Source organism: Sinohyriopsis cumingii, chromosome 12 (assembly GCF_028554795.1).
Source record: "Sinohyriopsis cumingii isolate HCF-2022 chromosome 12, ASM2855479v2, whole genome shotgun sequence".
In the NCBI taxonomy this organism is placed as follows: Eukaryota; Metazoa; Mollusca; class Bivalvia; order Unionida; family Unionidae; genus Sinohyriopsis; species Sinohyriopsis cumingii.
The window spans coordinates 53,657,450-53,801,628 of record NC_142972.1 but is presented as its reverse complement, the minus strand read 5'-3'; the positions used below and the strand labels follow the sequence as shown (position 1 = coordinate 53,801,628).

Genomic DNA, 144,179 nt, shown 5'->3' with positions numbered 1-144,179 from the left:
ACCCAGAATGCATACATGCCAACCCTGGAGAGGTATACTCATAATTATTGCTTCTCTAAGTGGTAAAAAGCATAATTTGTGCTTAAAAAGTGTAAACTAAATATTACATGCCAGAATTACATCATGTATGAAAAGATACATCTTTACTACTAACCTCATTCTGATGCTGGTCACAATTTTTTTCACAAGGGCAAAATCCATATGGATTAGAACCAGAATACAAACACAAAATATACTGAAAAATTATTTGTCACAAGGACAAAATCCATATGGCTTAGAACCAGAATACAAACACAAAATATACTGAAAAATTATATGTCACAAGGGCAAAATCCATAGGGATTAGAACCAGAATACAAATACAAAATATACTGAAAAATTATTTGTCACAAGGACAAAAACCATATGGATTAGAACCCGAATACAAACACAAAATACATCACTCCCTCGATAACACGTGCCCTGATAACTCGCAAACCTGCTTATAACGCTGGGTCAGGCATGGATCTCATTTTTTAAACCAGAAACTACCCCAAAAATTGATCCCTATTTGCTGAACTAGAAGAAACATGCGATCAAAACTGGTGCCGGAAACTTTGACATATCACTCGTTTTATCATCAAAAATGGTAGATAGGATCTGGAAATTTTAATCAATACTATGAAATATCAAATTTAAAAATAGGTCATACAATTTTTTTACATTTTCTTTCCAAACACCATGTCTAGTGATGTCAATCTAGGAGGCATCATGTCGCCAACATGGAGCACCATGTCCCACCCAGTCACATTATCCTGACACCAGGCCTATCAGTCCCAACACTTATCTCTTAATGTTGAGCACCAAGCTAGTCAGCTGCCAGTACCACTTTTAAAAGTCTCTGGTGAATTGGTTGGGGTTCAAACCCATGATATCCTGCATCAGAAGCAGATACTCTAACCACTTACGCCACCAGAACAGTCTGTGTATTAATGTCCTCCCGTATCTCAATATAAGCACCTTAGCACATCACTGGTAAACATCTGCCATTTGTATGGTCAATCCAAAGTGCCACCTGAAGGGAATATCCCATCAAGTAAAACAGGCTTTCTGGAAGAGGCTATGACACCATAATATGTGCTAGTGTGTCAAATGCCTATTAAAAATAAACAGCCAATTAGGGATAAGAGGACATCAGAAATTCCTTACAAAAATCAAATGGCTGTTGCATTCTTTGCAGATAGATGCATGGCATCCAAACCGTAATGACAGGTTTATTTTCATTAGTACCAACTGGACATCAAAAAAAGCCTTCTGGTGAAAACCCAATGGTGATATGACTTCCCATCTAGGAGGTGTAGCTGTAAGATTTTAAAGACGTCCACTGTGGTGGCCATATTGGATATCAGACTGGCACAACTGTTATTTAAGAGAATCTGTACATCGTAAGAACTCTCCGATGAAAACCCTATGCTGATATGATCTTCCATTCAGAAAGAAACAAAATTTTCAAGCTGGTTGCTGTGGTAGCCATATTCGATGCCAGATCAGCATGTTCTTCATTTAGGATCTAGAAGTCTTTTAGTGAAGACCCCATGTTGATAAGATGAACCATTCAGGAGTAACAAGATTTCCAAGTGGCCACTCTAGTAACCATTCAGGAGTAACAAGATTTCCAAGTGGCCACTCTAGTAACCATTCAGGAGTAACAAGATTTCCAAGTGGCCACTCTAGTAACCATACAGGAGTAACAAGATTTCCAAGTGGCCACTCTAGTAACCATTCAGGAGTAACAAGATTTCCAAGTGGCCACTCTAGTAACCATTCAGGAGTAACAAGATTTCCAAGTGGCCACTCTAGTAACCATTCAGGAGTAACAAGATTTCCAAGTGGCCACTCTAGTAACCATACAGGAGTAACAAGATTTCCAAGTGGCCACTCTAGTAACCATACAGGAGTAACAAGATTTCCAAGTGGTCACTCTAGTAACCATACAGGAGTAACAAGATTTCCAAGTGGCCACTCTAGTAACCATACAGGAGTAACAAGATTTCCAAGTGGTCACTCTAGTAACCATACAGGAGTAACAAGATTTCCAAGTGGCCACTCTAGTAACCATACAGGAGTAACAAGATTTCCAAGTGGCCACTCTAGTAACCATTCAGGAGTAACAAGATTTCCAAGTGGCCACTCTAGTAACCATACAGGAGTAACAAGATTTCCAAGTGGCCACTCTAGTAACCATTCAGGAGTAACAAGATTTCCAAGTGGCCACTCTAGTAACCATACAGGAGTAACAAGATTTCCAAGTGGCCACTCTAGTAACCATACAGGAGTAACAAGATTTCCAAGTGGCCACTCTAGTAACCATACAGGAGTAACAAGATTTCCAAGTGGCCACTCTAGTAACCATACAGAATCTTCAGGTAGCACCATTTTCATATACGACCAGCTAGACCATATCCTGAAAGCGTGTATAAACTTTCATGGCAATCCTATAAGTAGTTTATGAGGAATAATGACAACAATCTTGCACTAAAACCCATATAATGGATCACTGATAAGAGGCCATCCCATAAGCTGTTGTGATCTATAACCAGTTGAGCTAAACTGTTTCATAAACAAAAAAGAAACAAAACTTTTCTGAAACACCAAACAGAAATGACAGTGATCAAATTTTTTAAGTCCAACATGGAGTGGAATAGTGTTAACTGTTTATGATGTACAAGTAGTTAAAATTATTGGTGTCTGATAACATTATACAATACAACAAAAAAAAAATCAACGACATAAAAAATTAAATTTGACAGCTTATAATATGCATACATCAATGTGCGGCTTTCCCCAAAAGCAACAGTGGGATACTCTCACTACTACAATACACAGCATGTCATGCTTAAAAAATGAATTTTTACTCCCAAACCCCTTGACATGGTCAAGTTTTATAAAATATGATTTTCAACAATCTTTGGTTCAATAAACAACATCACTTCATCATATGCTGATAACATGTAGCATGTATAAATGGTAAACAGTTAAAATTGGCGTTGATGTAAACCTATCTTGGCACAGTTAAAATAGTGGCAGTTTAAAGCAAAGAAGTCAGGAATATACAACCAACATTTCATATACTACTTAACTGGCTAAAAATAGCTAGTGTAATGTTTTAAATAATTTGAATATTGATGTGAGCGAACCAACTGTGCTAATTTGCATCAGTAAAGTTCATGAAGTGGAACAACTCAATCCATATTAAGTTATAGCTAAATCAAAGAGATGAGATGCTAGATGTATGCTGAAGATCAAAAGTCATTACATATCACTGCCTTGAATTAGAATGTTTAAGCCATCTGTATTAATGATCATTGGCATGTTTGTGAACAGCAGCAATGCTTTGTTTAAGTTGGATTTTACTATACAGAAAATGCAAAACATGATTATTTCAGTTGTTGGAATAGTGTTTAAGTGTGATTAATTTTTGAAGGCAATTCAGGAAGCATAAAGCTTTCAACAAATCAAGCAGAGCCCAGCAAAAATAAATTTCAAAACTCCTGGTTGGCGGAGTTTTACTTACAAAACACAGCAGCATGGGGGAACAATTAATTCTTAGCACATACTGCAAACAACATATTGACACAAGTTACTCTGGAGTGTACAACGTCCACAGAAATAGGAGCACCACCCGTATAAAACATATCTGACATGTCTGACACAGTTCTCTTTATTATTATCCAATATCTTAATCTTGTTAAAATACTAACTATTAATTGACCCATGCTTTTCCACATGATTTTAGCCATGAAATATACTGATTGAAAGACAATAATAATTATACACACATGCTTGCACAGTTGTGTTTATAAAGTGTTAACACCCGTACTGGACTGAGGCATTTATTACTGCGATATTACCAGTAAAGCCCCCATTAAACTTGAAAATATTATGTGACCTCCACCTCCCCTCCATCCAGTGAAATGGTCAATCCCAAAATGTGATGTACATTGATTCTTCTGTAATTGAAAGACAAGGATATCTAATGATCAGACTGCATTGGACACAGTTTTGACAATGCTAACATTATGGTTCTCAAGAAAACTCGATTCTGACCAGGATTGACTCAGAGAATCCAGCAGAAGTTTCAACACCAGTACCATCCAGTTTCAGTGAGTGCAGTGATGAACACTAATGACACTTGCATTACCTTCAAACCCCCTATGGAACTACTGAAAGCAGCTAAGTCTGCATATAATTAAGTCATATTTTGCCATCCAATGGATTTGAAGGACAGAAACTTGGTGTATGTTTTTATTTAATGTAAGTGTGATTGTGATTATGTGAGTGTATGTGTATGACGATGATATTTGACAATACAGTACTATGTCTATATCTACCGACTACTTAAGTGTATTAAATCCTTTTGAACATGGCGGACAAGTTATTTTTCTTTATTCAGATTTGAATTACCAATTATCTTCTTTTGGCCTATAAGAAAAGTTGGCTTATTCTCAATTTGACAACATGACTTGTTGGGGGGGGGGGGGTTCATGTGCACTGACACCCCCCTCAAAACTACCTTTTGAGTCTCAAAAACCCTCCAATACTGTCTGTGGCAGGTATGGATATTCTCTGCTGATATGCTGTTGTAATGGTATTAATTGAACACTGTACAATATAGCAGCATACATTTACACTGAGTTTAGTTATGTGGTAAGCGCTATATGGGAAGTGTTTAAGCCATTTAAGGTATTATCGGTATAAAGTTGCAAGCAAAATCTGGTAAAAATCAAACAATTTGTTCCTGAAACCAAAGTTTGTGAGACTACGCAATTTGGGACAGAAGTCCTCTAATTGATGGCACAGAATGCTGAAAATTGATTTTGTCCAATGTCTCACCACTACAATGTACAATGCAACACACCATATTTGGCTAAGATCCAATTCTTCCCATGAAAGTTATCTTATGGCAAGACATTTATTGATGGATGAATGGGATCACTAAAGGACCCAGGGGATTCTGTATTGTAGGATCACAGCAATATGTGTATCTGTTAGAAATTGGATTGCTTAACAGTCAAGAAGACTGACTCTTCAGAGTTTTGCTCTCAGAATAACTTCATTAGTATGATCAAGGGCTGTCTACACCTTTTATCAAATTATACCGCCAAGGCATACCATTACCCTTTACAAATTATAATGGCTAGGGTGAGCCTATGAACTTCACCAATAAAGAAGCTCATTTGCAGAAACCTGATAAATGTCACAGGAAGTTGTTGCAAGCTTATCTATCTGTCATCTTGAAGTCTTTACGTCTTTAAATATTTATGCCCCAAAACTGCTACGTGAACTTATATTTCAAAGGCTTAACAGTTAACTAAATTACTGAATTAAGAATTCTCCCAGGAGGACAACAAAGAAGCAAAAAGCTTCAGCAGCCACCAAATGAATTTCTGACACACAACAGACCAAGAGTTGGAGTAAATGCCTTAGTGCAACCAAGTTGTCATTGCAACCACAGCTATGTAATCATCTTGATAATACGAAAAGGAATCATGGAATCTCAGATGGTTAAGCATCATAATCCATGAGTTGCAGGTCAGTACCAATCAAAGTCAGCCCAGGCTGGCTTGAAAGACACTTACCCCCATACCAGGTTGGCTTGAAAGACACTTACCCCTATTTCCTTCACATGATCTAGCCAATAAAAAAAGCCACAAAAGCAAACAACAAACCTAAAAACACTAAGCAAACTGAGACAGTGTCCATTACATTGTATCAAGTACTCCTGTGAATTCTCAAAAGATAAACGGCCACAATCTAGAAAAGCAATTCAAAAAAGACCCTTATAGTTTTTGAAGGTGTAAGTTCTAAGTGACCAACAAGTTTCATGAACAGTATGAAAAATCCTACTTCACAAGACGTTCATGTTGCAGAATCTAATTAAACTATCAATGTAAGCTGCAACATGACACAGTTACCTAATCCTTATCAAACTGACACAGGCACCCACTCCTAATCAAACATGACATGTGTACCTACTTCTTATCAAATATGAGACAGGCACCTACTCCTTATCAAATACAACACAGGTAACCACTCCTTATCAAACATGATACAGGCATCCACTCCTTAGCATTAATGACATGGGCACCTACTCATTATCACACATGACACTGCCACCCACTCCTTATCAAACATGACACAGGCACCCACTCCTTATCAAACATGACACAGGCATCCACTCCTTATCAAACATGACATAGGCATCCACTCCTTATCAAACATGGCAAGGGTACCTACACCTTATCAAACATGACATAGGCACCCACTCCTTATCAAACATGACAAGGGTACCTACACCTTATCAAATATGACACAGGTACCCACTCCTTATCAAACATAACACGGGCACATACTCCTTATCAGACATGACAAGGGTACTTACACCTTATCAAACATGACATAGGCACCCACTCCTTATCAAACATGACAAGGGTACCTACACCTTATCAAATATGATACAGGCACCCACTCCTTATTAAACATGACACAGGCACCCACTCCTTATCAAACATGACAATGGTACCTACACCTTATCAAACATGACATAAGCACCCACTCCTTATCAAACATGACACAGGCACCCACACTCCTTATCAAACATGACACAAGCATCCACTCCTTATCAAACATGACAAGGGTACCTACACCTTATCAAACATGACATAGGCACCCACTCCTTATCAAACATGACAAGGGTACCTACACCTAATCAAATATGACACAGGTACCCACTCCTTATCAAACATAACATGGGCACATACTCCTTATCAGACATGACAAGGGTACTTACACCTTATCAAACATGACATAGGCACCCACTCCTTATCAAACATGACAAGGGTACCTACACCTTATCAAACATGATACAGGTACATACTCCTTATTAAACATGACAAGGGTACCTAAACCTTATCAAACATGACACAGGCACCCACTCCTTATCAAACATGATGCAGGCACATACTCCTTATCAAACATGACAAGGATACCTACACCTTATCATACATGACACAGGCATATACTCCTTATCAAACATGACACAGGCACCCACTCCTTATCAAACATGACATGGGTACCTACACCTTATCAAACATGACATAGACACCTACTCCTTATGAAATACCATGGTACACAGGATGATTTGCTCTTAGCGCAGAAGACCACCATATAATGTCCCCATGTCCACATTCGAGTGATGACATACTGTTTAGCAACATACCTATCATGCTACTGGAGGTGTTTTGAAACCTAGAATCTTGTATGCACCATGATTCAAATCTAGGACCGCTGAAACCTGAGACCAGTCTGCTAACCACTAGATGTTCTTGCGAGTATCTTTCTTCTTTTGTAATAAGAGCATCAGACACACACAGTTTGTTACAAATGTATGCACTGAAAGACTGTCAGTTAAATATCACACAATATGGGGTACTGGTATAATTTGTATAAGTACATTAGCCAAAGGACAGTCATTCAATTCCTGGGGAATCATGCTAAAACATGCTGCATTACAATATGTATTTAGATATAACAGTCACATCATGGCTCATGATTTCATGGTATAACAGGATTCAGATATAATACAGTCACATCATGACTCATGATTTCATGTTATAATATGAATTCAAATATAACAATGTCAGATCATGGCTCATGATTTCATGTTTTAACATGAGTTCAGATATAACACAATCACATCATGGGTCAACATTTCAATGTTATGATATGAATTCAGATATAATAGATTATGGCTCATGATTTCATGCTATAACATGAATTGATATATAACAGTCACATCATGTCTAATTATTTCAAATTGTTCCAATTCCATCACTACTCTAAACATCTGCAATACCAACAAACAGTAAACTACTTTTCAATGAAGAGAGAAGCATAACATTCAACAAATAAATAATATTCTTTGCTACCATTATTTTCACTGCAATGAAGTTATTTTGATTCAGGATTGGACTATAATAAAAACCAATTTTATACTGAGGCAGGCAGTAACATAATATCAGTGGATTTCAACAAGCCATGGCTCAGTTCCAGTGTATAAAATGTATACCAAGCATCATAAGCAATGCTAAATAGTCTTTATCTGCATTAAAAGAGTAATTAAAGAGTTTTTGGAACAATTCCTTCAACGCAGCAATAGACACAATTATTCATTAAAAAAAACTTATTCTTCATTCAAGCTATACAGTTCCAGTCAAGTGTTAGGTTGAATATACTCCACAAAATTACTTCTCTAATCAGTTCATTATAGTTATCCTAATTAAGAGATATGAAAGTCTTAAAGTCAATGAAAAACACCTTTAGTCGAAATGTAACCTATGCATTCATCTCCTGAAAAACATATGTAGACTGTTAGATCTTGTTCAGCAGAAAACACAATATGAAATTGATAGTATCATGACATAGACTCATTTTCATCCAGTGTAGAATAAATGATATTCCCTAGTTTCTTGAAAGCATGTTTAGCTTTAATTTAACAACAAAACAAGATGTATATTCAGTTATTTAGAGTATTTTAATACCTATACAGGTCACTTAATTAGTTTTTTCATAATAATCTGATTCTCACATGCCAAGATCTACTTCAAATTTCATCTGATTGGGTTTATTGATATTTGACAATGTGGCTTTCTTTAAATCAACTGATATCTGCAGAGCTCGGATTTGTTCCTAAAAAGAGACATTTTATGATGTGAAACATGCTTAAATGCAGTACAATTATTCTTAAGGTCGATATCAATGCCTTAGTCACACACCCAATCATGACTTCATTTAGGACGATGATGCTATAGAATGAATCCCACGTACATCACGTTGTCATTTCACTGACCCCATCCTAATCCAGCATACATCATGTTGTCATTTTATTGACCCCAGTCATAATGAGATTTACAAGCACACATGGTTTTGATATGACCATGCTCTACTGTCTTGTGTTAATAAAAACATACTGACCAAATAATTGCATGTGATAATTATGGGCAGCTTATGACCACTGTCAAACATACCACATTAGCAAGATTTGTCTGGGAGCTCATTTGTCATTTCTGGCAAATACTACTCTTTCCATCCTGAAATCTCCAACAGGTCTAATGTTATTAAGTAGAATGGAAAGTACAGGGATAAACTTGATATACTGAGCAGTGACCCTAAAAACAGGGCCCCCGATGTGATTTTATTCATCATTGATAGCAAGTCTATGTCCATATCTTGAATGGCTTGAAAGTTTGAGCAGAAAGAAAAGTGTGACAGAAAATTTAATATATTTTACCTTGACCTTGACCTTTTTAGATAGTTGCTTCCAATGTGGTTCTTCTAATGATGATGCATAATATAGAAGTTTCAACACTTAATTTCAGAGAGTGAAAAGAAAAGTGATAGCAAATGTAAACTACTAAAGACATGACCTTGACCTTGAAGACAGGTTTCCCCAAGTGCAGGCAAAACACCTTGTAATGAAAACGTACTGGTACATGAAGTTTCATTCTTTATCAAACACTTTCTAATAATGCTGTATAAATACACGAAGTTTCATCATCTAATTGTTGTTGTTGTTGTTATTGTAGGGTTTAACGCCATTTTTCAGCATATGATAGGCTATACATGGCGGCCAGTATTAATGGTGGAGGAAGAACCCTGGAAAACCCCGGAAAGAACCACCGACCCACGAGAAGCTACTGGCAAGCTATCTCATATACCCACACTGGCTGAATCCGAGACTCGAACCCACGCAGACAGAGGTGAGATGGCAGTGATCCGTAACGGAGAGTGCGTTAGACCACTCGGCCACTCGGGGCCCCTTCATCATCTAATCACAAACTGGTATTGAAAGTTACTGAGTGGAGAGGAATGTGCGTGGCAAAAATAAAAAACACCAAGCCATGGCCCAGACATTAAATGTGGTAAACAAGACACATCCTAATGATGATATATATGTATACAGAGTTTCATAACTGAATCCAAATGGATTCAGAGTTTTAGAACAGAAATGAAAGTGGAAACAGAAAACATAAAATAATAATGAGCTGTGACCTTGAACTTTAACACATGACCCCACTGAGATATGGAACACATCTTCTGAATATAATGTACAAGTATACACAGTCTCATTCCTTAAACTCAAACATCTTCAATTTTATGAGTGAAAATAAAAGTGTTAAGGAAAGACAAATCAATTGATGAAAATGCAGGTAGCATGTTCCCAACTTTTGACGAAAAGGTCATTACCATAAAAACTTCAATATGTTGGGGGATGATCAAATAAATCATACACTCATTCCATTCTTAGTCAATGTCACTTATCTTCTATGATGTGGCAACACTGTTACTGCCATGTTTCAGAAGCAATTCTTGCCATACTTCTATATCACTAGTAACTTTTTTCTTTGCAAGACAAAACCGTAAGTTGCAAATAACTTCTATCAACAAGGTCAAAAATCAACAGCCTTGATAAAGAAAAGGCAGATTTTATTAGTTTTAATTTGTCCATGACAGATGGTAGCAGCATTAAGGCTGACAATGGGGCATCAGAATGTGCAAGATTCATGTACAAGTTGACTCTGGGGAGAAAAACTTATCCAGTAACTTCATTATTGAGATTTGTGGTTGTCTTAATGATCTATCAAATTATCCTGAGAAAATGTATTATCAAAGACAAATTGCACTGATAGCAACTGAGACACTCACTTTCTGAACCAGAAGTTCAGTTCAAAAATCCTCTTTAATTTGCCTTAATCAGCTAAAAGGACAACAAAACCTGCCTGAACAAACACCTTCAAATAATGGGTACTTGCCCTTAGTGGATAACAATCATGATCCATTTTTTTTTATGTCTCTCCATAATGAGCTTCTACAAAGAGGACACCTGTCCATAAAGGAAAACAAATGTTGTCCCTTATGAAAAGTTTTACTGTATTTTCTGTAAGGCCTAAATTAATGTACAAAATCTGACCAAGAGCTTATGGAATCCACACACACCCTCTCCCCACCTCCATTCTAAAAGCAATGTCATCATTAATGCCATTTTTCAGCATACAGAAGGCTTTTGAAAAAGTTCTGCAGCAGTAAAATCTCAAAGGAGGTATGTTTCTCTCTATCCCACCTGTGTCAAAAAACTTTGTTAAAAAATGTCTCAGTGAACTTGATACCAAGAAAGCTACAGGACTTGATCAGATTGGTCCATGACTCATTAAATCTTCTGCCTTTGCTATTGTAGATAGCAAAACATTCATAATTAATTTAAGTATTGCAACCTCATCTGTCCCCAAAATATGGAAAACTGCAAAAGTAACTCCTATTCACAAATCTGGTTCTAAGGATGATGCTGATAACTACCGACCAATTTCAATACTACCAAACTTGTCAAAATTGATTGAAAAACATGTCCATGACTCATTCATGTCATATTTAACCAAACACTTGCTGTTACACCCTAATCAATCAGGCTTTAGACAGAACCATTCCTGTGAGACTGCCTTGATCTCCCTAACTGATAAATGGCTTCAAGCACTTGACCAAGGTAGAATAATAGGAACTGTATTTGTAGATTTCAGGAAAGCTTTTGACATGGTGGATCATGAAATCCTTTTGAAGAAACTGAAAATCTACCAGTGTGATGAAAGAACAATTAGATGGTTTACTTCATACTTAAATGAGAGAACACAACATGTTTACATAAATAATGTTCTGTCTGAACCTGAAACAATTAGATATGGAGTACCACAAGGCTCAATTCTAGGTCCACTACTATTCATTTTATTTATTAATGACCTACCACTTTTACTAAGAGACTCAATATCATCTACAGATCTCTATGCAGATGACACAACATTGTCAGACATCCAAAACACAAAGCATGAGCTCGAAATTTCTTTACAGAATGCACTAAACAAACTGGAAAACTGGTGCACATGTAATGGCATGGTGGTAAATACTGGTAAAACTAAAATATTACTCATCTCAACACGGCAAAGAAGGACAAATCTTGATAGTGATGAACTATGTCTGACATGGAAGGATACAAATCTGCAAATAGTCTGTCATGATAGGCTACTTGGTGTTCTGGTAGATAATAACCTATCATGGACTGAACATATCAAACATACCAGTAAAAAAGTCAATTCAAGTTTATGGCTTCTCAGTAGGATAAGACATTTTCTCCCTGAAAGGCACAGGAAACTATTTTATAACAGTTACATACAACCCTATTTGGACTACTGTAGTACAGTATGGGGTAATTCAAATGATAAAAACATAGCAAAGCTGGCACATCTTCAAAAAAGAGCATTTGGGCTAATATCAATCCAGAAAGAAAGCAAGGAAAGTTTAGCTGGTAGGTTAAAAATATTACCTATTAAAGACCGAATCTGTTTGAGAAAAGCCAAATTAATGTACAGGATATCTCAGAATAGTGCTCCTGAATATTTACAATCACTATTCCAGTATAGGCTACCTGGTAATACTCCCCACCTGCGATCCATGTCTACCAAACAGTATAAAATTCCCAAACCAAATAAGGAGTTATTTAAAAAAAGTTTCCAATACTCTGGAACTCTGCTCTGGAATAGTATTCCAGCTGAGATTAGAAATGCCCACTCTATTTCCTTCTTCCAAACCCAATATATCCAGTGGCTTCAGAGATGCAGCTTAAATAAATAAATTCCTTTGTATGAGGGCCTCAAGGTAGATTAGTTTTTAGCTAATTGTGTTACCCTCTTTAAATAAGGTCATTATTATTATTTATTATTATTATTATGCATATTTGTTAGTCACTGTCAAAATGTTTCAATTTTCATATCACAGCTCATCTAGTAAACATGTACAGGTATCTCTCAAAACTGTTAAACATAATCTTTGACATCACAAAACTCTGCACAAATTTAAACCTTCATAAGTTTATACATTTAGGACCCTAATCCAGGAAATTTTAAAAAAATTTAAAATAACTCACCTTGTGGTATTACATGCAGAATGGTTATTCTAATACACTGTGCAAAGCGAATTTAAGTTATCATTTTCCAAGTCATCAATCAAAGATGTGCTTGAAGTGACATTTATGGAGTTTTATCTCTGAGAAGTAGATATTTTTATGATACTACCATACTCACTATCCTTCCAGGCAGTATGGAGAGATTTTTGAGACTTAAATGTTTTCTGGTCCCAAGGCTTTGAAGGGTGGATGCAGGTGAGCCAACTAAGCGGTGTCGTTCAAATGAAATAAGTAGCCATTTAACAAGGTCATCATCAGCAAGGTGCAGAGCCTGCAGTCCACTGGGGAACTTTGTCAGTGGACAGTTGTTCACAATGTGTGACATGGTCTGAAGAGCTCCACAGCAACAGGAAGAGTTAGTGGCCTGGCCACATCGGACAAGGTTGATTGCACAATGACCCTGTCCTGTCCAAAAGCAGTTCAGTGTAGTCCACAGATGACATGGAAGGCTGAAACCAGGCAGGCAGACAGATGGCTCAGCTTCGAGGGAGTCATTTACAACATCTGTTGAAGACCAAGCAACACTCCATGCTGAAATAGCTGCTATATCCTCTGGCAATGAACCTAACCAGATTGGGCATCTCGAAGTCAAGCAGACTGCTGGATGTTAGGCGAAGTCAAGCAGACTGCTGGATGTTAGGCGATGTCCATGCACAGTGGAGGTTTCTCACTGGCATAGACCTTAGCTCCACTTCTGTGGCTGCTTCCTCAGGCGATGCAGATGTTGAGGAGGAATGTTGCTGAGTACATGGTAAAGGAGTAGGATGTAGTGTTCCTGAGATTATGCACATTGTTGAGTTGAGCTGGACATCAATTAACTTAGTCTGGGATGATTGAGCCCAGACAGAAGCATAATACTCAGCTGTCGAATAAAAGAGGGCCAGTGCTGATGTCTTGAGTGTCTGAGCACTAACACCTCAGGTTTAGCCAGCCAGTTTGTAGAGCAGGATGTTGCAAGTGCTAAGTTTTGATGAAGTTTTCTTCAGGTGGTTGTAGAATGTAAGTGATCTGTCCAGAGTCACACCAAGGTACGACTGTGTTGGTAATGTTTTTTTTTCCTTCTGCCCATTGAGGAGGATGTAAAGCTCATGATTCACATTTGCATTATTAAGGTGGAAGATGCTGGAGACTGTCATTGTTGCACTTGGCTGTAGGCGCCATTTCTTTAAGAAGTCCGTCATATCCTCCAGGTCTTTGTTCAGTACCCCTTAAGCTCAGCAAACAAGCAACTTTGGGTCTTGAGAGCAATGTCATCTGCATATATGAACTTGCGCGACTGTGTTACAGATAAGTCATTGATATAGACATTGAATAAACTTCGCAAAAGAACAGACCCTTGTGGGAGTCCATGTCTTACGCCTTCACGGGCTGCACTGCTCTCTCTCTGTGCACTCTGAAGCGCCTGTTGTGAAGGAACAGTTCGATAGTCTCAACTATCCAGCATGGCAATACTCTGGAAATTTTCAACAGCAGCCCTGCATGCCAGACCATGTCATATGCCACTGTTAGATCCAGAAAAACAACTCAGGTTCCTCTTAAAACGGTTTTCAACAAGTCAAGGCAAGGACTTGATCACAAGTGCTCAACAGTTATGACATTCTCCAAGCCAGGACCAATTTTTCGAGAATCTGGCACTCTAGTACCTTCAAACAGACTGAAAGCAAGGAGATCAGCTGATAACTCGCCACATTGTTGGGAATAAGTTATCTAGTCTTACAAGCCTATAGAAAAGTAATGGAAATTCAAATCTCTATACAAAAGATACCTTTTTTCTTTGAAGAATTTAATTCCCAAAAATACAAGATAGCAGATTGCATTTTTATATATCATCATCCTCATCACACACACACACCCACACATACATATATTGTTCCTACTCTATGGTCTTAAACTAAGTAACCAAAAGGAGCAAAATCCTAGAAATTTTGTAAAATTTATCAAGTAATTTATTTTCCGAGAATTGAAAATGAAAGTTAAAAAAAATTATAGTATCCCAGAATGCTTTATTATTGCGGTACTTAATGTTCTTATCAGTACATATAAAAACTGTTTTGCTACTGCTGCTTACTTATAATCTGTAAAATTTCAATGACTTTCCCTCTTTCTTTTCCTATAAAAAAATCTTTATCAATTGAAGCACATAAATGTAAATAAAACAGCAAATGGTGGCTGACCCAGATTAACATACCATAGGGGAACAACTCTACATTATCATGATATTTGCCTAACTTACATACGGTAGCACGGAGGTATTATAAATAACACAAAATACATCTTACCTATGAGAAGATATGTCCACGCTTGTACTGGCATAATATTTCCACGAAAAAGGAAAGGATCCAATGATAAAATCAAGCACACAAATGTAATTCAGGTGTACATCCATGAATAACAATATTACAAATTAAAAGCAATTATTATTTAACTTCATATGAATTTTAAATACAATTTGTGCAAAGAAATGTAAATGAATAACAACTATTATTATCATTATTATTGAAATATTACTGATTTCATCAAAGTTTAACTGTTATTATATTCTTGTTTATGTATCAGAAATATGATCATAAGCAACATTATGTAAATTTTGGTCAATATTGTGTACCATGAATGAATGAAATTGCAGCCTTAACCTTGTAAGGACATGTATGTCACCATCAGTATATGACCTATAATCATCAAAATTCAGACGATGCACTGAATATATTTCATAATCAAAGCCAATGCAGGTATAGCAAGTTTGACTAGAGTTTTTTAATATGATGATCAATGTAATTACATGTACTTTACAAAAAAGTAATGTTCATTCTTTTTCTTTGTAAGCTTATAAAAAATATTGACATTTTAGTGGAAATTGTGCTAAAAGTTCTATCACAAGTCCAAATGTACAAGTTCCAAATGAATTCCAGTAGTGATCGAATTGAATTCCAATTTTTTTATGTGCTGAATTACCAATATCCTCAAATGTGATAATATGACAACAGTCTTGATGTATCACAATGATATAATCCAAAATGTCCTTGAATGAATTCACAATAATGACAAAATAGTGATTTTGTCCAAAACATTAAGGAACACTTTGTAATTCCAAAAAGTAATTTTAATAAAAAAATCCTCTCAAATAAAACTGAACAAAACAATACCACAGATTCAGTTTGGAAGTTAAGATAAGAATGAGCAATTCTGAAGTAAACAACATTAATTTAAAAAGACACAACAACAGAACCAGGATGAGGGTCAACTTCACAATTCATAAATAACTTGCTTCTAGAATATTCTAAGTTGTCAACAAACTGCTCCTGTGGCCTAGTGGTTAGAGCATCTGCCTCGGATGCAGGAGGTCGTGGATTCGATCACCGGCTGAGTCATACCAAAGATTTATAAAAATGGTACTAACAGCTGCCTCGCTTGGCACTCAGCATTAAGAGGTTAGCGTTAGGACTGGTCAGCCTGGTGTCAGGATAATGTGAGTGGGTGGAACATCGTGCTACATGTCTGCGGCATGATGCCACAGTGCTAGACATCACTATAAACTGCCACACTGCAGAAATTGTAGCGATAAATTGTAAAAGCTACATTAAAAATCACACACACAAAGTTGTCAACAAGATCAGGGATTTCCAAGTGCAAACCAATGTCCTAAACTCAGACACAAGTAAACATGTTTATCTCCAGTAAATATCTTAAAACATAACTTACAATGACATAGAAATATTATCCATATAACATGTTTTTTTTTTTAACAAGATAACAAGGTTTTTGTCAAGTAAACCTTAACACATTAACCCCTGGAGCTTTTTGTCATTTTTGCCTGAAAATCGAGCAGGAAACACATTTTGAAAGTTATTTCTGAATAGACTCAAAAACACCAAATCCCCGGTCATCTTTCGCTAACATACTGCCTAGTTGTGTTAGAAATATCGCTTTTCATTGGCTATTTGACTCGCGCATGAGCATAAGGGTAAAAGTTGGATCATTTTTTTTTTTTGCTAAACGGAGCCATTATTTTTGTATGGAGACCACTCTTTATTCCAAATGCCCATCTTATCCTAATTTTTGCAAAGGCTCATCTGTCTGTTTGCAGTTCACACCGGTTTGCCTTAGATCTGAGACCAAAAAGTCTAAAATCCGGACACAATTTGGGTTCCGACCACGGGCGAATTTTGGGTTTAAAAAAGTCGGGTCCAAAAAAATGAGGTTTTTCTATCTGTATTTTGTAGTGCAACTAGATATTCCAGATTATTTTGTATCATTGTAGAGCTACATCTGTCTACTTTTCTATAATACCACCCACTTTATTGTATCATGCTTGATCATGACACCACAGAGCTCGTCAGTAGGCTACTACCTCCTGCCCCGTAATGTCATCGCTAGGGGTTAATGTGTTAAGGTCAATCACACAAAACACATATCAAGTATTATAACATACAATGATGGGGAAAAGCCAATACACAGTACAGATATATATATATATATATATATATATATATATATATATATATATATATATTGCCTCAAATGACCTAAATGCAGAACAGAAAAACGAGGTAGGACAGAAAAATGGATGAATGTATGGAAACACAGACAAGAGTGCCCAACAACTAGCAATTGTGGGCCACCAAAATCCTGTCTTTGCAATCCAATTATTAGCAAGCAAAATCAGAATCCAATTAACATTCATTTTCAATAATTCATTATTTAGTCATGAATATACTCCAAACTCACCATTTGTTGCACAGTGAGGAAGAAATTAAATTCCAGGTACATACTTTGTTGCTTGCAATAGTTCCCTTGAGGATTTGAAAGTGATAGGAGTTTCATTAGTGTAATCTACCGACTCGAGTATGGATGGATGGTAATGCTATTCTAACTTCCTGGAAGACCTTGCTGAATTTTTCATAGCATTTACAATGAGCTTTCTGTATCTGTAATGCTATGAGAGAACGTTAAACATGAAATGGCCACATTAGCACTCATGAAAAATCGTGGCATTTAAAATGATGCATAATTACAATGTTTAAGGGGCCCTGAGTGGCCTAGTGGTCTAAAGCGCTCACCGTAACAGATCACTGCCATCTCACTTCTGTCTGAATGGAATCAAGTTTCAGGCTTGGATATGTGGGTATGTGAGAAAGTTTGGCATTAACTTCTCGTGGGTCAGTGGTTCTTTCCTGGGTTTACTCTGGTTCTTCCTCCGCCATTTATACTGGCCCCCATGTATAGCCTATCTTGTGCTGAAAAATGGCATTAAACCCTATAATAACAACAACAAAAAATTTGCATTTAAAAAGGTATTACATTCAGAATTGCTCCTTACTTTACCATTCTGACTAAAGAAAATAACCCCTCTGTTTTTTCATAAGTACAGAGTATAAATCAAGCTCAAAGAACTCTGTTGCTGATCATGCACAAGCAAATATGATTTCATACGTGTCATACAAGACTATTGTCTTCAAGGGCTTGGGAACTGAAAATCACATTTTTCATGTGACATGCATTAACAGGTCTGTTGTTGTTATAGTGTTTAACGCCATTTTTCAGCAAACGATAGGCTATACATGGCAGCCAGTATTAATGGTGGAGGAAGAACCAAGGAAAACCCCGGATAGAACCACTGACCCACAAGAAACGACTGGCAAGTTTTCTCACCTACCGACATTGGCTGAATCTGAGACTCGAACCCATGCAGGCAGAGGTGAGATGGCAGTGATCTGTAACGGAGAGCACTTTAGACCACTCCGCCACTCAGGGCCCCTCATTAACGGGTCTAATATGTGTCACACATAGAGAGTCATTTCAGTGAACTAGAAACAATTTAAGCTGATTTTATACCAAAGATTGTAGAAGGAAGTGTCCCATAAGAATATGCAACATTCTACCTCCTAATGCAATCTGTATCAGGATAGAAGCTTTTGTATTCCTATCTGTACATTTCCTGAAACATTCTTTATCAGAATACAACAATCTGAACCCCTATTTGTACATCTCCTTGCATAATATGTATTGTGATGCAAACACTGGTACTCCTAACTCTGTATGCGTGTGTGTGTGTGTGATTTGGATTTTTAACGTAGCTTTAAAACGTTTTCAGTCATACTGCTATGATGTCTGCAGTTTGACAGTTAATAGTGATGTCTCACACTGGGGCATCATGCTGCAGGCATGTAGCATCAAGACCCACCCAGTCACATTATCCTGACACCAGGCTGACCAGTCCTAGCACTAACCTCTTAAGTGCTGGTCACCAAGTGAGGCAGCTGTTAGTACAATATTTATAAGTCCTTGGCATGACTCAGCCGGGGTTCAAAAACCCACAACCTCCCACATCTGAGGCAGATGCTCTAACAACTGGTACTCCTATCTATTTGTACATCTCCTGACATAATATGCATTGAGATAAACATTTGTACTACTATTTAATTGTACATCTCAGATATTTATTTCTGAACACCTACTGATACTGCATACATCAGGATACAAACATTTGTATGTATGTTTGTACATCTACATAATGTGCTGGCAGATCTGGTTCTATGCCAATTGTTAGGAGTAATCAATAGAAGAAAAAAACAAAACAGACCTTATCTGCTGGCACTTTATGCAATGGCAAATCAGGATCTGTGTTGTTTTAAGTTGGACTTGACTTATCTGTGATCTACTACACATTAACAGTATCACTTTCTAGTCACAGCTCTAAAAATTACTATCAGAATTACTCTATATTGCTCTCTAATTACATTACTGTAAGAAAGAGGAACAAGAATGGCACAGGAAATAGATCTGGATGACAGCAATGTTTTATTCAAAGCACCAAAGGCCATGCTTGCTCAAATCAAAATAGAAAACTTGTATGCTATGAAAGTAAAGTGTACATTAAATGCTTTAAACATCTGGGTAAAATTATTCAGCATATCTGAGGAGTGTAAAAGATACTTTGGAAATTTATATTTTACTAAAGTACAAAAGTTAAAATGTATTCTACACTTGCTGGCTGAATCAACTAGCATGATGGCTGCCTCGTGTGTGTGTGTGTGTACGTGTGTGTGTGTGTGCGTATGTGCATATGTGTGTGCATGTGTGTGTGTGTGTGTGTGTGTATGCATCCATGTAAGTTGTTCAATAATAACTGGAATATGCCAGGAAGAGTTAAAGCCCTTTGTCACACAAAATACAAGGTATCATAATAATCCACTGACAGTAGATCATACTGATAAATATCACATCCACTGACAATACCCAGTAGATCAAATGTTAAAATATCACATCCACTGACAATACCCAGTAGATCAGATGTTAAAATATCACATCCACTGACAATACCCAGTAGATCAGATGTTAAAATATCACATCCACTGACAATACCCAGTAGATCAGATGTTAAATATTACATCCACTGACAATACCCAGTAGATCATACTGCTAAATATCACATCCACTGACAATACCCAGCAGATCATACTGCTAAATATCACATCCACTGACATTATACCCAGTAGATGTCATGTTAAATATCACATCCACTGACAATACCCAATAGATCAGATGTTAAATATCACATCCACTGACAATACCCAGTAGATCAGATGTTAAATATTACATCCACTGACAATACCCAGTAGATCATACTGCTAAATATCACATCCACTAACAATACCCAGCAGATCATACTGCTAAATATCACATCCACTGACAATACCTAGTAGATGTCATGTTAAATATCACATCCACTGACAATACCCAGTAGATCAGATGTTAAATATCACATCCACTGACAATACCCAGTAGATCAGATGTTAAATATTACATCCACTGACAATACCCAGTAGATCATACTGCTAAATATCACATCCACTAACAATACCCAGCAGATCATACTGCTAAATATCACATCCACTGACAATACCTAGTAGATGTCATGTTAAATATCACATCCACTGACAATACCCAGTAGATCAGATGTTAAATATTACATCCACTGACAATACCCAGTAGATCATACTGCTAAATATCACATCCACTAACAATACCCAGCAGATCATACTGCTAAATATCACATCCACTGACAATACCTAGTAGATGTCATGTTAAATATCACATCCACTGACAATACCCAGTAGATCAGATGTTAAATATCACATCCACTGACAATACCCAGTAGATCAGATGTTAAATATCACATCCACTGACAATACCCAGTAGATCATCCTGCTAAATATGACAATATACAAACTTTACCTAACTGAAATGTTAAATCTGTACCAATAAAATGTAAATGCAATGAAGAAATGGTGTTTCTACTCAGTTTTGGTACAACAGTAATAACAGTCCTGTGAAATCTACATATTTAATGGCACAGATAAAAAAAAAATCATAGTTATGCAAACTGTCTCCACACTTTAGTTAATTAGAAAATGAAGTGCAAAGGGCTACCAGTCAGATATGTTGCACACCTAAAGACTATGTCTTTAAACAGGAAACAGAAAATATGTGTATGCCTAATGCAGTGCTCTTTTGGACTAATACATGTACAAAAAGCTGAAGTGTCTTGTAAACAGATTCAAATCATTTTGAAGATAACAAAGTGTCATGTAACTTAAATAAATCACACATGTTCAAATTTCCAACAAGAGCAACTTGTATAGTCCTCAACTGAAAATACTTGTGCTTTACATATATATGGTTTGTATTTAAAACAGAATATAGAGAGTTCAAACAATTGGAATCAGACACCATAATCTGTTACAAATTTTTCTACAATAACATCATGTATACAGTCTTAAAAATTTATTTCCTTATGACACTAATAAAAACGCTAGTGCATTGACCTTTACACCTTTTTTTGGCGATCCATTAATGAAAGTTCTGTGGGAAATCAGTGGGTAAAGTTCAACATTTGACTCTTCTTCCAAAGCATTAACATACTGTCTGTAAACATAATGAACATTCAGCTAAGGCATAAATACAAGGAAAATTGGTTATGATAATGAATAGGTGTGCGGACACAGGGTGTGACAACATTACCAACACATTTCCCAGGCTTAAAAATATGATTTGCAATGTTTGCGAATTCAGTTAGCTTTTTAAACAAATTCTTACAAATTAGCACAAATCATGCAACTGCAATTAGAATAGACCCTGGTTTTCTTTTCATAAATTATCCACATGTACAATAAAAATTCTGAATATATTCAATACATGCAAGCGTCAAACTTTAATTATTTTGTGAGTCATTACATTTATGATTATTATTTACTTGCACTGATAAATGTCAGCATGCTTCTTCAAAAACAACTCACAAACGGTTTGTTATGGGATTCTCAAAAAAAATATCTTAAAGTTCTCAAAGGGTCTCTTTAAAACTCTGTATGCTAGTCCATGTAATCTTTTGGCTTGACTTTAGCAATGTAAAGTGTTTTTACCCTGTTGGGAGCGGGAAGGGTTGTAACACAACTGAACACATATCATTTTCAAAAGTTCTGCTTAGAAATAACAAATCATAGCCTCCAATATTAAGCTTTCAAGATAAATGAACCAAACATGTCTGATTTTTAGTCTGTATCAGTTATATACAGCAGGATGAGATGGAAGCTTGGATGGTTTTCTTAAATTCTGGAACATTTTTATGTGACAAAACACAAACCTGTAACAGCAAAGACAGATGCTCATTCTTAGACTTGTGACCAGTCCATAACATGATATAGTCAGCCGTTGCTTCACAACCACTTACCTGTAAAACAAAATTGAAAAATAATATTGTATTTGCTTGCCAAAATTATTAGTCAAAAATGTTCCAGCATTAGGAAGATGTCACGTGTACCTGAATAATCCTTCCTACATAATCATAAGAAGTATTAAATCCAGCCGTCCATAATCTTCAAAACTGCTTTTGATGGCATATCTTAGTAGAAGCTGACATCCATGCCCGTCTGAATCCACACTGGGTACCATTAATTGCAGCCATTATGCAAAGAACTTATTCTGACTTGTAAGTTATATATAGACGACTTATGGGGGACCTACACTCACAGGTTACTTATAATATGCATATATGCAATTAAGCAAATGAAATGCTGGTGTATAGACACATACAAGGAGAAAATGTGACTGAAATATCTATGAAATCTCTGTGAAAATTCCAAATTTCAGTGAAATTTTGGTGAGATTTTGCCCTAATTTCTGAAAATATCAGTAAGATTTGGTCACTGAGATTTCAATGGAATTTCATTTAAAAAATATTAATGAGAAACAGTATTTCACTGATATAAAAAACTAACTTTTATTCCAACTGAAAAGGTTGCTTACTTCTCATGGATACTTCATAATTATTAGAATTTTCCCTTATTCAGAACATAAATAGCTCCAACTTAGAGTAAATAAAAATTCAGCAATAACAACCTGCCTTCAGCAACTGCTGTAGATCACGTGACCATAAGTTATTACTGTGGTTATTAAAGTGCTGTATAATTATATCCATCATTTCATTTGAAATGTTGGAGAAAAATTACTGAAATTTCAGTAAAATACTCCATAGTAATTTGGGAACTTCACTATTTCAATCAAATTTCACTTGTAATTCAATAAAATTTCAGTGAAAGTTTTGGTAAAAATTTTCATGAAATCTCACCAAAATTTTAGTGAAATTTTAGTGATCTCACCAAAATTACAGTGAAAGTTTTGGTCAAAATTTTTGTGAAACCTCACTAAAATTTCAGTGGTATTTTCATGAGATCTGATGTAAAATGTCTGGGAAATTTCACTAATATTTTGACCAAAACTTTCAATGAAATTTCAATCACATTTTCACTACAGAAAACAATCATGTAAATATTTATATCCATTTCCATAACCTATGCTATTTTCATCTAATTAGGCACGCCTCAAAGTCAAGGTCAAGAGACCCAACTTCCTTATGGTACAAAACTGCTTACATCATTATTCATTTCTATTTAATCCCTTGCTATTTGCCATGCCATCCAGTCAGCGATACTGATATTTTCCTGATTCTGCAAATTACTACAAGTTTATTCCAATTATTGAACAAAGGGCTACAGATGCCTTTCTATCAGACTGATTACAGATGCTTTTCTATCAGACCGGAACAATAAATTACAAAAATTCTGATTTTCATTCAGCCTCAAAACTTATTTCAGATTCTTGTGTCACCATAAATATACTTAAGTTTTGACCAATCATCCAGTAACTGAGAAATGAAACCAGGAAATATGAAATGGACGTGAAACATACTTGATACTATATCAAAGACATGATGACTATCATTTTTGTGAAACATACTTGATGCTATATCAAAGACATGATGACTATCATTTTTGTGAAACATACTTGATGCTATATCAAAGACATGATGACTATCATTTTCTTTTTGTGTGACCAGTATATAACTAACTTGCAGGTAAACTTAATTAAAAACCATCCAAATATAAGTGTATTAAAACATTAACTTCTAGTAATAATAATAATAATAATAATGAGGACTTTGTATAGTGCCTAATCTTTAGAAGCTCTAAGCGCTTTACAACATTAGACAATACCTGTAAGATAAAAAACATACAGTAATACCTCGTGCATTCGCGTTTCTGGATTAACAAAATTTTCATTGGTAACCTCTACATACATGTTTTCTTTATTTTATTGAATTGTACCTTCGTTATATGACTTCTGTGACATATGAAGTTTACCTAGTTTACCTTCCTGACAATGACAAAGAAAATGTCAGTCATTAAGTTTACAGTCCCATTCGTTACTTGGTTTTACCTTACTGTGAGTGCAAAAGAAAACGGCAGCCAATGAATTAGTATAGGGGTAATATTAGTATACATGTACCGTACTGTAAATGCGCTAGTGTGGCAAATACCCATTAGGCGATACTGTACTCTATTTTTACGTCAACCATTTATTTCCCTTTTTAAGGGTAATGTGTTAAGCTAACTTTTAAATGAAATTAAAGTGCTTTGGGAGCATGATTTGGATCATATTTAGGGTTTAAACCCTAGAAATAAGCATTTATTAGCATTTTTAGTGACTCGTACCAAACATTCGCGATTCCTCCTGATCCGCGACTGGTTCTGGAACCTAACCTCGCAAATGTTCGAGTATTACTGTATAATGATATGATTACAAACACAAACATGATGAAATTAGAAAAACATAGAAAAAACATGCTGAGAATATTTAAGGAAGGAAACATTGTAAGGTCTTTAAGTTTGTTCTTGCAGTCGAAATAAGTGAGTTTTGAGAGCCCTCTTGAATGTGATCACTGTCTTTGTGTCTAAGTTCAGTGGGCAATTCATTCCACGTTGCTGGGCCCTGGTATGCAAAAGAACGCTGTCCATATGACTTTGTTTTCATATTGGAAATAATGAGTATACGATTGTCAGAAGAGGAGCGTAAGTATCTTGCTGGTGTGTACACATGGGTGAGGTCCAATAGGTATGTTGGACTAGAGTCTGTCAGTGAAACATAGCACAGAGAACAAATTTTGTGTTTGATTCTGCATCGAATGGATAGCCAGTGTAGGGTACAGAGCAGCGGGGAGGTGTGCTCTGATCGTGGTACTCTAATTATGATCCGAGCAGCTGTGTTTTGAACTTTTTGAAGTTTTTGGAGTAGATATTGAGATGGACCAGACAGAATTGAGTTACAATAGTCCAGTCTTGAAAGTACTAATGAACACACAAGTGTTTTAGTGGCATCAACTGAAAGATATCTGTGAATGGCACTGATGCGTCTCAGCTCAAGATATGCATCCTTGCATATGTTCATGACATGTTGGTGCAATGTGCGAGTACTGTCCAGAGTAACACCTAGGTTTTGTACTGATTGTGTGAATTTAATGTTGGTGTTGCTGATATTTATTGTTTGAGGTAAAGGATGTGAATGAGAAAGTCTTTGTGTAGTAATCAGAATGGCCTCAGTTTTATCATCATTTATCTGCAGCTTGTTACATGTAATCCATGATTTCACATCAGAAATGCTCCTCTCTACACCTTGGATTGGTAGCATCAACTTCAGTTGGGTGGCTAGATTTGTATATTTGGGTGTCATCAGCATACAACTGGTGAAACACTGGATGATGATCTATGACACTTGAGAGTGACTGAGTGTACATAATGAAAAGAACAGGTCCAACAACACACCCCTGTGGAACACCACAACATAGGACTTGAACCACAGTAAGGCTGTATCATGAATGCCAAATACATGCTGGAGATGGTGAAGTAATATATCATGGTCAATTGTGTCAAATGCTGCAGACAAATCAAGGAGGGTGAGGACTGTAATCTTTCTGCTATCCAAAGCAGACAGAATGTCATTAACTACTTTTAGAAGAGTAGTTTCAGTACCGTGGCAAGGGCAATATGAAGATTGTACATTGCTAAAAAGACTGTTTGAATTAAGATGAGATACAAGTGGGATAGAACAACATTTTCTAAGATTTTTGATATGAATGGGAGATTAGAAACTGGGCGGTAGTTCTTTAAATTGTTATGGTCTAGTGTTGGTTTCTTCAGCAGAGGCTTATGGCAGTTTTGAAAAATGATGGGAATTCCCCTGATGTGAGAGAGGTATTAATAACATCAGTTAGTGAAGGTAATACTGGACTTAAGCACTCAAGCAGCAGTGGTGTTGGAATTGGATCAAGTTCACATGCCTTTGGTGCACTCTTCATCAGGATTGTACGTACGAAATCCATCGAGACAGGTTCAAATACTGCTAATAGTTGCTGCTCAAATTCTGTATCCCAACTGTATGGTGACAACGAGTCAATTGAAATTGTGGTGTCAAGCTTATCTCTAATGATTTGTACTTTGTCATGGAAGATATCTGCAAACATGTCCAGAAGGTCGACTGGAGAGAAGGTAGTTGGAAGTGGTGTAGATTTGTTCCTTGACATTAGCTTGTTAGTAATCTCGACTCGAAGAGCTCTTTGCTGTTGTTGTTGTTGTTGAATGCCATTTTTCAGCACACGATAGGCTATACATGGCAGCCAGTATTAATGGTGGAGGAAGAACCCGGAGAAAAGCCCGGAAACAACCATCGACACAGGAGAAGCTATTGGCAAGCTTTCTCACATACCCACATTGGCTGAATTCGAGACTCGAACCGATGCAGACAGAGGTGAGATGGCAGTGATCCGTAATGGAGAGCGCTTTAGACCACTCGGGGCCCCTGAAGAGCTCCTTGCTAAGAAAAGAATATCTTTATTAGCTCAATTTGTTTAGGAATCATTTAAAATAAAAGATATCGCCAAAAAGGATGGACTTTAAAAAGTGTACTAAAAAATCTGTGCTTGCAGATTTTGTAACAAATTACATATGTTCTCTATGCATTTCCCAGAACCATACTTTCCAGTGTATTTGAAATCCAAATAAATCATAAAATAAAAATAGATCGTTACTAGTTTTGCAATAACTGTTTTAATTATTTTTCTTAACAAAGTTTTCAAAAATACAAATCTTAAACTTGTTTATTAACACATTAACCCCTAGTGATGACTTTACGTGGCAGGAGGTAGTTGCCTACTGACGAGCTCTGAAGTGTCATGGTCATGCATGATACACTAAAGTGGGTGGTATTATAAAAAGGTAGACAGATGTAGCTCTACAATGATACAAAATAATCTGGAATATCTAGTTGCACTACAAAATACAGATAGAAAAACCTCATTTTTTTTGGACCCGACTTTTTTAAACCCAAAATTTTCCCGTGGTCGGAATCCGATTTTGTGTCCGGATTTTAGACTTTTTGGTCTCAGATCTAAGGCAAACCAGTATGAACTGCAAACAGACAGATGAACCTTTGCAAAAATTAGGATAAGATGGGCATTTGGAATAAAGAGTGGTCTTGATACAAAAATAATGGCTCCGTTTAGCAAAACCAAGAAAGAAAAATAAGAACTCCAACTTTTACCCTTTCTGCTCATGCGCAAGTCAAACAGCCAATGAAAAACAATGTTTCTAACACAACTAGTCAGTATGTTATTGAAAGATCACCTTGGATTTGGTGTTTTTGGATCGATTCAGAAATAGCTTTCAAAATGTGTTTCCTGCTCGAATTTCAGGCGAAAACGACAAAAACCTATAAGGCTTAATGTGTTAAACATGAAATGTTTGTGCAGCATTTAGATAAACACAGAGAGAGAGAGAGAGTGAGAAAGAAACAAACTAACAGAGAGAGAGAGAAAGAAAGACACAGACAGACAGATGGACGGATGGACGGACAGACAGACAGATAGATAGATAGAGCAGTAACATTAAGTAACAGGTAGTCTGAATTAAAAAGTTGTTTATTCTTGTCATTTTAATTCTATCAATAAAGTAATTCTATTGAGATATCCACACTCATTATGTCTTTTCATTATACTGTTTTGCAATGTGGACAAAAGAGAAACCAGGATAACATAAACATCATATGTGACAAAATGAATAAAACACCAGATTGAAAGAAATTATCTGTTTTCTCAAGCCCTCTAATTATAGGAGATTAGTGGGTTGTCAGGTATATTCAAAGTCTATTGAGCACATCCAAGAGTGACAAGCCAATATAATTGTCTGAGCTAATGAAAATACTAAAACATTATTAAACAGTAACATCCCTCATTATTGTCACTTTTACTTCCTCTTGTTTATTCTCATTTGTTTGTGCATTCATATATTCTGTAATTCTCCTATAACTCTCTTTCCTTTATATTAGATCCTTAATGGCAATATCCTTAAAATAACTCAGAAAAAATACAACCTTAATACATCGTAAGTGTGGTAACTTTCTCCATAATAAACAATTTTTTCTTCTTTGGTTCAATCATGTCTTATTTGTTAGTGAGAAAAAAATTGCTACAATTGTATGACACCTATGTTATCGTGTAATTCATCAATATATGGTTTTAAACCTAGTGCTTAATACTTTTGGCATGTATATAATAATAATAATAATAATAATAATAATAATAATAATATATATATATATATATATATATATATATATATATATATATATATATATATATATATATATATATATATTGATTTTTAAAAAAAATGTTATTGTTATTATCTATTATTATGCAGATGAAGTAATTTCTTAACTGTCACCATAAGCACATATAACTATTGATCTGATAGGCAGTGACTGTTTTCTTTCTTGCTATCAACCATGATGAATACTCACTACATGGAAACAGCAGACCTATACAAGTTCAAGCAATGTATGGCTTTTCATGCTCAGAACATATATACATGGCTATAAGGAGGAGGGGGAACTTAAGAGTTTTTAAGTTATGACCCTAACTCTATTGTTATTATCTATTATTATGCAGATGAAGTAATTTCTTAACTGTCACCATAAGCACATATAACTATTGATCTGATAGGCAGTGACTGTTTTCTTTCTTGCTATCAACCATGATGAATACTCACTACATGGAAACAGCAGACCTATACAAGTTCAACCAATGTATGGCTTTTCATGCTCAGAACATATATACATGGCTATAAGGAGGAGGGGGAACTTAAGAGTTTTTAAGTTATGACCCTAACTCTAAGTCCATGCAGGTAGATATGGACACCAGGGTCAAAGTCATCTGCAGGTATACATTTGTCTTGTCATGTCCAACAAAAGTACACATGTATATACATGTAATGTAAGTGGGTGGGAATCACAAAAGTTTCTCACCAGGGGGCCAAGTTATTGGGTAGGGAAGAACTCCTGGTGCATAAGTGTGATTATGTTGACAAATCAGTCATTACACATTTATGCTTATTCTCAGAGGTGTGCATAATGCAACTCATGCTTGGAAGTTAAAGGACATTACACTTTACCATATGTATGAATGGACAGACAAATGATTAGGGCATTACACTTGACCATATGTATGAATGGACACTGGTGATTAGGACATGACACTTGACCATATGTACAAATGGACAGAGAGATGATTAGGACATTATACTTGACCATATGTATGAATGGACATGATTATCACAATAAACGTTGGGATAGAACACATCATTTTCTACTGAAATACATGTATATAAATTGTGATTAGACTGCAATTGATAATATTATAACAGAAAGACTACAAGTAACCTCTTTAACTTTCCACTAGAATATATGGTGCTGTTATGAATTTGTTTCCAATTACTAATGGGTGGGACTCGGTTTAAGTATCATAGTAATACAAAATTCATACAGATCTTTAAAAAAAACTGTGAAATGCTTATTACATAAGAATCTAAATGATAAGTACATAGGTAACTTCTAAAAAACGTTACATAGTCTCCAGCATTTATCAAAATATATAAAGTTGTTAATTTTTATGCAATAAATAAATTCAGATTGAAACGATCCTGACCTAAACAAAATTTGACCCCAAAAGGTAACAGGTCATAAAAGACAAAAAGATGTCAACAAAAAAAATTCTAATGCTGTTAGGTTCCATAACAAACTGACAAGAGGCCCAAGTAGTCCCAAGATCACTTACTGGGAGACATTGGCCTAAAAGCAAAATGTATGCGCAGCTGAGCAAGAAATCTTGGTCAGCAGAATGCTTTCTGTTGAAATTTTTTAGTGATGTAGATTGCATATGTAATGGAAAGAACTGTTTCAGGTTTCTTTAGTATTTATCCTTTTATCCATATTTAATGGCACATCTGTATTAGTCCAATGCTGAATGGCATAAATGTCAGGACACTTTGTGTCAAAGTAGATCTGATTCTATTCAGCATTTTGTTAAACACATAAAGCTGTGTTAATGTTTCTACTCTGAGCAACAGTAGTCATATCTGATTGCCAAATGGCACTGTTTCCATAAACTGCCAATCAAACTATGGCACTTTTTGTCAAATTTGGTCAAAGTTAGTTAAGCAGTTACTTGTCAAGTTAAAATGAATTTCTATTTTTTTAGCATATTCTGGCAGACTGGCATCACTGGTACAAGCTTTAAAGTCCTGAATGTTTACGTAAAATCAGGTCAAATTCTTTTCAGTAGTTTTTTTAGAAGACATTTAAATGAATTTCCATTTTAAGTAACCTCAACCAAATTTGATAGCAAAGTCAACATCACCTGTATAAATACGACAGCCCTTAATTAATAAAATCCTGCTGAGCAGATTCTGAGAAGAAGTTGTTTCAAGTTTGTTTCTTATTTTCGTAACAATGACTATATCTGATTACAGATTAACATCATTTGTATAAATTTGAATGGTCTCTATGCCTGGATGCTTTCAATCAGACGTATCTAATTCTGTTCATCATTTTCTTTTTAAAATTATCTGAAACTTTTTATAATTTTAGTAATGCTGACCAAATACGATAGCCTGTAAGCATCACTGTATAAATTTGAAGACTCCAATGCCAGTATGTTCTGTAACATTTGAGATTGAAATTGGCCTGGCAATGTTTAACAAAAGTTTGAAAATAAAAACTGTGAATGGATGACTGACATGACTTTCTATTATTGATATGGCAGTCACGTCTAATGGCATGTCAGCATCATTCGTAAAAACTTAATTGATCTTCATTCCAGGATGCTCCTGCCAAATTTCATCGAGCTGATCTGGAGAAGTGATTTAAAGGTCTTTCTATTTTTAGTAATGGTGGCCATTTTTAATTATGGATCAAATTATTTGCAAAAACTTGAAAGGCCAGTATACACTTTGCCAAACTTATCTGACATTGGTCTGAAACTTGTTTTAAAAATGGTTCAAGATGGGAAACTGTTCAAGGATGCCAAATGGAAACAGGCTAAAGACAATGTACAACTTATGAAGAGTTATAACACAAACTCATCTGGTCTTGTAGCCAGGGGAGCTAAAAATCAGACAGTATTTCTTTTTATTACCACTGTTTAAAAAATCTGCTTCAGAAACTAAAAGACCCTGAAGGACGTAATTTTGTCAAAAATGAAAAAGTAATGAATACAGACAAAATGCAGAATAAGCACAAACAAAATGATGAATGCATCTTTAAAGATAAATTATAAATGATAAATCAAAACAGAATGAAAAGTGAATGCATATTCTAAATGGATTTGAAAATCAATTTATATTTCAAACTGCTGCTAAATTTCACTGCTAATTACCCTTCTGCTTGATAATCCAGGATTAAATTCTTTACAGTGACTGAAAAGCTCTTCACCCCATAAAGACAATGACCTTGCTCTTCTCATGGAAATTATAAACAAGAGTCCTTGAAAGAAATGACACTGTACTGTCCCCCAAAAATTTCCAATAATTCAAGATAAGATCATTTCTTCTTTTAAACAGCTGAGTGTTGAAACACTCTAATATTTTTTTAAAATGTGGCAGTTATACAATTTTCATTTAGGACCTATCTCATAGGAAGTCTTTTGGCAAAACCCCTCAAGTTAATATGCCTTTCCACTCAGGTGTAGTGATGAAAAAATTTTCAAGGTGGCAGCCATACTGGATGTCAGACTAGCACCACCTTCATTCCAACTAGACATCAGAAAAAATCTTTCTATGTCAACACAACCATCTGTATAGAAACAGAAGCAATAACAAGGTCTATAAGCTGTAATGGCCATATTGGAGGTCATATGAGCACTATTTTCATCCAGGGCCAACTAGACATTGTAAGAAAGCTTCAATAGCACTTTTTCTTCAGGAGTGGTCACAAGCAATAATAAAATCTTCAAGATGGCTGGCATGGTGGCCATATTGCATGTCCATTCAACACCATAATTTTTCTTAAGGCCAACTAAGACAATAGAAAATCTTCTGGTGAACACCACATGTCAATATGACTTCCCATTCATGACAAGTAATTACATTTATCTAGATCAGCCATGATGGCTGAGGCCTCACATCAAATGCATTAAGTCCACTCATGTCTAATGATGTCATATTTGATGACATCAATAGCACAGACATGAAAGTTTACACCAGGATATTTTGTGTCAACTTTGGTAAAATTTCACTGATTAGTTTCTAAGACTTTGTTTTAAAGGTTTTTCTTATTTCAGTAGTGGTAGCTGTATTGTATGGATGATCTGCAGCAATTGTGTCAATCCTAAAGTACTTCATGCTAGAATGTTTTCTGTCAAATTTGCTCATATCCTGTTAAGTGCTTTTCAAAAAAGTATTTTAATGGTTTCCCTAGTTTTATTAATAATGTCCATAATTGTTGATCAATGATACTCCGTTTGTAAACATTTAAAGTCCTTAAAACAAGGATGCCTTCTATTAAATTTGGTAAACTTTTGTTGAGAGAATTTTTAAAAGAATCATTAGGTAAATGTTTTTCTAATTTTAGTAACAGCAGCCATATTTGATGGTAGATCAGAATCATCTGTTTAAACCTGAAAGGTCGTGATGCCAGGATGCTTTCTGACAAGTTTGATCAAACTGTTAACAGTAGTTTTCTTTAAAAATAAAATATTTTAAGATTCTTTCAGGGCTTTTTAATTGCAAACTGTATATGAAAGTTGATCAGCATCATTTGAACCAATGTGAACCCCTTTAAGCCTGGATACTTTTCTGTCAAATTTGCTCGGATTCTCTTGAGCGAAAATTTTAGTGAAATCATTTCAAGGATCTTCTATTTATTCTTAATAATGGCAGCCATATCTGACGATGTATTGGCAACATTTATACAAATTTAAAAGCGTTTCATTACAAGATGCTCTCTGCCAAATTGGTCCAGTGAATTCTGATAAGTTCAAAATAGAAACTGTTGACAGATGCACAATCATGGCTGGGTCAAAAGTTCCCCATGCCAAGCAAACAAAATGATATGAACATGTTGACCCGCTGTTAATAATATCTTCCAAGTTTACACCAGCCTTTGTAAAGATGTTGGAGTAGATGAAACCACATAATTTTTTGACTTGTATATAAAATGTGCTTGTACATTACATACATACCAGCTATGTACAGGATGGAAGAAGAGACAAGCCCAGAAATATGTCCCTCCCAAGATCATAATGGTGAAATAATTATTCATATTTTGGGAGCAAATCTATTTGCCTTTAATATGCAAATAATCAGCTTATCAAGAGCTCTGCGTACAAACATGCATACTTAATTTTATTTGTCCATGGAAAATAGTTTCTGCAAAACTGTGTTTCACCAAAAGTCTAAGTACAAGAAGCTTATAAAAGTTAAAGAAAAAGAACAAATTCCTGCAATAGCTGGAATATGTATGAAGCACATGCATAGAATGTCTTCATTAAATTAAAAAATTTCTACACCAATTATTTTTAAGCATTCATACAGTAGAGGAGGACAGATGGATGAACTGAACCTAATGGACCCAATTTAGATGCATGCCCCCTCCCCCACCCCTGATCACAACTTCATGTGGTGTTATTAAAAGCCCCTACAAGATGAAAACTACCTAATAATAAAATTAATTTTAATCAGTTCTAAGATGGAACATGTGAAATGAGTATAATTTTTTTCTTCTTCAAAACGATGCAGCAGTTTGAGGATCAGGTGTGAGTTACATATTTCATTTTCGTGTAAAACTGTCTTAAATGTTTAAAATTTCATCATCATTATCATTATTATTATTATTATTATTATTATTATTATTAGGCCTCAGCAGTGAAGGCTAGTCTAGGTAAATGTAATTACTGGTGCAAGAAATCTGTCATTGTGGCTACTCTGGCTATCACACTCTGTTAGGTTACTCAAAACCTTTGACTCGTACCTCCATATGCAGTAAGATAGCATTCATAAGCAGAACAAACAACCAAGACCATGATCTGCCAGCACATTATGCATTATGTGGCAAAGATCAGTGTCCATGCATGCTGTCTGCAGCTGATCCAAATTTGATTACAAATGAAATCATCGCAGATACAGATTTGAACCTCAGTGATACGTCAATAACACAATAAAGCATAAACTTGTACGTTTTCATTTAAAACACTTTCCAAAAGTCACCATGTAATGAGCCACAAAATAAGATCTAAGCAAACCAAGATTATATCTATTCATATATGTACATAACTGACAACAGATTATAATAATAATATGATCTATGAATTTCAAGTAGCCAGACATGCATTTGTCCTATGACGATTATCAACTAGATACAATTAATATACAACCATATCAAGACTCACGTAGTCATGAAGGCAATGTATTACTCAAGATGAATACAATTTTCATATTCAATACTGCTGTGACAGCTCCCTCCAGTAGACTGCAATGAATCAGGGGAAATATCACTACATGTATTAAGACTTTATGCCAATCCATGTGATAACAGTGTTACATGTAGTCACTGATAACCTGACACACGCAATTAGTACAGGGAACCTTAAAATAAACTATTGTGCTATATTGGGCAGAAGTGATATGTCAATAAAACTCCTCGAATGTCTGAAGTGTTCAACGTAGTTTTCAAAACAGAAAAATAGGAAAATAACCAACCAGCAGCTTTACACTACCAAGAATTGGTTAGTAAAGGACAGGTATCTTTTTTTAATTCCAGGTACTTTGATTTGATCCCTCATTCAGCTGAGACAAAAGGTAAACATTTATTCTTCAAGCAATCATCAAGTTTAGGACCATAGTTTGCAGTACACCTCAAATAAAACACTTCAGTAATGTTGTAAGGGTATCACTGAAGGTCTTTTCCTCCAAAACTTCAACACACTTATAGAGATTAAGTATAGTGACTTAAAAATCTTGGTTTGTAAACTCTGAGTCATTCACTGCATCAAATAAGGCCATCCTTGTATGGAACACAATAAAAAATAGCTTTCATGAAAATCAACCTTGTAAGGTCACTTAAATCCTTGTTGCTGGAAAAGCTGGTGGATTTTTTGTACGTATATTTTAGAAAGAGAGAGACAGAAAATAGCATCTTAATTCAAAACATTTTCATGACACAAGTAATTTCCAAGCAGTCCTTGAAGGCATTAGGGTAAATAAAGGCAAATACAAAGTAAGACATTTAATGTATTGAAAGAAAATGACTTATCTCCACTTGTCAATCATGCTGATCAATTAACCAATCAGCAAGCATAAATTTGACACAAATCCAGGCATTGCTTTCATCGCCATTTTTCTCTGACAAGCTTCTTGTGACAATAATGAATGGATTATGATAAATATTTACAAACTTAGCAATGACTTGATGATTTATCCATCGATAAAGGTGAAAAGAATCCAGTAGGAGTCTTGTAATTCTGACAGTCGATATACCCAGATCGTCTAAATGGAGGAGTTAGATTTATTCCTTTCCCGAAACATAAATAAAATTTTGATGGATACAGATTTTTTTTGTGGTTGCGTGTACGATCAACTGAATATGGAAACAACTGACGGCAATTACAGCATGTTTGTTTGCATAAACGTATGTAGAAAGCCTGTCCCGTCGATGACTTGAAGAAGAAAAAAAGAAAATGAAACTGACACAAATGTATGTGAAAATAAACGTTTCTAGAATATGGGTGGAGAACTCCCTAACTTTTGGGTTTTCATGTATATTATTTTTCTTGTACAGGAAGGACTGAACCCCAGACTATTATTTTTAAGTTTGAAAATTTACATTTTAATGTTTGATAGTCCCAAAAATAATAATGTATTGTCTCGATCTTTCAGACACTTTAGTGACTCTTTACTTTCTCATCTGGCTGAAGGAGGGGTAGGGATACAAAAATGTAATAATAAAGAAATACCAAAACAATGGTTTCAGATAAATATTGTCCAATATACATTTACATTTTTACTTCAAAAGACATCACTGATAAAAATTCCATCTGACGAATACAGTAGAACTTTAAAATTATTATGTACAACAATAATACTTCTAAACAGTAATTACTTACAATTTTGTTATTAATTTATAATTAATTTACTTCCAAGGCAGCATAAACATAAGCCAGATAAAATTAAAAAGGATAAGATTATATACTAAATGCATCAGCATCTTTTGCTGCAAATTTCCGTTTACATGAATACATTCTCGAGCAGCTATGAAACTGATGTTTATTATTTACTAAAATAAAAAACACTTAGATTATTACTATACAAACTTGGACTACGAATACAAATATTGTCTACTGCAGTATAATTTATGCAACTTTGTAATTTTACATTTTGAAGAATAATACAAATCATTTTTAATAAACATATCACTTAAACTGAATCATTTATGTGCCAAATACTGTATGTTTGTCACAGGTTATCAGGTGGTCATGTCACGTGATTTGGTAGGCGGAACAATCTATCATCTCGCTTATGGTCAATTTTCAATGTAAATTGTACAGACGAGTCATCTATTCCATGTACAATGTCAGCCATTCCTGATGCTAGCTTCCAAATCATAGCTGTAGCCCCAAGCTAAGCGTACACGACAGAAACAAGCTATCACTTTAAGGATCTCTAATGAAGAAATAAATGGCAGCAAAAATGTGATGCTGTCTGAAAATTGGAAACGGTGCAGAAATAAGGCAACTTAGGTAGATGAGTTGCTTTGAAAACATTAATTTATCATGTTATGTATATTTAATTTAATTATATCTGATTTAATATATATTTATTTCAATTTAATTGTATGTCAGTTTTTAAAAGCAATTATTTTTCATAACATGATATTGTAATGTAAATTTATTCACTAATGATGAAACTTTTTTAGAAAATAGTTTGATCTTGACTGTTAGTTTATAAACACCAGGTGCTGATCTAAATCCTGACCTTGTTTCAGAATTTGTAGCAACCTTTGTAAACAAGTTCTATTTTATTTTAAAATTATTGGTTGTTTCCATGGTCATCATGGGACCTTGTCTTTAAGATATAAACAGTTTTATTTATTGTTTATTTCTTATAGTGAAAATGATTGGTTTTTCGTCAGGGTCTCACTAGGTAAACGTGAACTGTAACAAGTATTTGCTTCTATAAACTACCAGAAGATGATCACGTGACCCTTGTTTACATTTTAGAAAGCCCATATAACCCATGTTTTGGAGAATTAATCATTAAACTGTTCGTTGTATGTTGTGCTGTTTGGAGTTATTTCACACTGCTTGTTTTGGAGTTATTTCAAATTACTGCGATTCAAAAGGATTAAATCTGTTATTTTTCTGGAAAATATGTGTGCTCATGTAATACTGTGGAACAAGGACAGTTTTTTTTATAAAAATGTATTCAGCTTTCAGAAACCGGAGTGATAATTTTTATTTCTACAAGGATGTGATGTGATGTGATTTGGATTTTTAACGCAGCTTTAACAATTTTCCAGTCATATCGCTACGATGTCTGCAATGTGGCAGTTTATAGTGATGTCTAGCACTGGGGCATCGTGCCGCAGACATGTAGCATGATGTCCCACCCAGTCACATTATCCTGACACCGGGCCAACCAGTCCTAACACTAACCTCTTAATGCTAAGCGCCAAGCGGAGCAGCTGTTAGTACCATTTTTGTAAGTCTTTGGTATGACTTGGCCAGGGATCGAACCCACGACCTCCCGCATCTGAGGCGGACGCTCTAACCACTAGGCCACCAGAGCGGTTTATTTCTACAAGGAACTGTAGACTTCAACACTACACATTGCAGCATACGTCATCGTCTTCAATCTTGGATTCTTTGTCAGGATTCTAAAGTGAAATCAGTAGAACATTTTGTGTGTGTGTGTGTGTGTGATTTGGATTTTTAACATAGCTTTAACAATTTTTTAGTCATATTGCTACGATGTCTGCAGCATGGCAGTTTATAATGATGCCTAGCACTTGGGGCATCATGTCGCAAACATGTAGCATGATGTCCCATCCAGTCACATTATCCTGGCATCATGCTGACCAGTCCTAACACTAACCTCGTAATACTGAGCGCCAAGCAAGGCAGAGAACATTTTGTTATTAGGACTACTAAAATTTTATTCTTGGATAATTCTCGGATTAGTTTTGGATTTGATTCTATAAAACCCTAAGTTCATATTTTTTAATTTTTACAGATCTTGTCCAAGGAAATAAATTATTGTAATTTTTCAAAGCTTGTTGTTTACACACTTTCTTGTGTTACTGTTTATTCGAGCCTAAACAAGTGACATAAGAATCATAATATAAAATTTGTGTATTTGTGAACTGTAAGCTGCTGCACATTCCAGTATAAATCGAGTGCTGAAACAAGACAAAAGCAAACAAAAGAAACAAAAAATAAACAACAAGCATAAATATTAAAAAGTATCACATAAATTTTCAAAGTGTTTCCTCAAAATTTTGAATCCATGTGCATCTTCGGAATGAGTAGTTCTGAACTAAACAATATTTTTTGATATTCTTAAGTGTGAAATATAGAGACTTACTGGCAAAATAATTTTAATATTTATTTCATTCAAATAGTTTCATAATTTAAAAATACATCCTTAGTCTTTCACATATGAAAATATAAGATTTCCCATCATACCATGCAACACTTGATTGTGTGTGCCTGCAAAAGTTGCACCTGCAACAGCAAAACAAGAGTACCTTGTGAGCTACAACAAATAAACGGAAACTGCCTTATATTTCAGACATGAAAATTAATCCTTAATAACGAAATTTACTGTGACAAATTAGGTCATCTAAATTAGGTCAACTAAATTACACCACTTAAGTCACATATACTTATATGATCAGGCTATTAAAGTGAGGTGAATTACATAAAGGGGTGGGGGGGCATGTTTTGCTGAGGAATGGGTTTAGTTTTCTAAAATTCTATTCTAGAGCAAGTTTGATATGTAATAAAAAGAAAACTTTTTTTCCTACATTAGTACCACACATTGAAATATATCCAGTATTAATGCAGGAAAAGAAAAAATATAAAAAATGCTAAGACACAGTAGCAGAAACAATATGAGGGTCGTTTTCCAATCAAATTTGTAAACAACTTGCTTCTAGAACATTTTTAATTTCTCAAAGAAACTAGAACTTGAACTTAACATCTTTAAACAACCTATATATAACTTAAAAACAGGACAATTAAAGATGTGAGTAGTCAGGCAAGCCTTTACCCTCAATTCCTGACTAAGATCAACCACACAGTATAGATAATACCTTATACATACATACATACATACATACATACATACATACATACATACATACACTTTACTGCATCAAATTAAATATGTCTTCTATTCTGGAAATTATTGGCAAGTGTTACTGATGTGTCTTTAATTTGCATCGTTTGTTAGGTAATTTTTTCTTAGTCATTATATGCTGTGGGTTATGTAAAATTCTATCTTGTAGCTAACCTTGTCCAAAACCAGGTTCATTGTCTACTTGCAAGAAGCATTGATTTTTTTCTTTATATCCTGTAAACAACTAATACATAGCTTATATTTCTCTCTTAGTGTAAGTTATTATTAAGATTATTATCTTAGTCTGAGTCAAGGACTTTATGTTTATTACATTCTTTAGTATAATTTTAGTAACAGATCTTCTAATTATAACTTAAATTGTTCCTTTAGCCCTCATTCAAGTCATTCTTTTGTGTCTTAGTTTTTTATATAATACTGTTTACAGAAAAAATTCATTATTCATGCTTTCAGATATACAAAGTACTGTACTCATCTAAAACATTCTTGGACAGAAACATTAACTTGGAGATATAGTGAATTCAAACAAATACTTCTTGGATTATATTAATGTGATTCATAAAAAAATGTTGGCACATCACTACACTTCAGGCTATTAGTACATTAGTAGATGTGAGACTACATGTCACTACAGGCATGCCAACACCTTCAGCATTTGATTTTATTTGAAATACCACTGAAGTTTATTCCGAATTTTATTCATTAGGACTTGTGTTAGAAATTCTAGGAATATCTGGGATTTAATTTTAATTTGCATTACTGTATGTTCTTTTTAAATTTTTCACTTTGTATTTTAAGGGAAATAAATTACAAGGGATTAGAAACCAAGTTATACTATTGATGTATCAAGTAACATGAGGGTTTCAGCACGTGTGAGGGAAAATGTATATTCTTTCAAGGAGTTAAAAATAAACAGCTGTTGGCATATAACATTTTATTTTAAATAGTTTTGAATGAGAGAGGCTGTAGGAACAAAATGATTCTTAATTTAATCTGTATTTTAATAAAATGAACAATTAAAACAAAAATAAATATTTCTTGTATTAAAATATAGTTGTATACAATAACTGGCATTACAAAATCAGGATTAGATGCAGCAACAAATGTGCCTTCTGGAGTATATAATGTTTTGATTTGCCCAGTATTTTAAGTAACTACTTAAATTTATTCAAATCTAATTGTAGCCTCATATAAAAAAATATTAGGGATTTTTGTTCTAAAATTTATATTCTTTTTAAAAAAAAAAACTAATCAGAGCTGTCAGAGTCAAGCGAACTGGACTGTACTATCTTCCCAGCAAAGGCCAACAGTTAAAACAAGGGTCCCTTGAAGGGATTCATGCTCACTGGCTAAAAAGAATTTCTAGGAAATCAAGAAAAGACCAATTCTTCCATTTAACTGCCGATTGTTTAAACCATCTATGATCTCAAGCTAGGACACTTTCTGTCGGTGTTGTTCAAATTCTCCTAAGCAGTTATTTAGAACGAACAACAGAAGTTTTATTTCTTCTATTTTCAGTAATGGCAGTCATATTTTATGGCAGATTTGCACCATTTGTACAAATATAAAATACCCTAATGCCAAAATGCTTTCTGAAAAATTAGGTCCAATTCTGTTCATTGATTTTGGGGAAGAATTCATTTTAAGGATTGTCCAATTTTAGTAAAGATGACTGTAATCACTGGAAAACTGATACCATCTGTATAATTTGAAAACACTTATTACCTGAATTCCTTCCATCTTATTAGTTCACATTCTGCTAAGCAGTTTCTGGGAACAAATTGTTTCAAGTATTTTCTATTTTAATTAATGGTGGCCATATCTGATGGCAGGATGGCGTTCATTCAGGACCAATTAGACATCATTAGAAGTCTGGGTGAAAATTCCACCTCAATCAAGGAGTGGTAATAACAATCAACAGTTTTTTTTAATCTGTGGTAATGGTGGTGATATTTTATGGCTGATCAGCTTCATCTATACAATTCTGAAATCAGGGCTCAGGAGAAGAAAAATATCCCAAGCATTTAATTATCCATGGGAAGAATGAGCTGCAGAGTTAATGATCTAATTATACTCAGCACAATTTACTTCCCCATGACACTGCTTTGATTATGCTTTACTAAAGAACCACAGGTATCTGATGCAACCTTGATACTAAATGAGTAATAGCAATGTAAATACTACGGTCTGATACATGACTCCTTAGATAAACATAACATGAGATAAGGCTCAGTGTCACTTGAGAAACTGCAGTTGCACACAATATTAGCCCTTGATTTCTTAGTTGTATCCATGTTTACAATGAAACCATTCAGTAATCTAGCTTTGATATATAATTATGCAATTACTTTTTACAAGAAAAATGTCATAAACATGCACTTAAAAGAATTCTGACAGTCTCAATTTCCATCTACTTTTGTACTAATAATCCATTTTAGGTCAAGCCTCCATTTTAGAGAGCTAAACACAGCAACCATAGCAAGAAAGACTGCTTATTGGCCAAAAGAACTGAAATAATATTAGGTCATTACTGCAAAAAAAAATCTACCAATCAGTTGTTGTCTCAATATTCTTTGGTTATAAATAGATTGCAATGTATTGTATGCAACTTGGTGAAAATCAGCTGAGACACTAAAATACTTATTTGAAAAGTAAGTTAGCAACAGCCTTCTTCTGAAAAGAAATTATATGCTTAATGAGATTTACTTCTGGCATTTTCCCATTGCCATGGCAATGTATCGATGAAGTTTCAGCCTTGAAAATACTGGCAATGTGGGGCAACTGTAACACTGCCTGACCAAATGAAACTTTTTGATATTCTCTGTCTCTTTAACATGTCTGAGTCATAAATGAGACTTTGTGATAGCTCATTTAAAGGGAAACTTGTTATGTATATTTAATTTGTATTATGTGTTGGCTTTTTTCCATGATTATTGAGTGTAAGGGTTATTCTGAAATCAAGGTATTACACAGCTAATTTTTGTTTATAACTGAAGATGATATTTTAAGATAATTACTTATAGGTAAACATGTTTACTTTGATCTGAATTTAAGACACTGGTTTTCCCCTTGGAAATTCCTGGTCTATCTGATATTTGCCATCTTCTTTGCTAAAATTTTAGTAAAATACCTCAGGCCAAACAAAACATTATGTGTGTTTATGGTTGGCCAACCATCACTATTTTTCACTGCCAGCCCTAGCCCCCTCCCTTTACAAAAAAAATCACATTAAATATATGTTGTTGTTTTTTTAAACGACCTGCCTACCCTAATTTTAAAACCAGTGCCTAACATTGTTTACCAATCAGAATGTTCTAGAAATAAACTTTTGACCCTTACCTTGGTTTTTAAATAATCCATTACCTCATAGCAGAGTTATCCAGTGCAGCGTGCTATAAATAGAAAACCTGTTACCTATTTGACTCCATATGCATAGGCCTGCCTGTTAACTGTTAAGCAATGTTGTGTATGTACATTTAACAGCAATTTTAACCATTTTACATTTTTGGTACACATCTATTATGTGACCAACTGTAGCTGACATTTCTCATACTCAAAATTTACAAGTTTTTTGTCTGCGTCTACATCACCAAGTCATCTGAATTTGATAATTTATAAAACTAATTGCTGCCTACATCAATATCAGAGCCTTTACCTAAGTTATTTAATCTTTAATAGTTGTGATTCTAATCGTGAAAACTTCGTAAGTACTGAATGAAATCCACGACCTCCATTTTGGAGAGTGAAGATTATGACCCAGTTACTTTAAATAGTAGATATCAACCTGAGCATAAACAGTGACCACGTGATCTGACGTAATTGTCATTCGCAGAAATGAATGTAGTATCTAATAGGGGGTTTCCCCAAATGTGGTGCTACAAAAACCGGCTTAAAATGGCTGATGCATAGCTGCCAACCTTCCATGCTCACAATTAGTGAAAATAGGGATAAAAAGTTGTGAATTTGGACATGAAATAGTGAAAAATACCATGACAATAACTCCATCCACTCTGACTGTCAATACTACACTAATCAAGTTTGCAATATAAAACTAAAACACTACATATATGCAAAAATATTTATTTATCAAGACATGATACTGTGGCAGACTTGAACTTCCTCAATTGATTGATCGTAAATTTGTTTTCTAAACAGTTCAGACTTCTTGCCTGCTGGCTGATCTTGGTGACTAAAATTGCTGACAAATTTTCTGCAGCTAAGGAGGCCCTAAAGTCTGTCTTATTTTTCCTCACTAGAGAAAATACTCTTTCACTGTCTCTGTTGCTAGCTGTGAGGAAGGCACAGGAGCTGCAGCACTTTTGGTTCTTCCACAGGAAAATCTGGAAGCGATTTTCAAGTCTGGGAACATTTGTCAGAACAAATGTTTAGCATGGTCTCCAGCTGATAAAGGCAGATTGTGTTTGACAAGAAAACTCACAAATAATGCTTCAGCATTGGTAGCCTGCAGATCTTCCGCTGATGGCTTAAAATATTCCAAAGCTGAAATCTGCGAATTCTTAATTTCCCCCAACTTCTACATGTTTTTGCAACCGATGTGCTTCCTCACATCGTCTCTGCAATGGCACACTGAGTGCAAAAAGCATGATGAATATCAATGTTTAATGGCAGAATGCACTGCCAATTTTTGATATATTCCAAATTAAACTTTTTGAGTAATACATTTCTTTTGTCCTTGCTGGTGAAGACATTTTCAAGATCTTACATCTGAACGGTAACTCAAATCAGTGTTGGTGACACATGCGCGGAGCAAAATTCCGGTTATGCCCCAGTTTCTATCAAAAGCATTTGTATTTTAAAACTACTCTTATACATATAGAGTAAAGTAGGCTAAAATGCTTGCTACCGGGCCAACTGTACTAATCGGCTGTAGATCTACTAATATCGCAACCAGCAGTACCGGACCGTTTCGGCAACTGTGCGATTAACGGGAAATCGGTTATTTTACTAAAGATTTAAAATGATTGAGGATTGGAGAATTCATGAATTTTTGGCTTGCGGCGTGAATCCGTGAATCACTGAAAAAGTTGTGAAAATCACAATAAATTCGTGAGGGTTGGCAGCTATGCTGATGTTTACAGCAGACGTCAAAAGGCGCTTCCATGGAATAGAGGCACCATTGGCATTTCCATGCGAATGGAGTAGAGGCATCCAAAGGCGCTTGCATGAGGAAAAGGGTTAAGGTTGTTTACATCAGAATTATTCATTCCTATCTTAACATCTGTAGTGGAGTCAATCTTTTAGTGTTTCAGTTAATATATATAAGGATTTCTTTATTTAAATTATTCACTGGAATTACATAGTGCTCATTAACATGTTAGGACAAAATCACTGTTTGGAATTATTTTGATTTCATTCCAAGACATTTCGGATTATAAGTGATATGTCAAGAAATTAGCACATCAACACTATTCCAGGTTACTGGTACATCAGCACTTTCTAGATTGGAACACGTTAGGAACACCACTGGAATTTATTTGGAATATTCTACTTTTAGACTTGTGATAGAATTTTCAAGACTATTTGGAATTTATTTAATACTCGAGTTCTTTTTAAATTTTCACTTTATCATTTAGGGAAAAGAAAAGAATTATTTGTTGAAATTTACTAAACTTGTTGGTTTTCACTCTTTTCCGTTACTTAGTTAAAGACCATAAATTCATACTGTAACATTCTTCAAATCAAAACAATGCCTAAATTACCGCAAAACATCACTGAAAATGCAGAATTAATATTAAACCAAGATTAAATGTGAGAAACTGCAGCATTATATGCTCATAATATTTAATGTATTTACACACCATAAACTATCTTGACCTTAAGACCACATAAGCTAAAAACTTGAAACTCCACATTACAGTTGCATTCATTATGATCAACCAACCTTTATATTTCCAAATCCTGAGTGCAAAGTTAGAAATAAATGTTGAAGTACGATGAATCAACAAATAAAAAGTTCAAAAGTTATAAGACAAAATAAAAAAAAACAAATCTAGATATATTATGAGCAAAAACATACCCAATATAAGTACATAGATGATAATATTAATTCAGTCTCATTTCAAATATAAAAGTATGTATTCCATATGGGTTACGAAAGATGGATGTTCAAAAGCTCAATATGGGAATATGGCATGAATATCAAGAATTTATCTTTTCCACTTCGAGCTTTCTAAATCAAATAAGCTGGATTCTAACAACTGAAATATGATTTAACAAGAAGTAATTTCAGCATTATAGGCCATGATAAAAGTAAGAATACAGCGTATTAACAAGATAGCCACGCGGGCTTGATATTGCTCACAAGTGTAACTGACATGTAAGCATGTGATCACAAATTTATAAATGTACTACAGAGTAGAAAGAAAGGTTTTGAGCACCTAGTACTCCATTATCTACTTAATGCTGGTATCACACACTTCACTTGTCTTCCTTTTTAGACCATATGTACTGGTGATTAAAACAGGACAGATTCATTTGGAGGTGGGGGTGGATTTTTAACGTAGTTTTGTCAGTTTTTCAGTCATATCGCTACGATGTCTGCAGTGTGGCTGTTTATAGTTATTATCTAGTACTGAGGCATCATGCTGCAGAGATGTAACATCATGTCCCATCCAATCGCATTATGCTGAAACCAGGCCGACCAGTCTCAACACTAACCACTTAACGACAAGTGAGGCAGCTGTTAGTACCATTTAAGTCTTTGGTATGACTCAGCCAGGATTCGAACCTGCAACCTTCTGCATTCAAGGCGGATGCTCTAACAACTAAGCCACCAGAGTGCTCTATTATTTACTCATTAAATACCCGTAAGCAATGACCGAAATATAACTGTCTGAATAGCTAAAATAGTCTTCAAGTTACTTCCCATTTCCATTGCTTTAAGGGGTCAACTGGCAGTCATTTAAAGGTTTCTCTACATTTAGTAATAGTGACCATATTGAAAGACAGATTACCATCTTTCTTTGTAAAACTTTAAAAGGTCTTGTTGTCAGGATGCTGTCTGACAAATTTGGTCAAATTCTGCTAAGCGGTTTTGAGAAGAATTTGAAAATAGCATTTGTGAATGGATGACAAATAAATTAAAAGAGACCATACATATCCTTATGGCCAGTTTACAAAAATATGGATTTGAGTCTCTGAAATCCAGGGTTTTATCCCTAAATTTAATGTTTATGGAATGCCTTATAAAAAGAGCTGTCTAGACGTCAAATTAATTAAGGCAGATATTTCCTATGATCCATGGGAGGTAATTCAGCCAACCTTCAAAGATGTAAGTTCCAGTGCAGTTTTGGAGTAGCCTCCCATGTCAATTCATGTTGGTCCTGCATCCTTATGATTTATTGCCAAATGTTCTCTTCACTTACTTGTACTAACTAGTCATTAAAAAACTTGCACCATTTTGGCAAATTTAGACAAGAAATTTAATTTATCACAATATTTTTAAAAATTAAGTCTTTGATGGTAATAAATTGGCAATAATTATGAACACAATTTAGAGTCAACTATTCCTGATGCATTGTGTTCCAGAACTGTGCAGATCAAAATAACACCTGGAAGAATCCATCTTCACATAAAAGGAAAAGTAAACCATGTATCATTGGATGGCAAATCTGCGGTGGGATGCATCTCCTTGGCTGGTGCCCCTAACAGTGAGACAAACACTGCCACCCCCTTTCTGACTGCACAACAATTGCAACAATTCTTGAAAAATGTCATCTTTTTATCTTCTTAAGTACTCTGTTATGAGGAGTTATATACACCATATTGTAAACACTATCCTTTATTATCACTAATTCACACCATACCAAAATGAATACTATCCTTTATATCACTAATTAACACCATATCACTGTAAATACTATCCTTTATATCACTAATTAACACCAAATTATTGCAAACACTATCCTTTTTAATCACTAATTAATACCATATCACTGCAAATAATATACCCTGTTATCATTCCCTACACATTTTAGATACTGGTTTCTAGTGGTTTTCTTTTAAGCAGCTGAAAGAAATAAAACTGAAGTTGTTTAGACCTTAGCCATCCAACAGACTACCATAAACTATTTTTTTCTCCATGTGTCTTATTGTCTCTATCAAGGTTGTTTCAACCATCTAAACTTTAAAATTAGTTGGGGAAGGGGCAAAAAGATAAGAAAACAGAAAAGGATAAAACTAATTATTTTATAAAGAGAAGATGAAAAATGGATTGTAAAGGGGAAAGAAAGGCAATATATGAAGAGAAGATAGAAATCTGTATGGTGCTATTGCTGTCTACTTAGAAAAAAATACTGTATTGTTTGTGAATAAGAATTGAGGCATAGGTAAGTACCAGTAAGTTATTTTAAGTGAATTTTGATGTTTCATGTATTTTGTCATAAACATAATGTGCTGTGCAATTCTAAATATAGATATTTTTTGTACCCATGAAAGACTAGGGAAAATGAAAACATCAAGTACTTGTCACAAAAATGTGTTCAACATAAGATGTAACATTATAAGGACAAGGACTGCAATTCTACATTCAAAAAAAGAAAGATTTAAGCAAGAAATGCATTGAAGTGTATTATTTGCATGAAATCATTACAAATTAATGGATGGGAAACTCCGTGAGTCATCTAATGAACAATGGCTCCACATTAGAATGAACAAAACACAGTCCAAGGATATAATTTTCAATAAAGTAGCTTTCATTACAGCAATGTATTGTTTCAATATCCATGCTGTATTGAGCTCAAAATTATAAGTATGTCCCGTTAGGAATTCAAAATAAAAAGGATTGCTACATTTGATGTCAAAATCATAAATATGTCAAATAAGGAATTCATTACAAAAAGGCTTACTGATTGAAGTCCAAAAACATAATTATGTCCGAATTTGGAATTCATAACAGAAACGATTTCTGTTCTCTGAGTCCAAAAGTATATAAGTGCGTCAAAATTAAGGATTCATAATAGAAAGGATTTCTGTTTGGAGCCCAAAATCATGTCACATTACGGATTCATTAAGAGAAACCACAGATGTTTGATGGACAGCTATTCGTAAATGTTATGTCACCATATCTAATTAGTAAAGTGAAGATCTCAAATTAGACACATGAGAAAATCAGACAGAACAAGTTTCCTCTGATCTTCCCCACCATGTTTTAGATATCTGGATAGTAATGTTGTGTTGGGAGGTCATATTCCATATCAAAACCAGGAATTCACTGAAACCATGCATTAGTGGCACTGAGTAGTCATTTTAATCAGGAACTAGTGGCACTGGATAGTCACTCTAATCAGGGACTAGTGGCATTGGATAGTCAATTTAATCAGGGACTAGTGCACTGGACAGTCAATTTAATCGGGGACTAGCAGCACTGGGTAGTCACTTTAATCAGAGACTAGCAGCAATGGGTAGTCACTTTAATCAGGGACTAGTGCACAGGACAGTCAATTTAATCAGGGACTAGCAGCACTGGGTAGTTACTAATCAGGGACTAGCAGCACTGGGTAGTCAATTTAATCAGGGACTAGTGCACTGGGTAGTCAATTTAATCAGGGACTAGCAGCACTGGGTAGTCAATTTAATCAGGGACTAGCAATATTAAGCTACACTGTATCAAACACTATTTGTCTGATGTCATTAAGCAGATAACTTATCTTCACATCCATAATAATTAAAATTTATTTCATCTCTTTGATAAGCAGAAACATAAGCCAGATTTACCAGTGCACTACACTTAATACCATATTTTGCTTTTTCTTAAACTGCATGCTCATATGATCCAAAATCTTGCAACTTAATTTTTCCTGATGTAAAAGAAGAAAGGATCGCATACAAATAAACAATGTAGTGAAAAGGCAGGCTATGATCAAAGAATGATGCTGCCAGATCCGGCAATCAGATAACTAAACAATGCTGCATAGCTGAGCAGAATCTGCTTCTAAATACTGGGTATTTAGCTTATATGTCAGTTTGGTTTAAAATGATTTCTTCATTGTTATTTCTATGAAGTCTACCTTTTTATTTCAGGTAGACGGTTTTATAAAATATCAGTTCTGTACTCCCTGTTTAAAGGAACTACCTATACTGCTATAACAAGGTACTGGAGAATTCCAAGTTTTTGACTGGAAAGTGTGTGTATGTGTGTGTGTGTGTGTGTGTGTGCACGTGCATGCATGTGCATGCATGTGTGTGTGTCTGTGAGAGTGTGTGTGTGTGTGATTTGGATGTTTAACTTAGCTTTAACAATTTTTCAGTCATATTGCAATGATGTCTGCAGTGTAGCAGTTTACAGTGATGTCTACCGCTGTAGCATCATGTCCCACACATTCACATTATCCTCACACCAGACCGACCAGTCCACTAACGTCTTAATGCTGAGTGCCTAGCAAGGCAGCTGTTAGTGCCATTTTTTAAAGTCTTTGGTATGACTTGGCCAGGATTCGAACCAGCAACCTCCCACATCTGAGGTGGTCGCTCTAACCACTAGGCCATAGGAGTGGTCTATAATTTACTCTCAAACACCTGTAAGCAACCACTGTAACATAACTGTCCAAATAGCTAAAATAGGGTGGGAAAGATCCGAAGTAACTCAGGCAAGAAAAATGAAATAATTTTTAATGTTAAAGACATGAGAAAGTCATGTATGAAAACCAGTGTTGACTCCTGGGCTGCCCTACCTCCTGGGGATTAGTCTCCAGTTCCTAACTTAGAAACTCTTTAGTTTAACCCCTACAGCTATTTCATTCATAATACTACATTAGTGTTTCCCTTTACGCAGTTATGCATCAGAGACACACGTTAAAAAATTGATGCACACGTTTTATTACCATGCGTATTTTTGACGCAAAGGATGTACACACTGCTATGTGTTCAATCTCCAATGCAGTGGACGAACGATAGCATTGTGTCCGAGTTCGAGTATAGGCATTGTTATGATGGAGTAGCTTCCCCTAACCTCGCGAGCTCATACCAGTCTGGTTCTAGTGTAGACTTTATTATGATGGATTAGCTTTCCCTAATCTTGCAATTACGTGATTTCCTTCAGGCACAGCATTAAGTGTTTTGGACGCAAAGGAACACTGATACTTTTCTAAGTAGAAAAACACCTCCAGAGGAAATTCACGCATACCAAGAATCATCAGCCAAGAAGGTGAAGGTTGATGAACATATAAAAGTAACTGTGGAGCATAGCTTCAACGATAAATGGAAGAAAGAATTCCCCGGATGGAATACATTTCATCGACTGGAATGACATGCCTGACTTGTGTTCGGGCGAGTGCAAAGACTTCCAAAGTGAAGAATCCTTTTGTGACTGGGTTAAAGAACTATAAAAAATCCACCCTTGTTCGCGATGAAGAATCAGGGGAACATATCGCAAAAGGGCTTATTTTGCAACAACGAAATCTGGATGCTTGCAAAGAAAACTGCAAAGAGCAGGTAGACGCTAGCCTCATGGCGCAGATGAGAACAGCGGTGCATATGTCCCGAGAAAATATTCCAGACTGACAGTTTCCTGATTTAAACGAACTTCAGGTAAAATCCCTCCCTCTCTCTCTCTCTGTCTCTCTCTCTGCTTGCATGTGTCTGTGTATGTGTCTCATGTCTTATTACTTGAGATCGAATTAATTTATAAAGTGAAATGGTCATTGATCAGTCCACTCCAGTTTACTTTTTTTAAAATAGAATTTTCAGTTAAAGAACTATAACACTGAATGAAGGGATTAACATTGATTCTGCAATACTTAGTAAACTCATTACTTAGCAAACTCTTACCAGCTGACTTGTGCTTTGTGACAGGATGAGATGCATGTTTTTATTACTTTTTTTTTTTAGAGGGACAATGGTTGTTGAGCCCTGAAGAATGAGACCCTGACATACAAGAAGCATGGGATTGTGTCTGAGATGCAGGCAGCAGCCTCTTTAGTTTGCAAGGAGAGGGTCCAACAAAGGGTCCATACTTCCCCATACCTGGGCATTCTTCTGGATGAGATTTTGGATATTGCTGTGCAAAAAAAATTGGTTATATTTTGTCGAACTGTTCATGGTGGGAAGGCACACACTGAATATTTAGCTAACGTGAACGTACAAGATGGAAAAGCTGAAACAATCACAAATGTCTTAATGAATGTTCTTCAGGAATACCAGATTGATATTAAGAAGGTGATTGGTTTGGGCACTGATGGGGCAAATGTCATGATAGGTTGAAAATCTGGAGTGTGTGTATGGCTGAAAGAGAAAAATAAAAGAATGGTGAGTGTTTGGTCTAGTGCTCATAGATTAGCCTTGGTTGCATACTGGGCTGCAGCAAGCATAGCATACATGAAAAAGTACCAGTCTGTTTTGGTCACAATCTACAACTTCTTTTCATATTCAGCTTGTAGATATCAGAGGATAAGAGACATGTGCCAGATTATGGGAAAGAAAGCGAAAAGGTTCAAAAAACCTACCCAGGTGAGATGGCTGTCTCACCATGATGCTGTGCAAGCCATTGAGACTGTTGGGGATGCATAGTTCTTGCACTTGAGCAAGAAGCAGCTCAGAATGACTCTGCAAATGCTTCAAAAGCAAAAGGCATCCTAGACGAGGTACATACATACAAGTTTCCAGCATCGACAGTGTTATTGCTTGATGTCCTGCAAGAGGTAACCAGATGCAGCAAAGTATTTCAAATGACATTGATCAGGTAGAACATATGCTTGATGCTACTCTGGAAACACTCAAAGATCATGTCAGCAATGTAGAAGGATACACACCACATGTGACTGAACTAAATAGTCAACTTGACATGTCAGGAAAATACCAAGGTGTACAACCCAAAGAATATCATAAGCATTCTAAAAAGTCTGTCAAAAATCTTGGTAAAGCGTTTGTAGCATGTGTTGAATCAGAGATGAGAAAAAGATTCTCCCCATGTGATATGCAGATTTTGAAAGACCTCTCTACAGTACTCAATCCTAGAAAGTTACCTCAAGGCACTGAAGAAATAAGAACCCATGGTTCTAAGTCCTTGGAGAGGCTCATTGAACAATTTGGAACAGGGGAAAATCCTCTGATTGACCCTGAGGAAACCAAGGAATCTTTCCTTTGCTTCAAACACTACATTTCCAGACATAAAGAGAAGGGGCTGGGTGAAATCAGTGAACTACTTCTTCAAGAAGGAGGGGATATTTTTGCTAACTTTGCTCAGCTTGCTGCTATTAGTCTGGCCATCCTACTTACCTCTGTGCCTTGTGAGAGAGGGTTCTCTGTCCAAAATGCTATACATTCACTCAAAAGAAACAATCTTTCAATGAAGTCTGTTCATGAGAAAATGCTTGTTAGATATGAAGCCAAACGTCCTGACCTTGACAAGCAAGAGTCTGCAAACAACTCATGCATCAAATTTCAAGAAATCTGTTCCAGGAAGAAATAAAACAACGGTGAGAGTGTAAATTTCCTTTCAGATGCATTAAAATGATTGTCTGATTATTGAGCTTGTTTGTTGATTTTTAATTCTAGTTCCAGATAAAGTAAGCATGCAATACACGTTGTCATTTCATATGTTCAGGTAAAAAAAGATTAGGGATGAGATGAAAATTTGTCAGCATATTCTTGACCCCCAAATTTTTCATTTGACCCCCAGTTCTGATAACAGAGGTAGTTTTTTAACCCTTAGTTTTATAGGGATACACTGCTACACATACTCCATTCTTTCCACACTAATTTTATCCATAATTTATATATGAAGAGTGGTAGATATTCTATTTCTGATTTTGTTTTCTTCACCTTAAACTACAGATTAGTCCATCTGATTCATAAAGTCATAATTTTTTGCTAAATTTATATAACTTGTTTTATTCAAAATTATGTATCCTTTATTCCACATTTAATTGCTTAATGTTTCAAATTTTATCTGCATGGGGCAGAACTCTGCATGATTCCAAACTCATGCTTTTAAATAATCAATAGTCTTCCACATAACTTACTTCCCATATCCATTGCTTTAAAGGGGTCAACTGGCAGTAATTTTTTCTATATTTAGTAACAATGACCACATTGAAAGACAGACTGGCATCATTCTTTGTAAAACTTTAAAAGGTCTTGTTGATAGGATATTTTTTACAAATATGATCAATTCTGCTTGAGCAGTTTTGAGAAGAATTTGTAAAACAGCAACTGTGAATGGATGACTAACACAACTGACAAAATACCATTCTATATATCCTTATGGCTAATTTGCATAAAATGGATACGAGTCTCTGAAATCCAGAGTTTGATCCCTAAATTTGATATTTATGGTTTGCATATAAATTATACACACAGCTGTCTAGACACAAGACAGACAAATTATTTAAGGCAGATATTTCCTATGATGCATGGGAGGTAATTCAGTCAGCCTTCAAAGATGTAAGTGCCAGTGCAGTTGTGGAGTAGCCTCCCATGTTAATTCATGTTTGTCCTGCATGCTTATGATATACAATTGTGCCAAATTTTCTCCTCAATTACTTGCACAAACTAGTCATTAAAACAAATGTCCCTTGCAATATTATGGCAAATTTAGACAAGATTATCACAGACTACAATATGTTTTTTAATTAAGTCTTTGAATATTGATGGCATATATTTTGATGGTAATAAATTGGCAAAACTTTTAAACACGATTTACAGTCATTGTGTTTCATATTATATATATCATAAGAAGGCAAAGCTGCAGTGGGAGGCATTCTTTTCCAATGACCTTATAGTGAAGCAATCCATGCCACCCCTTTCTGACAGCATAACAATTGTTGAAAAATGTCATCTTTTGATCTTATGTTCTCTATTATGAGGAGTTATATACACCATATTGTAAACACTGTCCTTTTTAATCACTAATTGATATTACTGTAAATACTATTCTTTCAAAAAGAACTGAGGCATAAGTAGCTACCAGTAACTTATCTTTACTGAATTTTGATGCAACATGTATTTTGTCTAAATATCGGTACTTTTTTGTACCCATAAAAACCTGGGGAAAATGAAAGCATCAAGTACTTGTCACAAAAATGTGTTCAACATAAGATGTAACATTATAAGGACAAGGACTGCAATTCTACATTCAAAAAAAGAAAGATTTAAGCAAGAAATGCATTGAAGTGTATTATTTGTATGAAATCATTACAAATTAATGGATGGGAAACTCTGTGAGTCATCTAATGAACAGTGGCTCCACATCAGAATGAACACTGTCCAAGGATACAATTGTTAATGAAGTTGCTTTCATCACAGCAATACACCTCTCCCTCGATAACTTGCACACAACGGATCCACAAACATAGACTGCATTATAAGTGAGGCACGAGTAACCGAGAAACCTCCAAAAATTGATGAAAAAAACACTCTGACATCGAGAAACCATGGGGTGGGTGGGAAGCAGTGTTAGGGAACTGGGCTGTTTATTTAATGAATCCTCATTTTACAAGCACATCGATAGCAAGTTATAATAACGCGCTTTTTCTAATGAAGTTGTTCGTTATTCTGTTTAAATAAAATTTATTTTCAAACTGTCCAACATATGAAAGATTGTTCCAACTGGTATCAACAATAATTCATTACAGAAAAGCTTGCTGTTTCGAGTCAGAAAATATAATTATGTCAAATCTGAAATTCATAACAAAAAAGATTTCTGTTTTGAGTCCAAAAGTATATGTCAAATTAAGGATTCAAAATAGAAAGAATTTCTGTTCTGAGTCGCAAAGTATGTCACATTAGGAATTCATAATAGAAAAGATTATGTTTTGATGGGCAACTGTTTGTAAATGTTATGCCACCATATCTAATTAGTAAACAGAAGATCTCAAATTAGACACATGAGAAAATCAGACAGAACAAGTTTCCCCTGACACTTCACAACCTGTTTTAGATATCTGGATAGTAATGTTGTGTTGGGAGGTCATATTCCCCATCAAAACCAGGAATTCACTGAAACCATGCATTAGTGGCACTGGTTAGTCACTTTAATCAGGGACTAGCGGCATTAGATAGTCATTTTAATCAGAGACTAGCAGCACTGGGTAGTCACCTTAATCAGGGACTAGTGGCACTGGATAGTCACTTATATCAGGGACTAGTGGCACTAGATAGTCATTTTAATCAGGGACTAGCAGCTAAAGCTGTACCGATGTCAGTATTTGCTGATTATGCCAATACCAATTATAGCCGATTATTAAAACTGCCGATACCGATTATGAGGCCGATTATTTTAAGAAACCGCCTGTTTTACAGGTAGTGAAAGCACTAGCGTTTGATTGACAAGTAAACCATGCCCTATTTTTGTTATAACTAACAATGCCTAAAATGGGTGTGGATTAATGTTAACAGTTCAAATGTAGTCTCAAGCTACCATACATGTGATAACTATTTCCCACATTTTATATCCCACCTTATTTCTTATTGTTAACTCATATATGCAAATAAAACTCTTTACTAAATAACATATTTATTCCAAATTAGTTTTTTGGGGGCACATATGTTCTGTGATATGTTTCTTCATTCCTTCTTTTAATTTAATGATGGTAATCGATGCTTATATATGCGGTACAGTAATTCCAGGTCAAGTTGACACGTGTAAGTTTCATTGGTGGGAATGGAGATCGTAATTTGCTTGTCGAGAAAAAAATCTACAGCATTCAGTGATCATTCCTGTGATTTAGGAAGCAATTCACTAACAAGCAAAGTATGTAAAGCGATGCAAAAATAAATTTCTGGACTCCTGGTTGATGGAGATGTACTTTGTGAAGCTAGCCATAAAATGGGGGGGGGGCATTTAATTTCTGAATGTGTGAAATCGACAGTCGCATTATACATCACTTATCTTACATTGCAAGTAACGACCATAGGGTTCTAGTATTAAAATGTCACTATCTAAATAAAGTTTCTTACAAAACTATTATTTGGAAAATAATATACATAATATAGATTTGCTTAATACCTGATGTTTCTATTAAAAAAGAGAGACTGTAGGAAAGTAGATATTTTACATTTGACATTGCATTTATTTCAGGTGACAACAGTTAGACCTATGCGCTAACGGTGATGCACAATGCAAAGACCATGGAAGTAGAGCAAAACAGTCATGTAATGATTTATGTTGTAATATTATGGCTGTATCGCTTGTTGTCAATAAAGTAATAACTATCTCATCTTTTTCAATTTTCATTGCCTATTACATTAATAGTCTTGAAAAAATATTCACTACTTATTCTGGCAACATTTTTTTGAAAATGGCAAACAAAATATTGAGACTGGTGATTTTTTTTGGCGACAACTTTTTAAAAGCCGGGACCATCCCTGTAATGTTTATGCTGGAAGTTCAACAGCCACACGAGGCCTCATTGGCTGGTTGGATGCTGTGATTGGGATGAGTGCATGCATGGTATTGATCATCTGTGTGCAGACAATCAGCAGTAGTTTACAGCAAGCGTGTTAAAAAGTATTTACTTTTAAGAATATACTGTCTTTCAATTAACCTCCAAATCAAATGTTTATTCCTTAATTTCCACTATTTAATTCTGATTTAAAATTCAAGCCATGTCAAGATGAATGTTATGATTAAATTTTGGAAATTTGTTTACATCGGCACCGACTATTTCTGCCAATACCGATTGTTCTAATAATCGGCCCGATTATGAGTATGGCCAATTAATCGGTACAGCTTTACTAGCAGCACTGGGTAGTTGCCTTAATCAGGGACTATCAACATTTATCAACACTGTATCAATTTCCATCTACCCGAAGTCATTCAGTATAATATAGTCTTCTCATTCGTAACAATAAACTACGTAGTGAAAAGGCAGACTATGATCAAATACTGATGCTGCCAGATCCAGCAATCAGATGACTAAACAATGCTGCATAGCAGAGTAGAATCTGCTTCTAAATACTGGGTATTTAGCTTATATGTCAGTTTGGTTTCAAATGATTTCTTCGTTGTTATTTCTATGAAGTCTTCTCCTTGATTTCAGGGACCGGTACATAGGGTATGATACAATGTCGATTCTGTAGCACCTGTTCCAACGAACTACCCTATACTGCTAAAACATGGTTCTGGCAAATTCCAAGTTTCTGATGGGATACACCCATGAGCACCCACTGAAACATCACTTTCCAAACAGTTAGAGAAGGGTGGGAAAGGTCCGAGGCAACTTAAAAAAAAATCAAAACACAATGGAAAGATCTGAATATATGAGTACTGACCTAATACATGCAGTACTATCTGATATGCAGATATCATACCATGTACTATATTATGTACAATAAATACTGGAATTCTGGCAAATATATTTATCACATAACATGCCCCTGCTCATACTCCTCTTTCCCCTCACCCATTCTCCCACCCTTTGTTATGATACACCCAAGCTATGCTAGTGTTGGTACTGATAATACCTGTAGGAGGTCTGTTTTCTGATGGACAGGTGGCGGAGTCGGTCTGGCAGGTCCACTTCATATTCCTCCCCATCTGACATGCAGATGTTGGAATCTGGGACTCCCAGGGTAGAGGAACCTTCAGCCATTATGTCCCATTTCCTCCACACTCGATCAGAGCATTTTGGTCACTGAAATAAGAAAGACACGTCATTTATCTAAGTTAAACTTTTGACAGCTGGGTCATCACAAAACCAACTACTATGCACATTTGCTGTATTCAACTTTTCCCATTTATTTAATTAAAACATCGGCTAATTATCAATATTTCCTGAATCTATGAATCAGAGTATACAGGGCCCATCTCTTAAGTGTATCAAATATATACAAAGAAGAAGAATTCTAACCTGGACATTGTTTTTTTTTTCTCAAATGAGTTCCTCAATGTTCTCTGAAGCAATTCAACAGTCAAATTTCTGAAAAATCCATCAAATACAAGTAGACAAAAAAAATCCATGTTAGTGAGGAATCATTGGACAGACATGATACACAAACATTGACAGCAAAATATGTGTTGTTCATAGCCTCTTTTATTAAGATACTGCACCCTGTCCTCCCACCATAGCACATTGCCCTCTCTGGGGTATACACAGCCCACCTTGGTTGCCATGCCATCTTAATTCATCAAGGGTTAAATACATAAAAAAATGGTAATAATAGGCAGGTGCATTTTAGGCATCCACGTCGCAGTGACCACCTTTGTTTTCCTCTCTGAGGGCAAAGGGCAAACAGTATCTTAAATGCACCCTAAGTGCATAAAAACACACTCTCATAAAAGGGTATCCTCAGAAGAGATTCACCACAATTAAAGTACTATCAAACCCTGTTCCAGCTAGCCATCTGGGGATGACAAAAGGAAAGAGAAATAGATACAGAAAAGGAACTCTGCTAAAATTTGCCAAGACTACGACATAATCAGATTCTAAAACATGAACCAAAAATGCGTCTCTAACCAGACAATGTGTCTAAAATCTGTGACCTTAGCATTATATCGAGTTTTTAGTACTGCTTACAATTTTTATCATCCTGTTTTCTTTTCAGGTACCAGAGGGACTATTCATGTTTCACTCACAACTAGTATCATAGTCATTATTCATTAACTAACACCATTACAGGCTAATTAAAAAAGAAACCAATACACATTTAAGCAGCCTCCCTGTATGCCTTGCTTAGTCTATAGGGGGGATCAATACAAAAGGTACAAGCTTCCAGACTTATAGGGGTTTGTTACTCACATTCCCCTTTTACAAGTGTGTGTGTGAGTAGGATTTTTGATGGAGCTTTAACAATTTTTCAGTCATATCGCTACAATGTCTCCAGTGTGACAGTTTATAAAGCAATGTCTAGCACTGGGGCATCATGCTGCGGATATGTAGCATGATCCTTGTTTACATGAACCTAAGTGTAGACAATCTAGAGGAAATTGTAAACTGCATGGGACATTTTTAATTGTAAAAACAGGGTTTATTCTCAGTACATATACATGTATATGATTTTGTAATGCTGATTCTTCAGCTTTATTTCATGAACAAAGACATGATGGAGGCAACTCTGTTTTCCTATCCTGTCCTATATGCCAGTAATCAAATCTGCATGGTTTATAAACATCATCTGTCTGAACAAAGCAATGTTATATGTTGTTTCTAAACAGCACTGTGCTCTTTTGGAGCCTAGGAAGGATGCAAATTATTTGGTCGCTATTCTGCTACATTCATCAAGTCATGAAGCTTCACAATACAATTAAACAACTGCACCTGGTCCTAAAACAGTACAGTGTATTTCATACACATGGTCATAAAACAGTACAGTGCATTTGACACACCTGGTCATAAAACAGTACAGTGCATTTCACATGCCTAGTCCTAAAACAGTACAGTGCATTTCATACACATGATCCTAAAACAGTACAGTGCATTTCATACACATGGTCATAAAACAGTACAGTGCATTTCACACACCTGGTCCTAAAACAGTACAGTGTATTTAACACACCTGGTCCTAAAACAGTACAGTGCATTTCATACACATGGTCTTAAAACAGTACAGTGTATTTCACACACCTGGTCCTAAAACAGTACAGTGTATTTAACACACCTAGTCCTAAAACAGTACAGTGTATTTCACATGCCTGGTCCTAAAACAGTACAGTGCAATTTCATACACATGGTCCTAAAACAGTACAGTGCATTTCACACACATGGTCCTAAAACAGTACAGTGCATTTCACACACCTGGTCCTATAACAGTACAGTGCATTTCACACACCTGGTCCTAAAACAGTACAGTGTATTTTAACACACCTGGTCCTAAAACAGTACAGTGCATTTCACACACCTGGTCCTAAAACAGTACAGTGTATTTTAACACACCTGGTCCTAAAACAGTACAGTGTATTTCACACACCTAGTCATAAAACAGTACAGTGTATTTAACACACCTGGTCCTAAAACAGTACAGTGTATTTAACACACCTGGTCCTAAAACAGTACAGTGTATTTAACACACCTGGTCCTACAACAGTATAGTGTATTTCACATGCCTAGACCTAAAACAGTACAGTGCATTTGACACACCTGGTCCTAAAACAGTACAGTGTATTTCACACACCTAGTCCTAAAACAGTACAGTGTATTTGACACACCTGGTCCTAAAACAGTACAGTGTATTTCACACACCTGGTTCTAAAACAGTACAGTGCATTTCACACACCTGGTCCTAAAACAGTACAGTGTATTTAACACACCTAGTCCTAAAACAGTACAGTGTATTTCACATGCCTAGACCTAAAACAGTACAGTGCATTTGACACACCTGGTCATAAAACAGTACAGTGCATTTGACACACCTGGTCCTAAAACAGTAGTGTATTTAACACACCTGGTCCTGAAACAGTACAGTGTATTTCACACACCTGGTCCTAAAACAGTACAGTGTATTTCATGCAACTGGTCCTAAAACAGCACAGTGTATTTCATGCAACTGGTCCTAAAGCAGCACAGTGTATTTCACACAACTGGTCCTAAAACAGTACAGTGTATTTCACACAATGAACCTATAACAGTACAGAGCATTTCACATGAGTTCCTGAAATTACACAATACCATTTTCAAAGCAAACCAGTTTTCATCTTTACTTGATCTGGTCCCAACAAATAGTAGAGTGTCACTTCAAAAATCAAGGAGCAAATTTCTTAAAACCAGTATTGCTATATGTATCTGAAAACTGACAATCATTAGCACTCCTTGTTTTGTTAAACCATGTTTATAGCCCATTTACATCCAATGAATGGATTATCACAGTCTTTGTCCTGCAGGTCTTTCTTGCCTAGATATCCCAATCATATTACACATTCTTCTCTAGATATCCCCATCATATTATGCATTTTTGTCCCAATATCATGATCATATTACACATTCTTGCCCAGATATCCTAACTATATACACATTCTTCCCCAGATATCCCTATCTTATTATGCATTTTTGTCCCAATATCCTGACCATATTACACATATTACACATTCTTGCCCAAATATCTTAACCATATTACACATTCTTGCCCAGATATCCTAACAATATTACACATTCTTGCCCTGATATCCTCATCATATTACACTTTCTTGCCCTGATATCCTCATATTACACTTTCTTGCCCCGATATCCTCATCATATTACACTTTCTTGCCCTGATATCCTCATATTACACTTTCTTGCCCCGATATCCTCATCATATTACACTTTCTTGCCCTGATATCCTCATCATATTACACTTTCTTGCCCTGATATCCTCATATTACACTTTCTTGCCCCGATATCCTCATCATATTACACTTTCTTGCCCTGATATCCTCATATTACACTTTCTTGCCCCAATATCCTCATCATATTACACTTTCTTGCCCTGATATCCTCATCATATTACACTTTCTTGCCCTGATATCCTCATCATATTACACTTTCTTGCCCAGATGTCCGCATCATATCACACTTTCTTGCCCTGATATCCCTAACATATTACACATGTTCACGAGTCAAAAATTCTTTCCAGCAATAAATGACATCTTAGGGACAGTGACAATGTCATGCTAAGAGAAATCAGCAACAGGAAGATATCATCTTAATAAGGCTGAATTTTTTTAATAAATAATAAGCTGCCATTTGGCACTCAGACTATTAAGTACTATACAGTACACGTATGCTATACATAGTCAAATGACATAGATCCTGATCTGCCATAGCATAATGCACCATCAGATCAGGGTCTATTTTGTCTGTTCTACAGATTACAACTAACCAACTGATGACTCATTATGTGATGGCAGATCTGGGTGTGCAGTTTGCAGTTGAACTCTTAAGCAAATATATATGGTATCTTGTATGCAAGGCTAGATTGCATAACAACAAATTTAGAATATTCAAGTACGTCTTAAAAAAATGCTTCTCACTTGTGATCTTACGATTGGAATTCAGTATGACTGATAAATCATTTTTAATTTTTTGTGTGCATAAAACACTTATATTCTGAGTTTTATTTTTTCAGAACACAAAAAGGAAAAATTGCCCACCTGACTGACATATATCCATATACCAGCACAGTTAGCAAAGAAATCTCTGTAAGCAGGATCTTTTTCCTCAAATTTCTCCAATGCTGTTCACTGCATATCTTATGTAAATATAAACTATTGTGGATGGGGTGTAAACTAATTTTAATTATTTAATACTTATCTCCTATTATTGCTACATCTTTTCCTGGAGCTATTCTCAATTCCAAGGGCATTATTCCCTCCTCCTATTAGTGATTGAAGGTTCAGCATGAAAAACAACTTGATTCCAGTCTGATACTTACATGAACTTTCTAATAATCAACATATTGTCCCTCTTTTGTTTGGACTGAGACTGAAGGACATCAGAGTGGGGAGGGGGAAGTGACTTCGGCAATAACAGCAAGTAAATATTTCGTACTTAAAATTTGTTTGCATTATAATAGCAGTTATGTTATAAAATGATGTTGATGCCTTGGTGAATTTGCCAGTCCTGTGGTGGCTGATTGATGTTCTAAGATAAGCCATCAAACTGAATGTACCATTCTTATCAGTAGGGTGCCTACTATTGCAGAATGGAGAATAGTTTGACAACTTGTTGTACTGATATAACTGGGCCCAAAGTATAAACGCTCCCACTCTGGTGTGACAATGACCAAATATAAAATGACGAGAAAGTGAAGGGAGACCACCAGAAGGCAGCTTCCATGACATCATCATCCAGCTGAGAATGATTCAAACAGACCCAATATACAGCAATACCCTGACTTCATGGGTTTGATTTTTATGAAAGAAAGATCTCTCTCAGCAAGAGATTGATAAGCTCTATTAATAGTTTGAACAAACCATCTCAAAATGGTGGCTACCAAAATATCAGATGTACCTTTATGAGTGACAGCACGATGGTTACAACCCTTCCATTTCTGTTTTGATTTTTATAGAAATGAAAAGTTTTAACTAAGAAATGTTTATCTTGATCATCCCCAGCATAGATACGTCTGAGACTGGGGATTTCAAAAGGAACAAAACTACTGAAGGTAATCAATTCTTCAGTAGAAACCAAGGCTGAAAAACATGAAAGACCTGATCAAAGCTATCATAGTTACAAATCGTTTCCATGAACAAAGCAAGAATTTCACTCTTTCTCCTCACCAGAGCTGGTATCTTCCCAATATTAAAGAAGCATTTCCCTTCTCTTCATCCCCAACAGTTATGACAATTTTACTCCAAGACCCATACCTCTTCAGGACCAAGAAACAAATTCAGACAAAACCTTCCCTGTTTACACATGTAGTATACACAGCTAGTGTGATGTGACCCAAGCATCCTTTTTAATGACCACATTTACCCATGCTCAATGCTGAAAGAAAATAAAAATACTAATGGGTAGATTATACTTACCTGAACACCATTACTAATAGGGTGATGAAAAACAAACTGACAGCAGAACGTGCCAAATGGCAACTCAGCTGATAAAAACATTGAGACACATGAGAAATTCGCTTAGTCCAAAGGCAAAATAACTATATTCTGATTGTTGAAATGCTATCAAAGTTATCAGACTGGGATCAAGTTTTATTATTCTAGACCAATAATTACTAATTGGCACAGGGAATTATCTGGGAACTTAAGTGCCAGAAAAAATGATATGGCAATAAAATAATAGCAGAAAATATTTTTACAGATGTTAAAAGAACAGTTTCAAGGTTTCTCAAGTATGTGTATTTTCATCTATATTGATCACTCATCCAAGTATCGTCCATCCAACATCACATCTAGCTATGACAGGATACTTTATTTCCAAAGTTAGTTAAATTTTGTTCAATTGACTATTGCTGTATAGTTGTGTAAAATTGTTTTATTTTTAGTAACAGCAGCCATCTCTGAAGGCAGAATGGCATCACTTGTATAAATCTGAAAGGTTAAATGTTTAAGCTGGCCAATTTCTGTGAACTTTTTGTCAAATTCTGTTAAGAAGTTGTTTTAGATGAAGTTATCAAAGCTTGATCTTTTTTTTTATCAACAGCAGTCACATTTTTGGTTGAAAGGCATTATTTCTAAACAAAATTAAAAGCACTTTGTATCAGAATGCTTTTGGTAAAATATGGCCATGCTGCTGAATGATTTTTGGGAAGTGTTTTAAACATTTTGTCATATAAAACTAAATGTACTTAATACCAAAATGCTGAATATCAAATGTGGTCAAAAACTGCTCAGCAGTTTCTGAAAAGTTGTTTGAATTTTTTTTATGTTCTTCACACTAGTGGTTATATTTGATGGTTGATCTGCATCATTTTAAACTCATGCAAGGTTTATCATTCTTTTTGGAGAGGAATTTGTTTGAAATTTTATTGTTTTTTTTAAACTGTAACAGCACTGGCCATATCTGCTGATTGGAGATCATCATAATTTTCTCATTAATAGAAGGATTTCCATGCTAAAACTTTTCTACTACATTGTTGTAAAATGCTATATGGTTTTAGAGAAGAAGTCGTTTAAAGTTTTTTTCTTCTTTCTAGCTTTTGTTCGGGGCCCCAAGTGGCCGAGTGGTCTAAAGCGCTCTCCGTTACGGATCACTGCCATCTCACCTCTGTCTACGTGGGTTCGAGTCTTGGATTCGACCAATGTGGGTATGTGAGAAAGCTTGCCAGTAGCTTCTCGTGGGTCGGTGGTTCTTCCCGGGTTCTTCCTCCACCATTAATACTGGCCGCTATACATAGCCTATTATGTGCTGAAAAATGGCGTTAAACCCCACACCACCACCAACTAGCTTTTGTTACTACAACCATACAGGAACAGTGGACAGTTCTCAACTGTAAAAACTTAAGGTCCTCATGCCACAATGCCTTCTGTCAAATTTAATCAAAGTCTGTTAAGCAGCAATCTCATATTGTGAAACAGCACTGATGGCAAATGGTAGATGCATATTTTAGTTCCAAATATAACCTTGATGACTTCTGCAATTTGTTTATGCGGCATATTCATGCAATGCAGTTCATACATGTATCAGATATCAGTCTTTACACATTTAGTAGCCAAGCTAAAATATTTGGTTACATACTGTTTAAAATATGACTTGCTTCCATCTATTCTGTATTACCTTTTATTGTATCACTTTCTTGTCGTCAGATGTCGTTCTTACTTTTATCCTTCAATTTTATTGTACACCTTTAAATTCCCAACAGTTCTGTTTTCTGTTTCTCTGAGGTTTCCTCTTTGTTCATACACTACAGTATCCTTATTAAATGCCTTAATTCAGTGCACACAAACAGGGCCGGCGCCAGACTATCTGGCGCCCTAGGCAAGGTTAGATTGTGCCTTCTCCCCACCGGGAAAATATTTTGGTGTTTCGGTCAGACTGAATCTACCCAATTATTTGTCCCTGTATGAAATAAACCAAGATAAAAAACGGCCCTCAATAAAACTGAAATTTATTTATTTATTTTTCAAAACTGTTGTTGATCTGGAGAAATGCGCCCCCTGAAATCAGCGCCCTAGGTGGCTGCTTAGTTTGCCTATATGGTAGCGCCGGCCCTACACACAAAGTGTATTGGCCATCTTTCACTTATACTGGTTTAGCTGTAACCTAATTATACCTCATTTCACAGTGTAACACTCAGGTGTGGCAAGTGACTTTGGGCTTGTTTTCCACTGCAGTGGATTATCACCTACCTTGAGTCCTTATTATATATATATATATATATATATATATATATATATATATATATATATAGAGAGAGAGAGAGAGAGAGAGAGATATATATATAAGATAATCCACCAACTGGCCAGGTAGACCCAAATGTGTATCATGTTCAGCGGAATTAGCACCCGCTAAGTCAAGTACAAGAACTACCCAAAATCACAGCAGTAAATGTCACTGAAACTACACTCTACATCCACTTCGCCAGCACCAAGTCTGGCATGCTCAATCCACTTTGTGTGTACTTTATGTGTACAGGTCATAACTCATATACAATATGTAAATATAATAAACACACAAAGTCCAAATAGATCACCTTGGCCTGGTCTGCATAAAAGTTTCTTTATCAATGATTTAGGTATTTACAAATTTAAATACACTAAGGAAATTTTATTTAAAAAAAAGAGACATTTAGTTATATAAAAGTAGATTATTTTTAATATTCATTATATTTATGACAGGGTATTCACTTCTCAAAAAGTTAGTAATGTGCATTTTATATGGCGGTATAAGTGTTATTTAAACACTGTTTCAATGAATTCGAGTGAACTGGCCATATTGGTAAACACTTTTTCATAATATTAAAGGTAAGTGGCTATATTGCTGCACACTTTTTCTTAATATTCAACTGGTCATTTTGGCAAACACCTTTCATTAAATTCACAGAAGTGGCCATATTATTAAACATTTTTACATTAAATTCAAGGGAACCCACCATGCACATTGCTAAACACTTTCTCATTAAATTCAATGGAACTGGCCATATTGGTAAACACTTTCTCATTAAATTCAATGGAACTGGCCATACTGGTAAACACTTTCTCATTCAATTCAATGGAAGTGCAGATATTAGGAAATACTTTTTCATTAAATTCAATGGAACTGGCTATACTGGTAAACACTTTCTCATATAAATTCAATGGAACTAGCCATACTGGTAAATACTTTCTCATTAAATTCAAGGGAAGTGCAGATACTAGGAAATACTTTTTCATTCAATTCAAGTAAACTCATCATGTTGCTAAACACTTTTTTATAATATTCAAAGAAGATGGCAATATTGCTAAACACTTTTTCATAATATTCAAGGGAACTGGCCATATTGGTAAACACTTTTTATAACATTCAAGGGAACTCGTCATATTGCTAAACACTTTTTTATAATATTCAAAGAAGATGGCAATATTAGTAAACACATTTTCATAATATTCAAGGTAAATGACCATACTGGTAAACACTTTTTCATAATAAGCAAGGGAAATGGCCATATTGGTAAACACATTTTCATAATATTCAAGGGAACTGGCCATATTGGTAAACTCTTTATCACTAAATTTATGGAAACTGACCATATTGCTAATACATTTTTATAATATTCAAGGAACTGGCCATGTGGGTAAACATGTCTTAATTAAATGCAAGGGAACTGGCTATTTTGCTCAACACCTTTCCATAATATTCAAGGGAACTGGTCCTACTAGAACACTTTTTTACACAATTTTTCATAGTATTCATGGGAACTGGCAAGCTTTCTCATGTACCCATGTTGGCCGAGCCTGAGGCTCTAACCCACACAGAGGTGAGATAGCAGTGATCCGGAATGGTGAGTACTTTAGACCACTCAGCCACTCGGGCCACAAAAAGAAACGTAAAGCACTAAATGTGCATAAGAGTCAATCTTGATCATTGCTAGCACAGATATGACTGAGACTGACGATCTCTATGGGGAATGGTGCTACCAACAAGAGCTGGTTACTTTGCTTAAAAAAACACCTGTTTGGCAATGGAACTGATTCATAATTGTTACTGAACCACAGACAGACTGATTCTGTTGATAGCTGATCAAGCTAACTACTTTATCTCGTTGATACTAAGGTGAACAAAAAAAAATGATTTTGAGGGTGGGCTACTTGAATGGAGGACTATCCTACCTCTCCTGGACAGACTGTCCAGCAAAATGTTCTTTGGGCCAGGAGTGTGATGAACTTTAAGGATAATTACACTTACGGTTACCCAGCAAACTAGGTTCCAAATTTCTACACAGAAATTTCATATGCCTGCTTGTTGCATAAGGTACACAACCATCAATGTATCAGAGAAGAACACACAGCAACTTTCCATTTTGCTGATGTACCCTTGTAGGGCTAAGAACATTGCACTCATTCTCCAATTGTTGATGTATATAAATATAAAAAGAAGTGCAAGTCTGACGCCCTTTAGTTACATGGATGTATTTTTAGCCTAAGGTCAAGCAAAACATGCCAAAAGAGACAATGATAATAGAGAGACTATTAATAGTAACATAATAAAAAAGGATAAATGAGTGGAGCTCAATTCAAGGTCATTAAAACTATAAAGGGATTGGTCCTGAACAAACAAAATAGCAAACAGATAGTTCAAGAACCTCTTCCTCGAGTCAAAAGCTCATCATAAGGTATCAATCAAGCAAACATCTGTTCAGTTATTCACTAAACAAAGCAACTGAATGGCTCACACCCAATACCAGCAAGAGACTGAAGACAATACCTACTCAAAATTTGGAATAACAACAATAACAATAAAATGAATGAACAAAAGGATCATCCAAACTCCATGGGAAAGGGTAATGTTCAATGGCACTGCAGAAAACTGTAATAATAAATGCTAATAAACTCGCATGAGAACTAACTTGAATGAATGCATGTGTGATTTACTGAGGGTATAGCTCTATGGAAAAAATTATTACATACTAGATGCGAGTAGAAATAAAAAACAAATCTGCAGAGCACTCAATTACAATGACATGTCCGGTGAAAGAAAAGGTGAAGACTACTGAACTGGGGCCAGTGGTGTACAATTGATATTCACAATTTCAGGAAGTCTCCCTTTGGGAAGATGCATTCTCATCAAATGGACAAGGGTGGTTGCAGTCCCCCAAAGAGCAGACTACATAATAGTAACAGGTAATTAATGATGTTAAACTGCAGACTTTTTCATCTCAGGATGTCAAAAGATAGGATTTGTATCTTCATTCATAAAGGTTCCTAAAATTTGATTTTTGTAGGGTACATTACATGAATGAATTAGAATTTGACCATTGCAGTAGAGAAATAAGTGGTTTACAAACACAAATCTAATTTCTATAAAAGCTTGTAATTTATTGTGAACTATATATGAAATTTTATTTGAGTCCCTCGATTAGACTGATGCTCTACTCTCCAAACAGAATTTCCAGGACTCCTAGATAGACTCTTTCTTCTTCTGCAACAAGATTCTGAATTTCTGCTGTGGTGGACATACTGGATATCAGCTCTGCACCAATTTCGTTTAGGACCAACCAGATATGATTATTAGCCTGTTGAAGGAGTTGTGATGCCAAGATTTTCTGTCATGGCTGTGATATTGGATGTGAGATTGCTACAATTTTCATCAAGAACCAACTAGATAGCATAAAAAGTCATTTGGTGAAGACCCAATGCTGAGATTGCTTTCCATTCAAATGGAACAGAGATAACAAGATTTATATTATATCCACAATGCTGGCCAATATTTAGAATTAACCAGACAACATAAAGTCTTCTGGTGAAATCCACGTCAACATGGTCATTCTTTTACAAGGAAAAGCAATAACAAGATTTTCAATATGGTTGTCAAGATGGTTATATGAATGTCAGATCAGTAACATTTTCATTAGGACCAACCAAACATCATAAGAAGTCTCTGAATGAATATCCTATTCTGATATGACCAATCATTCATGAATAGTGATAACAAGATTCTCAAGACAGTCACTGTGCCAGCCATACTAGATATCTAAGAAGTACCATTTTCATACAGAACCAACTAGACATCACATGTTTAGTGTTTTAAAAACATGCCAACATGACCTGCGATTCAGGAGTAGCAATAACAACACTATCATGCAGGCCATATTGGATGTGCAAGTGTTGAAGCTATATGAAAAAGTTTTAAGGCTATAATTTTTTAAAATCATTTTGCAAGAGATATATGTAAAGAGTTAATAGTAGCCATCAAAGAATGCAACTCAGGGGAGTGACCTTCTGGAGTTTTCATAACCTATTCATCATGTGACATCACAAGATGAATAAAACTACAATTGAATATGATCAACCATACTGTTTAAATCAGTTGTAGTTCCAGAGTGAAGAAAAATGTGTTGAAATTGATTGCAGAAATGATTCCAAGTGTGATTACTGTTTCCAAATTCAGAATTGATTCCAGCATGCGATTACTGATTCTCAATTCAGAAATGATTCCAGCTGTCATTACTGTTTCCGAATTTGGAAATGATTCCAGATGTGATTGTTTCCAAATTGAGAAAATGGAAGCAGCATGTAACATTCACCAGAAAAATCAGACCGTACAAGTATTTTGTGCTATGTAATTAACACCTTGCTCCCCAAGATATAATGAAACATACCTGCTGCAGGCTGAATTTCACTTTATAAAGCAAAATAAAAACTGAATATTTTCTCAAACTTCATTTATGAAATTGCAATGAAAATTAATTATTCAGTTATTATATGCCTTTATGGATTAAGGACTGAAATGAAAATGTTGAAAATGCAAGTCGATGTTTACATGTTTATTTTGTACAAAAGAGCATGTGAAAATATTTTAAACTCTGCAGTTCATAAAGAACAAAATATTTGCAATACATCATGTATTCAACAAAAATCAACCAATGAATAAGATTCCCAAACCTTCCCTAAACGATGTTTTAATGTGTCATTCATTGCCTGGAGAACTCTATGTACTTTAATTATTTGCATATTGCAACAAATACAGTGACATCAACACAACAATGGAAAAAAATATAATTCCTTCTCATCTTTATAAATAATGAAATATGTTTCGGAAATGACATGAAAGGAAAAATGACAAACAATATAGTAAACAACAAGTATAGAATTTGACCTTAACATAACTAATTCCCATTAAAGGAGTTTGGCCCCAAGTTCATTAAACAAAGAAATTGGCCTTCATCTTTATATATCTGAAATACAGAATGCAAATATGTCAACTTTACTCAGCGTGTGAGAGAGAAAGAAGTTAATGGCATGAATATATCATGATGGAGTACTTATGCATGTCTTGGTTCTGGTTACTGAAAATATACAACAAGCATACAAACAACTGATAAGATGAATACTGTATCCTTGACAACAGACGCAGATGTCACGTAACGTATAGTGGTTACCCCCTCAAAGACCCAGGATAGAATTTTAATTTACTGATAGATAAACACATGATATGCACCATGATTTTTTGTTCCTCTGTCTCACTGTCTCTCTCTCTCATAATATAAATGACAAAAGTCAATTAAAAGCAATATCTGATACTAATGGATAGAAATATATCCAATAGGGGAAAGGACTACTTAATTTTATGACTAATAAATGTCAAATATATATTCCATTGTTAGACATTTTTAAAACATGGCAATTTTAGACCAGCATCCCTTTTAAATATTGGCAATAAAATGAAATTGTGTGAATTCACGGAAGTAGAATGAAAACTATAAAAGTCAAGGCTACTTATTAAGCAATGAACTGTGCGAGTACCTAACAGTACATTTCTGGAGTCAAGCTGAGAGTGTACCACCCATAGCAAGTATATTAAATTTTACATTAAGTATTACATCTGCATTATCCATAAACATGTGATACATTTTAAAATGTAACAACAAATATATTTAACTTTAATTTTCAGTTCAAGTTATCTTTAACTGTATAATTAGTACTAAACATAAAATAATATCAACACCTAAATAGATAAAAATGCAAATGTTCTGTTAAAAATACTTTTTTTAAAGCATGATTCAGATTTTATTGTCTTTGCGCTGCATCTCCTGTAAGAACACATTTAAAAAACTGCAAAATTTCAGTCATGAACCAATCCAAAGTTCACTGGTGACATTTCATCCCACGCTTTGTTGTAAATCTGGCTGCACATGATCCTCTGTACCTTCGTTTCCTCAATGTCCTTGATACTCCAACAGTGTTTGTGTGGTGGTGACGCATCTTTACATTTGACCTTTATGCCAAGCTGTCTTCAAATGTGGCCTAACAGGGAATATTTGAAAGGAAATTAGCTGTCACATTTTGTTCATGTATTTATCTTTTATGACTGAGGTGTTGTACCATTTCACATCTTTTCCTGCCATTAACACCAACAAATCTTCAAGAGCAATAGAAACATTGTGTCATCATGATCTGCCTCCTACGCATGCTCATTCTTAATGTGGAAGTTAAATTCTCTTTCTGATTGTACAACATGTAATAGACTGGACATGAAAATTGCTCTTTGTCCATCTGAAAGAAAAACAGTGGCTATCAATTCATAAAGAAATAATCAGTCTGTAGAAGAACTAAATATACTGTTGCTTAGCAACTCTTCCTAGCCATTGAGTTGGATAGTCTTGCCAAATACCATAAATATTATATGCCTCCTCTAAAAAGACACTTTCTGTAATCCAAAATTATAGACTCTGTGTAATTATCCTTTATAGACTCTGTGTAATTATCCTTTATATAAAGGGCACCTATCAGACAGGAACAAATGATACTTCTATTCATTCTCAGTGTATATAAAGGACATTGTATCATACAATGGACTAATAGTTCTGAAATTGAGAAGCTGATTTATGCCCATTCCCATATATGGATTTTGTCGTTTTTTAAAGGCAACTGAATGAATTTATTATAGGTATCTAAATAATACAAAAATCTTGACCTAATGTCAATGGGCATTTACTGAAGAAACCAGTTTGTAATCAATTATTATACACCTTACATCAACGGTGTGTAATCAATGATTACATACCCCACGTCTAAAGTGTGTAATCAATGATTATACACCTCTACAGTGTGTAATCAATGATTATATAACCCACCTCTAAAGTGTGTAATCAATGATTATATAGCCCATCTCTAAAGTGTGTAATCAATGATTATATAACCCACCTCTAACATGTGTAATCAATTATATAGCTCACCTCTAAACTGATTATATAGCCCACCTCTAAAGTGTGTAATATTATACAGCCCACCTCTAAAGTGTGTAATCAATGATTATATTGCCCACCTCTAGTGTGTAATCAATGATTATATAGCCCATCTCTAGTGTGTAATAAATGATTATATAACCCATCTCTATAGTGTGTAATTAATTATACAGCCCACATCTAAAGTGTGTAATCAATTACTATATAGCCCACCTTTACAGTGTGTAATCAATGATTATATAGCCCACCTCTAAACTGTGTAATCAATGATTATATAGCCAACCTCTACATTGTGTAATCCATGATTATATAACCCACCTCTAAAGTGTGTAATCAATGATTATATAGCCCACCTCTAAAGTGTGTAATCAATGATTACATAGCCAACCTCTACACTGTGTAATCCATGATTATATAATCCACCTCTAAAATGTGTAATCAACAATTATACAGCCCACCAATAAGCTGTGTAATCAATGATTATATAGCCAACCTCTTCAGTGTGTGATCCTTTATTATTAAACCCACCTCCACAGTGTACAATCAATGATTACACTGGTCAACAGTGAAATCATTACTGACTTGAAAAGGCCCTAATCTGTAGTATTTTGGTGTGCCGAACACGAATATAACCGTGAAAAATTTGTATTGGCTCTCGTTTTGAAGATATTCATATACCTCATTTTCTATGTTTCACTGTGTAAATTTCTCCAGTAGGACTGCAGCAACATCCGGAATAATGATGTAACATTGCATAATACCATCATGCTCACATCATCCACAGTTGATTGCATCATTTTCTGATGCAATGCAATACTAATGCCATGCGGCTGCTGAAGTAAGTTGACGTCAGCAGTGTACTATACATGTGTAGGCCTATTATACTAATGCCAGGCGGCTGCTGAAGCTGACGTAAGCAGTGTACTATATAAAGCCCAATCAGATAGGTTCAGCATTTAAAATATTTTAGACGTTGTGCGAGACAGTTCAAGCTACTGTTACATAAAACTTATTATTTTATCCATTTACGTACAATAAAGAACAGTAATGCCTCGAAAGTGTGTTAATACCGCGGACAATTTTTGCTATATTTGTGGGGAAGTGACATTTGCCAACCAGAAGAAAAGTATCAATTCTCAAGTGAAGAAGGCATATCATCTTTACTTCGGATGCAAGGTTGGTGACCAAGACAAGCCTTGGGCTCCACATATATGCTGTGCTACATGTACAACACAGCTTTCACAGTGGTTGAATTGCAAAAGGTCATCAATGCCGTTTGCAGTCCCAATGGTGTGGAGAGAGCCAAGCAACCACCTAAATGACTGTTACTTCTGCTTGGTTCCTCCTCTTTCCGGCGGAATAACGAAGCGAAAGAAGTCGAGAATAGTCTACCCAAACATTCCGTCTGCATTGAGACCAGTTCCACATGGTGAGGGACTTCCTATTCCAGAACCTCCAGCAGAATATTCTCTTGATTCATCTGACGAAGACAAAGGTGAGTCGACCTGTTCTTCTCCTGGTCCATCAGCATGCAGTGATCCAGATTTTCACTGTGGTGCATCATCAACCCCACACAGAATAACACAGGAAGAACTAAATGACCTGATTCGTGATTTGGACTTATCAAAGAACAAGGCAGAATTGCTAGGATCAAGACTCCAACAATGGAATCTTCTAGAAGAAGATGTCACAATTACTGCATATCGAAAGCGCCACCAGCAATTGGAGCCTTTCTTCAGAAAGGAAAGTAATCTGATATTCTGTTCCGATATTGAGGGCCTCATGAATGCTTTAAAAATCACTCATGACCCACAAGAATGGAGACTATTTGTGGACTCTTCGAAACTGAGTCTCAAGGTTGTGCTTTTGCACAATGGAAACATTCTTCCATCTATTCCAGTAGCGTATGCTGTCCACATGAAAGAGACATACGATAACTTAAGGCAGCTACTGAATTCCATTGAGTATAACAAGTACAGCTGGCACCTCTGTGGTGATTTGAAGGTAGTTGCCCTTTTAATGGGACTGCAGCAAGGATATACAAAATACATGTGTTTCTTATGCGAGTGGGATAGCCGAGCAAGGGAAATGCACTACATGAGGAAGGAATGGACTCACAGGCAGAATGTAGCCATTGGAGAGAAGAATATCCAACACCCAGCTCTGGTTGAGGCTCAGAAAATCTTGCTACCACCCCTTCACATCAAACTAGGTTTGATGAAGAACTTCGTGAAAGCCATTGACCGGACTTTGCCAGCATTCCGATACCTGCATGAAAAATTCCCTCGACTCAGCGAAGCAAAGATTAAAGAGGGAGTTTTTGTGGGTCCTCAGATTCGAGAGCTTTTCAAAGATGACCGGTTCAACAACTTGCTGGAAGGTGACGCGAAACAAGCATGGAATGCTTTTCGCCTAGTTTCTACAAACTTCCTCGGAAATGTTAGGGCAGAAAACTATAAGGAACTAGTAGAAGACATGTTGATGAAGTATAAGAAACTTGGCTGCAATATGTCTCTAAAGATTCACTTCCTTCATTCCCATTTGGATTTCTTTCCTAGCAACTGTGGTATTGTTAGTGATGAACACGGCGAACGTTTTCATCAAGATATCGCAACAATGGAACAAAGATACCAGGGAAAATGGTCCACTACAATGCTGGCTGACTACTGCTGGACACTCCTCAGAGATGCTCCCGAATATCTGTACAAGAGACAGGCGAAGAAATCTAAGATGTAGTCAATGACTTGATTTTTTATAGGTAGGCTATTACAGTTGACCTTTTACTATTGGAATGCATTTCGTTATGTAAACATTAATTTCTTGCAGATTACAAAAAAACTAGAGCCAATTTTGCAATTTGACTGTCATATTCGTGTTCAGCACATAAAAATTGATAAGAATTGACTAATTTTATTTCAGTAACATGACTTTTGTAAAAATTTGTTGTCCAGTGTTATATTTCCCACATCTAAAGTGTAATCAGTGGTTATATTGCCCACATCTATTGTGTAATCAATGATAATATTGTCCAAATCTACAGATCTTTTAGCATTCTATCATGCAGGAAACAAATTCAGACTGAAGTCACCTAACAACAAAATGTTAACCCATTTTCTGACAGGTTAAATGTCATGTAACATATGATGGTTACCTCCCTTTAAAGACCAAGGAAAAGCAGATTTCTGGCACTTTTTCCCTTGCATTTAAACTTTTAGTCAAGTAAAATTATAACCAGTCTATATTCAAAAATACCATTACATTTTAAAAAGTACCTTAAAGTGACAGGACATACAAAAAACAAAAAAAGAACAGCCCTTTCTCTATAAAAGTTGAGATACTGTAAGAAGTTTATAAAAAGGAGAGATTTTAATTTTTGGTAAAATTAATGTTCTTGAAAGCTGCCACAGAAGCTGCTATTATCCTCCATGCCTTAGAAGTCCTATTTTACTGAATTAAAGTCAGACTTTTTGAAACCTTGGAGTGGCAGCCATTATCAGAATCATAGTTCATTCATCACTAATTACCTTGATTAGCCACTACAACTGAGGACCTGCATTAAAGCCATGCAGTCCACTCATCTTATTCCTGTATTCATTCACATGTACAATACAGTTAACCTCTTGGTGGTAACATACTGCAATATACAATGCATAGTCATTAAATTATAGAAAGTTTACAACTGAGTAAAGATATTCATTTATTCCTACATGTAACTGTGCTGGTCAGAAAAGGGCCCCCTATGTAGGCTAGGATGTAAAAAAACATGGAAGAATCTAAGACCATGAGCTATACACAAATTCTTAACCTGTTTTAGCAAAGCAAGGCGACCCCAAGTGGGCCACCAAGAGCATGTGATAAAGCTTGCCAGTAGCTTCCTTTGAGTCACTGGGTCTTTCCAGGGATTTCCCAGGTTCTTCCTCTATCAGGTATACTGGCTGCCATCTATAGCCTATCATGTGCTGAAAAATGATGTTAAGGCCACAAAAACAACAACAGTAACACACAAACTGTAGGTAAAAGCAACCATATTTGCATTGTCAGACTGTATGGTCAGACCACTGCTATGAGAGACCACCTGAATAGAGAGACCATCAGCTCATACACAGATTTATTGATTATACAGTGACATGACCTGTTATTAACCCCAGAAATCAAGAAAAATAAAAAAAGATTAAGGGATTTTTTCTGCATACTTAGCCTATGCCAGTCAGAAGTGATGGGCACAGCAATTTTTGACAGTATTAACCCCAGAATACATTAAGATTGTGGCACACATTTTGGCAACTCAAAGAAGAAATTTAGTGTCACTTTGCACAGAAATTATTATTACCAGGAACTGCATTGTCCAATTTCACAAAAAAGGTATTACAGATCTTTAAAAGGGTAAATCATAAGAGCACATACCTACAATAACAAAGTTTCTTTATCACCTTCCTCAACACTGGATATTCTAACCACATATTTTATCACATGACTGTGTTATACCATGGTGCAAGTGAAAAGTAAATAAGACGTCACAAAACTTCCAACATCTGACACTTAAAGAGTTTTAAGAATGGCTACTGTGATTCATAACTTTGGTGTTAGTCCTTCTTTGCAACCTCAAGTGTGACAAAATCTCACAGGTGATGACATCTGCAGTTACAGTGAAGTCTGCATTAAAATATATTTCACAGGAGTTCATAACTTTGGTGTGAGTCCTTCTCTACAACCTCAAGTGTGATGAAGTCAGTGTCAATTGTCTCACAAGTGATGACATCTGCAGTTACAGTCAAGTCTGCATTAAAATTTCCTGTGGAGAAAGCTACAAAAAATCCCATCAGCATTTATAGCCATAGGACAAAGATGGAATTTACCCCACAGACATTGTTAGACTTGGTAATGATGAATCCTTTGGTATCTCCCCAAAATGTTGACAGCCATAGTTCAAACATCATTCTTTGACGACTTTCTACCATGAAAACATGTACACAACAAGCTGACACTTAAATGAAATAGCAGTTGGCCTAAAAATCCATATCAGTAGGATGATTTCCATTCAATTTGTTTCAAATGCTGTTCACTGCACATGTTGTCAAAACAACTGTTTCAAAGTTTATCCAGTTTTTATATCTTGATAATTTCATCCATATTCAATGAAAACATAAATTGCCCAATACTGAAATGCCATGATACTTTATGTCAGAGCCTAATATTTTTTAGATCAAGGAGATTTTTATTTTTAACAATTTTTTTTACAACAGCCACAATTTTTAATGGCTGATCTCCATCTTTGTCTATAAATGATCAGTGCAGCTAAACATCACAGTGACATGTCAGTATACACATCTTCAGATGATGGTCGTAATTATTTCCCAAGATACATGGTGATTCACTGAAACATTCTGAGGTAAGCTGCTTTCAGAATACTCTGTCATACTGCACTGAACTGCAAGTCAAAAGGGGCAATAACTCTTGTAAAAATTGTGGAAATAAAGTGATTTGATGCTATGCATATAATCAGGCGATGACCATACACTGAGCAAGTTTTGTGTCAATCTATCAAAAATTGCAGGACTAGTTGTGCAAGATTATCATAGCAGCAAAAGTAACTCAAAGGTACTGATTTCCTAGAACTGGAGAAAACAAATCCAGGAATTCAAGGTAAGACCATTTCTTCCTTTTAACTGTTGATTGTTGAAGCCATCTATGACATTTCTGAGCAATAACAGGATTTTCAAAGAAGACATTATAGTGGCTATACTGGATGAATGATCTGCACCATTTTCATTTATAAGACATCACACATCATTTAAAGTCTTTTAGTTAAAATCCCAATCCAACATAACCATCCATTCAGGTGGAGCTGTGATACAAATATTTTCAAGATCACCATTAAGGCAGCCATATTTGATAAAAGCTTGGCAACATTTGCACTTACAATCAATCAGATATTATAATAAGAACATTGGTGAAAACCTCATGCCAATATCACTATCTTTTCAGCATTAGCAGCAGTAACACGATTTCCATCATGGCCAAAGTGGCAGCCATACTGGATGTCCAAGCTGCATAATTTTCATTCTGGTGCCCTGGGTGACCACGCAGTCTAAAGTACTTGCCTTTATTTGATCACTGCCGTCTATCCCCTGTCCATGTGGGTCTCAGGCTTGGTCTAGAAGGCTATGTGATAAAGCTTACCAGTAGCTTCCTGTGGTTTGGTGGTTTTTACTGGGGTTTAGCTGGAGGGTGTAGGAATAACAAGAATTTCTGACATATTGGAAATCAGACAAGCACCATTTTGGTCCAACTAGACATCATAAAAACTCTTTCACTGAAAACCAATCATTTATTCAGAAGGAGTAGCGATGGGAATATTTTCAATATTGAATGTCTAATCAGCTCTATTATAATTTAGGACCCACTTGCCTCTGCGATGAATGTTTGTGACTTTCATGGCAATCCATTAAGAGGAGTAGCAATAATAAAATTTTGCAAATGGATGGACAGATGATGGACAATGGACAGCGGGCCATACCATAAGCTCTTTGGATCTAGCACCAGTTGAGCTAAATACTGTTGAAGGAAAGTGATTTGCTGAAGTGTGCATCTTTAGGTCATGACCAAAATATTTACCAAGTTCCATGACAATCTATTAAAGCATACATGACTTGACATGTGCGGGACAGAAGGGTGGCTGGAGAGACAGATACCTCAGCCTATAAAGATTGAGGGTGGTGGTATAAAAACCAAATGAAAAATTACCCTTCCTAACCCAATTAATGAATTCAAGTACCAAAACAAATTAAATTTCTTGCAAGGCATTAAATACCTATGAAAATAAATACATGCGAAGTATGTCAATTTTGTGAGTGAAACGTGCTTATGTTACCATTCTTTGTTCATAAACATTTACTTACGGTGTCTAACAAATACTGTTATCCCTTTTAACAAGGAAAAAGTCACTGAAGACATGACAGTTACCTGTAACTGTGTATACATGCAATTCCATTACTGTGTTAAAACTTAAGAACTGTTGTTAAGAATAATTATTTTTAATGGAATAGCTGGTGCATCACAATATCATGTTATCTTATGCTGGTGACACTTTAACTATTGTCTCTTATTTTGGGCTGACATTCAGTTCTAAGTTAATTGGCAAATATATAAATGGGAGTGTAATGAAATGAAGGGCAGACCAATATCAAATCAAGTGGGCTGTATGCCTTACTTAAGAGTTATGAAATTTTGCATTTCTAAAATGACTTCAAACATATTTAACACTTTGTATAGCAGAACTATGGCCAATGGCACAGTCAGGTCTGATACCCCATGGCATGCCATGAAGGTGCAAAAAAACCTGAACCTAGGCAAAAAGAAAATCAAATGATTGGCATGATGACCAATTAGGGATGACAGAAGCTAAATCTTCCAGTGGGAGGGGCTTATCCTTTAGGCATGGAACTGCGTAATTCTTATTCATAAATGCACATAGAAATATCAGTGCGCTGCTAGTGCTCCAAGGGTAAAGATGTGTTATTTGAAGCAAAGTGAAAAGCCTACACTGAACAGGGAATTACAACGAAATTGTGTCTTAAGTGTGTATTATAGGTGCAACTGATGTCGGAATATAAATACTCATGGCATATAAAGAAAGGAGGAAAAAAGGAGAAAACTCCTTATTAACCAGAAATATCCAGTTAAAAGGGCACAAGACAGAAAGAACCTTATTTCAATTTGCACAATTTACAATTGGTGCATAAAATCAGAAAGGAATAGAATCTATAAAATAATAAAATTATGTAAACTCAAGCCTCATGGCAGGTTAAATTATGTTCTGTGTGAGTCATAGTATTACCAACTATAATGAGTACAAAGCAGTAATGAATACTGTAACCCATGTTAGTAAGTTATGCTGACAATCATTCATGTGTAATAATGTATGGACAAAGCTTTAAGAATGGCAAGTACAAATTCAGTTTTGCATAAAATAAATAACAGATACTAGAAATGAGTCAATACAAAATGGATGCCTCTGTAAATTTGTTGCAATTGGGGCGTGTCTAGAATCCATGAAGTGTGAATCCTTCAAATGTTTGTGAATGGAAACCAAATTCTGATCCAAGTTCCAAGTCAAACAGGAGCAATAACTACATTTAGTTCTTTTGGAAAATGGTGAAAATTAACCTTCACCTATAGCTTCTCAATATAGAGACTCTGACAAAGATTTAATATCAATCCTAAAAGACCTTCCAAACACACAAAGCAGAAATGAAGTTGGAAGTAAAACTTTATAGTCAGCAGGGACATAACTCCATTACAATTTGCTGGAAATTCATGACAATCAACTTTGGTTTAGATATTCTCACTGTAAAACCTTATTCCAAAGTTGGTATGAATGCAAACAAAGTTTACTGGATTGAGCCATGTGTTGTGTATATCTATATTTTTTGTCATTTTTGTTCATGACTGTAAATTGTAATGATTATAAGCAAGACATTACACAGCTAAATTTTGTACATGGGCATAGGTTCTATTTTAAGATATTAAGAGTGCCTGTAGATTGCATAGGATCTATAAACATGTTTCTAAAAATAATATCTGTTTACAAGTTTGAAGTTATATCCCATTTGATAGATCAGTTGGGTGGGTTCTTAAAAGAATTAAGTTATTTTCCATTAGATGGGTCAGACAGGTGACTTCTTTTTACACTGCAATGTGGGCAACCCAATATACTTCAATACATATAACAGGAGCATAAAAAAAGGAATCTAACATCTTACCTTGACTCTTCACTCCAACTGCACAAAGACCTTCAGACACGCTTGAAAATTTCGAACAATAAACCCTCGCAGTCATCTTTGACTGATTCAGAGGACAAGGAATTAATGCAGAACAGACAAAATGACGATTATCTTCCTATAATAGTTCAAATACATCAAACCATCTGAAATACACTTCAGTATTTTGTTATTTTTGCAAATTAAATGGTAAAGAAAAACTATTTTCTCAAACGTGACATCCTTTTCACACAGTCAATAATCATAAAGATTTGGTAATATCTTCATTACTTGCAAAGGAAAGGCGGACATAAACTATAAAATTCTATTCTGCTATGTTTGTGAACTAAATAAGGCAAACAGTTAATAAAAGTGCTACATTTTGCTGGTGAATAAAGCAGAATAGAACATGGTGCTAAGCCAAGATGAAGTCTGAAGACATAATGTTTTTGATACAACTGGATCATACATATAACAGGTGATCTGGTCAATGAGTGCTAATGTCCCTTTGTGGTACCAATGAGGATGGATACAAAATGTATCCATTCCAAAAATGCTTTCTGTACCACAAAACTGGTTTTATACCACACACCTTAAACAAATTTAGTGAATGGCTAGTTGCACTTTGGATAAGTAGCCTATGGAAAATTTAGTATTATAAGGTCAAGGTCACTGCCTAAAAGGCTTGAAATGGATTCTGGATAATAACATTTGTTATACATTATGTACTTGGACTTGATTTTTTGAATGGCTTGCATTTGGAGTAAGAAGACTATTTTGGAGTGTAAATGTCAAATGGTCAAGGTCACTGTTACTGTAAACTTTAAATTGTACATTATTTCTGCACAGAACATTAGTTCATAACCAGGTATCTTCACAAAATTCTGCGTATGACTTAAAATTTTGAAAAAGTTAGAAGCCAGTTGATTTTGGGATCAAAAGGTCAAAGTGTGTGCAGGACTTGCATTTTAGATAAGGGATAGACCCACTGATTTTGAAATCAAAAGATCAAAGATAAAATCTTTGTGAATCAAAGAAAAACAGGTTTCACTCAATAACATTTTGTCTTGAGAAACTTCCTTCATGTAACTTTGTGGATGCTGGATGGTATACACTCTGGGTACAAAATCAGAGCTTTCTCCAGCATTCCAAGACAAAGGACCCTAAAATGTCCCCTAGGTTGAGTTTACGAGGGTCTCTGGACTTTCAGGGAGTCCTGTTGGTTATTTGGTTATTTGCTTATTACTTCCTTGTTACATCGTCACCATTATGACCATTTACATGAAACTCCTAAAAATTACTGCAGTAGTTCTCTTTGATACTAAATTATTGTCAATTAGTATTACATATTTAACACAAGAATTTATATTGTACGTATACAGTAGAACTGATAAAGAAGTGCTTACACATACATGTATTGTAGATCTAAATTTCATATTGCTACAGATTTGTTTATGAAGCAAGCTTATGTATTCCATTTTGGTCATTTGGAAGCCAACGTTTTTATTCAGGATAAGAGATGTGTGATTTATCCCCTTTTGTGTACAATTCTTTATGCATGATTGCCCAAACTATCACTTCTGGTACCAAATACTGTGGTAAGTCTCCAGGGGCTGATAAAAAATTGTTATCCACTTGTGCTGGACAAGTAGTTTCAGAGAAGTCACACACACAACCTACTTTTTAGCTTGTCCCTAAATTTCAATCTCTAACCTAGATTCAAGTAAATGTATGCACTTAAATCCACAGAAAGAACAAAAGAAATATCTGAAACATTTACTTTCTTCAAATGGCTTAATTTAACAATTTTCCGTTGTTCAAGTATCTTGTATCTGCTACTATTTATTCTGTACTTACATCAGCAAGAACAGAATGGAATTTACTGGAATTGTGGCTTTCCCTAACATTCCTCTGAAAACTTGATCAATTCACACAACAGTCTCACAACCTGAATTGCAATGACAAATTCAACATCATTCTTCTTATAATGCATGCATCATTTCCATATCAGAAAATGGTTCTCCATCTTGCTGCGTCAGAATGTTATTTAAATATCTGCCCCAGACTCAGTGGCCATGTGACGAGCCTTATATTTTATCTCACTACTTTCATGGAAATGTTCCTTCTCCAAATCTTCCTTTTAACTTTTCCTTTTGAGAATAGCTTAGTAAAAAATTTTATCAACAGAGTAATGATGACTTCACGTGACAAAAACTTTTAAAGTGGTCATAATATAAATTTTGTTGTTTAAAAAGAAACACAGACAGCAACTTGGGTTTAAATGCAATTTTGCATTTGGAAACTGAACCTCTGTATAATCAAATAAAATTTAAAAGAATCATTACTGTCCTTTACTCAGTTCATAAAGAAACCAACACTAATGGCTAGTGTTTTTTGCCAATTTAATTGCATCAACTCAATAGACTGAAATCAAATGGTGATCCACTTTAATTATCTTATGTCACTTGTTTATGCTCAAATAAAAAGGAACACAAGAAAGAGTGAAAAAACAAGCTTTGAAAAATACAATAATTTATTTCCCTGGAAAAATTCTGTAAAAATGGAAAAAATATGAACTTACAGTTTTATAGAATCAAATCCAAAATTAATCCAAAATTAATCCGAGAATAAAATTTTAGGAGTCATAATAACAAAATGTTCTACTGATTTCATGTTCAAATCCCGATGAAGAATCCAAAATGGTAGACGATAGCGTATGCTGAAATCCGTAGTGTTGAAGTCTACAGTTCCTTGTAGAAATAAAGATTATCACTCCGGTTTCTGATAGCTAAATAAATTTTTATAAAAAACTGTCCTTGTTCCGCAATATTACATGAGCACACGTATTTTCCAGAAAAATAATGGAATTAATCCTTCTGAATCCAAGTAATTTGAAATAACTCCAAACCGAGTACATGTAGTTTGAAATAACTCCAAACAGCACAACATACAACAGTTTAACAGCCCAGCTTCTACTGAGATTAATTCTCCAAAACATGGATTATATGGGCTTTCTAAAATGTAAACAAGGGTCACATAATCATCTTCTGGAAGTTTCTAAAGCAAGTACTTGTTACAGATCATGTTTACCCAGTGTGACCCTGACGAAAACCAATCATTTTTACTCTTAGAAATAAAAAAATAAAAAATTGTTAATATCTTAAAGACAAAGTCCCATCATGACCTTGGAAACAACCAATCATTTTAAAATAAAATAGAACTTGTTTACAAAGGTTGCTACAAATTCTGAAACAAGGTCAGGATTTAGATCAAAACCTGGTGTTTATAAACTACCAGTCAAGGTCAAACTATTTTCTAAAAAAAAAAAGTATCATCTCTAGTGAACAAATTTACATTACAATGTCATGAAATGAAATTGTTTTTATAAAACTGACAAACAATTAAAATGAAATAAATATATATTAAATCAGATATAATCAAATCAAATATACTTAACAATTAATCATACAAAATTTGTTTTCTTTGAAGTAATTTTGATTGGCAGATAATTCAGTTACTTATCCCAATATATGGTCAAGCAGTAATAAAATGATGTGGTAGTTCTCATTGACCACTTATGGTAGGTGTGATATAGCACAGGATCTAAATAGATAAACTGTGAGAGATAGATTCAAGCTTCAGAGGTCCCACACAAAAATGAGAGTCCAACATGTTATCAACACTCTCTGTGTGTGTGTGCAAATTTAATACATTTAAGATGATGAAATGGAGTGTCCAAGAAATTCAGATTTGTAAATGCCTTTGTCAACATCATCAACTACTTGAGAATTTAATGATGTAAGCATGTCCACTTTGACATCCTGACCAGTATATATCTTCTTGTCATCCTGCAGATGTGGACATCCATTTTGTCTCTGAAACAACGAACATGGATAAAATGGTATGTCATAAAAACAAATGAATGTGATGATTACCTAAGATGATGTGATTTTAAACAGTTCATATATTCATTTACCTACTACATTAAGAATATCATAAATATATCTAGACCATTCAAATTAAAAATGTGTTCTAAATGAACCTAAGACTTTTGAATTAATAATAATAATAATAATAATAAGAATAATAATAATAAGAAAAATAATAATAACAACAATAATAATAATAATAAATGCAACAAAGACATTATATAGAAAATATTTTCTTTTCCTACATCAATACAATATATAATTCATTGTGTGGTACCAAAAACATGATATTTTTAACAAGTGGCAAAGTCACAAGCTAAAACATATCATTTTTGGTACCTCATGTTGAAATATATCTGGTATTAACATAAAAAAATAAAATTTTCTTGTTGCTATTGACCAGACTTGCTCCAGAATCAAAGTTTATAAGATTAATCTCATTCTTCAGCACAAAACGCTCAAATTCCACACACTATTCACACTGACCTCAGTTTCATAGGCTGATCATATAAATATACATGACTTAAGAACGTGGGTTGACCAAATCTATTGTAGTAAATTACATTTTTGTCATTCTGGTAAGCAATCTGACACTATGTGAAAACAATGCAAGGCTGATTTAGCACTGCATACTGTAGGCTTGTCAAGGGAAATAACTTCAGAGATATGCAACTGGTGTCTGGTCAAATTTCATTATCTAAGATCAATTTCCATGTCTGAAATGAATGGCTGTTTCATTTGTTATCGCTCACAAAGTACTTAGTTCTGTTGCTGCAGGTAATAGGTATCATATATTATGCTGAGAAATCTTATATTTTCATAAGTGAAAATATAAGGTCATATTTTTCACATGAGTGATAATTTTTATTTCTACAAGGAACTGTAGACTTCAACACTACAGATTGCAGCATATGCCATTGTCTTCCATCTTGGATTCTTTGTTGGGATTTGAACAAGAAATCAGTAGAACATTTTATTATTAGGACTACTAAAAATATAGGAATGAAAAACTATGAAAATTATTTTGCCAGTAAGTATCTATATTTCACATTTAAGTAATATAATAAAAAATAAAAAATAAGAAAGACACAATTACACATGCTCAAGTATTAACTAAGATTGCTAGAAAAAAAAAACTTCTTTACCTATAGTCTAATCAGGCAACCAAACTGGTTGATCCAAAGTCATCAAGTGATCTCCATTCATTTCATGGTGATGAGAACTGAAGGGTCCTGGCACTGGAAATCTCAAAAGAATTGCTTTTCCTTGGATTACAGCAAAGACTGCACTTTGCTGAAGTATGTCCATCACTCTGGCTTTACAAAGCCAATCAAGAAATTGTAACATTTTTTTGTCCTATGTTGAATAGACACTGCTTCATTTTCTTTACCACTGGAATCAGTCCTTAACTGCTTTACACCATCAGTGTCATCACTGCACATCTTCCCCATTCCAAATGAACTTAACAGGCTTGCTTGCCACATGGCCATGTTCCTTGTTGATTTGAATATAAATCACATATAAACTATACATCTTACAATCTATCAATTTAATCAAGCCAATATATTTCACTGCACTTCACTGCACCTCTGTGTCTGGTACTGGATAATCAAAAAATTCTTAAACCGAATCAAGGCAGAACTGACAAATTTATATGATCTAGTCTATTCGGATTAAATTCAGAGATGTTTGCAGAAGAGGAACAGACTACTCAGCTGAGTGATTATGCTTGACGACAAACACCAGATAATTAATTGCAGTTAAATAAAGGAGGCTGTAAAAGATATTAAAATCAATTTGTTTGCCTTGCACTCAACTGCCTTAATTGACCTAGTTGTAGCTTTCACTACAAAAGGGATATTTATTCAAAAATTCTTCTAAAAAAAAAAAAAAATGCCTCCATTGGACACACACCCTTTGAAGACTGGGGATCCAAGACTGACAATTGGTGGTCCAAGATACTGGACCCCATGTTACTGAGAGCTCTGTAAGCATTGAAGCAAACCAAACCTTACTAATATAAACTTCCCAAAAGAATAAACACCTGCAACAGATCCCTCAAAGACTTGTACATTTAAATACAAGGTCACAATTTTCATTACATCCAACAACTCACTTCCATAAACATTTGAACAGGAAAGAAATACAGTAAAATCCATCTTGAGAGACCACACCTTCTAAAAAAAGTGATCTCTCAATAACTGGACATTACACTATATAATCAATAAATCAATGCACTGAGAATCCTGTCTCACAAGACAGGTGGTCTCTCATAGCTGTGGTCTTGCAAGACAGGTTTTACTGTACTTACTGGTAATTAGTACAGTTAAAATGCAACTACTATACAATTGTTCACTCCATCTTCATTAGCTATGGTTCCAATACGTCTAAAAATACACCTTGGTGGAATTATCTGATATTTCGGTGCTTTGCACTAGTGACATCTATTGGATCTCATGAGTGACCTCCCTTATTATGCAATGCCAACTAACCAGCACAATAGCATGCATTGTACATCAGTTGAAGATGGTAGATCCAATCAACTTCTGGCTCCCCTTGTCTCTCAGGTACTGTGTCCTTGCAAGGCCAACAAAGTGCCATGTTGTTGGCACTGGCAACAATAAATAGAACAGTGATTTAGATTGGATGCAATGACTGGCACTGCATCTGATGAAATTCACAAACCCAAATTACTTAAATATCAAATAAATCCACCAAGGTGTAGACAGGTTCATATATCCAAACCTTGGTAAGCGAAGATATGTCCCCTGAGCTCAAAAGCAAACTCGTTACAAGACTGAATCAATTAGTCAGTACATTAAAATGTATGTGACTTGAACTGATGATCTCTCCATCAAGTATAGCATATTGGATCTTGGATATTACAGAACTATTAAAATGATATATATACATACCATGATCATGAAATATCCTCCAGATGGCTTTCCAGTCAAATCCTCCTTTGAGTGTTGTATGAATCCAACTTAAAACCCACCAAAAACCTGGCTTGTCTTTCTTGGACAGTTGAATGAAATTTTAAAACAATCTTTGTAAGCTCAGTATTTTTTTAAAAATCACATTAGTACATTTCTCCCTGAGCTGGGAATAAAATTCTGATACAAGTTCCAAGTCAAAAAGGAGGCATAATATTCTTGAATTTTACTGATCTTGTCTCTGGTATATGGATGACCTGCAGATGGTGAAGCTTACATCAAGCACAGGTTATAAAAAACACCTGAAATAAAAACAAGACAAGGTCACTTGCCAATATAGCTATAGACTCCATCTTTAATTATGCTATAGCTAGCTCTCTCACCCTGATCAAGCCATCCTTTAATCACTAATTTCATGAATGGCTTGACAAAATCATTTTGTCTACAAAATACTGTATCACCTGCTTATGCAGACATTAGCTGTTCTGAATGTTTCCTGATAAGTTCCTGATGCACCTATACAGTGTCCCATCAAAATTCGGCTTTAAAACCTAGACATGATTCATACCGAGTTAATGAACTAATCTTCCTGCAAAACTGTCTTCATAAATCTTACAAGACTGAAATACCAAATTGGATACAACAGTACATTGCACAGTCCCAGATCTGCTGTCACATAATGTATTGGCAGCCTGTGCATTTTGTTAAGTGTAACCATCAGAACAAGCAACATAGACCCTGATCTGCCAGCTCATTATGATACCACATATCAGGTTCTATGCTGCTGCACTTGGACCCAATTTATAAGCAAGTATATGTAGTACAAATGATTGAGGCAACTAACATTGTTGCCAAGATTACTGATTCAAGAAATCAAATTATAGAATTTAAAAAGAGCTTGAAAATGAAAATGTTGACCTATACAATAACTTCTGCAACAGTTCTATCAAACTGTATTCTGAAGCTTCCAATGAGGTTTTCAAGTCATTCAATATTCAAAATTGTACAAGCTAAATGACTTTAGACTTCTGTGGTTTTAATGGTACTTGTGCCAAGAAAATGAGAGCTTAGTGTTTTTTCCAATGTCACACATTAAAAGGCAGTCAATCCAGGATGGTCTGGATGTGTACTGAACCTGCAACCTTTTATTTATCACTCCAATGCTGTATCAACTGAGAAGCTAAATAGAAAAGTCCATAGAGAGGGAAATCAAATCCTTAGAACTATAAAAAGCATGATTTGTAATCTTTATGAGTCTTATAAGCATGAACAAGTATTTCTTCACATGCACTGCATTAAAACATTCTTTATGTAAATGTCTTACAAAATACAAATGTAATCAAAGCATTCCAAAAGAAAGATCAGAATGATACATGTCACAAAAGTATCACATGCTTTACTCATAACACTATGTATAATACAAACTTCATAAGTCTTTATTACCTATTACAGGTAGTTATTACCTTTTCCCAATCTAAAGACCTTAGAACAAGCCACAATGCTCTTTGCAGTCTTCTCAACAGTGTCAGAAAATTACACCATCCATTTGTCTTCAGCAGCAAATTCTTTGCACCACTATAGCAATTTTCAATTATGAAACCACCATAATCCATCAACTGATTGGAAATATCCTATCAGTTCATTTCCTTAAGCTCCTCATTTCAATCCAATACAACCATCTTCCTGCCAAATCATGTAGAAAAATAAAATATGTTGGTCATTTGACAAAAAATTTCATTTTTTGCTACAACAAACTACAAACTTCTGGCAATTTCCATATAGTACACTGATCCCTCTCAGTACAGTTTGGTGTTTGATATATTTGAAGATATCGGACACAAAAATCTGCAGCCAACTACTGCAACTCATAGAACCAACATGCAAGCAAATCAAGTAATTCCAACAGGCTGTGGGTAGAACCATGAATTGGTTATCACAATAGAAGCTCAAAAGATGGAGAATCGATTCTGGTCTAAAAACCCAACATCAAAAGTTACTTTTTTGCAGTCCCTCACCTCACCCACAACCGCTCAGAAACATTTCTCAGTCAAAATAAGTTCTAAAAGGATGAAAATAAAGATTTTCTGCCAATTTTATCTTAGATGGATCGATAGCTGGTGAAAAGGGCCAAATGGTACATTTTATATATATGTTATTTACTGGGAGAGGGGATTAAAAATAGAAATTTATGTATAGTGCTATCAATGGGAATCAGTGGCATAATTTTATGTATACACTGTACTTTCTATTTTACATTGTTTCTATGACTTCTTTTTTCCATGTATATAGGATGTAGATTCTGTGTTGCATATTTAGCACTGCCAATATTTCTTATTAAATTTGCCAAACGTATTATAACAATACGGCAATCTTATGTATTCTGATTCCATGACAGGGATTCCACATGTGCATATTTTTTAATACTACATAGCTTAACATTTCCTAATTGCATCTTTCCTACTGCTAAATTTCCTCCTTTTAATTGACGGATTTTATTTGCTAACACAATGTTCAGTGTCACATTAGTAAAATGTTAACATCCTGGAAGTTACAATGTAGCACAATTAAAGTTGGAAGTAAGCAGTCTGCATGATGTTTGGTGCAATAAATTAATGTCCCATTATGACAACAGAGGGCACTGTCACTTTAAACAATGACCTATGGTCTAGCATATAACACAATCTAAACATAGACAACTGATCTACAGATTAAGGATGTAACTGTCTTGTCAGCAAATTAGAATTTAATAAATACCAAGACACAATACATGCTTCATTCTTCTCATAATTCCATTACGGGTGAAAAAACAATACTTAACCTTCACTTTTCCTTAGTAGGTCCAGCACTGCATCTAGGCTTTTTACTCATGTTTTTTTTTTGGGGGGGGTTGTAACATCCAATGTTTTAAACTGCTCAAATAGCAAATTATTTATCAGAGAATTGAAAATAAACAGACTTACATTAAAAGTTTAACAATCACCCTGCCCACTCCCAACCCCAGTAATATAGGCAATTTAACTTTTGGCTCACTTGACCTTTATATTACTATCCTCAAAACCTTTGACCTTCACCCCTAACATTTAATCTTCACAATAGGCCAAACTTTTGCCAAAAACTCTAGCCCACTTAAACCCCCTTAGCATAACTCATGGGTCAGTGGTTGGCAAATTTGTATGAGAAAAACCAAGGTCACTGTCCCCCTTATAGAAAGCTTTACCAACTCCACCAAAATTTATGAAGAAAATTTATTTTTTTTACTAGAGGCTATCTTCCTAATTTCATGCAAGAAATATTTGCCGTAACCCTTCAGTATATAAATCAGAAGACTTAAAGGAATAGAATAATGAGGAAATATTTAATTAGATAGAATGATATCAATACAACAAGCAACTGGTGATGTCTTCAAGAGTTATACAAGTTTCAAAAGGAATCAAGAGTCCCTTGAAAGGACTAATACTCTACTGGGCAAACAGGATTTTCAGGAATTTAAGACAAGATCTTTTCTTTCTTTTTAACTGCAAAGTGTTCAAACCATCTCTCATATTCTTCAGAGATAACAAGATTTTAAATTTACTTCTGTGGTGGACATAAACATTTTTAGAAGCCTACTGGTGATAACCTCATGTTGATATAGCCATCCATTTAGAAAACGTTGGTGTTTTCAATCTGCTTCATTTTCTTGTAGGACCTGCTAGTCACTATAAGAACTCTTCTGATAAAATCCCCATGTCGAATCCCTTTCCACTTAAGAACAGTAGCTATAACAAAATTTTCACTATGGTGGCCATACAGTATTTGGGCATCAGTAGAGCACCAAATTAATCTAGTGCCAACAAGATAATACAAGAAGTCTTCAGGTGAAATCCCCATTATAACATGATATTCCATTTTGGAGGAATAACAACAATTTATTAAAGTTTGCTGCCAAGGTACCCCTACTGGATATGTGATGTCTAGACATCATCAAACATTATTTTTGGTTAAAGTTTGACCAGTCTGTATGACCAGTCATCTAACAGAAGTTGCTATAAAACAAATTTCCTTACTGTCATTGTGGCAGCCATACTGGAGGTTACATTGGCATCATTTTCAACCACCCTGACATCATAAGAAGTCTTTCAGTGAAAATCCTATGCTGATATGATTATTCATTCAGGACAAGTTTATATTAAAACTCCCATGTTCATACAACCATCCATTCAAAGGAAGTATAAATAACAAGATTATCATGCTGGCAGCAGCGGCAGCCATATAGGATGTACAAGTGGCATCATTTTCATTTAAGACTAACTAAACATCAACATAACACTTCTGGTGAAAGCACAATGTCAATGTGACTTTTTGTTCAGGAAGAATAGTGACAAGATTTTCAAGATGGCTGCTGTGGTGACCATACTGTACCTCAGATCATTTTCATTTAGAACCAATTAAACATCTACAGAAAACACCATGTCAATATTGTTTTATGTTCAGAATGAGCAGCAATGACAAGATTTTCAAGATGGCTGGCAAGATTTTCAAGATGGCTGGCAAGATGGCAATATTTGTCATGTTACGTATGTCTGATTTCATATATATTTTATATTAATTCTTTGTTAAATTTTTTTTATTCTATTACATGCTACTGTAAAGTTGTCAAGTAACCAGTTAAGTTTTTTTTTTTAGACATAATGCAAATAGTTAATAACAGTTGACCTAGTTCCTGACCCGATTCAGACCTGGTAAATAATTTTTTAAATTTATTTCCTAGAGTGAAAAATCATTGGTTGTACTCAAGGCTATACTGGATGTATGGGATTTTTAACAAGTAAATAAGGTTCTGGAACATGATCATGTGACCCTAATAAGGGCATCTGTTTTACACAGTAGCTATGGTTTAATACAGATGTTATGATATGAATTTTTCAGTTTTGGGCTTTTACTTTACACAGGAAAGTGTCTGTGACCAGTTTTTGAGTTATATGTTAATTTTTCTCCAGATTATTTGGGTTCAAAAGGATTACTTTTTTTTCTCCTGGAAAATATGTGTGTTCATACAAAACTAAAGACATTTCTTAATATTTTTATTTGGATTTCCAAACCCTGAGGATTATTTATTGTGTTTTACAAGGAACTGTAGACAACCACACTCTACCGGATACAGCATACATCATTGCCTTCCATCTTGGATTCTTTGTTGGGACTCGAACTTGAAATCATTATAACATTTCATTATTAGGTCTTCTGAAGTTTTATTCGTGGATTATTCTTGGATTAATTTTGGATTTGATCCTTAAAATCGTAAGTTATTATTTTTTCATTTTTACAGTATTTTTCCCAGGGAAATAAATAATTTGTTAATTTTTCAAAGCTTGTCGTTTTCACTCTTTCTTGTGTTGCTGGTTATTTGAGCCTGAGCCTGTAACATAAGAGACATCAGACCAGCATCATTTTCATTTTAAGAACAGCTAGATATAATAAGAAGTATTATTGGATGAGGAGTATGGTTGCTCTAACAGCATTTTCAAAATGGCAGTTATTATGGCCATCTTGGATGTAGATCATCCCCATTTTCATACAGGTCAAACTAAACAGCATAACAAGTCTTAATAGTAAAAAAAAAAGACATTTATATGACCATCTAGATGGCTGCTGTGGCAACCATATTGGACATCTGAGCAGTACCATGTTCATTTAGAGACTAACTAGATCAAGGCATGAATTTGCTGAGCTATAAAATTGAATGGTACAAAGTCTGTGATGGGAAAGGATATCATAACCTTTTAAATGGCTTGGAGCCGCAAGAAAACGTTGCCTCAATGAATGTGTCCTTGTGAAGCATTTCTGGAAAAGCAGTCTCAACATCCCAATTAGTATACCCTGATTAACAGTCCAAGAAATCATCAAAGTATTCATATGTAAATAATTTAAAATAAAAAGTTGTTTATAACACTTTCACAGGGGGATGGGACTTTTATAACATTACATGTATGACCAAGAAATATCCAAATTCATAATTTATTTTTCAAACTGTTTATGTTTGCATCCATATTAATGTATATCAATTACTTTGGACATACATGAATTTATTTTAACTTCAAAACACCATATAAAGTCAATGGTAAATCTGCCCACTGACCACAAATATGGCTGCTGATGACATCATTCAGGAACTATCTATAGGCTAATGCATGCTATGTTAACTAGAACCTCAGTGGTACCCAAATTTACAGGCTAATGAATACTACATTATCCATAATCTCACTGGGACACACTGCTATAGGCTAATGCATACTATGTTATCTAGATCCTCACTGGTACATAAAACTACAGGCTAATGTATACTGTTATCTAGAACCTCATTGGTACACAAAGTTACAGGCTAATATATACAGTAATACCTCGAACATTCGCGAGGTTAGGTTCCAGAACCAGTCGCAGATCAGGAGGAATCGCGAATGTTTGGTACGAGTCACTAAAAATGCTAATAAATGCTTATTTCTAGGGTTTAAACCCTAAATATGACCCAAATCATGCTCCCAAAGCACTTTAATTTCATTTAAAAGTTAGCTTAATACATTACCCTTAAAAAGAGAAATAAATGGTTGACATAAAAATAGAGTACAGTATTGCCTAATGGGTATTTGCCACACTAGCGCATTTACAGTACGGTACATGTATACTAATATTACCCCTATACTAATTCACTGGCTGCCGTTTTCTTTTGCACTCACAGTAAGGTAAAACCAAGTAACGAATGGGACTGTAAACTTAATGACTGATGTTTTCTTTGTCATTGTCAGGAAGGTAAACTAGGTAAACTTCATATGTCACAGAAGTCATATAACGAAGGTACAATTCAATAAAATAAAGAAAACATGTACGTAGAGGGTACTAATGAAAATTTCGCGAATCTGTGAATTCGCGAATCCAGAAACGCGAATGCACGAGGTATTACTGTACTACATTAATCAGAACCTCACTGGTACACACAGCTACAGGCTTATGTATACTACATTATCCAGAACCTCACTGGTACACGCAGCTATAGGCTAATGTATACTTTTATCTAGAACCTCACTGGTACACAAAGCTACAGGCTAATGTATACAGCATTATCCAGAACCTCAATGGTACACACCTACAGACTACGTTAACTAGAACCTCACTGGTACACAAAGCTACAGGCTAATGTATATATACTACATTATCCAGAACCTCACTGGTACACACAGCTAGACTATGTTATCCAGAACCTCACTAGTACATACAGCTACTAGCTAATGTATATTACGTTATCTAGAAACTCAATGGTACATATTGCTACATTCTCCAGAACCTCACTGAAGCCAGGTATAAAAACTGGTGCTAAGTCATCACTGTCCTCACCGCTTTTAGAAAAATTGGTCATTTCTTGATCATCACTAATCTCACAAACAATATTTTTAACTACAATAATCCAAGAAATCAACAAACTCGCTACCAGTTCCAAGTAGGAATATAATTATCATCATTGTCATAACTCGTAAAAACATCTGGTGGCTCACTAAACCCTGCCATAATAAAACAATTTGCAGCACAGCCTACTGAAACATCATGCCATGCATGATTAAAAGCATATCTGATTGCAGACATTAAATTTATTTTACTCTCTATAATTCTGTCAGGGTTCAATAGCTATATTAGGATTAGAACATGTTTAATTTACAGCTTGTTGTGTACACATGTTAGCCATTGTTTAACAATTCTTAATCAAGCTACTTGGCATGCATCACTGCATGACTCACTGCACTGAGACAAGTCCACAGGAGTCTGCTTCTGACTGGTTCCTATAATGTGTGAATAGAATGTGTAAAAAATAATTTGGATTGCTTTTTTCATTTTTATTTTTTTTTAAAAATCTTTCAATCTTCAAAAAGGAGTAGATTTCAACTTTAAAACGGTATGCGTGATCAATGGCTGTTAAAACATTTTGTGTTTTTCCCTGTTGCAGGTAGAATCACATGTGTGATAGATACTGTATGGTACACACTGCTTTCATAGTAAGATCAATTATTTTAACTTTACATGGTCATAAAATTTTGACCAATAGAAGTAAAAGTCATATATAAATTTACCAGACTAGATAAAATATCTTTTTTAAAATTGGCCCTAATGTTCAAAATAATGAAAATAGAAGTATTTGTATGCAACAAAATCAGTTATAAATCCACCTAGAGATAATCCGCATAGACCGCACAATCAAATCTGTAAAAATTGCATCTGTTGTCATAAAGGGTCATTACAGTAATAATGACAACAAATGACATTAATTACAATAATTACATTATCCAAAGTAATTACACTAGCATCTTAACTGCAACTTTCACACTCCTAAATTTTAAATTCCAGAATGTTTTGTATTTGTACTGTTATAGTGATTAATATATGTCCTCAAATGAATTTTCTAAATGCAGAGACTTCATACATGTGATCCTTCCAACCAGGACAGTTTTCCTCCAAAGATGAGGGGTGTCTCTCAACCTTCCCTTCACTCAATGAAATCTCCAACATATTCAAAAATGTTCTTGATAAAATCTCACCCTGTTTCCAGTCTAGTATATACTTCTGGTTTGTCTGTGTATGTGTTTTCTTTAATTTTTAAAGTAGTTTTAACTATTTTAGTCATATCACTATGATATCTGCAGTATGACAGTCTACTGAAATGTATAGCACTAGGGCATCATGCCACAGACATGTAGCTTATGTCCCACCCAGTCACATTATCCTGACATCAGGATGACCAGTCCTAGCACTAACCTCTTAATGCTGAGCAACAATAGAGGCAGCTGCTAATACCATTTTATAAGTCTTTGATATGACTCAGCCAGGATTTGAACCCGCAACTTCCCACATCCAAGGTGGATGATCTAACCATTTAGTCCACCAGAGCATCTATATATTTCTGATAATGACTTCCTGAGATCATGTGACAAAACATGTCACCTAAACTGATAATATGACAGACCATAACCTAAAATTAATCACTGGATTATATTATACTATGTGTGATCAGTAGTAATTCAGAAAGGATTAAAGACATTAATGGATTATGGCTGGATTAAATATTACTAAAGAGGTCAGGTGACATAAAACAGGTCGGGCACTGGCACTAATAGGATATGGAGATTATAGGTCAATAGGTCAGAGTGACCTTGACTTAATTTAATGTTTATAAAGCATTATTTTTTTACTAGACTTGACTTAATTTAATGTTTATAAAGCATTATTTTTTTACTAGACTTACCACAACTGCATAAATTTAGACCCTAAGTCTCTGTTCAAACAATTTACTTTAGAAGAAAGGTTCTTCAGCAAAACTATGTATTGCCGTCACAATGACTTCTGAACCTTTGACAATGTGACATAACTTCAACAGGGCTCTTCTTCATCTCAAATGCAAGCACTCAATAATTTTGGTATGTTGTCTAGAATAATAGTTATTATCCAAACACCATTTGAATTCTTTTAGTAACAGTGATCTTGACTGTTGACCTTCTTGACCTCAAAATCAATAGGCATGCTCCCTGACCAATGCAAACCATTTACATAGCTTGGTCCAGGTCTGATACGTCTGTTTCTTTGGGATTTTACTATACAGCAGCACAAGTAGGCTAATTAATGCACAGTAATGAGTCTTGCTCAAGGACCCACTACAACAGCTGATCTTGGCAGGTTGTTGTTGTTGTTGTTGTAGGGTTTAACGCCATTTTTCAGCACAAGATAGGCTATACGTGGCGGCCAGTATTACTGGTGGAGGAAGAACCCCAGAAAGGACCCACCAGAAGCTACTGGCAAGCTTTCTCACATACCAACATAGGCTGAACCCACAACTCAAACCCACGCAGACAGAGGTGAGATGGCAGTGATCCAAAACTGTGAGTACTTTAGACCACTCGGCCAATCGGGGCCCCATATGAGATGGTACATGTGGGATTCAAACCAGCACTCTTCTGGGTGAAAGTATGGCATGCTTAAACAAGTGAACCAATGCAGCTCTTACCTCCATTAGATGACTTTTATGACAGGCAGGTGAGTAAATTGGCCCTATTCTAATCTCAACCTTGACCTTTGACCTTTCACCTAGAATCAGTAGGCTTCTTCCTAATCCCAAGTGCAAGCCATCCACATATTATGTAGTCAAGATTTGTCATGTATAACCATGATGAAATTAATGCGTCACAATATGCAACCTCATATCTGAACACAAGACCTCCATACTTTGTTCATGATGTTGTTGTTGCTGTTGTTGTTGTATGGTTGAATACCATTTTTCACCACACAATAGGCTATACATGGCGGCCAGTATTAATTGTGGAGGAAGAACCCGGGAAAATCCCGGAAAGAACCACGGATCCACGAGAAGCTACTGGCAAGCTTTCTCACATACCCACATTAGCAAGAGATGATGTGTAGAATAAAGGCTATTATGCAAAACCATTTTTCTTCCTCGAGTCACTGTGACCTTCACCATTCACATTTTGACCTTTAAAATAACAGGCTTGTTCCTTATCCTATGTGCAAGCCATCCACAAACTCTTGTCCAGATCTGTAATGTTGAACTATGTGCAAAAACACATAAACACATTTACTGACCTTGACATTTGACTCCAAAATTATTATATTTCTTCCATACCCCAAGTGCAAGCTCCTTACCACAAGTGGAAGCAATCTACAAATATTGATAAATGAAGATGGTTAACAACTTGAGTTACTGCAAAGAAACAAATTTTTTCTTTACATCAGTGACCTTGATCTTTGATCTTCAACCCCAAAATTAATTAACAGCAGTCTTTCTTACCCAAAATATGAACTATCCACCATTTTTTAATAATAAATGGTGGGCAGTTTACTGTACATTAATGAAACTGGCAACTGACAGATGGACCACATGCATTAGGATTTACATGTTTTATCTTTTATCTCTAATTTACAAGTCTTGTAAATTTGATCACCTTTTAAACTTTATCTTGTAGCTCATATTTACGTTTATTTCAAATTGTTTACCTTCCTAAAGGGTTTGTGCTATTCTTCATTTTTTCATTTTTAGAATTTTACTTTTAACTGGCACCATACAACCATGATTCCCAAATGGCATTATTCATAATGAAGCATTGTATGAAATGTATGGTAAAATCCTAAGAATAACACTAAAAAAAAGAAGGACTGCATAAAATGAATCCGATACAAACCACAGATCTAATCAAAGTGGGCAACAGAACATTCTAATGATGAATGAACAGACATTTTATAACATCTAAAGTAAATCTTTGAAATCAATAAAAGCACAAAGATGAGCTATTAGTCAAATTAATAAAAGGTTCCACTACATTAAGGAAATGAGTAAATGGTAAGAAACTTTATCCTGGATATTAAGATCACTTTAGTAATCAGGTTAAAGCCATCAATACTGCCTTGCTGCATTAAATAAATGGGTACAGTACAGTATTCATGAATGCAATCATGCCTACGTAAAAGATTCACCTCCTGTTTTATGATATCACTTATAAAAGCAAATTTGCAGATGAGATAATATTAAGAGTGGTCATTGTTGTTTGACAAGCCTCATGGAGGGGAATTTTAGGTCAGAAGAATTTTGTTTCCTCAACACAAAGTATACTGCATTTATTATTTACATGAAAATTTTCTGGCAAAATAAAATGCTGGTATCAATTTCAGAGTTAAGCCTAAATGTAGGGCAACTGAATTATAAAACATAATTAAGACCTAAATTTTATTCTCATTTCATAGTTTGTTTATAGACTTAGTATTAACACACCCTGTGGTGATATCAAATCCAATTTTATATTCAACAAAATACCAGTTGTTGTTTTCCCAGGGTTTAACGCCATGTTCCAGCACAAGATAGACTATACATGGTGGACAGTATAAATGGTGGAGGAAGAACCCAGGAAAATCCCAGAAAGAACCACCAACCCATGAGAAGCTACTGGCAAGCTTTCTCACATACACACACTGGCCAAACCTGAGACTCGAACCCATGCAGACAGAGGTGAGATGGCAATGATCCATAACAGTGAGTGTTTTAGACCACTCGGCCACTCGGGGACCCCAAAATACCAGTAATCTGTCCCAACCATACGGTTGCAAATTCATATGATATAAATTCATATGACCGCACCCAATATTTTATGTTAAAACAAGTATTCTGCTAAATGAGGTGTCTTGTTTGATGAGTGTGATGATGACATAGCCTTCTCCTCCTGTTGTAAATCTCAGCATATCAAGAATATGGACCTTTTCGGTCACCTAGTTATCTCCCTCTTGTATTAGTTATTTACTACATCCGGTAGGTAATTAAAGCCACAGGAAAAGATAGCTGCTATTGTCACTAACGAATCCGTCTTTGCCATGTGTTTTGTATTTAGTTATGTTAATTATGACGCATAAGTGATTTCTTGCCCCTCTCACGGTATACAATTACTAAGTGGGAAAGGGCTGGGGAACTATATAGGCATACAGCGACAAAGTGAGAAAAATCTCCTAACATAAACATGATGTTACATGATTATAACAATATAGCATACACATATAACACACACAATACAATAGACAGATCCTTGGTCAAGATCACTAAAATTTAGGACCATGATATAGAAACCAGTCGCAAGGCCTAGTGTCTGAGGAGAGAAGTATATGTCATGAAGAAATATGATGATGTTCGTCCATCGGTGTCGATGAGGACCATTTAATGTCATCGATTCACTGGGGGTGGGTCCGGAGATGGCTGATCAGTCCAATCCAGGCCCAGAAAAGTCTGCTGCAGTGGGGACATGGATGTGCAGGTTGCTGGCCGGGAGTTGTGGAACTGATGTTCCTGGATTTGCGTAGATCACGTTTTTCAGCTGCGTCCACCAGTCTCTTCTGCTCAAAGGCTTCCACACCAGCGTTGACTTGACTGCGCCAAGCAGATCGGTTAGCAGCGACACCCTCCCAGGTATCAGGATCAATGCCTAGGTTCTTCAGCGAAGCCTTGAGGGTGTCCCTGTATCTCTTTTTTTGACCACTGTGAGATCTTTTGCCTTGTTGTAGCTCTCCATAAAAGACCTTCTTAGGTTGGCGTTCTACTGGCATGTGGACAACATGGCCAGCCCATCGGAGTTGTGCCTTGCACAGCATGGTGTGGATGCTTGTCATGCCGGCCATAGTGAGCACCTCTCTGTTTGGTACCTTATCCTGCCATCTGATTTTCAGTAGTTTCCTCAGGGAGCTCATATGGAAGTGGTTCAATTTTTTAACATGACTCACAAGCCATGAAAAAATATACCAGAAAGGAAAACACAGGGACCAGCTCCAGGGGCATTGTGAGTATGATACATCATAAAATAATAAAATGCATATAGCAATGAGCAAACCCTGAACAAGAATAATAAATACTTTGTTTCTTCCAAATTCTTTTTGATTTGATACAGAAAAACAAACACCCACACTGGGGGATACGGAAACTCATTAAAGCATTAAAGTGAAAACAAATAAAACAAAACAGCTCATCCTTCATAACTCTGATAAATGGTACAGCAATTGTGGAATGTGATCAGTGGATAAAGATAGGTAAAACTAAAATAAGCACACACAAAAATGGAACACAAAGGAAATAAAATTAGCAATGGAAATTATTTTTGTAATTGGTTTTTTATTTTTATATATTTGTGTTTTATTTTTGTTGATTTGCCAAGGAATTTTGTGCTGACTATTTTATTATTCCTAAATTATCTTCTTCTTCATTTTTTAAAACTTTATTTGCAAGCATCTGCACAGCGGGTTATCTACATACCCATTGATATATGACTTTTATCCATTGTGTCAAACAATTATTCGTTAATTACTTCATCATGCATTTATTTAGGGCGTTTAATAGTAAAGTTTGCCCATGATGCGAAATATAATTTCATTCACTTCATTCTGTTTTGCAATGAATGAATGTCAACCAGCAGCAATCCTAATGGAAATGCTTCTCACGCAACCTCCATATGCTAAAGAGCACAAAAAGGGCAGATAATGAGGTTACCAAAAGAGGCTATAGCACTTTCTTTACCAAATAACCATTGAATTTCAGTACCAAACCCTGGATCTCTGCCAATAACTTCTGACCTTCATACTAGATCACTGGCCCCAGACTTTTTCATAAAATCTTGAAGCCTTTGTTCTACCTTACTTGACTCTGACCGTAACCATCCAACCTTTTTACCTTTACATCCTAACCTTTGACCCTTCACTCCAGACAACTGGCCAAGTTTTCTTGTTGTTATAAGAAACATTTTGATGACCAATGGCCCAGGTTTTTGTCAAAAACATTTTAAGCCAGTAATCTGGCTAACTCTGCATTTTACGTAACATTCTAACTTTGCCCGAAACCAAAAGTACACAGGGTTGCTATGACAAAACCTGGGCCACCTAAGCCAGTGGTCTTCAAAATAGTTGTTATAACAAAACACTAGGCCACTGGACCAGATTCTGGTTACTGACTTTAAAAATATGTTATAACAACAGGGCCACCAAAGACCAAACAATACAGTATAAAAAGCCAGCACATATCGCTCCAAGTTTTAGTAATTTCAAATTCATTATGAATGCAAACAATTTGAAATTTATTTTATAAATAAATACACATTGAGCTAAGATTTTAAAAAGTAACAATCAGCAGACTTTACCCATCATGCAACCCAATTTAACATTCAATTTTCTAAAGCGGACCATACAAATTAATGCAGCAAATGAATTTAATCAGATAAAATATATTACACAAAAAATTATTTTTTTAAAACACAAAACACCAAGCATTTGTTATAAAAATAATTTACATTTATTTAATAAAGATGATTTTGTGAATAGATACACAGCACAGTGTGAAATGAAATTCTGGCAAAAGCAATTAATATTATTTGAGGCAGTATGGATCATCAGGATCTAAGAATAGCCAATTTGTACTTGTGAACTGATAGTATACCAGAGTTTGTACAATCAGTACAGAAATTGTATATATATTTTCATATATGAAAACTGCTGTTTGAATTGCTCAAAACCATTACCATATGATAAATCCATGGAACAAGTACATCAATATAGAACAATTTACAAAATTTGTTATAACTTTAATAATCCTACTAATAATAAATGAAGATATATTAATGGGAAAAATTAACATCTTATTAATAATGGGCCTGGAAAACATAGAACTGTACATCAAATCTTTTGGATAACCTACAATGAGGTGTTAGATACTTACAGATGACATTATATAACTGCCTAGCTGGAACATTTGAATACAGTAGAAAAATATCAACTCAAGTAATTAATAAAATGGAATCACCATATGACAAAATAGGTTGGTCTTGTATCAAAAAGAACTCATAAATGAAGAAATCAAAGTATCAGATCATATATAATATCTAATTACTCTATTCAAGCAGAAAACGACACAGCTGTTACTGAGCTTGGCCGTCTTATAGACACAACATGTATAAAGAAATGTTTGACATATTCATTTTATGTAAAGAAGAAAACGTCACAAAAGATTTCCAAAATACATTTCACGTTCAAAAGTTAGGAAACACTATTCTGTAGGCAGTCATGGCATATTTTTATTATCCATTTATATCATGACAAGCAAGATGATGTTCCCATGACTGACAACATTTTAAAAACTGGTCAAAATAACCCAAAAAATCCTGGTAATAGAAAGGATATGATGAATCTTTTAATACCAAGAAAATGCTGGTAATAGAAAGCATATGATGAATCTTTTAATACCAAGAAATGCTGGTAATAGAAAGGATATGATGAATCTTTTAATACCAAAAAAATGCTGGTAATAGAAAGGATATTATGAATCTTTTAATACCAAGAAAGGCTGGTAACAGAAAGGATATGATGAATCTTTTAATACCAAGAAATGCTGGTAATAGAAAGGATATTATGAATCTTTTAATACCAAGAAAGCTGGTAATAGAAAGGATATGATGAATCTTTTAATACCAAGAAAGCTGGTAATAGAAAGGATATGATGAATCTTTTAATACCAAAAAAATGCTGGTAATAGAAAGGATATTATGAATCTTTTAATACCAAGAAAGGCTGGTAATAGAAAGGATATGATGAATCTTTTAATACCAAGAAATGCTGGTAATAGAAAGGATATGATCTTTTAATACCAAGAAATGCTGGTAATAGAAAGGATATGATGAATCTTTTAATACCAAAAAAAATGCTGGTAATAGAAAGGATATGATGAATCTTTTAATACCAAAAAATGCTGGTAATAGAAAGGATATGATGAATCTTTTAATACCAAGAAAGCTGGTAATAGAAAGGATATGATCTTTTAATACCAAGAAATGCTGGTAATAGAAAGGATATGATGAATCTTTTAATACCAAGAAAGCTAGTAATAGAAAGGATATTATGAATCTTTTAATACCAAGAAATGCTGGTAATAGAAAGGATATGATGAATCTTTAAATACCAAAAAAATGCTGGTAATATAAAGGATATGATGAATCTTTTAATACCAAAAAAAATGCTGGTAATAGAAAGGATATGATGAATCTTTTAATGCCAAGAAATGCTGGTAATAGAAAGGATATGATGAATCTTTTAATACCAAGAAAGCTGGTAATAGAAAGGATATGATGAATCTTTTAATACCAAAAAAATGCTGGTAATAGAAAGGATATGATGAATCTTTTAATACCAAAAAAATGCTGGTAATAGAAAGGATATGATGAATCTTTTAATACCAAGAAAATGCTGGTAATAGAAAGGATATGATGAATCTTTTAATACCAAAAAAATGCTGGTAATAGAAAGGATATGATGAATCTTTTAATACCAAGAAAATGATGGTAATAGAAAGGATATGATCTTTTAATACCAAGAAAGCTGGTAATAGAAAGGATATGATGAATCTTTTAATGCCAAAAAAATGCTGGTAATAGAAAGGATATGATGAATCTTTTAATACCAAGAAAGGCTGGTAATAGAAAGGATATGATGAATCTTTTAATACCAAGAAAATGCTGGTAATAGAAAGGATATGATCTTTTAATACCAAGAAAATGCTGGTAATAGAAAGGATATGATGAATCTTTTAATACCAAGAAAATGCTGGTAATAGAAAGGATATGATGAATCTTTTAATACCAAGAAATGCTGGTAATAGAAAGGATATGATCTTTTAATACCAAGAAATGCTGGTAATAGAAAGGATATGATCTTTTAATACCAAGAAATGCTGGTAATAGAAAGGATATGATGAATCTTTTAATACCAAGAAAATGCTGGTAATAGAAAGGATATGATGAATCTTTTAATACCAAAAAAAATGCTGGTAATAGAAAGGATATGATGAATCTTTTAATACCAAGAAATGCTGGTAATAGAAAGGATATGATGAATCTTTTAATACCAAGAAAGCTGGTAATAGAAAGGATATGATGAATCTTTTAATACCAAAAAAAATGCTGGTAATAGAAAGGATATTATGAATCTTTTAATACCAAGAAAGGCTGGTAATAGAAAGGATATGATGAATCTTTTAATACCAAGAAATGCTGGTAATAGAAAGGATATGATCTTTTAATACCAAGAAATGCTGGTAATAGAAAGGATATGATGAATCTTTTAATACCAAGAAAATGCTGGTAATAGAAAGGATATGATGAATCTTTTAATACCAAGAAAATGCTGGTAATAGAAAGGATATGATGAATCTTTTAATACCAAAAAAATGCTGGTAATAGAAAGGATATGATGAATCTTTTAATACCAAGAAAATGCTGGTAATAGAAAGGATATGATGAATCTTTTAATACCAAGAAAATGCTGGTAATAGAAAGGATATGATGAATCTTTTAATACCAAGAAAATGCTGGTAATAGAAAGGATATGATGAATCTTTTAATACCAAGAAAATGCTGGTAATAGAAAGGATATGATGAATCTTTTAATACCAAGAAAATGCTGGTAATAGAAAGGATATGATGAATCTTTTAATACCAAAAACATGCTGGTAATAGAAAGGATATGATGAATCTTTTAATACCAAAAAAATGCTGGTAATAGAAAGGATATGATGAATCTTTTAATACCAAGAAATGCTGGTAATAGAAAGGATATGATGAATCTTTTAATACCAAGAAATGCTGGTAATAGAAAGGATATGACGAATCTTTTAATACCAAGAAATGCTGGTAATAGAAAGGATATGATGAATCTTTTAATACCAAGAAAGCTGCATACAAATGTAATACTAGAGCAAATTCAAGTCCAAACTTCATTTAAAAACATTCTACTCATCTGTACATGTCTATAATGGAACCCTTTATGTAAAATAAATAGGTAATATGTATACTGATAAAATGAAACATCCAAACTGAAAATGATATAAAGATTGTGAAAACAATGAATTAATACGAGCATATTAGAGAAAATAACAAAATCAGAGAAACAAACAAGACTTAACTACGAATTTGGAAACACTATAACAAGAGGTGCAGTTTTCATTCATAAAAAGAACATTTGACTCTAATTCTTTTATTGATGAAAAAGAATAACAAAAAGTCTGAAGAAAAAAAAACAGTTATCTGCTATAATGAACTGCCATGTACATGTAAATGTTGCAGAATCTGACTGACAATAAGATCTGAAAGACTCAAGTTAAAGTCATCTTCCAACTAGAACAAAAATAACAAGAATTGTGAATGGTATCAAACATGAAGGTTCCTGGCCAAAATGTATTTCTTGAAATCCCAGACAAGATCATTCTTCTTTTAAACTGTGGAGTGTTGAAACCATCTTCGATATTATTTAACAATAACAAGAACAGCCACTGTGACAGCCATATATAATGGATGTAAGGTTGGCCTATTTCCATCATTAAAGAGACAGAGAACTTATGCCAATTTAGCTATGTTATTAGATCTATCATCTAATATTAAACATTTGCTAGTTCCAATGAAGATAATGTATGATACATAATGCCAATGCCTTATCAACTTTATTAATGTTATACTTTGTGAATGAATATAAATTCAAAGATTTTTTTAAAACTTTCTCATTGGACTCTAAGGATGCATTCATATCCTTATTTCTGTTGCAGTTGGCACAATTTTATTTTTTATGATTATACAAAAGTTAGTGATCATGTACTCCCGACAGTGAAAAGAATAATAAACATCAATTAGTGATCGTGTACTCCCTGCTGTGAAAAGAACAATAAACATCAAAACAAGTTTATAAAGAAGCGACCATGCGTGCAAAAAATATCTGGAATTCAAGATAAGAATAGTTTTCTCTTTTTAACTGTCAAGCGTTCTGGAGGTCACTGAAATTAGCTGCCATGGTACACATATTAGATGTCAGCTTGGCACGATTTCTGTTTACGAAAAAGTAGACATTATTAAAAGTCTTTTGGTGAAAACCCAATGTTATAATCAAATGCTGATATGACCATCAATTCAAAAGTAAGGCTGCAACATTTAAATGTACCAAAATATCTAAACACGTACATGATTCGACGATTCTCCAACTGCTGTCAGAATGTGCACATGGTGCTTTGCTCAAGTTATTATTCTTTCATTTGCTGTACGTTTTTTGTCTCACATTATGACACATTCAGTTTGTAAGGCATGTCTTTGTCAAATAAATCTATTTCAGTTAAACATCCCTGGAATTACAGTGATTTTGCTTCCAACTGTTAAATATATGAACTGAAAAGAAACAAAATTGATACTGGATCTGGATGTACTTCCTAGAAGTGCAAATGACAAAGCTTTCGTGGGATCTACAAGGAAACTACTGTATGTAGTGAACTTACAAACTGGAAACAGTGTTTTGTTTTCTATAAATATTAGTAATCAGCGATTAAATTAGCAACATGTTGTTTAAAGGCAGATATTGTAAAGAGCTTTTCTCAGTAAATGAATGTGCTGTGTAATGGTGTGTAATGTGTGCTGTAACTAACTCTCATTAACTTCAGCTCTCTTCCCAGCAATGCCACAACTGAAGAAAGAATTGAAAATTCCTTCTAAACAAACATCTTAAGCATATTGGTAATAAATCTTTCATGGAAATGATTGCTGTCAATGAAAGCCACATGCATGGTTGTTTAAAGGTTTTCTGATTTTGTAAATGCTTAAAGGCAGCAAACAAAACTTGGCTGTTAATATACACGTACATCTTGCAGCCTTATTCTGGACTAACATGATTTTCAAGATGACCAATGTGGTGACCATATTGAGCACCAGATCAACACCATTTTCACTTGCAACCACCCAGACAGCATAAGAAGTCTTTTAATGGAAGCCCCATGATGATATGAAAATCCATGTGCATGATTATGTGATTAGGATTTTTAACGTAGCTTTAACAATTTTTCAGTCATATTGCTACGATGTCTGCAGTGTGGAAGTTTATGGTGATGTCTAGCACTGGGACATTATGCCGCAGACATGCAGAATGATGTCTCACCCAGTCACATTATCCTGACACCAGGCCAACCAGTCCTAACAGTAACCTCTTAATGCTGAGCATCTAGCGAGGAAGCTATTAGCAGCATTTTTGTAAGTCTTTGGTATGACTCAGGCTGGGGTTTGAACACACGACCTCCCACTTCCGAGCCATGTACATGAAGGAGGAATAGCAATTAACAAGATTTTCAAGATGGCCACTGTATCGGCCATACTGGATGATTTGCACTATTTTCATTTAGGACCACCTAGACATCGTAAGAAATCTTTAAGTTAAAATCCCATGTTGATAAGACCATCCATTCAGGATGAGTAGCAATAACAGAATTTATCAAGATAACCAATGTGGTGGCCATACTGGATGTCTGAGCAGCACCATTTTCATCTGGGACCAAATAAGCCATGGAGTGAATGTGTGTGTAAAGTTTCAAATCAATCCTCAAAGTAGTTCTGGAGAAGCAGTGATAAAGAAATGTCGGCAAACAGACAGACAGACAGACAACCCAAAACCATCCCCAGTAATCTCTTCTGGTATATGACAAGAATATAACAAGAATCACATTCACACCTGCCTGAAGTTAAACAAAATTGTAGAACTTCTGACAGTTATCCCATGCAAGTGTTCTCATTAAAATAATGTACAATTTTGTCTGAAATCCAATCACAGCAATATAAAAGGGTAATTAAAACCTGATAAAGCAAAGTTCTAAAAGTAGCTACATGAACTAAAATTATTGCTAGAGTTAACTGACCATGTAGTGGTCTGGAAATAGAAAGACATAACGAAGTTACGTTCATTATCATAATGAATTTCTACATACAGTAAACAAAAGATCATGTTTTCATTTACTTTAAGTAACAGAAATCTGTGTTACAGTGTATTTGAAGGGGGAAATAAATAAAATGTACTGTATGTTGCTGGTATATATGTGTGTCCATAAGAGAGAGAGAGATAAATTAAGATTTCATTTATTTAATTGGATTTAAACAATTATTCAGTATTAATTATCAGAGCAGCAGTTGTTTCTTTTTTATAATCAAATATGGTAACAAAACAATCATCTGTGGTACATGTAGGATTGACCATAAACTTTTTGAACCTGTATGCTCGTGCACAAACTAATAATATAGGATGAAAATAGCAGCCATCAACACACCTCTTTGTCTTTTCCATTCATGTGTTCATTTCAAGAGCAAACTGATAACCTAAATGCACAACAGCAGGTCTCCTGCAGGTTTGTTTTCTTTGCCATTAAGGGAACAATAAACAATGTACTCGAGGATAGGTGAACAGTGTTTATTATATAGAATAAGCATCTTGTTCCAGCGTACACAGGCTACTCCATCATTAAATCTGGTAAAAGAAAAATCTATGACAGAATAAAATGTGAACTAATCAATACAGCTACTATAACAATTTTGCATTTATCTGTATATTGTCTTGCATTCATATCTTAGTCAAATCACCCAAGATTATTTCTTAATGGGGGAGGGGTAGAGAGAGAGAAAGAGAGAAGATTATTTGTTTAAAATGTACATTGGTTTTGTTCCAAACTACTTGGAAAAGATGTAACTTAACTTCCTGTTACAAGTAATGAGACCTATATGTACACCACTTGGCCACAGAATATTATTCAGCACCTTTTCTTTAGAACCACATGGATCTTGCATCAAAGTTGTTTCTTTCCTTCTACAATTCAACTGTGGAACAAGTTACACCAAATTATAAGTAACCCTGATGTCGTTTCAAATGTTACTATGTATTGTAACAATGATTACCCCATATGCCATTAGGAACCAAATGTAGCAGCTTAAATAATGATTTAGTCCTAAATCTTGTTCAAACAATAGGTATTGTCAGAAATGTTTACATTTTTCAAACTTGACCATAAGCTGGCACCATGCACAAGCCACTATGGGTGTTGAAGTGCCATAAAACACTACTACATACATGAACTGATACATATATCTATCAGATGGTTTGGAAACAGATATCAGATAAAAAGATATCAATAATATCAAATAATCAAAAAAGATATGTTTTGTTTGAAAAATATATATCATTTCATAAGGATGTTATATTTTATACAATTGTGATAGATGCTGAGTGTGTGTGCGATTTGGATTTTTAACGTAGCTTTAACAATTTTTCAGTCATATCGCTATGATGTCTGCAAAGTGACAGTTTATAGTTATGTCTAGCAATGGGGCATATGTCGCAGATACGTAGCATGATGTCCCACCCAGTCACATTATCCTGACACCTGGCCGACCAGTCCTTACACTAATCTCTTAATGCTGAGAGCCATGAGAGGCAGACGTTAGCACCATTTATGTAAGTCTTTGGTAAAACTCAGCCAGGGATCAAACCCACGACCTTCCACATCAGAGGCGGACGCTCTAACCACTAGGCCTCCAGAGCGGTGATAGATGTTGACAGTTTTCAATTATATTTAACTAGTGACAAGTCTCAAGAAGTTTTTGTAAAATGAGTAAGATTTGTTTTATAATTATCAGTTTATGGATCAATAATTAAAGTAAATCAATCACTAGAGTGAATCAATCACTTGAGTGAATCAATCATTAGAGTAAATCATTCACTAGAGTGAATCAATCACTAGAGTAAATCAATCACTAGAGTAAATCAATCACTTAAGAGTGAATCAATCATAAGAGTAAATCATAGAGTATTTCATAAGGATGTTATATTTTATAAAATTGTGATAGATATTGACAGTTTTCAATTATATTTTACTGTTAACAGGTCTCAACAAGTTTCTGTAAAATGAGTAAGATTTTAAAAAATAATTTTCAGCTTATGGATCAATCACTAGAGTAAATCAATCACTGGACTAGCTTGCTAAATATCTAAATGATGATAAATTCACAAAAACTATAAAACATTTCTTGATCATCAGCCTATGAAATATCCTACTGATAGATCCATCTCTCTAACTGATCAGTTTTGGTTATACTCTTATTGGCTTATTCTCTCCATGTTTTAATATCTTTCAATTATTAATTATTCTTCAAAATCTGTCCATTTCAAGTGTTAATATGCCTTTGTACAAACTGTCCATCAATAAGGTCAGTTAACTTTGTCAATTCTCCTAAATTTATTACCACAGAATTGTATGCACAAAAATACCTTTTGGATTATGTTGTTGTTGTTGTAGAATTTAGACTATACATGGCAGCCAGTATCAATGGTGGAGGAAGAACCCAGGAAAACCCCAGAAAGAACCACCGACCCACAAGAAGCTACTGGCAAGTTTTCTCGCATACCCACATTGGCAGAACCCGAGAACCATGCAGACAGGTGAGATGGCAGCGATCCATAACAGTGAGCACTTCAGACCACTTGACCAGTGGGGCCCCATTTGTATTATGTAAGAACATATATCAGGATGGGTTTCATTACTGTACTTCCCATGGTATAAATGTTTTAGCCTTGATGGTTTAAAAATACTGACTTCTGTTCACACACTGAAGCATATATAAAGCACCAGGTTGAGGGCTTGTTTATCTGTAGTTCTCTGGCTACGGTCTTTTCCGTGACAGGCATTTCTGCACCCATCACTTTAGTGACTTCATTTCCAAAAAATGAAATTTCTGTGCTGATGGTAAATGTCTGCAACTGCCACATCAGTGATTGTGTCAGAACTTTGTTATGAACAGAACAGTTCTACAGGCAAGTGCAAAATATTACAAACTGATGCGCTAAGTAAACATAAAAAGAGATTTCGAACATTTAAGCATAGTTACAAATCCTTTTAATGTGCAATAATTATTATCAAAGCCATCATATTAAACCTTTCAGACCTGTACATAAAACAGAAGGTACAAGCAGCTTAAGAATAAGCACAGCACGTGTAACACAAAAATTTGTTGCTAATTATTGGATGAAGGAAGATTCCAGCAGCTGAGCAAATAAACTAATTCTTTTAATGTGCAACAATTATAATCAAAATAATCATGATAACAAATGTCATCTTTGTACGTATCTAAGGAAGGTTGGAGTCTGAGGTAGTGAAAAATTGTGAAGCAAAAATGACCAGGATATTGCTGCTAATTCAAAATTGCTTGATTTATGCCAAATGATAATGTTCTTTCTTGCATTATTTGTAATTGCTTTCAAAATCTCATTTTTGATTGACATCATAAGCGCATCTATCCTAGTAACTAAGTCTTAATGTGTAAATTAAAGTGGAGAAGATTGCTGATCCATGATCAGAGCTCAAGTTACAGCCCTAAAGCAATTTCACACTGGTTGCAATGGTATTATTGTTATAGAAAAGCCAACAACTGATCCCAGCATTCTAGAACTCAGACTTGTTCTCTTCACTAACACTTTTCATTTTAAAATTAACATGCCTAAAAGTAAACAAACTAGAATTTTATGCCGAAATTGATAATACAAACCTTAAAGATAAAAATCATAAAAGTATCTAAGCCCATTCGTTTCTTTGAACTTTGTAATCAGTTGAAAGAAATTTACTCATCAAGTATGTTAGTCCATGCATTATTGCATCTGATGGTGGCTTATTTTACAAAAATTGTATGTGCTTTTGTTGATTTGTTTTGAATCTATTCTATCCAACTCCTTAATGAATAGGTGTTTACCAGTTATTTGTTTACCAGTTATTTGTTTACCAGTTGTTTTGGAAGAAACAAAACCTGTGTATTTACACAGTATCATGTACTGAAAAATGTCATTCAAGTCACACAAAAAACACAGTACATGTATTCATATCACTATTCATAACAATGCTGTATTTCCACTCACTTAAGGTTCGTCAGCTTGCTCACAATATGCTCCTTGTTTTGTTAATACACACGTCTGTTCTGATTTCCCTCCCGATCCCCTCCCCCCGAAATCTTTTAAATCAATACATGTACCAGCAAGCCTTATTATTTTCATGTTTATCATGAGTGCCAATATTCAGCCTTGACCACTGCTTTGTTTTGATAAATTCTACTGCAAAAATGCATAATCACAATTGACACTGGAATTTTGATGAATCCCAGTTTGGGTAATGTCTGCTCATTGTAACTAATTCTATCAGTAATGCATAACCTCACAGTCCTCTAAAAGTGTTGTACAAGTCAGTTTACTACAGGATTCCCCACTCTTTACTTCATCAGCGCTGATGACTAAGTCACTGTGCTGTTTTTGTCGACCATAATTCGCAACCAGTATTAAAGTGTGAAATGTCACTAATATCGGAAAAAGTGTCAAACTCAAATACATTCAATTTCAAATGATGGAAAGGTTTTTGTTTGCATGCCCTCCTGCAGATAAAAAAATTAATGATTGTAGCAAAATAAATAAATTAATCAATCAATGATCGAAAGAGAGTTGGGTGTTAAATATGACTTCCATGATATCCACATGACTCGCCTCTAAAGAAAACTCTGCCTCTGAATGGTTCAAACTTGAGAAACTGGAATGTGATGTCTCGTTGTTAGCAAAATCCAGTGAGAGTCTTCTCTGGAAACAGAACGTCAAGCAATGTGACTGAATCAGTTTGCATCCTGGCAATCAGACGACAAAGGATTAGTTTTCAGCTAGCTAGAGCACATATGCCACGGATCAATGTAGAGTGTGAATGCATGAACCTCGGCTAGCAAAGATGGCCGGAAATATGGTGAATTAACTAAATTCGTCAAAAACTTAATGACATTAAAACACCATGTACTAGTCTGTTATTGCTTTGCAAACCTTCAATGCACTGATGGGGTCAGGATTCTCTTTCAAGTCATTTGATTTTTTTAAAAGTAATATAAATAAATATAAGAAGTCATTTTTCAAAAAGAGTAAAAAATATTTTTTGAACCTATCTGAGGGCTAGGGTTTATTTGGAAAAAATATCAAAGGCACCCAAAATACCCCTCCCCCTCCAACCAAACCTAGGAAACAAAATCATTGATCCCTTGTGTATTACTGGATTATAATAATGAAAAGGATATTAATGGATCTATAATACTCAGCTGTTGTTGACTGTCATTATATACTACATGCAATATTGATCCTAAAAGCTGGGGGTGGGAGTGGGTTCTATCTTGACTACACAATATATGAAGACATAAGGTAGGAATTAAACATTCTTATGTACTGGCTTTAGGAAACTAATGATACTGGTTTCTAAACTACATGTATAAGGGTACTTAAAAACTTTATTACCTAAAACTAATGAACATCCAAAGCAACATAAGTTGGTAGTCGTCTAAACTACTAAGTTTCTTCAATAATAATGATGAGCATATTTGTCTGTATTCACACCGAATTCTGACATGACCAAATGTTAGGGGCAATTCACGGCATGACAGCTTATCAGCTGACTCTTCTTTCTTTAGTGACACTGCCTTACGAATAGTTAAAAAAATCTGTGAATTCACAGTATCAAGAGATTTCAGCCTTTCAATATATTGTTCGTATACAGCAGGATATAGACTTCTCAGGTGCCACTGGTTAGCGCTGTCAGCATCATATACCATACTAATTTATTCCTGCACCTTGCTTACCACAATCTGAATAAAAACAGATCTACACTGTCCTTTGCAAAGATTTGACAGCAAACGCTTGAGTCATGCTCTGGTGACCTATGTTATTACCACAATCACTAATTTTATCAACCAGTCTGATGAAGTCTTGTATCTTCAAGTTTGGGAGACTGAATAGTGTGGCTCACTGAAGAGCATCAATGTGTGCCAAACAATATGATTCACTTTCAGATTTTTTGAAAGAAGCAAAATTTCCGCTGGGTCACCAGAGAAAAGCCCCAAAGCAACCATGGTCAGATCTTCACGTAGGATAGTGGATATCTGATTTTAATCATATTGTCTATGCCCAACCCTACAATCTTTGACCACAATATCAAATTCGTAATCAGTGTTGCTTGGAATGACATATACATACCTTACTGAATAGTCATGGGACTAATCCTATTCACATTCAGTGATTTGCAGTTGAATAATCTTGCCAATATTTGTATTGTAGTAACAATGCAACAATGCTTGACTCCTTAGTTTGATTTCCAAGAGGCAGGCCTGAGACCTGAATCCAACCTTTACAGATGTATAATAGCTTAAAATTTTCCTTCACTCAACAACTGCCTCTTAATCTAGACAATTAAATCTCAATTACATATCTCCTGTCTGGGACTGCTACCATATTCCTAGGCTACACTCAAGAATTCACAGTAGGAGGACTTAAATAAACTCCAACATACAAAGTTACAGCTGTGGTTTGTTTTTGTCTTTTTAGCCATCATTTCTTCTTCCCTTTTACCAAATGTTATGTTCTAATAAGTGGTTTTATTGCGGGTCTTTGATCTTTGAGATGCTAGTACAGTATTATCCATTTGTACTTAAAAGTGACAATATGGATTGCTTTCATTTTGTCTTATAAACTTCCTTTAAATTGAAAACCGCATAAATGTTGACAGTCTAATATGCTGTTAACAAGAACTGTGTTGTACGAAACACCAAGTATATCAAAGGGCAGGAATGCTACAGGAAGTAAAGGAAGTATGTGACAGTGTTATATATATATATAGATATATATATATATATATATATATATATATATATATATATATATATATATATATATATATAAAGAGAGAGAGAGAGAGACATTCAGGCTTGAAGATATATGCCCACAATAAAAAAACATCTATTATGAAACAACACTTTAGCAAAAGTTAAAAAGGCAGATAAATTAATACTGAAGAGGGTAACAACGATGAAAGAAATTGTGCTTGATAACAATCCTTCAGGCCAGTCCCTAGGATGATGCGGGGCCCAAGGCAGCAAGCAATGAGCAGGGCCCCCAAGCAAAAAAATTGCATTGCGGAGTTGATTTCCTGAAAGTGCAGGGCCCAAGGAGGTTGTCTCCGACATTCGCCTTGCCCTAGGGCCGGGCCTGCAATCCTTTTAAATTTCGTGGTTAACACTATCTTTACTGGATCACTGCATGGGATGAGCTATGCATCAATATAAACACGTGGATGACATTAGTGGCTTGTGGCAACATGGAGCAGAATTAATTATATTCCAGGGCATAAAATATTTGTCACACCCCCATACAGAAATTGAGTAAGTATGACTGAAACGATTAATCGATATATCAATGTGTCAACACTTTTTCCATATTAATACCCATATCAATACAAAAGGTGAATTGATATAAAACAATACTTACTTTACACACATTCCTTTAATCATATCAGCCATTCATTCTTTAAAATGAAAATTCATTTGAGACAGCCACGCAAGAACATGCACTCATTCCCATACGTAAGAAAGAAAAACTACTGACAACACCTAACTCATCAGCTTTAACAAATTAACAAATGCAAGGTGGCCAACTTACATGGCCTGAAATATGCCCAAGACCCGACTCAGCCAATTCCATGCCGATTATTTAATCAAGTCAACATACTCAGGAACTGATAACAAATATCACTGCAATAAAGACATTCCAGATTTATTCCCCATTTACCTACTTTATTGATTATTTAATAACCACATTATGCAAAGTTTCTCTGCTGCTTCAAATCTCTTCTACTTAATGTACATCAAATTTGATGGCTATACTTCCTGTGTGTCGTGCAGAGAAACACATCACATCTGATTCAGAATGCGGGTTTGTGTTTCTTCAAGTCCTGATTAAAACAATAACCACCAATCAGAACTGTGTCATATTCACTGCATGACACACCTAAGAAGCATAATCCAAATTAGGTCAATTTAGAAACAAAGAAACTTCATAAAAAAGTGACTGATATGTACAGTACTTGAATCTAACATGGGAAACAAGTTTGTAGTGTCTCTTTGTACACTGATATATATAATCAGCAACTGACCATGCCAAGAGGATTAAAACAAAAAATCGCACAGAATCAACAAGTGGACAGATTTCCAACCACACGAGTTACAATCACCTTGTTAATTCATAGAAAGGTTGTGGGTGTTGTCAACAATTTCTTTTTTCATTGGCAGATACATGTGCCTGTGGCCTTGGAAATTGTTTTGCATCTGCAGAAACTACAAATGTCAAGGATCTGGATGTTAGTCATCTCCGCCCCCATACAGGCTTCTACACAAGACTTCAGGAAATTGTTTTATCTTTAGTAATGACAACCATATCTGATGATGGATCAGCAGCAAATTGTACAAAACTGAAAGCCTTCTATTCAAAATTGTCTAATTCTGTGAAACAAGTTTAGAGAAAATGTTTAAAGGTTTATCTCCCTTTAGTAACTGTGATATGATAGTAGATCGGCATCATTTGAATAAACATAAAATGATTCATGCCAAGATGCTTTCTATAAAATTACATCAGTTTTTTTTCAGTGGTTTAGGAAAAGAAGTAATTTAAAAGATTTTCCAGATTTAGTTTCTAACGAATCCACCCCCACCCCATTGCAAATGTGAAGGTCCTGACAGGCCTCTTGCATGATGGATTGATATATCAGAAGTTGTTACAGTGCTACTATAGTCTGTTTAACCAAGGCTCTGCCATAAAGCTTCCATCACAGTGCATGAAAGAAAACACATAGACAAATAGATAACACACTGTCCAATTAAAGATCAATATTGGTGAAAGAAAAGACTTGAAAGACCTTGATAAGAGTTAAAACATGAGGAAAAACATAATAAACAGTACCTGTACTATTCAAAAGTCTGATTAACAGCTATTTTGACTGACAGGTCCCAGAGTATGCTGAAAAAACTGGTGGAAAACCAGTACCAACAACAAAAGTCAATCACCCTAAAAACGATATCAAAAATGCCCCGAGGAAGAAAAAAGCAAAGTTACTGAATAAACACCTCCACAATAAATTCATTACAATGATGAAGATAATTACTGGAAAATAAAGTACAAACTTAAAACATAAACAGCCTTTTAGTAACAGGGTTCTTTGGAATGCAGAAATCCACATAAACAGAATGCACACTTTTAATTCTGGATGCATGAAAATTCCAACGGCCACATTTTCAGTATCTAAGACTACAAATCCATTTCTACAGAGCAAGTACATGTATCAAACATGTCGTGTGCAGGCTAAAAAACTTCAAGTAGTTACAAAGGGATAAGGTGAAGCCACATGCTGAAGATTAGATCTTAATGGGCAAACAAATAGATTGTGTCTAATGAGGAAAAAACTAACTATGCACTTATGCTTGAACACCTTGTTTTGATAAGCATCACTCATTCAGAATGACACCCTCTATTGCTGTGAGACAAAAATATGCATGCATGTATGTCAGCACAGCAGTAATTATGATAAATTGATGATTGCTGCACAGGCAGATATCATCGCCAGCAACAGTAATGACAGTGGCATTCAAAACGATGTTATTGTCCATTCCAGTAATGAATCATTCAGACTCCTTACTGAAATTAGTGAGGTTGAGGAGAATGGGGACACAGACAGGTTGAGGGAAACTGTCCTGGCAGAAGATGAGAGGGGTCAGAGCACTGATTCCTGCAGTACACACATACAGAAGCATCCCAGGCAGCTAATGTCCAGATCCAAGAGGAGGAGCGTAAGTTTACCAACTGGGACTTTATCATTTGGGTAAGCCAGGACTGCATACCGGAATGGGCAATTCACCACTGAGATTTCAAGTAATAAAGTGCCAACTGACTCTAAAGAAAATATAGAAAGATTTTATGAGGAGGATGGAAGGACATCAAAAACTAGCCTTGATGATGAGAAATATCAAAGCTCAGAAACAATGGAGGTAGATTTCTCGAGACCTTCACTGAGAAGGCAGTATGCTCTGACAACTTTGCCTAATTCAGGAAGACAGAATAAAGATGAGGATGTGGTGTTTGAAGATGAGGTGATAACTGTAAGAAAAATACATAAAGGTTGGTTTAGTCCACAAGATCAGCAAAGTCCTGATCAGTTGAGTCAGTATGAAGAACTAGAGGTAAAAGAATTCCATTAAATGTAGAAAAGAAGAAACCCTCCTGCTTGTGACTAATTCCCCATAGCACATTTACATCAAGTAGACGCTACAACACACGTATGTCAGCACAGCAGTTCATAGAAAAATCATACATTTTGTTTGCTGAAAATGATCTAAAAAAAGGGAAACCTCAATATATACAGACTACCTCACCTATTTCTTCAAGGTATGATCTGTAGGAATGATCCTGAATTTGTGAATGAAACAACACTTTTAATACATAATGTATTGAGATCCTTCACAATGTCTGGAACGGCAGCATTTTAATATCTAGAAAACAGTGTCAAGATTTTGGGACACATTATGTTTGTTTGATGAATACCAAAATCAGTTGTTTTTCTCTGTCATGTACAGATACAGTGCTTTTGTTATTGAGAGATTATCGCATGTAAATTTCTGATGGGAACTTGAAATAATTTCTTTGGTGCCGAGGCCAAGACTGCAGATGCACTTTATTCACACTTGATTTGCCAACACAAAGTAATTTCTGTATCCAGTTTTAATTTTTTTAAAAGCAGAACATCGAAAAGTCTTAGATTCATAAAATACTACCTTTCTATGGGTCGCAAAATGAGAAAATGATGGAATATTATTAATAGCCTATGCACTCAAGACGCGTTTCCAGACTTTCCTTGTTTAAATGAAGTACCGCATGCCAGTGGCGTGTGAGTGAAGTTTCTTTCACATAATCAGATCAAGACATTACCAGTCCTTGATGTCTAAATCATGAAACTGTAATGAAACTGATGAGGGTGATGGAGAAAGTCCCATAACCAAAGGATTTTAATCCCAAACCTGCAGCTTAAGAGAAGTTTTGTTAAAGTTTGTTTAAGAAAAAGTGAATTAATGCAGTATAATAACCGTGCTGTGTTACTTAAGAATGAAATGAAAATAGCGAATGTGGACTCAGTGTTTCCCTCTGCACTTATTTGTGTATCACAGACTCTCAAATGTTTAACCCTTGGTTTTGATACAAAAATTTGTTTTGTTTTTTTAAAACTCAGTCTCACCCCCAAGGACATTTTTTACCCTTAATCTTGCACCCCTAGGAGATACTGTACACTAATGGTGATTTGTTTCTTCTTCCAGTTGACCTGGCAAATTTACTGATTAGAAATACATGTACAATTAGGCAAATTTTAAAATCTTGATTCCTTCTAGCTGCACACAAAATTAAAGAATGGCAAGGTAAACTATTGAGAATTGTTACAGCTGTAGCATCACAATCACAATTATCACTGTTCCAATGACAAAGTTTTCATTGTTTTACTTGAATACTAAATACTTCACAATGAACGAACATTTGCAATCTGATCACATGTATATTGGGAACCCAGCAATACATGACAATGCAGCAATGTCGTAACTGCATAATCTTCCAAAAATGCTACTGGAATAAATAGACAACAGATTTTACATTATGATTTCTTGTTTGAACCTTGGCCACGCTCCTATAATGTTAAATCTGGATAGCCCAACAATAAGTAAACAAACTGTGACATCTACACAAAATTCTTAACATAATTTGTTGATTTTATGCCAAGATTTTATGATGGAACACAATTTTTAGCCATATTATTGTTATGTGAACTTCGATGCAATAGAAAATCCAACATACCTGGTACAGGCATTATTTGTATACACATGTACGTATTCCTTCAATACAATGTACCGAGTATGAAGAACTGTTAAAACTATAACTTTTGATGTTGTGTATTGGGTATAAACAACAAGGTCATAAATGAAGTTCTAATTCAAGTCCCCAATTCCAAAACAAAATCTGGAGATTCATCCATATTTTTACCAGGAAGATAAATGTTATTATCAAAGGTTTTGTTTTCCGATTTTGTTTCTGATTTCCCAGATAAAGTTATTCATTGCTGAATTGTTTATGGACTTAAGTTATCTGTAGTGGAAACATGACCAAGGCAATCATCTATCAGTCTGTAGTGGAAACATGACCAAGGCAATCATCTATCAGTCTGTAGTGGAAACATGACCAAGGCAATCATCTATCAGTCTGTAGTGGAAACATGACCAAGGCAATCATCTATCAGTACTTTCTGACACTGAAGGGTGTCAGAAGGTCCCATTTTGAACAACCCATCACATTTTATGTCCAGAAAACAGTTGTGTAGATTTTTCTTCTTCAGTACTCTTACATGTAGATAGTATGCTTGTGTGGCTCATATTTCGCTTGTTATGCTAAAGTGCTTTCTTATAATGTATACCAGTCTGGAGGAAAGGCTGTCAGCTGTGATTATGTTAATGGGAATTGTTTCAGTCTTCAAAGTTTAAGGACAAGTTTTTTCAGTTGCCTGTTGCATAAGAGTATGAATCCATTTTCCCAGTGTAGCTAGATTTTTCAACAAATATTTAAATGCTTCCTGATAACTAATCATAACATTACAAATGGCAACACTTGAAGATCACTGTCACAAATAAACAAACACCATCTCACACACCCAACAAACCAATTTTCTTCAAATCTCATTGCCACATGGTGAACCAAGATTGGATGGAAACTGATATCAATTACTCAAAATATACAAATATTGATTCCAGAACCTTTGTCACAAGTTGTTCCCTATGTTATTGATATTTTAAGTGATTTTGGTGTACAAGGTGTGCCTCATAACAACTGTCTATAGGTAAATATGTTTTATGTAGAAAAGAGAAGTTAAGCACCTAATATGAATTAAAAACTAAAATTCCTGAATCAATATCTATATTGTTTTCTACAAGACGAATGAACCTAATTTTCTCTGGGAAATATACATTTTTCCTGCTGAATACACATGTTGTAGTGAATAAGATTATGATTTGCTTAGTTTTTACTTGCTATTGTTTGCTAACTCTTGTTACAGTTCATTCGTATCACTACCTAATATTGATAGCACAAATGCAACGGTGTTTCACTTTATGAAGACCTCAATCGGGGCAAAAAAACATCACAAATCTCGGTGTAAAACCAAAGATTTTGGATTGAAGAAGGGATCCTATGGTTGCCTAATATCATGGATTGGCACATAATTAAAAAAATAAAGTAGTACTGAACAAAGTATATACTATACGGTTTGTCTTGTTAAAAATACACAGCTGAAAAAAAAGAGTGCCTTAAAAAAGATCTACTGCCCAAAAAGAACTTCCAGGAAATCAAGATAAGACCATTTCTTCATTTTTAACTGCTGAGTCCTGAAACCATCTCCAATATTTTTGACTCTCATATTAATGGCCTACCATTTCATTGTCTGGTGGGGGGGGGAGGGGCTTAGTGCTGGATCTAGTGCACTTGAAAGGACATGATTTGTATTTGTTATATATATATATATATATATATATATATATATATATATATATATATATAGTTCAGTTTGAGTTGGTACTATAACATTTAACATTTTCTATACTATATGGGAACATTTTCATCAACACAACTCTGATGAGACACATATAAAATGGAAATATTTTCATAGAAACAATGTGTTATATACTAAAAAATGAGAGCATTTATATATGGGTAAATACAGCCTTATCAGAGCACATATGATACAAAAGCATTATCATACACATGACCATGACATAGATATTTTGATACAAACATACATGTCCATAGGGACATAAAAAACGAGACTATTTTCACAGAATTAATGTAGGTCAGTTTCATATACAGAATCCTGATAACATTTATATGGTATATAAGTACATAAAAAAAACTGGTAAGTTTGCAAACTTACATCAGTGATGTGCTACATAGTAAATGGGGACATTTGCATATACACTACCTGGATGCACTTTTAGTACAAATCTCACATTAATACGTGACAATCTTTTCAGGAGAAGCAGCAACAATATTTTCAAGATAGTTGCCATGGTAGCCAGACCAAGCAGACATCATAAAAAGTCTTTGAGTGAAAACCCCATGTTGACAGGACCTTCCATTCAGTACATTACCATTAAGAAGATTGTCAAGATGGCTATTACAGAATTCATTATCATGCCTTGGTTTATTAATGATACGGACTGCAAAGAGGCAAATTTTATTACACAAATCTGAATAATTATAGTTACTATGTGGGCTGTTTTAAATTCATAAATATATATACTGTGAACAAAATTATCTGATCTTCATTCTTATGCAAGAATCATTTATGGGGTCCTTTAAGCTTACTGTTGTCATTTAACATAAGACAGATTATCCCGTTTCACACCACTTAATTTATATATAAAAGAAAGGAACTAAAATAAGTGAACAGAATTTCATTTTTCTTTAGTTATGAGGCCGTGAAGGATCTATGTACATAAATGGAAGTGTGTGTGTGTGTGAATTGGATTTTAACTTTGCTTTAACAGTTTTTCATTCATGTCGGTATGATCTCTGCAGTGTGACAGTTCAGTGATGTCTAACACTGGGGCATCATGTTGCAGACATGTGGCATCATGTCCCACCCAGTCCATCTAGTCCTAACACTAACCTCTTAATGCTAAGTGCCAAGCGAGGCAGTTGCAAGTACCATTTTTATAAATCTTTGGTATGACGCAGACGGGGTCCAAACCCACAACCTCCCACATCCGAGGCAGATACTCATAAATGGAAGTGACTGCTATGTTTGGATTCATATAGAATCAAAATACCTAATCATAGAATGTCCCTAATTTCTTGTACAATTTATGATACTTGGTGTATTAAACTTAATAAATTAACTTTGGGAAATTGACTACATATGGATTACCCAAAAAAATATACCCAAAGGAAAACCTATTAAATTGTCCCAATTCTGATGATAAAAATGTGTGTGCATGTGTGTGTATGTGTGTCATGAAACATGCTGTCAAAGAGAATCTGAATTTGGTCAGGAATAAGTAAATTTTGACGATTCTATTTATCCAATGAAACAATAAACAAGTGAAGACACATCAAGCAATTATCATTATTCGACAACAATAACACCCCTTGCCCAGTCCATGAATTTAAGGGGTCACAAAATGCCATTTATGCACACATCACCAAAATAATGATGCCCAGAAAAATAAATTCACAGTATCAGATTTTTAAGTCCAGAAAATACAAAATTCTGATTTGGAACAGCCACTTTAAGTTTGAACAACTGGCCCAATTGTGACCATGATGTGTGATCATGCAGACCCAAAATCTCATGACTGTTACTACATCATGGACGGACACATGTGAATGTTATTATGACACATTATATGACAAAATAAAACGAACATGGTCTAAAAGTAAAAAGAATGATAGGATAGAAAAGGCCAAAATCGGACTATCAGTATGACTTAGGTAAAACTTTCATCAGCTACATGAAGAAATCTTCCATTTTATTAACCAATTACAATTTGCTTCCACGTGTGAACTGACCTTCCAGACATGGCTCAATACACAGTAATATTACAGTTTTATGGTGTTTCTAGCTATCAATGATATCCAATTGACCCCTGTATCTCATCAGAAGTTCTAATGTTTTTCAAGCTGGACGTTCAAATAAGAGAGATCCATACTATTTTTTTCAACTAGTACATGCAAGCAGTGTAGCATGGTTCTCATAGACATGAGATATGAGGCTTCATGAGGGGGTGGGGTTATCTATGCATTTTTTATCAGGGATCTATGACAGCATTTGACTTATAATCTAAATTTTGCAGTTCCTATACAACCCTGGCCAGCCAAGAAGGGTGCTTCTGTGTTCAGAAAGACACTAAAATGTAAATTAGCTCACATTTCCTTGGACTGAAGTAACCTAATACATTTTTAAAAATCAACCGACATTTTTATTAATGGACTGTGCCATTCTAATGAAGTCAACATTCAATGTAAATTATTTCCGTCAATTTTGCTCTACAGTGACTGTCCATGATCACAAGCATTTTCTTGAGTTTTTTGTTAACAGATTAAGGTTTCCATGACACAAAGAAGATCCTTTGGGGTTCCTTAAGTGGAAGATATACAAGAATCAACAAAGCTTTCAAAAGCTGCATCCCCGAAACTTCCAAGATGCCAGGACCCAGGGTGGCCAAGTGGTCAAAGACACTTGCCTTTACTGATCACTGACATCTCACCTCTATCCACATAGTTTTGAGCCTTGGGCTCAGTCAACGTGGGTATGTGAGAAATCTTGACAGCTTCCCATGAGTCACTGGTTCTATCAAGTGCTGAGAAATGGCATTAAACCCATAACAAGCAACGAAGCAACCTAAGATGCCTGAAGAAAGATCAAGACATGCTTGTGATGGGGACTGTTACTACTAAGTTTGTACAGTATCAGGCTCATAATAAAAATGACACTATCTGAGCCCAGGTAAGCTGCCTCAATGTGAATTTGTAAAAGGCATATAAGTCCCATTTTTTGAGCATGATAGAGCAAAACTAAGCGATGAACATGCAGGATATCTACTTTATTTGCATCCAACCAATATATGTACAATCTACATGCTGATTTCAAGGTTTATAATAAGTCTCAGCTTGGAATAAATTTTCTCCATTCACACTGAAAATATATGACCGAGTTGTTCCAGCAATAAAAGATGATATTTCTTTCTAATCACAAGCACTTTCAGAAATGATTCTTACAATTTTAAAAAACAATCTTTCCTTACTGGGGAAAGGGAATTTTGTGTTTCCCTCCATGAAGTCAGTTGACAACTGACTCATGCAATTAAGGATTAGAAGATGTAGATATATAATAGATAGTCTTCCAACATGTAATACTTCCACAAGACCCAAATTAAAATGCTATCAAGAATTTTAGCTGCAATTATCTGCTCCTCACCCATCTACCAGTGATATAAGGAAAAATGATGATTGTCCATTAAACCTATGATTCAGCAATAGTAACGTGAACACAATCAGATGAGATAGTGACTGAGGAAACGTTGAAAATGATGCCTACAAGCTTCTCATTTAAACATCACTTTGATGTCATGATGCAAACATTTTTAGTGGCATGATATTGCCCACACAAACAAAATGTTCAGATTTATTACCTGGATAAATTACTCCGATGAAGCAAAAGATCAATGCATACTTTGCTGTGTCGGCTCTACACTTGCACCATACATTAGCTACTCATAATAAAACCACCTGTTGATCACGAATCAATAAATCACCACTAATAACAGAAAGAAGAATTCACTGCACTGCTACATCAGAGACTGGATTTTAGGGAAAGTTATAATTAAGTAATCAATTACAAAATATAAAATTCCATTATTAAATTTCTTATCCATGTTTTGCAGAAACACGAAAATTTTGAATATGTCAGATGTTAATATTGTTAATATTTCCAGCAAAGGCTTATAAAGCACTTAGATCTGTATGCCATATATGGGCAGGTAGATACAACTATCTGTTGTACTACAGAGGCAATGTTAAATGACATTAGGTGTCACAAGTGTAGCAATTACTAGAGAACCTGAAGGTTGAAATAACTGTAGGAATCTACGTAAATCAATTCAAGCAGATAAATAAATGGCCAGGTCATACAAATCATACGATCACACAAAGTCCCTGCGTGGTCAGGCTATCTAGAAGCTGTTGAGGCGGGGCTAGACATAAATGGAACTCAACGTTACCAAGTTTACTTGCAGTAAGTGGTTCTCTCCCAAGCAAGTTGGCAAATATATGTATGTAACCTCAGCTGTAGCTAGAAGTTAAGATCTGTTAATCACTGAATGTCGATATAAAATCTGAAATATACAGTTAGAACCAAGACATTAGATATGACTTTGTCAACCAAGATATTAGATATGAATCTGTCCTGCAGCTTGGTCAGCAAGTCCAGATTGTAGCAAAGTAAGGTGTTCAGTTCAGTTGACGGTTAATATGTGTGATTAGGATTTTTAACATAGCTTTAACAATTTTTCAGTCATATCACTACGATGTCTGCGGTGTGACAGTTTATAGTATTATCTAGCATTGTCATATCACTACGATGTCTGCGGTGTGGCAGCTTATAGTGATGTCTAGCATTGGGGCATCATGCCGCAGACATGTAACATATCCCACCCAGTCACATTATCCTGACATCAGGCCGACCAGCCCTAACACTAACCTCTTAATGCTGAATGCCTAGCGAGGCAGCTGTTAGTACCGTTTTTATAAGTCTTTGGTATGACTCAGTTGGGGTTCGAATCCACAACCTCCTGCTTCCGAGGCAGACGCTCTAACCAGTAGACAAAAGGAGCAGTTAGTTGACTGATGACCGTGACTGAGGAGTTAACTTGTAAAGAGTGGATACGAATGAGTTTTAATACTTCAAAATGAAAACATACTGAAACGTGTTGAAATTTTACAAACTACTGTACAATGTGCTGACTAAATGAATATAAATTTTAAATTTATTATAGTTGTGCAATGTCTGTGATCTGTCCTCATGTCTGCATGCATACAAACTACTCCATGTGATAGCATTATAGAGTTATGCAAAGCTGCAACTTCAGAATATTAGCAATGGTCTTTAGTTATCAAAGTACATGGAACTGGAAAATCTTGCATTAATGATCTTAAAACAATGTATTAAAAAAGCAAAAAGTTGCAACAAGTACAGTTTTACCAAAATGGTACAGAAATTCTGAAGATGGCAGTTGTATTATTGAACAATAATAAATATTTCTTATACATGTATCTCCTAAAGTACATATCAAATTCTACAGGATATCCTATTTGGAACACATTTTCAGAATGAGTGACATGATTTGTGGATGCAACCCAAACAAATGTTTGGAAACCAATACTGCATCCACCTCATTTGCCAAAAACAATGTATTAATTTTACTGCACAGGAAACTTGTCCAATGGCCAAGTTTTTGCTTGAACATCTAATCTTAATGTAAACTGTTGCCACTGAAAGTGATGGAAAAACACAACTGTTACTGAGTTCAATTTGAGCAACAGTTGAAAAAGATGATTAATTGTTCACACTCATAACATCATAAATGATTACATCATAGTTGGAAATTAAACACAAAGCTTAGTTTAACATCTAGACTGTAATGTTGCTTTCTTTTTTGAATTTGTGCAACTACCCTGAATAATGAAATGGACACAATTTTCAGCCGATTTGAATTTCGCTCTACAGTTTATTTGCACGATGTACATGTAACAAAAACCAACATGCAAAAGTTTCTTAAGCTCAAACACACTTTTATGTCTGTATGATGAAACAATGGATGCATCCATTAAATCATAATATGTTTCATAATGGACAAAATAATTTAATGTTTCACTTGTTTTTGAAACACTGATGTGTGATTTTTCATCAAGAATTCTGTACATTCCAATGTAATTTCTGGTGAATATCAAATGCTTGTGAGATTTTAATATAAACCCATATAGAAAGCTTTATTTAAATCAATCACAAATATAGACTTCAGGGTGGTAACTAGCAGTTGATGGATGCACAATGCACGAAAGACAATATACAATGGACATAAAGCCATACCATAACAATTTACTTCGACTTAGGGCAGCATCCACCTTGGATGTGACAGGTCGCTGGTTCGAACCCTGGAAGAGTGATACTAAAGACTTATAAATATAGTACTACCAGTTACCTCGCTTGGTGCTCAGCATTAAGAGGTTAGTGTTAGGACTGGTCGGCCTGGATTCAGGATACTGTGACTGGGTTGGATGTCATGATACATGTCTGCAGCATGATGCCCAAGTGCTAGACATCACTATAAACTGTCATACTGCAGACATAGTGATATGAAATTTTTTAAAGCTATGTTAAAATCCATAAACATAGACGCACACACGAGTTAGGGCCAGGTGAACTAAATTAGCAAATGTTTATGGATGCACAATGGAAATATGTAACCATAAGGTATTATGACATGAGGTAATTATAATTAATATGTACCTTTCATTTTAAACATTATTTTATACAATATTATTAAATGTTACTGAAAAAGTGGGTGTGTCTTGCTTACATTATGCTGTAAAGACCCTTGTACCTGAGTGAATATAGTTCCTTTATTTGCATTACTACTGCGCAATACAAGTAATTGTACCTATGGTTAATGAAGTTTATAAATATGGAGACTTTACCTTTACTGTATATACTCACTCAAGACTAACTGTAAACAATATAGACCCTGGTCAGTTTGTTCTAACACAATGCACAAACGCAGATCTGCAGGCACATAATGCACTGGCAGTTCTAGGTCTGTGCAGTTTGCAGTTGGACTCTTCATTCAAGTAAGTATACATGGTACACCATGCTCATCTGAGACTTCAATATGATTTGCATATTCAGGGGCAGATGGTATGAGGAAGTATTTTGTCACCAGATATGCACAATACTGTAATCACAACAGGATGAAATTCATACAAAATCATATCTACCAAGAAAGTTTCACTTTATTATTACCACGGAACTAGACCATGAACTGGGGTCATATTTTCAATGCATTGCTAATGGCCTTAAAAAGATGATCACTTTGACTTATTCTGGTGTCTTAAGGCACAGCAACACAAACAGGTTATCAATGTGAGGCCATTGGAGTAAAAAATAAGTGCCTTCCCAAGGACATGCTATGGTAGCTGACCCATACTCACTAAATGTTGTGATTTGAACTTACAAGCTTTTGGTCATGAGTTTGGCATGTTAATGACTAAAAAAAGGAATTTCTGTTAGAAAACCAAGTTACAGGATGATGGACAATAAGAAGCCATGACTTCTGTAAATTATTTGGAATGCTGGAAGGTCAACTCCTTCAAGCTCTGATCAATACATGCAAGCAACGTCTAATGTAACAATGCAGACCTGATCTACATCTGTCATTACTCAATCCAAAATGGAGTAGATGATTTTGCCTGTTGTGGAACAGAAAATAATTTTGGAGAAGTATTCCACCAGCCATTTTGAAGAAAAAAAAGAAGAGCAATTTTCCTAACTTGATGTGGGATTTAATAAAGAAATAACAGTAGATCTTGAAAATGTAATGCACAATTCTCACACTCCTGTTTTGTGCAATTTGTTTTATAGAAATTAACATGAAATCCCATGACAGCACATGCTAGAACAGATGCTGCAATAAGACAAAACATGACCACCTGTGGGCCTGTGAAGCAATGCTCAGCTCAGAAAGCACATGACAAATGCTGAGTGGTATCCTGGATGCTGATTACAATTGCAATCCTTTGTAAATATATTTGTAGTAAACCCTCGCAATCAGTAACTCTGTCAAAAATAGTGTAAAAAATACAAAACCCATACAATGTACATTTAGATTTAAGAAACAATGCTCTTACCAAATTCTGCAGAATATGTTGACAGATTCTTGAGTTATGCTGATTTCAGGCAACATTTCAAGTTTCAGTGTGAAATTAAGACTGTTAAACAAGGGCTTACTTCAGGATTAAGCCTAATCAGGACAATGGCACATCAAAATTTTCAAGATGGGCCAATCAAATGTTTACAAGGATCACTAGTTTTTCTCCATGATTTGACTAATTGTTACATAAATATTAAATAAATGTACCCAAACATTTGCTTAAAATATTAAATTTAAAATTAAATTTAAATAAAAATATTTTCAAACAGCTGAATAGTTATAATCCAACAATAGTACATCGTAGAGGCTAATGTACCACTGGGCAAAAGGAATTCCCAGGAATTTGAGATAGATGTAAGACCATTTCTTCTATTTAACTGCTGTCTGTCGAAACCATCTCCTATAATTTTTAATCATATAGAAGAGATTTTCAAATCAGCTGCTGTGATAGACATAGAGAATGTCAGATTGGCACCATTTTCATTTAATTAAGACAAAGTAAACATTGAAAAGTCTTAGGCTGAAATCCCCATGTAAATATGACAATCTATTCTGGGGGAGTTGTGACAGCACAATCTTCATGACAACTTCTGTGGCAGTGTTGCCGTCATATTAATGTCCCTCCAAATTATTATACAAACAGTTATTATCAGCAAGAAAAGTGGAGTGCATGTATATGGTAGTTTAAGTTTAAAGGACTTTAAGCAAACACATATGGTAATGTTAGAAACAAATTCTACAAAGATTCACACATCTGATACTGATGTATCAGATGTGTGAGGCTGATCCACAGGACTTGGTCTATGTTAGTCATCACTGTATAGGCAAGAATTTTATTGTGAATGAACCTTGACTTTGTCTCTATTCTTTGGTTTTGATGAACTATCGCCCTGGTGTAAAAATACTAATCAGTTCCGTGTACTGGCAGTCGTCTTAAGCCCAAGCTTGGTTGAACATTAAATAAAGAATTTTCAAGCTATACTGGTTATTCCATTGCGTTGTTAAAAAGAACCCTACAGCAGGTGGCTATATTGGATGTACAACTAGCACCTTTTTCATTTAGAACCAAGTAGAGTAGGTATCATACATGTAAGAAGCCTAATAGTGAAAATCCCATGTTCATATAGCACCCATTTGAGAGGATGTTTACAAAATGGCCACCACAGTGGTTAGATTGGGGGTCTTTCTTTTTATTTAAGACCAGCTAAACCCCATAAGAATTCATCTGATGAAAACCCAGGTCAAACTGACTTTCCATTTATGAGGAATAGTGATTCAAAAAAATTTCAAGATAGCCAGCATGCTGGCCATATCAAAAGTCAGCTCTGCACCTTCGTAATGTAGGACCAACAAGACATTACAAAAAGTCTCATTCAAAAACGCATGGTAATATGACAATTCATTCAGAAGTGTTGATAAAAGAATGTTCAACCTGACCAATGTCACAGCCATATTAGGTATTAGATCAACACCACTGTCACTGATGACCTCAATAGTTTCTGCTGAAAATCCAATGCTAACATAATTTCCATTCAGGAGGAGTAGCAATTTTAAAAGTATTTTCAAAATGGCTGCCACAACACCCATAATGGACAGCAAATCAACTGTTTTCATTTATAATCATGCAGACATTATAAAAATCTGCTGAAAAACAAACCTATATTAACAGGAATTTCCATTCAGAAGGAGTAGCAATTTTAACAGTATTTTCAAAATAGTTGCCACAACATTCATGATGGACATTAAATCAACTCTATTTTCATTTATAACCAAACAGACATTATAAAGCATCTGTTGAAAAACAAACCCATGTCAACATGAATTTCCATTCAGAAGGAGTAGTCATATCAATTTCTTCAAGATCACTGCCTTGGTGGCCATAGTCAACATCAGACTGGTACCATTTACATAGGAAGTCTTTTAATGAAAATCCCATTTTAATACAACCAACCAGACATTATATATAAAAAACATGTTGATATGGATATATATTCAGTAGTAGCAGTAATAATATTCTCAAAATGGCCCCTGTGGCAGACATACTGAATGTCTGAGCAACACTGTTTCCATGTAATGCCAACTAGACATTATAGTTGTAGTTGTTGTAGTTGTTGTAGGGTTTAACGCCATTTTTCATAGGCTATACATGGCGGCCAGTATTAATGGTGGAGGAAGAACCCAGGAAAACCCCGGAAAGAACCACCGACCCACGAGAAGCTACTGGCACGCTTTCTCACATACCCACATTAACCGAATCTGAGACTCGAACCCACGCAGACAGAGATGAGATGGCAGTGATCCGTAACGGAGAGCGCATTAGACCACTCGGCCACTCGGAGCACCCTAATTAGACATTATAACAAGCCTTCTGTGCAAAAGACCATGTCAAAATGACTCTTATTTCTCGTGGAGTAGCATAACAAGATTGTCAATATGGCTCATGTAGTAGCCACAATGGAGTGGAAAGTGTCAAAACATATGTCATAAATAACACATTAACTTTTGGTCAAGGGATTGCCTGGTTAAAAACATGTCAACAAGTGAATATGAAAACAATGCACACTGTACTTGCATGCAAAATAAAAGAACTGATGTCTGAAACTAAGTTAAGGAATCAATTTATTTGAAATATATTTCTAAAGATAAGTAACAGTAAATACTAAGATATCTACAAACCAATGGCTCAGTGGGTTGTCTAAAATGACAGTCACTTCATAAAATAAACAAGACTAACGTCGTGTATATACCAATTTTGTTGATATGGCAATGAACGGAGCGAAACAACTAAGAAACAAACTTGTGTGCGAAACAACCAATTCTTTGCATAGTATTTTCTTAACTGTAACCCATGTACCATCCAAAACAGAGTCGTCAGCTAAAAGTTCAGTGTTCAAGCCGGACCTTAAATAGAAAATTCTTTATAAATAAACACTGCGGTACACAACAGGAAAGAACTAATGTCTTTATGTAAAAAATAAATCTAATTAAAGCACATACTCCACTTTTTACATTAATGAATGGGGGTGGGGTACTGTCATCTGTTTTACCTTTTCACAGACAGAACGATCGTAATGAATGTGCGGTGCTCATGGAAACACGGAAGATATAAGTTTTATTTTTTTCTTCAGTTGAATCAGTTCAACTTATTCGTTCAAACTGCGACAGACAAATTAATTAGCTACGATCTAACTAAAATTTATAGCTAATCATCATTTGCAATAAACTTTTGCCTCTACCAATGTTAATTATTCATAACTCACCTTTTTATTTATAGTTTCACTCGCTTGCACCTCTCACGCACTGTAAAGCTTCGCCATATTGGTTCTCGCTAGGCTTTGTGGGAGGAAGTCAATACACATTGCGGGGGAGGGTCATCATGCGCGCACCTGGCCATATATTTAACGAGTCTAAATCCACTTTATGCCACAGCCTCTTACAGTCACCCCAAGCACTATCATTGACAACTGACATTACACTATACAAAACTGGAGCACTGATGATAAAGGATCGCTTTTAAAGAATACTAAGATGCAGTCGTGATTATTGGTATTGATTGTTACTATAAATAGAACTATGTTAGAGGAGCTATTTTCCCCAGGTACAAATAATCTCCGCTGACCATCGCAATTGCAATGTGAGCTGTCACGATCTACGTTCTGAGTGATTGATTTACTTATTACATTTCACTACGACAAGCGTATACAATGCTAGCGATGTATTCTAGTTTATGATATAGTGGAATTAAAATGGAAAAGCTGTAACATCCTTATAAAATAATTTACTTTAAAATTAAATCCTGACATGAATGGGAATGTCATATACCGACACTATTTAAGAAGATTCAGACGTGATCTCAACGTACTGATGCAATTTCGTTTAATTTTATGTTTAACTTTTCTTTTATTCCTACCTCTCAGAGACAGTAGTGTCTTTATGGTGCTTTTAGACCTTCCTTACGGAGAGAAATACAAGCCTTCAATACTGCATGACTTTCCCTTAAATCATATGTGTGTGCACGATTTAAATAAGCGCACACGAACCCATGGTGGGCCGTCAGACTGATCAATAAACACTATTAAATAGTTACTCGATTTTCACTGCTTGTAAATGAATCATCTGTTTTAAGTCACTAGCAGCAGCAGAGAGGGTGAACAGACCACTTAGGGGAATGGTCACCCTTGTGTTTTACCAAAAAAAATAGTGACCACTCATAGAGGTCAATTACCACGTCTACGATTATTGTTTGTCCCAAACAGAACCGTAGACGCCCCTCTCTGCTGCTATCAATATTGGGAATCATCATCTGAATCATGGGAATCTTCATCTGTTTCATCTTCATCTGAATCTTCGGAATTTGTTCTATGTTTCAAGTAATATTCAAGTTCTGATGGTGGTTTTTCTATTTTTGGATTTATGTTCTTTCTTTTTCTGTAATAGTTCATCAAACTTCGATATCGATCTCCACCGCAATTTTTGCAAATCTGATATAATCCTCTAACGCCGTTGTTACATCCAACACATCTTCGTGGACCAGCATGAGGATTTTTCTTTATAAGATAATTATGTTTCTTGCAATATTCTCCACGGCACCTTTTGTTGCATTTATCTGTTGTTCCTTGACGCAGCCACGCACAGTTGTTCATTATATTAATGATATCTGTTTAATTAAATTTAATTTTATCATCACCCCTGTTACCCAAATATTTTATCAATACCCACACGATATCTTGTTCTTGGATCATGTAAATTTATTGTTATAAATCCATGCGGGGTAGCTTGCGCTCGTGAGAAGAAATTTTTGAATTTAATTATATCCATGTCACCACCACACCAAGTTTGGTGAATATTTCGCAACGTGTGTGTGTCTACGCCATTAAACACAACTAAAATGTTGCAGTTGTCTCTGATCACCTTCGGAATTTGTGTATATCGTTGAGTAACATAGATCACGTCTGTATTTTTGTGTCTACCTCGGGAAAATATTCTGGCTGGATTTGATTGTTTATCTAGCATCACATCGTCGTATACAACTAAATTATTAATAAATCCGTCTATGGAATCTACGGATGGTGCTTCATCAATATCGGTTATAAACTCTATAACATCATTATCTTCATCCAGTAATCGCGCGTTTTCATTGAAATCTTTAAGTACATCATAACATCGTTGATCATCAACGGATGGTGCTACTAAATACAACTTATCCCATTTCAACCATCTCATTATCAGATTAAGTAATAATTGCGTCTTACCCGATCCAGATGGTCCTATGATAATCATTCTGATGGAGTTCGGTAGCGCAGGATGATGCTTAACTGGCTCTCGTTGCCGAGTTGCTGAGAAATCAATTATATCCATATATGTTATAACATGAATTTATATTGTTTACGCTGTAGAGTTAAAACTCCAACTACTGATTTAGCTACAGTTATAACAAAAAACAAAAAAATAGCGTACGGTGGAAAATGTTCTATATGCGGTAGAAAGAAATTTTCATTTTTACCTAATAAGCGCGGTGGTGATATTGCTAATTTGATGTCAAAGTTTCCAGGTGCTCCATGGGCTAAATACAGCGGAGAAAAACATCTACCAGGATATAATTATTGCGGTCCTGGTACTCGACTCGATATCAGGCTCGATAATCAAGATCAACCAAAACCAGGCGAGGAACCAATAAATGCTATTGATCGAGCTTGTCATGCTCATGATGTAGCTTATAAAAGTAAAAATCTACAAGATAGGCATATTGCAGATGTAAAATTAATTCATTCATTAAATTCTATAAAAAATAAAAATATTAGAGAATCATTAGCTAATTGGTTAGTAAGATCCTCGATGAAAGGTAAATTAGCGATTGGGGCTGGTAATTAATAATGGAATCAATTTATTATTCACCGAGAGGATACTGGAGAGGCAAAGCAGCAATTGGTAAACTCGCTGATGCAGCATCGGTTAAACATTCTACTGCTAAAACGTGGTTATCTAAACAAGCAATATGGCAAATTTATCTACCACGTCCTAAACAAATTCAGTACGCGTATTTCGATGTCAGTGTTCCTAATGAAGTTCATCAAGCTGATATTCTGTTTTTACCGCATGATACTGTACGTGGAAAAACGTACAAGTACGCGTTAACCGTAGTTGATGTTGCAAGTAGATATAAAGAAGCAGAGCCGCTATCGGCGAAAACATCATCTGAAGTAGCCGATGCGTTTGAACGAATTTATCAACGAGGACTCGGACCACAAGGTGGTCTACGATGGCCGCAGCTACTACAGGTTGATCCTGGTAAGGAATTTCTTGGTCCAGTATCATCGTTGATGAAACAACATAATACCAAAATACGACGAGGTCATACTGCAATTCACCGTGATCAGGCAATTGTTGAGCGATTTAATCGAACACTTGCTGAACGGTTATTTGGATATCAATACGCGAGGGAATTTATTCAGGATAAAAGATCTCGTGAATGGGTTGCAAGATTACCAAACGTGATAGCTGCATTAAATAATGAGATCACACGAACAACCAACATGAAACCCATTAGCGCGGTCACAAAAAAAAATATACCAACACAACGGAAAGATGCTGGAAAACAAAAAATATTAGGTGATGTCACAGTCAGATATTTATATGAGCCTGGTGAACTTGAAGGTGGTAGCGCGAGAGCAACTGATCCTATTTGGAGTGTTACCACACACAAAATATCTACCGTGACAAGATCCACTGGAAGAAATGTAGGCGTTTCCAGACCTGCAATCTACAGATTAGATTCTGCTGCTCCTCAACGTGGATTTACACGTGAACAACTACAAATAATTTCCGCGGATACACAACTACCGCCGCGATCACTTCGGTGATTTCGATCACTTAACTAGCACTAGTGCCAGCACCCAAGGCGCTAGCGCCTCTACGTCGATTACACTCAAGACAGGTTAACATGGTATTTTCTCGTGTATGACCGCGACTATTATCTTTTCTATCTACGGTAAATTGTCTTGAATCATTACTCGAATACCGCCATAACATTATACAATTACAACTGGTGCAATGATTGTTCTGCTGCTGTTTTAACTCAATAATAAATTCAACATCAAGATCAAAGTCGCGTTTATTTTTTTTGTCAGATTGTTTGTATCCGATTAATTTTTTTCTTATTATATCATCATCGATGATGTTAAATTTATCAACGATTTCAGGAATTATGATTCTACGTAATTGAGATATATTTCTGACCCTCGATACCGCTAAATAAACTAAATTTGACCACTCGATGCGATCGTCTACAATCCAGACTCGTGTATCAGAAATAGTTAATCCCTGTGACGAGTGGATCGTCATAGCGTATCCCAACACCCATGGAGATTTGTCAGCGTGTAATGCATCTTCGACTACACTGATATCAACGGCGACAATATCATTTAATACGAGAATCTGTTTCCTTGACTCTGTCAAGGGTCCTGGAATATCAACATTAATATTCTGTTTTCGTGTATCTGATGGTCTATAACACAACGGTACGGGTAGTTCTGAATATTGTTCTTTATGTAGTTGAAATAACTGCTGCTGTAAAGCGTCTCTGATTATTTTTCTACTTGCTACGATCAAATCGGTGGGTCTCCATGAGTTCAAAAAATCACTCATTGATGTCTCTGAGATCACTCCACGTATTATTTCACACTGAATTTTGTTTGATTGTAATCTGATTAATTTTTTAAACTCCTTCAAATTTGCATCAAGAGCTCTATGATCATCATCTATTTCTTCATAATAATCAACGAAATTTTTTAACCAATCATGTGGAGATGGTCCAACAAAAGGCGGCGGTTGACCATGATCGCCACACATTATTATGGCGGTATTTTTCGTCAACAACCAATCAAGAAACATTTTTAATGTATCCAATGAGACCGTGCATATCTCATCCCAAATAATTATTTTAGGTATATATTTTTCTCCCATCCGTTCAGGAGTCCATGTATCCCCGCGCCATCGGAAGAAACTATGATACGTACACGATTGTACTTGCCGCTGTTTCATCTCACGTGCAAGTCTATGTGTGGGTGTCAGCACGATTATATCTGAATTTCTAAAAACATTAATCGTTCGAGTTGTTTTGCCGCATCCACCAGGTCCATTGAGATATACTGTCTTATATCTGGTTATTGGATCACTCAACGATGGTGCTTTCGACATTTCTGATATTTTATTACCCTCACGATAAACATCTCTCATTGGAACATCTGCTGATTCTGTGTAATTGTGTAATAGTTCCTTTTTTATTCTCCAAGAACCCCATCGTTCATCATTACTTGTAAATTTCATAACAGGTTCTAAATATTTACTTGAAATATAAAACGAATCTGTTGCGACTCTGACTGCGGTCTCAGGAAATCTATTAATCATCGATAATAAATTTATAGAAACATAAGCCAACATGGAAGATCTTAGATGAGTATATTGCGGGGATACGTCATTTATGTAACTAACGATCGTACCTAATTTTGTTCCGTCGGATAAATAAACACTCTCTCGATTTACAAATGTATTTTTCGCCGTTGTATCAGCGATTATAAAATCGTACTCGGCATCATCTAAAATTAATCGTGCGTGATATCTTTTATAATCATATGCACCACCTTGAGTAAATTTACCTATAATTTTTCTACCGAGATCTTTTGCGGTTTTGAGTTTATTAGGAATATCATCTTCGGAAACATCCTTAAACTCGCTGATAACTTCAGAATCTGACATGGGCAACCAAACTTTGGTCTGTGCATGATATGATATAATTGCCTCACTGACCGCCAACGATGTCAGTATCGCACAATCTAGCATATATCGCAACAAAACTATAGGTGCCCAACGTTTTTCACAAAAATGTCTGCCAAACCAAACATAACAAATCTTGTGAAGATTTTCGTTAAACTCGAACGACTCAATACAGGCGAATCCAGTCAGATCAAAATCAGGTAATGGTCCATTAATTGCCACTCGCGTCATCTCGTTTGTTGGGTGACCAAATCTTTCAAAGTACGTAGAACAATCTCCGTATCCCAGAAAACTTCCTGGATAACATGCAACCATATCAACCGAAATAACATCATTGTAATTGTATTTGGTATTCCATAATCCGCCATGTCCATATTCGACGCAACTTGCGCGTACGTCCTCGAGTAAATCAAATCGTGTTGGTTTCCATGAATTTCGTTCTCTGGCGAAATGAGCCGCAACAGATGGAACGGTAAAACAATTAGTTAGTAATTTGTCAGTATTTTCCGCGTGCTTGCACTGTAAAAACGTCGCAAGATTTTTCATCTCGTCATGGAGGGATTCTGTGCGATATATTTCACCGTTCGGTTTGACAAACTGATCAAATTCACCCTCCTCATTACTTTTGAATAACCATACCGATACAGGATCGGTTTTACTTATTTCGTTGATAAAATCAAACATACTCATATCTGTGGGGTAAAATCTAACAGATCGATCACGTGGAAATATTGTTACTGCGTTAGTCCATGCGTGCGCGTTATGATCGATAATATTTATTGGAGCTCCTTTCGATTTATATTTCGACTGGTACAGTACTTCTCCCGTTATTGTCGCCACAGTTATTGGAAATTTTAATATTTTTCCTAACTCAGCAACATCTTTTATTGTAGCACCAGTATCCTTAACTGAATCAGCCCACGAGTTTATTTTTTCACGCCTTAAATCAGTTAATCCATTTCCACGCATCGCGTTTGTAAAGTGTTCTATTACTCGTTCAGCTACACAATTTAACCTTGAAAATTTCATCGGCGCTAGTTTATCAACGTTGGGTTTTTTATTTATCTCATAAATTCCATAAATAACTGCTGTTACAGGATACGCTCGCTCATAATACGGTTTATCAATACCAGTCAATAGACCCGGTCTGGAATTTTTACTTAATATGATAGTTTTATTATTACCAAGGACAGGATCATATTTGTCACGGATAATCCAACTATCTGTTTCTGTTAATACAATAAATTTTACTCTGAAGAAATATTTTTGATTGCCCTCGTATTCAGCGATGTAGTTAATGATAGTTGCCGCTCGCTTGTCGTTCATTGTGGCGTCCGTGACAGTGTTGCGTATAATCTTGAACGTTGACCATGTATGAGATGCACCATCCGTGTAAAATTCTTTCTTAGCGTCATGAATTTTCGAGATCAAACTTTTATTTTTCGGATCAACCAGATCTCGTACTGGCAAGTCAGAAGATAATCTGTCAAGGTTGAATTTATACTTAGCAGGCCTAGTTTGGGATAATCTCTCAAACTCGTTCATATAATTAAAACAAATATTTAAATAAAGAAAATTATATATATATATACAATGTCCCAATGCAGATGGTTGATGATCGGCTCAGTAAATCGATGCAACAAATCCTGTAGAAAGGAATTTTGTTGGATGCACTCACAAAACATACGACGAGGAAGTCTAGGACCAATACCATGTCTACGGTGTGGTATTGGAGTGCGAGGAAAGACAGAATTATGTGGGAAGTGCGGCGGGAAACGGTTCAGAGAACTTAAAAGATATTATGACAAAAAAAATAATAGCGGTGAAAACGCTATAAAATCCGTGAGGGATTATATATCAAGATTTCAGACAAACAATGATTTAAACATATAATATTATTATAATGGAGCAAAATATATTTGTCCCACATCCTGTCATAACAAACTATGAATCAAATATTAATGGTATCATCACACACTGCAAGTTGAAGAGACCAGTTGGTTATGTTTCTAATACTGGCTATCTTAGATTTGTAGTTGGAAAGAAAAATTATCATTGTCATCGTTTCACATACGAGTGTCACAGGGGTTTGATCAAAGACGGTCTTGTTATTGATCATATTGACGGGGACACTCAAAATAACTCCCTACACAACCTTCGTGTTGTCACTCGAAGCGTGAACTCTGCATGTGGTAATACAGGAAGATGTAAGATAATCGGAAAGAGGGCGGTAATTTCTACAAACATAGAAACCGGTAAAGAAATTATGTTTCAGTCTATGAACGCGGCTGCGACATATTTTGATATTGACTCGCGTGTGGTAAAATACGTCGCAGATAATATAACCAGATCTACTTTCTCGAAAAAATATAAACAGAAAATTACATTTCAGTATCAATAACTATCATCACCACATTATTAACTATCATCACCACATTATTAACTATCATCACCACATTATTAACTATCATCACCACATTGAATTAATTTTTTTAATTTATGTCACAGTAGGTCCTCCATACACTACTGAATTTTTGATTACATAAGGGAGATTACTTTGTAATATATAGTTTTCTTCGTAGATGGTTGGTTTTTTATGATCGTAATTAGTCAGTTTAACTAATTACATCGTATAGTGCCGACGAACCTAACTCATTAGACTCATAAGTATTATTTATGGTTTTTAAATATTTTCCCATCATACAACACATGATAATGTTATTGATCCGTAGGAAGCTGTGTGTGAAACAGAAACCGTTGCTCATTGTAATTGACCTGCAGTTGTGTGTTCACTGAACTTACATTCTGGAAAGTTTTTTGACTGGTGCATTAATGCCACTGTTATTATTGATTTTCGGTCTGCTTAGGAAACCAGCTACAAATACAGAAACTATTATTCAGAAACTGTTATAAATACAGAAACTGTTATTATCCAGAAACCGCTACAAATACAGAAACTGTTATAAATACAGAAACTGTTATTATCCAGAAACCGCTACAAATACAGAAACTGTTAAATACAGAAACCGTTATTATTCAGAAACCGCTGTTTACTGTAAATATTGGTTCCTTAGCTATATAGCTAGCTATATATTAACTTCCGAAACATATGTTCGTAACAATGTTTGATAGCTCGATCAGTATGGTATTGGACTGTGACGCTCGCGGTCCAGGATCGAATCCCCATGGCTG

At 35.2% G+C, this 144,179-nt stretch overlaps 2 long non-coding RNA genes and 1 pseudogene across 2 annotated transcripts; 1 reads left to right on the top strand and 2 right to left on the bottom strand.

Annotated features, from left to right (window-relative positions):
* The first annotated feature begins 51,728 nt into the window (after positions 1-51,728).
* LOC149786457 (uncharacterized) lies at positions 51,729-52,865 on the top strand (annotated as a pseudogene).
* An 18,514-nt stretch (positions 52,866-71,379) lies between these two features.
* Positions 71,380-78,665, bottom strand: LOC149786456 (uncharacterized). The gene is made up of 2 exons (XR_016424925.1): positions 78,220-78,665; positions 71,380-73,123 (listed from the first exon to the last, which is right to left on the bottom strand). It is a non-coding gene; the product is annotated as an uncharacterized LOC149786456 (long non-coding RNA).
* Positions 78,666-85,089: 6,424 nt separating this feature from the next.
* On the bottom strand, positions 85,090-135,747 carry LOC149786455 (uncharacterized). The gene is made up of 4 exons (XR_016424923.1): positions 135,476-135,747; positions 89,419-89,738; positions 87,649-87,997; positions 85,090-86,449 (listed from the first exon to the last, which is right to left on the bottom strand). It is a non-coding gene; the product is annotated as an uncharacterized LOC149786455 (long non-coding RNA).
* Between the last annotated feature and the right edge of the window lie 8,432 nt (positions 135,748-144,179).